Here is a 144,179-nt window from a genome sequence, read left to right on the forward strand (position 1 = left end):
TCCTGTGCAGCAGAGCCAGCCACGGTGCCATGAGCTTGGCTGCTGCTGCCCTCCCCTGATGAGTCATCCCCCTCAACAGTACCCAAAGCGGTGTTTCTGTTTTGCAGGGGTTGACCGCAGGGGATCCCTGCACTTCCTTCCTTCCACTGCTCTTCCTGTTGGTCACCCATTTACTATCTAGCTGTGTACCCTTTGCCTATGCTAAACATGGTATTCACGTCATTCTCAGCATCGTGCATGCTCCAGAGTGAATCCACCTGCAGCTCCAGTGCCACAATGTGGTCCGTCAGGAGCTGGAGGCGGATACATTTCCTGCACACATAGTCGTCAGGGACACCGGAAGCATCCCTGACTTCCCACATATTACAGGAGGAGCATAATACGTGTCCGAGCTGCCCTGCCATGTCTTAACCCTTAGATAAACTTAAATTGGCAACAACAATGCTAAATGTTACTTACTGATATAGAAAAGAAAAAGAAAACCAACTTACCAATCACCAGCCAATCACTTACCCCCTTGGCTGTGACGTCACCTTTCGATTTCTTTCTACTTCTTTTTGCCTCCCTGCTGCAGCTGCACCAACTGGCCTCTCCGACGCGTTGGGCCTTTTGTAGGCCTCCGACATCCCCGGACTCCCTGCTGCTCACACTCCCGCCTCTCCGACGCGTTGGGCCTTTTGTAGGCCTCCGACATCCCCGGACTCCCTGCTGCTCACACTCCCGCCTCTCCGACGCGTTGGACCTTTTGTAGGCCTCCGACAATCCCGGACTCCCTGCTGCTCACACTCCTGCCTCTCCGACCCGTTGGGCCTTTTGTAGGCCTCCGACATCCCCGGACTCCCTGCTGCTCACACTCCCGCCTCTCCGATGCGTTGGGCCTTTTGTAGGCCTCCGACATCCCCAGACTCCCTGCTGCTCACACTCCCGCCTCTCTGACGCGTTGGGCCTTTTGTAGGCCTCCGACATCCCCGGACTCCCTGCTGCTCACACTCCCGCCTCTCCGACGCGTTGGGCCTTTTGTAGGCCTCCGACATCCCCGGACTCCCTGCTGCTCACACTCCCGCCTCTCCGAACCGTTGGGCCTTTTGTAGGCCTCCGACATCCCCGGACTCCCTGCTGCTCACACTCCCGCCTCTCCGACGCGTTGGGCCTTTTGTAGGCCTCCGACATCCCCGGACTCCCTGCTGCTTGCACTCCCGCCTTACCTGGTGGTCCCGGAGGAGCCTGGGACTCCGGTGGGGAGGCCTTCTCTTCCCACTTTTCGAAGCACGCTCCCATCCTCCAGGTTCGAACGCAGAAGGTGCAGTCACGTTGACTGACTGCACAACCAGTCAGGTTCAGCATTCCACAGCATTCTCATTGATAGCAATGAGTTCTCATTGCTATTAATGAGAAGAAAAACCAAACACATTAAACACCATAATAAAAAATAAAAAACATACCTCACCTAATTAAAGTTAATAAATGTCTTAGAAAAAAAATTCCGATTTTTAAAAAAAGATTTTAAAATGATGGTTTAAAATAAACTTTCCGTAGTGGGCAGTTTTTTAACAATAAAATGTGTTTTTTAAATTTTATTTAATTATGGTTTTGTATGTTTTAAAACTCTTACGCCTGTAAAAGTAGACTATGTGCCTGCTTTTATCAGGCGCAAGAGTTTTCAGGACACTTTCTGGGGAAGATATGGGTGAATACCACAATCTTGCCCATGCGAATGTCCTCACTCCCGAGATATGGAGGATATGTCAAGCTGGAGCTTGTTTCATGAGCAGTTTGGCAGGGGGATCCCTGGTGAGTGAGTGGGGTCTTGTGTGGTAGCTGAGCAGGACTCGGGACAGGCGGGTCTGCAAGGAGCCTTCCGACACGCGTTTCAAGCTTTGTTTGATGGTTTGGACTGCCTGTTCTGCCTGGCTGTTAGATGCGGGCTTGAACGGGGCAGATGTGATGTGATTGACCCCATTGCGGGTCATGAATTCCTTGAATTCAGCGCTGGTGAAGCACGGCCCATTGTCGCTGACAAGGACATCAGGCAGGCAGGTGGCGAACATGGCTTGTAGGTTTTCGATGGTGGCAGTGGACGTGCTTACAGACATTATTACACACTCAATCTTTTGAATAAGCATCCACAACAACCAATAACATTTTGCCTAGAAATGGGCCAGTGAAGTCAACGTGAATCCTCGATTACGGTTTGGAGAGCGATGACCACAAACTTGGCAGTGGCTCCCTGGGTGAATTGCTCAGTTGAGAGTGTTGTGTATGGAGAAAAAGTCAGACTGAACATTGTGAGCTCGAAGTAAAGTGTGACCATAGTCTTTTATTGCAGGTCTCCAGAGTGCTTTTCCAACCTGTGAAGCCTCCTTAAATACCTGTGCTCCCAAGGGATTATGGGATCCCTTGGGACTCCAGGGAATGAGCACTCTGGTGGCTGTACAGAGTAAATACAAGTATACATATATAACAACACCCCCCCCCCCCAAAAGTCAATAGTGTAACTATTTACCATGTGAGTCGATCTGGAGCCCTTCTTGCCCTAGTTGATCGTATCGGTGTGAAAGCTGGTGTTGTTGAATCATTTGTTGGGCCCTCACTGGACTGCTATGCAGCTGGCCTTGCTGGGCTGCCTGGTGTGTTGGGCCCTGCTGGGCTGCTGTGGATGATGGGTTCTGCTTCGTTGTCAACCGTGGTGTCGGTTGCCACTGGTGTGTATGTTGAATTCAAAAAAAGTAGTGTCCAATTCAAAAAAGGATAATCCGTGAATCTGAGTTTGATTTGGTCCAAGTGTTTCCGGTGAATGAGTCCATTCAAAAGTTTGACCCGAAACACCCTGCTCCCCTCTTTGGCCACGACAGTGCTGGGAAGCCACTTGGGACCTTGTCCATAATTTAATACAAATACAGAATCATTGATTTCAATCTCGTGTGACACATTTGCGTTATCATGGTATGCACTTTGTTGAAGCCACCTGCTCTCTACTTGTTCGTGTATATCAGGGTGAACTAACGAGAGCCTTGTCTTAAGTGCTCTTTATATGAGCAGTTCAACAGGTGGGATCCCAGTGAGTGAGTGGGGTCTCGTGTGGTAGCTAAGCAGGACTCGGGATAGGTGAATCTGCAGTGAGCCTTCAGTTACCCTCTTCAAGCCTTGCTTGATGGTTTGTACTGCTCTCTCTGCCTGACCATTGGACACTGGTTTAAGTGGGGCAGATGTGACATGTTTGATCCCGTTATGAGTCATGAATTCTTTGAACTCAGCACTGGTAAAACATGGCCCATTGTCACTCACCAGGACATCGGGTGGGCCGTGTGTGGCAAACATGGCCTGCAGGCTTTCAGCAGTGGCAGAGGACATGCTAGCTGACATTATCTCACAATCAATCCACTTGGAGTATGTGTCTACAACCACAAGGAACATTTTACCCAAGAACGGGCCTGCATAGTCAACGTGTACCCTAAACCATGGTTTGGAGGGCCAAGACCATAAACTTAGCGGCGCCTCCCTGGGTACATTGCTTAACTGCGAGCAAGTATTATATCTGTGAACGCAGGACTCTAAGTCCGCATCGATACCGGGCCACCACACGTGAGATCTGGCTATCGTTTTCATCATTACGATGCCTGGCTGGGTACTGTGGGGGACATTGATGAAGGTGTGTCTGCCCTTCTTGTGGACTACTACTCGATTGCCCCACAGAAGGCAATCTGCATGTATAGGCATTTCATATTTGCGCCGCTGGAACGGCTTTATCTCTTCCTGCATTTCCACTGGGATACTGGACCAGCTCCTGTGAAGCACACAGCTTTTGACTAGAGATAATAAGGGGACATGGCTTGTCCAGGTTTTGATCTGCCAGGCAGTGACAGATGATTGCTCACTCTCAAATGCTTCCATAGCTATGGCGAGATCTGCGGGCTGCGCCATTTCCACCCCCGTGGTGGGCAATGGCAGCCTACTGAGAGCATTGGTGCAGTTTTCTATGCCTGGCCTGTGGCGGATGGTGTAGTTGTATGTGGACAACGTGAGCACCCATCTCTGGATGCGGGCCGATGCGTTGGTATTTAACCCTTTACTCTCGGAGAACAGGGATATAAGTGGCTTATGGTCAGTTTCCAATTCGAATTTTAGCCCAAACAGGTATTGATGCATTTTCTTTACCCCATAGACACACGCTAACGCTTCTTTCTCAATCATGCTGTATGCTCTCGCAGGCTTAGACAGACTCCTGGATGCATAAACAACCGGTTGCAGTTTCCCGAAATCATTAGCTTGTTGCAATACACACCCGAAGCCATATGATGACGCATCACATGCTAGTACCAAATGCTTACATGGATCATACAACACAAGCAATTTGTTTGAGCATAACAATTTTCTCGCTTTTACAAAGGCATTTTCTTGGCTTTAGCCCCAAACCCATTCGTCCCCTTTTCGTAGTAAGACATGCAGTAGTTCTAACAGTGTGCTGAGACCCGGTAAGAAGTTATCAAAATAGTTCAGGAGTCCCAGAAACGACCGCAGCTCCGTCACGTTCTGTGGCCTCGGTGCATTCTCGATTGTCTCCGTCTTCGCATTGGTGGGCCTGATGCCGTCCGCCGCAATTCTCCTTCCCAGGAACTCCACCAGGCACCAGGAAAACGCACTTTGAGCGTTTTAACCTGAGCCCCATGCGGTTGAGTCGACTGGGAACCTCCTCCAGGTTCTGCAGATGCTCGACTGTGTTCCGACCTGTGACCAAGATGTCGTCCTGGAAGACCACGGTGTGCAGGACCAACTTCAGTAAGCTTTCCATGTTTCTCTGGAATATTGCCACCGCTGATCGGATTCCAAACGGGCATCTGTTATAAACAAAAAGATGTTTGTGCTTGTTGATGCAGGTGAGGGCCTTCGATGATTCCTCCAGTTCCTGTGTCATGTAGGCTGAAGTCAGATCCAGCTTTGTGAACGTCTTTCCTCCTGCCAGCGTTGCAAAGAGGTTGTCGGCCTTTGGTAGTGGGTATTGGTCCTGCAGGGAGAAACGATTTATAGTTACTTTGTAATCGCCACAGATTCTGACGGTGCCATCTCCCTTGAGGACTGGGATGATAGGACTGGCCCACTCCTTGAACTCGATCGTGGAAATGCTGCCCTCTCTTTGCAGCTGGTCTAGATCGATTTCTACCCTTTCTCTCATCATGTACGGTATTGCTCTCGCCATGTGATGGATGGGTCATGCCCCTGGAATTAGGTGGATCTGCACTTTTGCTCCTTGGAATTTCCCGATGCCTGGTTCGAACAGTGAAGGAAATTTTTTTAAGACCTGGGCACACGAAGTGTTGTCACCGGGCAATAGCGCTCAGACGTCGTCCCAGTTCCAGGGTATCTTTCCCAGCCAGCTCCTGCCGAGCAGCGTGGGACCATCGCCCGGTAGCACCCAGAGTGGTAGCTTGTGCACCGCTCCATCGTAGGAGACCTTTACGGTAGCACTGCCGATTACAGGAAACAGTTCTTTCATGTAAGTTCTTAGTTTTGTGCGAACTGGAGTTAAGACTTGAGGCTTTGTTGCACCACAATTTTTCAAAAGTCTTTTTGCCCATGATGGACTGGTTTGCGCCCGTGTCCAGCTCCATTGACACCGGGAGTCCATTTAGTTCGACATTCAGCATTATTGGGGTCAATTCATGGTGAATGTGTGCATCCCATGTACCTCTGCCTCCTCGGTCTGAGGCTCTGGTTCATCGTGATCCTCCGTGGATCTGTCCTCCTCTGCAACATGGTGGTTTACAGGTTTAACAGAATTTGTAGCTCGCCTGCACACTGGTTGGAGGTGTCCCATTGTTCCACAGCCCTCGCAAACGTACTCTTTGAATCGGCATGAATAGAAACGATGATCACCCCCGCAGCACCAACAAGGTGTTAATGGACTTGCATTCATCACTCTTGATGTCTCAATCTGCAGACGTGTAGCTGCAGGTATGTGTGACCTGTCCTGTACGTTACGATTCAAAAACAACATCACTTTGTTCACAGTACTTGTAGCAGCACTTGTGTGCTGAGAGATTTGCTTCGTATTATCACTGGTGGCAATGAACGCCTGGGCTATCGCTATGGACTTACTCAAGGTTGGGGTCTCTACAGTCAAAAGTTTGCGAAGTATGGTTTCGTGGCCAATGCCAAGTATGAAAAAGTCTCTGAGCATGTGCTCCAAATGTCCATCAAATTCGCAATGTCCTGCAAGGCGTCTTAGCTTGGCGACATAATTCGCCACTTCCTGGCCTTCAGACCTTTTGTAGAACCGGTACCTTGCCATCAGAACGCTTTCCTTCGGTTTCAAATGCTCTCGGACCAGTGTGCACAAATCGTCGTACGATTTCTCCGTGGGTTTCGCTGGAGTGAGCAGATTCTTCATGAGGCCATACGTTGGTGCCCCACAGACGGTGAGGATGATCGCCCTTCGTTTGGCATTGCTCTCTTCCCCATCTAGCTCGTTGGCCACGAAGTATTGGTCGAATTGCTCCACAAAAGTTTCCCAATCATCTCCCTCCAAGAATTTCTCCAGGATGCCCACTGTTCTCTGCATCATTGGGTTCGCTATCTGTATCTCGTCGTCAGTTGTTGTGTATGGAGAAAGAGTCAGACTGAACACTGTGAGCTCAAAGTAAAGTGTGACCTTAGTCTTTTATTGCATGTCTCCTGAGTGCTTCTCCAACCTGTCAAGCCCCCTTAAACAACTGTGCTCCCAAGGGATTATGGGATCCCTTGGGACTCCAGGGGATGAGTCTTCTGGTGGCTGTACAGAGTAAATACAAGCATACATATATAACAGAGAGCAAGTGTTGCATTGGCACACGCAAGATTCCAAATCTGAGTCAATGCCGGGCCATTACACATGGGATCTGGCTATAGCTTTCATCATTACTATGCCTGGGTGGGTACTGTGTAGGTCGCGTATAAACGTTTCCCTACCTTCCTTAGGCAAAACTACGCGATTACCCCACAAAAGACAGTCCGCCTGTATGGACATTTCGTCTTTGCGCCGCTGGAACGGCTTGATCTTTTTATGCATCTCCGCTGGGACGCTGGACCAGCTCCCATGAAGAACACAGTTTTTTACAAGGTACAGTAAACGACCCTGGCTGGTCCAGGTTCTGATCTGGTGGGCCGTAACGGGTGACTTTTTGTTTTCAAATGCATCCATCACCAAGAGCAAGTCTGCAGGCTGTGCCATTTCCACCCCAATGGTGGGCAATGGTAGCCGACTGAGAGCATCAGCATAGTTCTCTGTGCCTGGCCTGTGGCGAATTACATAGTTATATGCAGACAGTGTGAGTGCCCATCTTTGGATGCAGTCAGAGGCATTAGTATTAATACCTTTGCTCTCTGAGAATAGCGATATGAGCGGCTTTTGGTCAGTTTCTAACTCGAACTTAAGCCCAAATAGATACTGGTGCATTTTTTTCACCCCGTAAACACATGCCAGAGCTTCTTTTTCAATCCTGCTGTCGGCCCTTTTGGCCTTGGACAAACTCCTGGATGCATAATCGACCGGTTGCAATGTTCCCGATTCGTTTGCTTGTTGGAACACACACCCGACCCCGTATGAAGATGCATCGCAAGCTAGCACTAAACATTTACATGGGTCATACAGAACAAGCAGTTTGTTGGAACATAACAGATTTCTGGCTTTCTCAAAAGCAGTCTCTTGTGATTCCCCCCATACCCAGTCATCTCACTTGCGTAGCATCACATGTCGAGGTTCTAGCAAGGTGCTTAACCGTGGTAGGAAATTAACAAATTAATTGAGGAGTCCCAGGAACGACCACAACTCCATCACGTTCTGTGGTCTCGGCGCATTCTTGATGGCCTCCATCTTGGCGTCGGTGCCATCTGCCGCAAATCTTCTCCCTAAGAACTCCACCTCTGATGCCAGGAAAACACGCTTCGACGTTTTAACCTGAGTCCCACACGATCTAACCGACTTAGAACCTTTTCCAGGTTCTGCAAGTGTTCGATGGTGTCTCGACCTGTGACCAGTATGTCGTCCTGGAAAACCACGGTGCGTGGAACCTGTGATGTATGTAGCACTCAAATCACTGACTCCACACAGTCTGGTGTTGTAGTAACTGCTGTGACCTTGGTCCTTTATTGTGTAACTCCAGAGTGCCCTTCAGATGTGATGGTCAGCCTTTTATACTCTGTCTCGCAGGTACTTTCGGGTCTCCCACCACAGTGCCCCTTGTGGCGCACCATTGTAACTATACATTTAATGTACATGGACAAACATAACATCTCATTCCCCCCCCAGTTCCAAAAGCAAATTGCCGGTAACCTCGGCCTGGTTCGTCCTGGTTGATTTGTGAGTGTGAGTCCATGACCATCCACTTCCCTCTTCCCCCCCCCCCCATGTAGAGATTATGCTTGCGATCCGGTGCAAGCATGTGGTACTTGCAGTCCTTACATGGGTGATAAAGTACACAAAGATAATCTCCAGTAGAAAGCAGGTACACATGGACAGTACATTAGTATGCATTGAAGAGTTATATCAAAAGGTTGCAGGTACACTGAACAGTTATTAAATCTCAACTCCACCAGGTGAGGTATGGTGGCAGCATACTGCCCCTTTTTGCCCGAGGTAATGGGCTGCACTGAGGCAGGGTATGGCAACTGGTGCATTGCCTCTGTTCTCAGAAAATAGTTGTCTTTTGCGGCTTGTCTGCAGCCGCTGAACAATTGCATAAATCACATGAAATCAGAAATCGCATTAATCTATTCGTCATGTTAGTCACAGATCCATTAACCCTTTTAACTGCATTGTGATATTAACTCTTTTCACCAAACATCTCAATCATTTTAACCACAGTAATCATTTTAGCATCAAAATATTAACTCTTGTCATAAATCACATCATCATACAAATCACAGTAATCATCTTACAAAAGTCTCTTTGTGGGGACAACCAACGGTGTAAGGCCCCTTTAAGACTCCCGGGTACATTTCCCTGTTAAGACACCATTTTGATTTTTCCACGAGGGTTTCTACTGGGCGCCGCCATTTTAGGTGCTCTGCTGGTGCCTGCCTGCCTCTCTCTGCAGAACTCTGCTGCCACGAGGCTCGCCTCCATCTTGAACTCGCTGTGCTGCTGCCTGCTCTCCCTCTCTCTCTCTCCGCAGACAGCTGGTGACCAAAGCGGCCTGGAAGAGTGCTCCGGCCACGGGCGGAGTGAAGAAGCAGCGGCTCTGAAGGAGATCCGCCGCTACCAGAAATCCACCGAGCTGCTGCCTGCTCTCCCTCTCTCTTCTCCAGCTCGATCGGCGCTGCTGGTTCCAGCGCCTCTTTCTCACTCTTAGACTTTGCAGGGGAGAGTCAATGGCCGCCGCTGTTCTGCCCAACCCCACAGACGCTTCCTTTGCTGCCATCCGATTCGAAGGTGGAGGCCTGCTCTGCCTGTGGACACGGGGGACAGCGGTCTGTGGAGGAATGAAGTCTTCCCAGCTCCCACGGACCTTCCCCATCCATCTCCTGCCGAGTAGTGTCAGCCCATGGCCTGCAATGATCCACAAAGGTAAACCGTGCGTCTCGCCACCGTGAGATACCTGCACATCCGCTCTGCCAAGAACAGGTATCAGTTCCCTGGTGTAGGTGCGCCGCTTCGCCGTGACCGGGACCAGCTTGGGTCGTGCAGCTGGGTTGATCCACAGTTTGTCAAAAGTTTCCTGACTCATCAGCGACTGACCCGACCCTGTGTCCACTTCCATACTCACTGGAACTCCGTTAATCTTGACTTCCATAATCACTGGGGCCGAATCGACAGTACACATATACAGTCCAAACGCATCATCTTCTTCCACCTGGGGCTGGGATGCCCGTCGAGCCAAACCGCAATGCTCCTCGCTGGACAGCAGATCTTCTACCGTCTCCTCAGCCACACGGTGAGCCGTGTTTCTTTTGCACATACGCTGAAGGTGGCCTTTAACGTGGCAGGTATTGCACGTATACTCCGCGAACCTGCACCGGTGAGCCCCATGGCTTCCTCTGCAGCGCCAGCATGGTGCTACTCGATTAGCCCCCCTCAGTGGACTCTGAGTTCCAGGACCCTGAGGTCCGTGCTCTCTGCCCTGGGCGGAGCCACGTTCTGCAGTTTTGTCCGTGACGGGCGCTATCCTGTGAATAGTACCTGCCGGGTTCGAGACCGTGTGGATCATCTGCCTGGTGCTGCAAGTCGAGGTCGGCTGATGTTGATGGCCTGCTGCAGGCTGACTGTAGGTTCAGTGGATAGCAGCTTGTGAAGGAGGCCCTCATGGCCAATCCCCATAACAAAGACGTCTCGCAACGCCTCGTCAAGGTGTGTGCCAAAATCGCACGGCGCCGCAAGTCTCCTGATGTCCACAGCATATTTTGTGACATCCTGGCCCTCAGGTCTGCAGTGGTGGTAGAATTTGTGCCTGGCCGTGAGGATGCTCTCCTTCGGTTTCAGTTGGTTACGAATGAGTTCAATCTGCTCCTCATATGACTTGTCCTTGGCTCTCGCGGGTGCCAGCAAATCCCTGACGAGACGGTAAACCTCCTCGCCACAACTGGACAGCAATATCGCCTTACGCTTCTCTATCAGTGCGTTCGTGTCCCCTGTCAGGTCGTTTGCTATAAAATAGTACTCGAGCCTTTCCGTAAAGCATCCCAGTCATTACCCTCTGTGAAATCCTTTAGCGTGCCCAAAGTAGCCATGGTTGCGTGAAGAGCTCGTCCGTGTCCTTGTCGCCAATTTGTGATGTATGTAGCACTCAAATCACTGACTCCACACAGTCTGGTGTTGTAGTAACTGCTGTGACCTTGGTCCTTTATTGTGTAACTGCAGAGTGCCCTTCAGGTGTGGTGGGCAGCCTTTTATACTCTGTCTCGCAGGTACTTTCGGGTCTCCCACCACAGTGCCCCTTGTAAATATACATTTAATGTACATGGATAATACATAACAGAACCGACTTTAGCAGACTCTCCATGTTCCTTTGAAAAATAGCCGCGGCCGATCGAATCCCAAACGGGCATCTATTGTAAATGAACAGACCTTTGTGCGTGTTGATGCAGGTGAGGCCTTTCGAAGATTCCGCCAGCTCCTGCATCATGTAGGTCGAGGTCAGGTTCAACTTGGTGAACATCTTCCCTCCTGCCAGCATCGCAAATAGGTCATTTGCCTTGGGTAGCGGGTACTGGTCCTGCAGCGAAAAACGGTTAATTTATAGTCCCCACAAATTCTGACCATGCCATCACCTTTGAGAACCGGAACAATCAGACTGGTCCACTAGTTGAACTCAACCGGCACGATGATGCCCTCTCGATTTCCACTTTCTCTCGCATCACGTATGACACCGCATGTGCCTTGTGGTCGATGGGTCATGTACCGGGAACCAAGTGGATCTGCACCTTCGCCCCAGAGAAATTTCCGATGCCTGCTCAAAACCTGGGCAAATGAGGCATCGTTGACGGATGAAAGCGCTCGGATGTCGTCCCTGTTCCAACGGATTTTTCCCAGCCAGCTTCTGCCGAACAGTGTGGGGCCATCTCCTGGTACAATCCATAGTGATAGTTCATGCACCGCTCCATCATAGGAGACTTTTACTGCTGCACTGCCAATTACAGGGATCAGCTCTTTAGTGTAAGTTCTCAGCTTGGTATGAATAGGGCTCAGTTTGGGCCTTTGTGCCTTCTTGCACCACAACCTCTCGAAGGCCTTTTTGCTCATGATAGACTGACTCGCACCCGTGTCCAATTCCATGGATACTGGAATTCCGTTCAGTTCAGCTTTTAACATGATCGGTGGACATTTCGTGGTGCAGGTGTGTACTCCGTACACTTCTGCCTCCTCAGTTCGAATCTCTAGTTCAGTTTGATCCATCATGGATTGGTCTTCCTCTGCAACATAGTGGTTTGCAGCTCGTCTGCACATTCGCTGGAGGTGCTCCATTGTTCCACAGCCTTTGCACTCAGTGTTTGAAGCGGCATTGATGGGCTTGATGATCACCTCCGCAGCGCCAACAACGTGTTAACTGCCTCACATTCACACTTGATGGCAGACTCTGGGTCATCTGAGGTCATGCAGCTGCAGGCATGTATGTTCTGCCATATGCATTCCTGCCTGAATATGACATTACTTTGTGTACAGTACTTGCTGATGCATCTTTATGCTGCGAAATTTGTTTGGTGTTATCGCTGGGCTATCGTTATGGCTTTACTCAGGTTTGATGTTTCAACAGTCAATAGTTTGCGAAGGATAACCTCATGGCCAATGCCAAGCACAAAAAAAGTCTCTTAGCATTTGCTCCAGGAATCCATCGAACTCGCAATGTCCTGCAAGGTGCCTTAGTTCGGCGACATAGCTCGCCATTTTGTGGCCTTCAGACCGTAGACATGTATAAAATCGATACCTTGCCATCAAAACGCTCTCCTTCAGATTTAGGTGCTCCCAGACCAGCGGCACAGTTCTTCATAGGATTTGGTTGTTGGTTTCACCGGAGCAAGAAGATTCTTCATGAGGCCATAGGTTGTTGCCCTGCAGACGGTAAGGAGGATCATCCTTCATCTGGCAGGGTTCTCATTCCCTTCCAGCTCATTGGCCACAAAGTATTGGTCGAGTCACTCCACAAAGGCTTCCCAATCGTCACCTTCTGAGAATTTCTCCAGGATACCAACAGTTCTCTGCATTTTCACATGATGGTTTGTTATCTATTACTCGTCACCAGTTGTTATGTTTCAAATAAAGCAATGTGACTGAGTACTTTAGACTTGAGTAAGTGTGACCTTAGTCTCTTTATTCTATTCCAGAGTACTAGTACAGCATGGGAGGCCTGCTTATATGCAGTGCTCCTAAGGGATGCCGCAATAGATGCGGCCTCTGGTGGCAGTAGAATGCTGCCACCAAAGGATACATAACACCCTCTATGGCAAGTATATCCTGTATTAGGTAGGAGACCAAAACTGCACACAATACTCCAGGTCTCAGCAAGGTCCTGTATAACTGTAGTAAGACATCCTTACTCCTGTACTCAAATCCTCTTGCAATGAAGGCCAACATACCATTTCCCTTCCTAACTGCTTACTGCACCTGCATGTTTGCTTTCAATGACTGGTGTACCAGGACACCCAGGTCCCTCTGTACATCGACACTTCCCAAGCCATCACCATTTAAATAATACTTTGTACTTATGTGTTTCCTGCCAAAGTGGATAACTTCACATTTATCCACGTTATACTGCATCTGCCATGTGTTTTCCCACTCACTCAACCTATCTAAATCACCTTGCAGCGTCTTTGTATTCTCCTCACAACTCACAATCCCACCTAGTTTGTGTCGTCAGCAAACTTGGAAATATTACATTTGGTTCCCTCATCCAAATCATTTATATACATATATATATATTGTGAATAGCTGGGACCCAAGCACTGATCCCTGTGGTACCCCACTAGTCACTGCCCACCACCTCGAAAAAGACCCGTTTATTCCTACTCTCTGTTTCCTGTCAGTTAACCAATTTTCAATCCATGCCAATACATTACCCCCAATCCTCTATGCTTTAATTTTGCACACTAACCTCTTATGTGGGGCTTTATCAAAGGAGATTACAAAGGTATGAAGGCAGAGTTTGCAATAGTGGACTTGGAAAATAGATTGAGGTGTAAGACGGTTGATAAGCAGTGGCAGACATTTAAGGAGATATTTCATAACTCGCAACAAAAATATATTCCAGTGAGAAGGAAAGACTTTAAGAGAAGACAGAACCATCCGTGTCTAACTGAGGAAAGAAATGGTGGTATCAAATTGAAAACAAGGGCATATAAAGTGGCTAACATTAGTGGGAGGCCAGAGGATTGGGAAATTAAAAAAAAAACACCAAAGGACGACTAAATAAATAATAGAGGGAAGATAGATTAGGAAAGTAAACTAGCAAAAAATATAAAAACAGATAGGAAGAGTTTCTACAGGTATAAAAAAAAAAGAGAGTAGCTAAAGTAAACATTGGTCCCTTAGAAGATGAGACTGGGGAATTAATAATGGAAAATAGAGAAATGGCAGAGACTTTGAACAAATATTTTGTATCGGTCTTCACGGTAGAAGACACTAAAAGCATGCCAATAATGGATAACCAAGGGGCTATAGGGAGGGAGGAACTTAAAACAATCACTGTCACTGAAGAAAAAGTACTCGGTAAAATAATACGACTAAAGGTGGACAAGTGCTCTGGACCTGATGGCTTGCATCCTAGGGTGTTAAAAAAAATGGCTGCAGAGATAGTGGATGCATTGGTTCTAATCTACCAAAATTCCCTGGATTCTGGAGAAGTCCCAGTGAATTGGAAAACCGCAAATGTAACGCCCCTATTTAAAAAAGGAGGCAGACAGAAAGCAGGAAACTTCTAGACCAGTTAGCCTAATATCTATCGTTGGGAAAATGCTGGAGTCCATTATTAAGGAAGCAATAGCGGGACATTTGGAAAAGCATGATTCAATCAAACAGAGTCAGCATGGTTTTATGAAAGGGAAATCATGTTTGATAAATTTGCTGGAGTTCTTTGAGGATGTAACGAACAGGGTGGATAAGGGGGAACTAGTGGATGTGATGTATTTGGATTTCCAAAAGGCATTCGATAAGGTGCCACATAAAAGGTTACTGCACAAGATAAAAATTCATGGGGTTGGGGGTAATATATTAGCATGGATAGAGGATTGACTAACTAACAGAAAACAAAGAGTCGGGATAAATGGGTCATTTTCTGGTTGGCAAACGGTAACTAGTGGGGTGCCACAGGGATCGGTGCTGTGGCCTAATTTAATGATTTGGATGAAGGGACCGAGTGTAATGTAGCCAAGTTTGCTGATGATACAAAGATGCATGGGAAAGCAAGTTTTGAGGAGGACACAAAAAATCTGCAAAGGGATATAGACAGGCCAAGTGAGTGTGGGCAAAAATTTGGCAGACAAATTATAATATGGGAAAGTGTGAGGTTATCCACTTTGGCAGAAAAAATTAAAAAGCAAATTATTATTTGAATGGAGAGAAATTACAAAATGCTGCAGTACAGAGAGACCTGGGGGTCCTTGTGCATGAAACACAAAAAGTTAGTAAACAGGTACAGCAAGTAATCAGGAAGGCAAATGAAATGTTGGCCTTTATTGCAAGGGGGATAGAGTATAAAAGCAGAGAAATCCTGCTACAACTGTACAGGTTACTGATGAGGCCACACCTGGAGTACTGAGTACAATTTTGGTCGCCATATTTAAGGAAGGAAACACTTGCATTGGAGGCTGTTCAGAGAAGGTTCACTAGGTTGATTCCGGAGATGAGGGGGTTGACTTATGAAGATAGATTGAGTAGGTTGGGCCTGTACTCATTGGAATTTAGAAGAATGAGAGCTGATCTTATTGAAACATATAACATACTGAAGGGGCTCGACAAGATAGATGCAGAGAAGGTGTTTCCCCTCATGGGGGAATCTAGAACTAGGGGGCATAGTTTCAGAATAAGGGGTCGCCCAATTAAAACTGAGATGAGGAGGAATTTCTTCTCTCAGAGGGTTGTAAATCTATGGAATTCTCTGCCCCAGAGAGTTGTGGAGGCTGGGTCATTGAATATATTTAAGGTGGAGATAGACAGATTTTTGAGCGATTGGGGAGTGAAAGGTTATGGGGAGTGGGCAGGGAAGTGGAGTTGAGGCCAATACAAGATCAACCATGATCTTATTGAATGGCGGAGCAGGCTTGAGGGGCCAAATGGCCTACTCCTGCTCCTATTTCTTATGTTCTTATGTTCTTATCCCTCTTTCTCTCTCTATTTACATTATCAGTTCCCCATCTCACTAGCCACCTCTCACACTCACCCTTGTCCTTTTCCAAACATACCAACTAACAGCACACAAGGGTAGGCCCTTGGGTCCTTTATCCAATGTTCATGTATGGTTAATGTTGATGTGTTGTCAAACATTGAAATTTTTATTTTCAGGACTTTGTGATCTTGGACAGATTTGTGAGCACATTTGGAAGTTGCTTAGTGAGTTGTAGTGAATGGTGAGACATCAGGGTACCCCCCACAATGGGGGTGAGCATGAAAGGAATGGGTTGGACATTTCAGGGATGCTTTATGGAGCTGATGTGTGGTGGCAACCTGGTGCATCATGTGGTAGTCAGGGTGTACAGCATGAAGTGAAGTAAATGTGGCCATGGTGAGGCCATCACTGGCCACCCAGGCAGCATTGTGGTTGAGTGCTGATGTCCCGTGTACTGTGCAGCATCAGATGATTGTGGAGAAGGTTGTTGTTGGTGGTGATGCTGGTGTGTTTAGTGATGTTGGTGTTGGGGCTGATCATGGTGGAATTCTGAGGACCAAGGTGAGATTTTTTCAAGGGTACCGATGCTGTTGAAATAAATGGCAGGTGAGGTTGAGATGGCAGAAGTGCCCTGTCAATGGTGAAAGAGGTTGCTCCAAGGAGGTGACAGTGAATAGAGAGTTCACTACAAACACTTCCAAAGTGCATACAGCTGGCAAATCTTTTCCAAAACCTGAAGGCTTCAGCTTCTGACATTGGAAAGTGAACAGCTGTGCGATGGTAGCTTTTATACCACTTCTGCAGCTATAGAATAATAATAGAGAGTCACTGAGAACCCGACTCCACTTACCTGGCGTGAAACCTGAGGGACGGCAATGCCGTCAAAAGGTTGATAAAATTGTAAGTGCCTGTTTTTAAGCCTCTTAATTAGCATTTAAGTACTTTTTAATGATAATTACCTGTCCCGCTGCTTGCTGTTAGGTCAGCTATCCAAATGTCAACCTGACAGTTGAGAAACTCACACGGAGGTGGGTTCAGAGTGGGATCCCAACTCACTGTCAATTGAAGCCATTTTGACAGTGGGTCCACCTCTAAACCCGCATTTGCAGGGCTGGGAAAATTCCGGCCTAAGTGTCCTGACCAATTCTAATGACAAGCTTAACTACTTGGATCACTTTCAGAGATGGTGCTCAACTTGGACACTATGGCCGGAAACTTACCAGTCCTACGAGTGCGAGTATGGAGGGGGCCCGCTATAAAAATGGCTGTGATTGACAATGGGCGGAAGTCCGCTTTAAAGCCACCTCCTTGTGAATTTCAAAAGTGCCAGCTCTGGCTACAGATTGCAGACTGGCAATAAGCGACATGTCAGGCAATTGTACTAGTTACCAAACTAGTTTAAAGCTATTTAAGCAGCACTGTACCAGGTCCAAAGGATTTTTCCAAGTTTTTTACAAGGTTCACATTCCTTGGGTATCACGTCAGATAATTGTGTCGAGTTCTCAACAATTCTGGATTGGTTTGACTAGTTAACAGCTGCAGAAGTGGTATAAAACCATTTCATTGCTGTTCAATTTCCAATCTTAGAAGCTGGAGCCTTCAGGATTTGGAATACACTTTTCAGCTTTATGGAGGTTTGCAGTGTTTGCAGTGAACTCTCTATATAGTTTCACCTCCTTGGAGCAACCTCTCTCCACTGACAGATCGCTTCTGTCATCTCAACTTCAGCTGTCACCTTTTCCATCAGCATTGATGCCCTTGAAAAAAATCTCACCTTGGTCCTCAGAATCCCACCACAATCAGCCCCAACACCAGCAGCATCAGGCACACCAACATCACCAACAGCACCAACCTTCTCCACAATCACCTGATGCGGCATAGGACACAGGGCATCAGCACCCAACTATATTGCTGCCTGGGATGCCAGGGATGGCCTCACCATGACCACATTTACTTTACTTGACGCTGTACACCCCGGCTGTCACATGATGTGCCAGGTTGGCACCAACACCATAAAGCATCCCTACAATGCCCAAGCCATTCCTTTCACACTCATCACCATTGTTGGGGGGGGGGGGGGGCGAGGGGGCGAGGGGGGGTTGGACAGAGGGTACCGTTATGTCTCACCATTCACTGCAACTCATTAAGCCACTTCCAAAGGTGCACACAAATCTATCCAAAAACCCAAAATGTTGAAAATATAGATTTCAATGTTTAGCAGAAACCTTACATCAGCATTGGCGATAACACCCAAGTGCCTACCCTTGTGTGTTGATGATTGGACAAAGATGAAGGTGAGTGTGAGGGGTGGCTGGTGAGATGGGGATGTGATAATGTAGATAGAGAGAGAGGGATGCGTGGTGGAAGCTAAGTTGGTGTGAGTAAGGATGTAGAGGAGTAGGGTAGGGAAGGCAGAGTGATGGGGATGTGATGAGCTTGAATGTGGCTTTGCGGTGACGTTTCGTGATCCACTGAGATCATTGAAAGGTTTGTGGTACTGCAGCCAGGTCCTCCTGGCGACATCCCTGCATGTACCCTCCTGCACAAAGTGCAACTAAGCTGCGTTGGTGTCCTGGGGAGGTCTCTTCCGCCCAATGGAAGGGAAGAGAATCTCCCTGCATGCTGTGACTCCCTCCATAAGCATCTGGAGCGAGTGATGGGAGAACCTGGGTGCAGCTGTGTGCAGTGCTTGTCGGTGTATGCAGCACCTCAATGCTGTAGAACACTGACAGCACACCTGTCAAAATGTATGTGGCCATGGTCCCTTTAAGGAAGCCATCTCATGACGCGTCAACAGATTACATCATCAGGTTTGCTTCCTTCCACCATGGAGATCATACACCACGGACCCGCTGAGGTTGATAAAATCCAGCTCTATAATTGAGACATATTAATTAGCTTTATAAAAGTCTCACCAATTCCTCCCTTTTCCCAATGTGCAAATCAACAGCAAAGAACCTTACAATGAAACTAAGGCCTCTTGTCCTACTATCAGAGCAAGGACCACGGAATATAAATTGCCTTTTGTTTTCTATGTAGTGGCAGATTCTAACCTGTCTTGCAGCAATGGCCAGCAATTGTTAATTGTACCTAAGGTCTAACTCCAGCTCCCATCTATATCTTATAAGAATTAAGCTTACAGGTAGCAAAGTGATCCAATATATTAGGTGGGTGGAGATAGATAGATAGACAGACAGACAGACAGACAAATAGATAGATATAGTTACTGCATTTCCTTCATTGTTGAATTTAATTACCTTTTTCCTTCCAGTCCTATAGTAAGGAGGAGCACAGATGTAACAAAAACTTATTTGACAAAATCTGAGCAACTTCTCAGAGTGGATGACCATGACTTTACAATGAGACCTGGATTTGGAGGTAGGAACCAACAGCTATCTTTGCTTAAGCTTGTACCTTGTAATATTGGAAGGCCATTGCATGGAGCTGAAATTTCCAGACATATTTTATAGCACAGCTGTATTTTTGGTTTTAAACATTTAGTTTGAATAGTTAATAGTCAGATGAGCAGATTAACATTTGACAGGGTGTAAAAATTGAAAACAAATTAAGCCTATGCACTCTCACAGACAGGCCTGACTGATGTTTTCAAACAACCACTTAATTCTAAGAAGGCATTGTCACCACTTTTGTTGTGACCGTCACTACGCTCTTGCCACACTCTTGTGGAAATTTCAAGGTTGGCTTTCTTTTCTCTAAAGTAGGGAAGTCAAAAATTAAAATGAATTTTAAAGAGGCCAGGGCCCAGTTAGTTTCCACAGATATATAACCCAATATTTAATACAGTAATGTTTCAGTTTCTAGGTTGCTCCATTGAAGAACATGCAGCATAAGAGCTATTTTTCGCTTAATTAGTGGCATGATGCAGTGAGCCAGGATGGTGGAGTTCCAATTGCAATGCCACAAGGTTGGGCACAGGTTCACTCTCTCTCAGTAGAGCTTTCATGATATGCAGGGAAAAGAGGCAAAATCAGAGGGAGTCTCTTTTCTTGTGCACCTCTTAGCAACCAGCTCAGAATGGCATTGGCAGAGGCTTTGGAGTTGCTACCCTTCATTCTTAGCTACCGCAGGCGTATGGCCTGAGAAGGCCCAGGGGTGGAGGTCCGAGCTAGGCAAAAAAAAGCAAAAATCGAATGCATTTCATAAGAAAATATATATTTTCTTCATTCTTACTTGATTGAATAACATTAGTAGAAAGGAAAATGTTCTTATTTGTTCTTATAAATATTCTACTCATCCCTATGAAGAATTTGAGAATTTACTTTTAAATGTTCACGGTTTTGTCAATAGATGAAGAAGCTGTAAGCATATTTTTCTCTCTGTGTAAAGTTAGAGTTCCACAGGGGCTCTCCCAATTATCCATTGTAACTTCTGTTAAAGGTCTGTGGCGGATCTACCGCCAAAATTTTGGTAGACAAATTTACCACAGAGAATAGTGAGAATTCTCGCAGATATTCAACCCCAAATTCGTTTACTAAACTGATATTATAAAACTCCTCCATTTAGTTAAAAAAATCTCTTTGACTTTACACACAGAACAAATTATGTCTTGATTTTTAATCCCCAAAGTCACTATTTGAGTTTATGGTACAGGTCTAAACTCGGAGAACCTGCAGAATTTAAGTTCCCAAATATTTGTATGTTTTTCAATCATTTTTGGATTTGATTTGTTTTTAAATTAGGGCTTTTTATTTTTCCCTTCCTGATTGCTTAAGACCTCGGAGCGCATCATTCACATGTCATCTCCTGGTCTGCGAGTCGTACATGTCCTGTGAAGTAACAAGATAAGGGCAGTAACTAAACTAAAGGGGAGGGGGTAAAAGGCAGGACTTGTGTATGTTAAGTTAAAGAAAGAAGACGCATTTTTAGGACATCTCAAAGCACTGTACAACCAATGAAGAAACGAATGTAGTCATTGCTGTAATGTGGGGAAATGGGGCAGCCAATTTGGACCTAGCAAGGTCCCACAATAGCAATGAGATAAACGACCAAATAATCTTTTTTAGTGGCATTGGTTGAAGGATAACTATTGGCCAAGCTACTAGGAGATCTGCCTTGCTCTTCTTCAAATAATAATAATAATAATAATAATGCCCACCTAAGAGGGCAGACAGGCCTTCATTTAAAATATCCTCTGACTGTGTAGCACCTCCTCAGTAGTGCACCAAAATGCCAGTCTAGATTATGTGCTCAGGACTCTTGGGCTTGAACCCACAACCTTCTGAGGCAAGAGTATGACCACATCACCAAAGCTGGCACCATAATTACTAATGAAAATCTCAACATTATTTTACAGTAAACATTCCTATTTTCCCATTTTATGAATCACTAATATCATTAAGATTACGTCTCGTCGCTACATATTCCAGTTAATAATTATAGTATTAATCCGTCAAACTTCTTAGGGATTTAATCTCGCACCTGTCAGGGAGAAAAACCCCTTCATGCTTGGCTTTTATTTTTATAAAATAATCAGTTGACCCTTCCAAAGAGAAGGATTAAAGGAAATGCAGTTTAGGCCACTGGATTAGATTCTGCAGTAATTTATTTCACTTCCCTGAATGACAGATGGTCTTCCAGATAATTCATATTTTAAATAAAAAAGTGCATTTACTTAAAATGAAACAACATTTCAGAAACGTAACTATTCCAATGCTGTCTGGTACACTAATGTCTGGCACATAAAAACAAACAGAATTTATTTTAATTTTAAGAAGAGCATTAATCTATTGTGAATGGTCATGTTCTCTGTGACGGAGTTTTTAAATTCCTTTTAAAACCAATGATTTTCTTTGTATTCACGCAATACAGATAAAGATGGCCTATATTAGTGCCCACCCAATCTTTCGCTGTCATTTCTGAGCAGGCACATTTAAGGAGGCAGTAATAATATGGTGCTGTCATAATCCAGTTTTCCATCATTGCCAATTCATTTACGTTCAGCCCGTATAAAACAGGTGGCCAGATTTATAGGAAAAGTGGGAGTAGATTTATAGGCCGAACAGGTACTTTCCAATGATTCCTAGAAGGCTGGGAGCTGAAATTGCCATGTTTGTGCCTCCCGTTAGCGTCTCCGAACTGTTTTCGCTCGAGGAGGGGTGGGGGTTGGGGAGGCTACCGGCTCCCAAGAAAATTTGCGGGAGTTAGCGTAGGCACTGACACGGTTGTTCTGCGCCTTGCAAGGCTGCTGTGAGCGGTATCAGCGCAAGCCTCGCAGGTCGCAAACTGGGCCGACATCCGCTCGCGAGGCGGAAGTTAAAGGGGAGGTCGGGAGCGTCGTGCGCCGCCATTTATTTTCCGGCTGACTCACCAGTCGGCCCCTTCTGTGTTTCTTTGGCGTGCTCCGGGCCGCCATTGTGCAGCCTGGCACTCCGTTTGGGTGCCGGGCTACGGCCTCGGCACCACGCCACTCTGATGGCCCAGTGGAGGCCATCAAAGGCCTGGCAGAGCGCAACGGCCCTCCCCTTTAACGGAAGGGGAGGGGCATTGAAACACGTCAGCGTTACGTGGAGAAGCCGCATAGCACTGACGAACGTGCCCGAGTAGTGCCCCCGAACCCGCCCCAAACAAGAAGTGGAGTGCGTGACATTGCGCTCCACTTCCTGTGAGGGGCAGTAACCGCAATTTCCTGCCCCGAGTCGGTTACCGCCCCCAAATGGGGCGCTGGGAAATTTTGCCCCCATATTTCTAAGCAGATTTTGCATTTTTCATTCTTTTCTGCATCTGACACCTTTCCTATCTACCTTTGTGCCTTTTGCAATGAAGCTGCCATTCCCCCCCACCCCCGCATTTTAAAGAGCTTTGCCATAAAAAATTTCGCAATGTTTTTGTATTTTGGAGGAATGCCATGCTAATCAGGCAAGCAGCCATCTGCCAGTACTCCAATGCCAAAATATACAGCTGTTGTCCCAGCTATCCTGGCCAAAAGAAAGAATTAGAATCATAGGGTTAGAATCTCCACTTTTTTTGCATGCTTAACGCCCACTTAACGCCCATTTTACCGCTGAAATGACGTATAACGCCCATATATCACCCATTCTGGCACAAAATGGAAACTGACGGGCTTTTTTAGGAGACTTATTGCCGAGCGTTATTTTCCCAATGGGCTTAATGCTGAGAAAAAATATCACCGCCCGGCCACTTTTTTGGGGCAGAATCAGCAGAATGGGCGAATTCAACGCCCATAATATCGGCCATCGATACTTTCCGAACGGAATTAACGCCGAGATTCAATATTAACATCCGGCGACTGTTTTTTGTCATAAAGAGCATATTTACCCAAACTAGCAGCCATAGAAATCGCCCATCTTCAATTTCACCACCTCGCACACATATCACCCACAATATCGCTCGCTCAAAAAAATGCCCATAAAAAGTGGAACTAACCGGAACGAATGCCAGCGGTGTGGCTGGCATTTGTTAAATCCCACTCTTACATGAGGAGCTGATATCGGAAAGATTTGACTGAAAGAGCGCCGATGCGAGTGACAACGCTGACACACTGCTGTGTGTGTGAAGCTCAGACATCAATGGTGCCCATCACCTTGGTGCCAGTTAAAGTTTAAGTTGATTGATGTTAAATTGTATTTAACCCTTTCATGGTAAGGAATCACCAGTGTGTAATGGTCCAGCTATCTGAGACAATGCGCAACAAGGTTATTTGCAGCCATAATCTGTACCATGCATTGTACCATGTAATTACATGTAGCAGCCAACAGATGGGGAAAGCCTGGGAGGCACACATTACTGCACCTCGTGTTGCCTCCCTACATAAAGCAGGCTTCCCCTGCAGGTTTCACTTTTGGAGTTTACATTAAAGCTAAAGATCACAAGGTGATCAGCTCCAGCAATGGGCCATGTGTGATTTATTACAGTGATATGTATATGTATCAACTGGCGACGAAGGCGGTATACTAACACGCAGCTCTGGCCACCGTTGACTACATCGAGCGATATTGTGTTGGGGAAGACTGGAATGACTTCATTGACCGGCTGGATCAATGCTTTGTTGCGAGAGACTTAGAGGGAGACGCAAATGCCAGAAAACGCAGGGCCGCCCTCCTCATGGTCTGCGGATCACGGACATACGCACTGATCAAGGACGTACTGGCCCCGACGAAACCCACTGAGAAAAGTTACGTAGAACTGTGCGAGCTAGTTCGAAATCACCCAAAGCCGAAACGCAGTGCGCTCATGGCGAGGTACCATTTCTAAACCCACCGGCGTGGGGTAGGCCAAGATGTGGCGCCGTTCATCGCTGAGCTAAGGCATCTTGCTGGGCCATGCAAATTCAGGACAATTCTTTGAAGAAATGTTAAGAGACTTCTTTGTTTTGGGAATCGGGCACGAAGAGATTTTCTGCAAATTGCTAGCGGAGGAAGGCTTGGACCTCGCCAAAGCCACCCTGATTGCTCAGGCATACATGGCCAGAGAGGGAGAAACAAAGCTAGCTACTCACAACTTCGGAATCACCCAGGGCCAATAAGCTGCATTCGTCGGCAGACAGGAGAAGTGCCCCCAGCTGGGCTAATGCGACCTCTGCTCGACCGGAGATGACTCACTCACCACAACAATGGTCTAATGCGAAGAGATCAGTGTCTGTGAATGCAAGTCCATCAGCAAACTGTTGGTGCTGTGGAGGGGTTCATCGTGCAAACCAGTGCAGGTTCAAACAATATGTCTGCAAGAATTGCTCAATGATGGGGCACCTCCAACGAATGTGTAAACGTGCTACAGCTCGATACGTAGCGGAGGATGGGATCAAGCGTAGATCCTGAGGATCGCGCAGAGATGACCGAGGAGGAAGAGGTACATGGGGTGTACGTGCATGAAGTGCACACCTTTACCAACAAGTGTCCCCCGATTATGATGGACATTAAACTAAACGGCATACCGGTACCGATGGAATTTGACACGGGTGCGAGCCAATTGATCATGAGCCAGAAGGCCTTCGAGAAGTTATGGGCAAACAAGGCACACAGGCCCAAGCTGAGTACAATCGACGTGAAGCTGCGTACCTACACTAAAGAGATTATCCCGGTCCTCGGAAGTGCAATGGTTCAGGTGCTGTATGATGGTTCTGTGCATAAATTGCCACTATGGATTGTTCCTGGTAACGGGCCCATGCTGCTTGGCAGAAGCTGGCTATGGAATTTTAACTGGAAATGGGGCGATGTAAAAGCATTATTGTCGGTGGAGAAAGCCACGTGTGCGCAGGTCTTAGACAAGTTTCCGTCACTGTTCCAGTCTAGCATTGGCAGCTTCACAGGGACCAAGGTGACAATTCACCTCAGCCCAGACGCGAGATCCATTCACCACAAGGCCAGAGCAGTCCCTTACATGATGCGGGAGAAAGTAGAATCGAGATAGATTGGCTTCAGCGCGAAGGCATTATATCGCCAGTGGAATTTAATGACTGGGCCAGTCCCATTGTCCCCGTTCTTAAAATTAATGGGACAATTAGAATCTGTGGGGATTATAAAATAATCATAAACCGAGTATCGTTACATAACCAGTACCCGCTACTCAAGGCGGAGGATTTGTTCGCAGCCCTGTCGGGCGGAAAGCTGTTTTCGAAATTGGACCTCACCTCGGCGTACATGACCCAGGAGCTGGCGGAATCAGCCAAGAAGCTGACGTGCATAAACACACAAAAGGGGCTGTTCGTATACAACCGGTGCCCCTTCGGGATGCGCTCAGCGGCTGTGATCTTCCAACGAACATGGAGAGCCTGCTGAAATCTGTCCCGGGAATGGTCGTCTTCCAAGACAACATCTTGATCACTGGACATGACATCGATGAACACCTCCATAACCTGGAAGAGGTGCTACGCCGATTAATCGAGTAGGTCTAAGGTTGAAACGAACCAAATGCGTCTTCTAGGCACCAGAGGTGGAATTCCTGGGAAGGAGAATCACAGCAGATGGCATCAGACCCTCAGACTCCAAGACGGAGGTGATCCAGAAGGCCCCGAGACCACGCAACACGACGGAGCTGCGCTCGTTCCTAGGACTACTGAACTACTTTGGTAACTTTCTGCCTGGGCTGAGCACTCTGTTTGAACCATTACTTGTATTGCTCCATAAGGGTGATGACTGGGTCTGGGGTAAAAATCAAGAAACTGCCTTCGAGAAGGCCAGAAACTTATTGTGCTCAAACAAACTACTTGCTGTATGATCCCTGTAGGCATCTTGTTTTAGCATGCAATGCATCATCCTACAGGATCGGGTGTATGCTCTGTCATGTATGTAACCTCTATGTAACACCACTGCAATACTGTATATACTTAAGCAATGCACACCTTGACCACAGGGAGTGAACTTGGTCCTTACCTGGTCATCCAGGTATATAAAGGGAGGTCCCACGCAGGGTCATCACTTCTTGGTCCTGTGAATAAAGGTTCAGGTCATAGAGTGACCTTGTCCATAGAATGTGCCTCGTGTGGGTTTTGTGCCATTGAGTAAGGACTTTACATTGGCGTTGAGAAACGGGAATCAACGACCCATGAGAATGGCCACTGGTAGCACAGAGGAACGGTACTGTGATGGTGAGGACTGGGACGATTTCATTGAGAGGCTCCAGCAGAGCTTTGTCATGAAAGAATGGCTGGGAGATGCAGCGGCCAACAAGCGAAGGGCCCATCTGCTGACCAGCTGCGGACCTAAGACTTACGCGCTCATGAAGGACCTACTAGCACCCGAAAAGTCGGCGGACAAAACCTTTGAAGAGTTCAGCAAACTAATCGGTGAGCACCTCAAACTGGCGAGCAGCATACACATGGCCCGACACAGATTCTATATCCACCGACGTCGTGAAGGACGGAGCATACCGGATTTCGTTGCGGTCCTCCGGCGGTTGGCCAGCCTCTGTAAGTTCACAGACACCTGCAGGGGGGAAATGTTAAGGGATTTCTTTATTGAGGGCATCGGTCATGCGGGGATTTTCCAAAAGTTAATCGAGACCAAGGACTTGACTTTGGAAGCGGCGGCGTTGATGGCTCAGATTTTCATGGCGGGGGAGGAGATAACCAAAATAATATACACGTGCAATTCTGCCTCCAATGCGGCGGGGGATCAGGGAGTCAATATCATAAACGCAACTCAGAGCCCCGCAGGCAGGCAAGGGCAATTCAACACGCCACAGGCAGCAATAGACCCCAGAGTAGGTTTTCAACAGAGACAATGGCAGGCTGAACGGACATTTACGCCATCACAGTGGACAATGCAGTCCGGGATGGGGCCATTGACACCCGCTGACAGGGTACTTAAGGGCAGTCAAAGAAAAATTCAGCGAGGAATGCCGGGTCATAGCTCCTTTGTTCACAACAATGAGAATCTCAGCTCATGCTGGAGGTGTGGGGGCAAACACTCTGCCAGGACTTGCAGGTTTCAACAATTTGTCTGCAGAAATTGTAACCTCAATGCCATTTAGCCAGAATGTGTAGGAAGCCGGTAACCAGGCTAATTTACGAGGCGGATGGACCAGAAGAGGGGTCTGTGATGCAGGATGACTCTTGGGGTAAATCAATGGATGCTGAAGTTCAGCGGGTTCATGTGGCAAACATTCACAGCTCATATACCAAAACGCCACCAATGATGATGAAGGTTTTATTAAACGGCATCCCAATATGCATGGAGCTGGACACGGGGGCCAGCCAGTCACTCATGAGCATTCAACAATTCGAAAAGCTATGGCCACTCAAAGCCAGTAGACCCAAACTAGAACGCATTGAGACACAACTACGGACGTATACCAAAGAAATCATTCCAGTACTAAGCAGTGAAATGTTGGCGGTCACACACAATGGATCAGTGAACTGGCTGCCACTCTGGATTGTCCCGGGCAATGGTCCCGCACTGTTGGGAAGGAGCTGGTTAGCTGAGATGAACTGGAAATGGGGGGATGTGCACGCAATGTCATCAGTGGAGCGAAGTTCGTGCTCACAAGTCCTACAACAATTTAAGTCACTATTCCAACCTGGCGTCGGGACATTCAAAGGTACAAAAGTAGTGATACGCATCACCCCGGACGCCAGACCAGTGCACCACAAAGCCAGAGCGGTGCCGTATGTGATGCGGGAGAAAATTGAGAGCGAATTGGACCATTTGCTGAGACAGGGCATAATCTCGCCCACTGAATTCAGCGACTGGGCAAGCCCCAGCGTTCCTGTCCTAAAAGCGGATGGTTCTGTCAGGATCTGTGGCGACTATAAGGCCACTATCAATCGGGTGTCCCTACAAGATCAATATCCGCTCCCGAGAGCGGCAGATCTTTTCACCACGCTGGCAGGCGGCAAGCTGTTTACCAAGTTGGATCTCACTTCAGCCCAAGAACTGGCCGATGAATCTAAACTACTGACCACCATCACCACGCACAAGGGACTGTTCGTTTACAACAGGTGCCTGTTTGGCATTCGATCAGCGGCCGCGATTTTTCAAAGAAACATGGAAAGCCTGCTCAAATCCATTCCTGGAACAATCGTATTCCAGGACGACATCCTCATCATGGGTCGTGACACCGGGGAACATCTCCACAACCTGGAAGAGGTGCTACGCCGACTGGACCGGGTAGGCCTGCGACTCAAGAAGTCTAAATGTGTGTTTTTGGCTCCTGAGGTTGAGTTCCTGGGCAGGAGGGTTGCTGCAGATAGGATTCAGCCCACCGATTCCAAAACAGAGGCGATTCGACGAGCACCCAGGCCCGGCAACACATCGGAGTTGCGTTCATTTCTGGGACTCTTGAACTATTTCGGGAACTTTCTGCTGAACTTAAGCACGTTGTTGGAGCCGCTTCACGTGCTCCTGTGTAAGGGTTGTGATTGGTTTTGGGGGGACTGTCAAGAACGGGCTTTCAATCGGGCAAGGAACCTACTTTGTTCAAATAAATTATTGACCCTGTACGACCCCTGTAAGAAATTGGTTCTGACATGTGATGCATCGTCCTATGGATTTGGATGCGTGTTGCAGCAGAGTAATGCTAAGGGCCAACTACAACCAGTGGCTTATGCTTCCAGGTCGCTCTCTCAAGCAGAACGGTGATATGGGATGGTTGAGAAGGAGGCACCCGCGTGTGTCTATGGTGTAAAAAAAATGCATCCGTACCTTTTTGGCAGGAGGTTCGAATTAGAAACGGACCACAAGCCGTTAACATCCCTGTTGTCAGACAGCAAGGCTGTCAATGCCAACGCGTCATCCCGCATACAGCGATGGGCTCTCACGCTGGCTGCTTATGACTACTCCATCCGGCACTGGCCTGGCACAGAAAATTGCACTGACGCGCTCAGCAGGCTTCCACTGGCCACCACCGAGGGGGCAGCGGAGCAAAGCGCTGAGATGGTCATGGCCGTTGATGCCTTTGACAGCGCAGGCTCCCCCATCACAGCCTGCCAGATCAAAATCTGGACAAACAGAGATCCCCTCCTATCCCTGATTAAGAAATGTGTCCTGCACCTATTTTCTATGTTTCTATGTTTCTATGTTTCAGCAAGTGAACGTGTCGGGTAAGCTCCAACCTGTCGTGTATGCGTCCCGCAGCCTTTCCAAGGCCGAAAGGGGGTACAGCATAGTCAAAAAGGAGGCCCTAGCTTGTGTGTATGCGGTAAAAAAGATGCACCAGTCCCCAGTTGGCCGGCGGTTCGAACTAGAAACCGGTCACAAGCCGCTCACGTCATTATTCTCTGAGAGCAAAGGCATTAATACTAACGCCTCAGCTCGCATTCAGAGGTGGGCATTACCGCTGTCCGCTTACGACTACACGATCCGCCACAGACCAGGCACCGATAACTGCATTGATGTGCTCAGCCGGCTCCCGCTCGCCACCATCGAGTGTGAAACGGAGCAGCCCGCGGAACTGGTCATGGCCATGGAAGCTTTTGAGGGCGGAGGGTCACTGATAAGAATCTGGACCAGCCAAGACTCACTGCTGTCCCAGGTGAAAAACTGTATATTAACTGGAAACTGGGCAACCACGTATGGAGAGATGCATGGCGATTTTAAGCCGTTTCACCACCGCAAGGACGAGTTATCCGTCCAGGCCGACTGCATTTTGTGGGGAAATCGCGTAGTACTGCCCAAGAAGGGCAGAGATTTATTTGTCAAGGATCTCCATAGTGCACGCACCCCGGCATTGTAACGATGAAAGCCATTGCGAGATCGCACGTGCGGTGGCCCGGCATCGACACAGATTTAGAGTTGTGCGTACGCCGGTGCAACACGTGCGCGCAACTCAGCAACACACCCAGGGAAGCTCCCGAGCCTGTGGTCTTGGCCCTCCAAACCCTGGTCCCGCATCCACGTAGACTACGCGGGTCCCTTTCTAGGAAAAATGTTCTTGGTTGTAATTGATGCTTATTCTAAATGGATCGAATGTGTTATAATATCGTCCAGCACATCCACCGCCACAATAGAGAGCCTTCGGACAATGATCGCCACCCATGGCCTGCCCGACGTCCTTGTTAGTGACAATGGACCATGCTTTATGATTCCGAATTTCGTGAATTTATGGGCTGTAATTACATAAAGCATGTCAGGTCGGCCCCGTTCAAACCAGCCTCCAATGGCCAAGCTGAACGGGCAGCACAGATCATAAAGCAGGGCATGCAGCGAGTGACAGAAGGCTCCTTGCAGACCCATCTGTCTCGCGTGCTGCTTGCATATCGGACGAGGCCCCACTCACTCACAGGGGTTCCACCCGCCGAACTCCTCATGAAGAGGACCCTCAAAACAAGGTTATCACTCTCGTGCACCCGGTTTTCAGTGAGATTGTCAAAAACCAGCATCTTAAGCAATGTACATATCATGACCGCAACTCTGTCACACGTTGTATCAACGTTGATGACCCTGTTTTCGTGCTGACCTTTGGTACGGGCCCCAGTAGCTCGCAGGCACTGTCGTAGCTAAAGAGGGGAATAGGGTATTCGTGGTAAGATTCACTAATGGCCAAACCTGCAAGAAGCACATCGATCAAACCAAATTGAGGTTCACCGATGATCCAGAACCGCTGGATAACTACAGTGACATCGACTTCCAACAACAGCAACAGAACCTGCGGTTCACCAAGAGACAGAACCCATCGCACCGGACAGTCCGACCAGAGCCGCAACACCGCAAGGCAGCGACACTCCGGTCAGGCCGCCCACACCCTGCTTCCAACTCAGACGCTCAACCAGAGAACGCAGACCCCCGGTCAGGCCCGACCTGTAAACCACATCTAAGACTTGGGGGGAAGTGTTGTGATGTATTTGCAGCCATATCTTTACCATGTATTGTACCATGTAATTACATGTAGCAGCCAACAGATGGGGAAAGCCCAGGAGGCACACATTACTGCACCTCGTGCTGCCTCCCTACATAAAGCAGGCTCCCCCTCCAGGTTTAACTTTTGGAGTTTACAAGGTGATCAGCTCCAGCAATGGGCCACGTGTGATTTATTACAGTGATATATATACTTATCAGTTATGTTCAATAACAAAAGGTTAATACCAACATTGGTCTGAAATCATAAGTATCACAGCCAATAATACCCAATTCTCACCCACATCCCACTTTTTCCACCATTGACATCAATCACATGTTCAACATGTCCAGCAACACAGAATACAAAGGCAAAGCAGGAGCATGGTCCCCAGCCCCCATACATTGCAACAAATTGCATACACCCAGATGGAGATATAACACAGCCATCATCTGTGGACATGCACCTCACTTTCCTTTCCCCCCTCCTCTTCTTCTCCCCACATCTACCCCTTCCCCTCCTCGCTCCACGGCACCTGGCCGAACAGCTCCTCAGGCGGTGCCTCATTGGGGGGATGAAGGCAGCTGCGTTGGTTGGACGGGTACGGGAGCGGGGAGTGCCGAGGGGGCAACATTCTCTGATGCAGAAGCAGGATCTTGGTCCTTGCTCTCATCTGTCATTCGCAGTGGTGGTGCGGAACCTAGAGGTGGAGTGCCGCACTCTGGGACCACTAGGAGGGCTGTGGCAGCAGTGTTCCTGGCTATCGCATCCAGGGCCTCCGCCATCCATGGAACGTACTCAGTCATGGTGGCCAGCTGTTGGGATATGTCCCCCAAAGCTTCGATGAGCTGGTCACCAATGTCTACAGTCCTCCTGGACAACTGTACGATCTCTCCGCTGTTATGTCACGCTCGTGAAACAGACCTGCCGCATCCACGAGGCCTCCGCGGGGTCAGCGCCGTCCTGGGGACAAATGGGGTACCCTGTGGAGAGGTGCTTGTGGCCTGTACCTCCAGAGTGGAGGTGGGAATGACCGGAGGACCAATCGATGGCCTTGGGGTGGAATGGGTTCTGGAGCGTGGCGATGCAGGTTCTTCGAAGTTCTCTTATCCATGGAGAACAGACCAAGCAGATTGACAGGCGACAATCGGAGCTCCTCAGCACCAGATGTAGTAGGATCGTCCACCGACTCCTGCCCCACGACCCCACCTTCTGCCCTCTGTGGTCTTGCCGAGGGCCGCGCTGCTGGCTGAGCTGCAAGATATAAATGAGGTTGTTAGAGGAGAAGGGGGTGCTAGGGTGACAAGGTGAGTCCAGCGCTACATACAGCATATGCACGACAAAAGCACCACTGCTCTCAAAATCATCGCAGACATCACATTTCATGACCATCAACACATTGTGCATTGCAATGATTTTTATTAGGCCAGCATTATTTCCATGACAGTTTTAGAAATCATCTAACATATATGATTGGTTGGATATGAGTTGGTGTGGCATCTATTGACTTTACATCACGCAATGGTGTAAGTTTTACTCACGTGGCATCACTTCAGGGTCTGCCGATGCATCCATGGCTGTCTGGGGGTGCTTCCCCACGAGTGCTCGCACTCACTCCTCCTTCTCAGTGATATTGCTGGGGACTGGTGGCCCCCCACCCGTTTGCCTCTGCATGGATCTCATTGCCGATAGCTTCTTCTGTAAGAGGTGACAGGATGACATGGCATGAGATCATTGCATGATATCACTGCTAGGTACTGTCACAGAGACTGATACAACACATAACCGACAGATGTAATCATGATTATGATGATAATTATCATTCTTTACCTAAAGACGTCCACCATGACTGCAGGCTTTGAGTAAAACATTCCCGGTAAAAGCGCAAGACCTCACATCTGCTGATAGTCACTCATGACTGTTACAAATCAAATTATATAAATACAAAAGTACATCAATGTAATACTTACTCTGGTGGATCCCACAAGGTTGTTCCATCGTTTGAGGCATTGGTCGACCTCACGCACCTCGTTGGTTGCCGACGAGACCACCTCTGCTATCTCGATCCATATCCTCTGATAGGCCTTTGGGATGGGCTTCCCACGCCTTCCCTGTGTCAAATCACCCCACCATAACTCGACCTCCTGCAGGAGGGAGTCATTTGCCTTGTCCGAGAACCTCCTGGCTCTTTTGCGGCCTCCAATGTGCTCCTCTCCCACCTCACTGCTCTCTCCAGCGTCAGTCTCCACAGCATGCTGTGATGCCTCCTCCTCTCCCTCCATTATAGGGCAAATTTGGTCAAATAGATGGCTGATAACTGCTAATTTTTGTTTGCCTACTTGCTGTGAAACCCAAAATCTCCCTCCTTCCTCCCAAAGCAGCCACACCACACCCAGCCACGCCTTCAATCCCGCTGAGCTCCCTCTCTCTCTGTCTCCTCTTCTGCGCATGTCATGGTGACCCTTGACCTCCAAAATCACAGGAATCGAGCTTTGCCATGCTGTTGCTAAGGACGGCCACACTTTACGGCAGAAGGTCAAAAAAATGTAATGCTACTGCCCATTTGATATCGCTCGCAGTAACACCCATTTTCAAAAACGTAAACTAGGTGTTTTGAGAATGGGCGCGAAGCCGGCGATCTGAAAACCCTTTTTTACAGCCCACGCCAGAAATAACACCCATTTTTGGGCGATAAGCTCAAAAGTGGAGGTTCCAGCCCATAGAATGGTTACAGCACAGAAGGAGGCCATTCAGGCCGTCGAGCCCATGCCGGTTGTCTGCAAGAGCACTTCAGCTAGTCCCTGCAATTCTTTTTCTTTCAGCTATTTATCCAATTTCCTTTTGAAAGCCATGACTGAATCTGCCTTCTCCACCATTTCAGGCAGTGCATTCCAGATCCTAACCACTCGCTGTAAAAAAAGTTTTTCCTCATGTCATCTTTGGTTCTTCTGCCAGTCACCTTAAATCTGTATCCTCTGGTTCTCGACCCTTCCGCCAATGGGAACCGTTTCTCTCTATCTACTCTGTCTAGACCCCTCGTGATTTTGAACACCTCTATCAGATCTCCTCTCAACCTTCTCTGCTCTGAGGAGAACAATCCCAGCTTCTCCAGTCTATCTACATTTCTGGAACCATTCTTGTGAATCTTTTTTGCATCCTCTCTAAGGTTTTCACATCCTTCCTAACGTGCAGTGCCAGAATGGGACACAATAATCCAGTTGCGGCCGAATTACTGTTTTATAAAGGTTCATCATAACCTGCATTTATATAGCACTTTTCACGACCACTGGATGTCCCAAAGCCAATTAAATATTCTTTGAAGTGTAGTCACTGTTGTAATGCAGGAAACGTGGCAGCCATTTTGCGTACAGCAAGCTCCCACAAACAGCAATGTTATAATGACCAGATAATCTGTTTTAATGTGGTTAATTGAGGGATAAACATTGGCCAGGACCAGGGAAAACTTCCCTGCTCTTCTTTGAAATGGTACCATAGGATCTTTAACATCCATCTGAGAGAGCAGACGGGGCTTTGGTTTAATGCCTCATCCGGATGACAGCATTTTTGACAGTGCAACACTCCCTCAGCACTGAACTGGAGTGTCAGCCTAGATTTTCGTGCTTAAGTCTTTGGAGTGAGACTTGAACCCACAACCTTCTGACTCAGAGGCCAGGGTGCTACCTGCTGAGTCAAAGCTGACACTCTCTTCTTCCTCATATACATACTGCCCCTAGGCTTCCACATGTCTGCTGACGACACCCAGCTTTACCTCTCCACCTCCTTTCAATCCATCCACTGCCTTTATTTTGTCAGACTGCATGTCCAACATCCAGTCGTGGATAAGCTGTCATTTCCAGTTAAACATTGGGAAGACTGAAGCAATCAGCTTTGGCTCCACCCATAAACTCTGTATTCTGGCCATCCATTGTCTAACCCTCTCCAGCCACTGTCTCAGACCAAACCAATGTTTGCAACCTCAGTGTTCAATTTGACGCCATATAATTACCATCACATCAGAGTTCCACCTCTGTAGCATCGTCCGCCTAAGCCTCTACCTCAGCTTCGCTGTGGCTGAAACCCTCCTCCATACCTTTGTTACCTCTGGACAGGACTGACTGGCCTCCCATCCTCCACTCTCCCTAAACTTCAGCTCCTCCAGAACCCTGCTGGCTGTATCCTATCCGACATCAAGTCCTGCTCATTCATCATCACTGTACTTGCTGACCAACATTAGCTCCAGTCCACCCAGGCTTCCAATTTAAAATTCTCATCCTCATGTTTAAATCGCTTCATAGCCTTGCCCCTCCCAAGTCCCTGTAGCCTCAAGCTTTTGGAATTCCCTGCATAAGCCCTTCCACCTCTCCATCTCCTTCTCCTTTATGATCAGAAGGGAAATACAGAGGTGAGCAGGTAAGAAGGTCAACTGGGTAGGAAGATCAAGAAGTTTGGAAGGGAAGAGAACATAAGAACATAAGAAATTGGAGCAGGAGTAGGTCATACGGCCCCTCGAGCCTGCTCCGCCATTTATTACGATCATGGCTGATCCGATCATGGATTCAGGTCCACTTCCCTGCCCACTCCCCATAACCCCTTATTCCGTTATCGGTTAAGAAACTGTCTATCTCTGACTTAAATTTATTCAATGTCCCAGTTTCCACAGCTCTCTGAGGCAGCGAATTTCACAGATTTACAACCCTCTGAGAGAAGAAATTTCTCCTCATCTCAGTTTTAAATGCGCGACCCCGACCTCTAATCTCCCTTATCAGTGGAAACATTCTCTCTGCATCCACCTTGTCAAGCCCCCTCATAATCTTATACGTTTCAATATTGTTATGTATGGAGAAAGAGTCAGACTGAACACTGAGCTCAAAGTAAAGTGTGACCTTAGTTTTTTATTACAGGTCTCCAGAGTGCCTCTCCAACCTGTGAGGCCTCCTTAAATACCTGCTCCCAAGGGATTATGGGATCCCTTGGGACTCCAGGGGATGAGCCCTCTGGTGGTTGTACAGAGTAAATACAAGTTCACATATCTAACAGCACTCCCCCCGCCCCCCCCAAAGTCAATAGTGTAACTATTTACAATGTGAGTCGATCTGGGGCCCTTCTTGCCCTGGTTGATCGTCACAGTGTGAAAGCTGGTATTGAAGCATCATTTGTTGGGCCCTCGCTGGGCTGCTGTGCAGCTGGCCTTGCTGGGCTGCCTGGTGTGTTGGGTCCTGCTGGGCTGCTGTGGATGATGGGTTCTGCTTCGTGGTCAACCGTGGTGCCGGTTGCCACTGGTGTGTATGTTGGGGGATCAAAAAAGATAGGGTCCAAGTTGGGTTGCTCAGGATAGTCCGTAAATCTGAGTTTGATTTGGTCCAAGTGTTTCTGGTGAACGAGTCCATTTGAAAGTTTGACCCGAAACACCCTGCTCCCCTCTTTGGCCATGACAGTGCCGCGAAGCCATTTGGGACCTTGTCCATAATTCATTACAAATACAGGATCATTGATTTCAATCTCACGTGACACATTTGCGCTATCATGGTATGTACTTTGTTGAAGCCGCCTGCTCTCTACCTGTTCATGTAGATCAGGGTGAACTAACGAGAGCCTTGTCTTAATTGCCCTTTTCATGAGCAGTTCAGCAGGTGGGATCCCAGTGAGCGAGTGGGGTCTCATGCGGTAGCTAAGCAGAACTCGGGATAGGCGAGTCTGCAACGAGCCGTCAGTTACCCTCTTCAAGCCTTGCTTGATGGTTTGCACTGCTCTCTCTGCCTGACCATTGGACGCTGGTTTAAACGGGGCAGTTGTGACATGTTTGATCCCGTTACGGGTCATGAATTCTTTGAACTCAGCACTGGTAAAACATGGCCCATTGTCGCTCACCAGGACATCGGGTAAGCCGTGAGTGGCAAACATGGCCCGCAGGCTTTCAGTGGTGGCAGCGGACGTGCGAGCTGACATTATCTCACATTCAATCCACTTGGAGCATGCGTCTACAACCACAAGGAACATTTTACCCAAGAACGGGCCTGCATAGTCGACGTGTACCCTAGACCACGGTTTGGAGGGCCAAGACCATAAACTTAGCGGCGCCTCCCTGGGTACATTGCTTAACTGCGAGCATGTATATTACATCTGTGAACGCAGGACTCTGTCCGCATCGATACTGGGCCACCACACGTGGGATCTGGCTATCGCTTTCATCATTACGATGCCAGGGTGTGTACTGCGGAGGTAATTGATGAAGGTGTCTCTGCCCTTCTTGGGGACCACTACTCGATTGTCCCACAGAAAGCAGTCTACTTGTATAGACATTTCATCTTTGCGCCGCTGGAATGGCTTAATCTCTTCCTGCATTTCCACTGGGACACTGGGCCTGCTGCTGTGAAGCACACAGCTTTTGACTAGAGATAAGAAGGGGTCCTGGCTTGTCCAGGTTTTGATCTGCCGGGCAGTGATGGGTGATTGCTCACTCTTAAATGCTTCCATAAACATGGCTAGATCTGCGGGCTGCATCACTTCTAACCTGTGGTGGGCAATAGCAGCCTACTGAGAGCATCGGTGCAGTTTTCTGTGCCTGGCCTGTGGCAGATGGCGTAGTTTTATGCAGACAACATGAGTGCCCATCTCTGGATGCGGGCCGGTGCGTTGGTATTTATCCCTTCACTCTTGGAAAACAGGGATATAAGTGGCTTATGATCAGTTTCCAATTCAAATTTTACCCCAAACAGGTATTGACACATTTTCTTTACCTCATAAACACACGCTATCGCTTCTTTCTCAATCATGCTGTAGGCTCTCTTAGCCTTAGACAGACTCCTGGATGCATAAGCAACCGATTGCAGTTTCCCGAAATCATTAGCTTGTTGCAATACACACCCGACGCCGTATGATGACGCATCACATGCTGGTACCAAACGCTTACATGGATCATACAACACAAGCAACTTGTTAGAGCGTAACAATTTTCTCACTTTTACAAAGGCATTTTTTTGGCTTTTGCCCCAAACCCATTCATCCCCTTTTCGTAGTAAGTCATGTAGTGGTTCTAACAGTGTGCTAAGACCCAGTAAGAAGTTACCAAAGTAGTTCAGGAGACCCAGAAACGACCGCAGCTCCGTCACGTTCTGTGGCCTCGGTGCGTTCTCGATTGCCTCCATCTTCGCGTTAGTGGGCTTGATACCGTCCACCGCAATCCTCCTTCCCAAGAACTCCACTTCAAGCACCAGGAAAACACACTTCGAGCATTTTAACCTGAGCCCATGCAGTTGAGTCGACTAAGAACCTCCTCCAGGTTCTGCAGATGCTCGACTGTGTTCCAACCTGTGACCAAGATGTCGTCCTGGAAGACCACGGTGTGTGGGACCGTCTCGTCCTTCGATGATTCCTCCAGTTCCTGCGTCATGTAGACTGAAGTCAGATCCAGCTTCATGAACGTCTTTCCTCCTGCCAGCATTGCAAAGAGGTCGTCGGCCTTTGGTAGTGGGTATTGGTCCTGCAGGGAGAAACGATTGATAGTTAACTTGTAATCGCCACAGATTCTGACGGTGCCGTTTCCCTTAAAGACTGGGACGATAGGACTGGCCCACTCGTTGAACTCGATCAGGGAAATTATGCCCTCTGCAGCCGCTCTAGCTCGATCTCTAACCTTTCTCTCATCATGTACGGTACTGTTCTCGCCTTCTGATGGACGGGTCGCGCCCCCGGAATTAGGTGGATTTGCTCCTTGGAATTTCCCGATGCCTGGTTCGAACAGCAAAGGAAATTTGTTTAAGACCTGGGCACACGAAGTGTCGTCAGCGGACGATAGCGCTTGGACGTCGTCCCAGTTCCAGCGTATCTTTCCCAGCCAGCTCCTGCCGAGCAGCGTGGGACCATCGCCTGGTACCACCCAGATGGTAGCTTGTGCACTGCTCCATCGTAGGAGACCTTTACGGTAGCACTGCCGATTACAGGAATCAGTTCTTTTGTGTAAGTTCTTAATTTCGTGCGAACTGGAGTTAAGACTGGCCTTGAGGCCTTGTTGCACCACAATCTTTCGAAAGTCTTTTTGCCCATGATGGACTGGTTTGCGCCCGTGTCCAGCTCCATTGACACCGGGAGTCCATTTAGTTCGACATTCAGCATTATTGGGGTCAATTCATGGTGAATGTGTGCATCCCATGTACCTCTGCCTCCTCGGTCTGAGGCTCTGGTTCGTCGTGATCCTCTGTGGATCTGTCCTCCTCTGCAACATGGTGGTTTGCAGGTTTAACAGAATTTGCAGCTCGCCTGCACACTCGTTGGAGGTGTCCCATTGTTCCACAGCCCTCGCAAACGTACTCTTTGAATCGGCATGAATGGAAATGATGATCACCCCCGCAGCGCCAACAAGGTGTTAATGGCCTTGCATTCATCACCCTTGATGGTGGACTCTGAGACATTTGCAAACGTGCAGCTGCAGGTATGTGTGACCTGCCCTGTACATTACGATTTGAAAACAACATCACTTTGTTCACAGTACTTGTAGCAGCACTTGTGTGCTGGGAGATTTGCTTTGTATTGTCACTGGTGGCAATGAACGCCTGGGCTATTGCTATGGCCTTACTCAAGGTTGGGGTCTTTACAGTCAAAAGTTTGTGAAGTATGGTTTCGTGGCCAATGCCAAGTACGAAAAAGTCTCTGAGCATGTGCTCCAAATGTCATTCAAATTCGCAATGTCCTGTAAGGCGTCTTAGCACGGTGACAGAACTCGCCACTTCCTGGCCTTCAGACCTTTTGTAGGTGTAGAACCGGTACCTCGCCATCAGAACGCTTTCCTTTGGGTTCAAATGCTCTCGGATCAGTGTGCATAAATCGTCGTATGATTTCTCCGTGGGTTTCGCTGGAGTGAGCAGATTCTTCATGAGGCCATAAGTTGGTGCCCCACAGGCGGTGAGGATGATCGCCCTTCATTTGGCAGCGTTCTCTTCCCCACCTAGCTGGTTGGCCACAAAGTATTGGTCGAGTCACTCCACAAAAGTTTCCCAATCATCTCCCTCCGAGAATTTCTCCAGGATGCCCACTGTTCTCTGCATCTTTGGGTTCGCTATCTGTATCTCGTCGCCAGTTGTTATGTATGGAGAAAGAGTCAGACTGAACACTGTGAGCTCAAAGTAAAGTGTAATCTTAGTCTTTTTATTGCAGGTCTCCAGAGTGCCTCTCCAACCTGTGATTATGGAATCCCTTGGGACTACAGGGGATGAGCCCTCTGGTGGCTGCACAGAGTAAATACAAGCTCACGTATATAATAGATATTACCTCTCATTCTTCTGAATTCCAATGAGTAGAGGCCCAACCTACTCAACCTTTCCTCATAAGTCAACCCCCTCATCTCCAGAATCAACCTAGTGAACCTTCTCTGATCTACCTCCAAAGCAAGTATATCCTTTCTTAAATATGGAAACCAAAACTGCAAGCGGTATTCCAGATGTGGGCTCACCAATACCCTGTATAACTGTAGCAAGACTTCCCTGCTTTTATACTCCATCCCCTTTGCAATAAAGGCCAAGATTGCATTGGCCTTCCTGATCACTTGCTGTATCTGCATACTATCCTTTTGTGTTTCATGCACCAGGACCCCCAGATCCCGCTGTACTGCGGCACTTTGCAATTTTTCTCCATTTAAATAATAACTTGCTCCTCCATTTTTTTCTGCCAAAGTGCACGACCTTACACTTAGCAACATTATACTCCATCTGCCAAACTTTTGCCCACTCACTTAGTTTGTCTATGGGCTAGATTTTTCACTTTTTTTGCATGCTTAATGCCCACTTAACGCCCACTTTACCGCTGAAATGATGTAAAACGCCCATATATCGCCCATTTAGCCACAAAATAGAAACTGACAGGCATTTTTCGGTAGCTTATCGGCGAGCGTTACTTTCCCCATGTGCGTAATGCCGGGAAAAAATAATACCACCCACTTTTTTGGGGCGGAATCATCGAAATGGGCGAAATCAATGCCCATAATATTGCCCAGCGTTACTTTCCGTACGGAATTAACGCCGAGATTCAATAATACCGCCCGCCCACTATTTTTTGTCGTAACGAGCTTATTTACCGAAACTAGTGGCCATGAGATCGCCCAGCGTCACTTTCATCACCTCACACACATATTGCCCACAATATCGCTCGCCCAAAAAAACGCCCGGAAAAAGTGGAACTAACCGGAACTAATCAAAGCGTTATGGACGGCATATTCTACATCACATGTCGCATCCTTTAAAAGGCTGCTGTGCTTTAGCCTCGGGGGAGTTCAGATGTACTCTGGAGGTCGTTGAAGTTGATGTGAACATCTGTACAAACAGCTTGACCATACAGTGACCAATTGGTATTTAACATGAATCTTCGTCGGAACATTCATTGTTTGTGACCAATCGGTGGAAAACAGAGAGCTATTGCAATGGGGCCTGTCCTTTCTCATCCTCTCTTGATGAGCAATTACATGCTGCAGACTCGAGATGGCCGAAGGTATGCTCCACTGCATTATGTGCCCAATGTAAGACGTGCCAGTCTGATGAGGAGGACCAGACGTTACACCCCCCCGCAAGTACAGGGAGAAGCAGTCTTACCTCAACTTGCCCGACACCACCTGCCTTCGGAGACTGCGCTTCCACAAAGAGGTTATCACTGAGGTATGCCAGCTCATAAGGGGAGATCTGCAGCCTGCCAGCACCATCAGTGCTGTACTGTCCGTCGAGGTCAAAGTCACCATGGCACTGTCGTTCTATGCGTCGGGTTCTTTTCAGGCCTCAACTGGCGTCACTTGCGGTCAGTCTCAGCTTGCTGTACATTGCTGCATTAGACAGGTCACTGAAGCCCTGTACACACGCAGGAGGGACTTGATCAGCTTCCCTATGACCAGGGAGGCACAGAGTGAGAGGGCTCTAGGATTCTCCAGAATTTCAAACTTCCCCAATTTCAGGGAGCAATAGACTGTATCCTCATCGCGATGCGGGCACCTTTTCAGGATGCTGAAGTTTTCAGGAACCGCAAGGGATTCCACTCCCTGAATGTCCAACTCGTTGTTGACCACCAGCAAATTATAGTGGCCGTGAATGCTAAATTTCCGGGCAGCATCCATGATGCTCACATCCTGTGTGAAAGCACTGCATCTGACTTGTTTAACAATCAGCCACAAGGTCAATGCTGGATGCTTGGTGACAAAGGATATGGCCTTGCCACCTGGCTGATGACCCCCCTGCGTGACACCCACACCGAAGCCAAGAGGTGATACGATAACCACAAAGCAACTCGCAATATTGTGGAGAAAACCATTGGAGTGCTGAAGCAGCGCTTTAGATGCCTGGACCACTCAGGAGGCGAGCTCCAATACCACCCTGAGCAGGTAACTAAATTCGTGGTGGTATGCTCCATGCTGCACAACTTGGCTATCAGGGGGGGACAAGAATTGCCTGATGAGTCTGACAGTCCACCTCACCAGAGAGAGGAAGAGGAGGACGAGGAGGCGGGTGTTGACATTGGCCCAGACAATCAGGCTGATGCTGAAGCCATGCCCCCGCCCCCCTGTAGACCGCATGAAAGGGCCCGTGGTGGCATGATAGCTGCATGAGCCTTACATCAGGAACTCATCAATGAGCGCTTTGCCTGAAAGAACGTTGATGTTATTTACAAGCCTGACACGCTGCTGGGTGTGCAGGTCATACATCAATGGTGGGCATCACCTTGGTGACAGTTAAAGTTTAAATTGATTGAAGTTATACCCTTTGATGTAAAGGAATCACCAGCATGTAATGGTGCAGCTATCTGAGCCAATGCGCAACAAGGTTCTGTTAAATAAAAAACATTTAAACCGAACATTTGTCTGAAATCATCAGTATTTCTGTAAAAAACCAACCCTTCCCCACCTTCCCGGCTCTACCCCTTCCCCTTCCCCTCCTGACTCCAAGCTGCCTGGCTGAGGAGCTCCTCTGGTGATGCTTCATTTGGGGGGGTGTGGGGGATGACGGCCGAAGTGCTGCTTGGATGGATACGCGAGAGGATGGTCCCAAGGTGGGAACGTGCTCCGAGCCAGAAGCAAGATGTTGCTGCTGACTCTCATGTGTGGTTGGTGATGGGGGTGCGGCACCTTGGGGTGCAGTGCCGCGCTCCGGGACCACTGGGAGCCCTCTGCCACCAGTGTTCCTGGCTACCAGCTCCAGGGCCTCCGCCATCCCTTCCATGTTATATCTTATTTGTTGGACAAAAACTCGGTGCAACTATGTTCTTGGTGCTTAGTAGGCTTTTTCCTGCTGGTAAATCTCCCTCATGCCTCTCACAACAGCCAAACAAGCACACAGCACAGCCACACACACTTTCAATCCCTCTCAGCTCCCTCTCTCTCTGTCTGCGCATGTCATGATGACCCTTGACCTCCTGACTCGCAGGAATCGAGCGTTGCCATGCCATTGCTAAGGACGGCGACACTTTACAGCAGAACGTCAGCGAGATTTAATGCTACCGCCGATTTCGTATCGCTCGCGGTAACGCCCAATTTCAAAAATGGAGACTAGGTGCTTTGAGAATGGGCGAGAAGCCGGTGATGTGAAAACCCATTTTTAACGCCCATGCTGGAAATAATGCCCATTTTTGGGCGATAAGCACAAAAGTGTAAAATCTAGCCCTATGTCCTTTTGCAGGTTTTTTCTGTCCTCCTCACCCATTGTTTTTCCTCCCATCTTTGTATTGTCAGCAAACTTGGCTATATTACACTTGGTCCCTTCATCCAAGACGTTAATATAGATTGTAAATAGCTGGAGTCCCAGCACTGATCCCTGTGGCACCCCACTATTTACTGATTGCCAACCCAAGAAAGAACCATTTATCCCGACTCTCTGTTTTCTGTTAGTTAGCCAATCCATGCTAGTATATTACCCCCAACCCTGTGAACTTTTACCTTGTGAAGTAATCTTTTACGTGGCACCTTGTCAAATGCCTTCTGGAAGTCCAAATACACCACATCCACTGGTTCCCCTTTATCCACTCTGTTCGTTAAATCCTCAAAGAATCCAGCAACTTTGTCAAACATGACTTCTCCTTCATAAATCCATGCTGACTCTGCCTGACTGCATTATGCTTTACCAAATGTCCTGCTACTGCTTCTTTAATAATGTACTCCAACATTTTCCCAACCACAGATGTTAGGCTAACTGGTCTATAGTTTCATGCTTTTTGTCTGCCTCCTTTTTTAAATAGGGGCATTACATTTGCAGTTTTCCAATCTGCTGGGACCTCCCCAGAATCCAGGGAATTTTGGTAAATTCCAACCAATACATCCACTATCCCTTCCACTACTTCTCTTAAGACCCTAGGATGCAAGCCATCAGGTCCAGAGGATTTATCTGCCTTTAGTCCCATTATCTTACTGAATACCACCTCCTTAGTGATTGTGATTGTGTTAAATTCCTCCCTCGCTATAGCCCCTTGACTATCTACTGTTGGGATAGTTTTAGTGTCTCCTACCATAAAGACTGATACAAAATATTTGTTCAGAGTTTCTGCCATCTCCGTGTTCCCCATCACTAATTCCGCAATCTCTAAGGGACCAGTATTTACTTTAGCCACTCTTTTCCTTTTTATATACCTGTAGAAACTCTTGCTATCTGTTTTTATATTTTGTGCTAGTTTACTTTCATAGTCTATCTTCCCTTTCTTAATAATTTTTTTAGTCATTCTTTGCTGGCTTTTAAAGCTTCCCAATCTTCTGTCCTCCCACTAGTTTTGGCCACTTTGTATGCCCTTGTTTTTAATTGGATACCGTCCTTTATTTCTTTATTTAGCCACGGATGGCTCTCTTTTCTTTTACACCCTTTCCTCCTCACTGGAATGTATTTTTCTTGAGAATTATGAAATATCTCCATAAATGTGCTCCACTGTTCATCAACCGTCACACACTTGAATCTATTTTCCCAGTCCACTTTAGCCAACTCTGCCCTCATATCTTTGTAGTCTCCTTTATTTAAGCTTAGTATGCTGGTTTGAGATCCAACTTTCTTGTCCTCCATCTGAATTTGAAATTCAACCATGCTATGGTCACTCATTTCAAGGGGATCCTTTACTAGGAGATTGTTTATTAATCCTGTCTCATTACACAGGACCAGATCTAAGATAGCCTGCCCCCTAGTTGGTTCCATTACATACTGCTCAAGGAACCCATCCCTAATGCACTCTATGAATTCTTCCTCAAAGCTACCCTGACCAATTTGATTTGTCCAATCAATATGGAGGTTAAATCAGCCATGATTATTGCTGTTCCTGTAAAGTCCTGACCCTGCAGTACAGACTTAAACGAGGCACATGCTGGAGTCAAGGTCACTCTGGACCTGTACCTTTATTTCACAGCTCTTGAGTGCCACACTTGCCTGAGACCTGCCTTTATATGCCTGTGTGGAACAGGTATGCAGTGTCTCCTGCAAGCGCACCCCTGGTGGTAAAGTATGCTTGTGGTTACAGGTCATATCTAGTTACAGTCATGTATTGCATGGTAAGATACAGTTATATACAGTAGTGTGAGATACATGACATCACCCTCCCCCAAGGTCTTATTGTCTTTATAGATTCAGTCTCTCAGGTGGTCTACGCTCTCGCATGGAGCGTCTTGGTTGTGGTTCAGTTGTTAGAAGATGAGAAGGGGGATTTAATAATGGGAAATGTGGAAATGGCTGAGATCTTAAACAATTATTTTGCTTCGGTCTTCACAGTGGAAGACACAAACACCATGCCAGAAATTGCTGGTCACGGGAATGTGGGAAGGGAGAACCTTGAGACAATCACTATCACTAGGGGGGTATTGCTGGACAGGCTAATGGGACTCAAGGTAGACAAGTCCCCTGGTCATGATGAAATGCATCCCAGGGTATTAAAAGAGATGGCGAAAGTTATAGCAGATGCATTCGTTATAATCTACCAAAATTCTCTGGACTCTGGGGAGGTACCAGCGGATTGGAAAGCAGCTAATGTAACGCCTCTGTTTAAAAAAGGGGGCAGACAAAAGGCAGGTAACTATAGGCCGGTTAGTTTAACATCTGTAGTGGGGAAAATTCTTGAAACCATCATTCAGGAAGAAATAGCGGGACATCTAGATAGGAATAGTGCAATCAAGCAGACGCAGCATGGATTCATGAAGGGGAAATCATGTTTAACTAATTTACTGGAATTCTTTGAGGATATAACGAGCATGATGGATAGAGGTGTACCGATGGATGTGGTGTATTTAGATTTTCAAAAGGCATTCAATAAGGTGCCACACAAAAGGTTACTGCAGAAGATAAAGGTACGCAGAGTCAGTGGAAATGTATTAGCATGGATAGAGAGTTGGCTGGCTAACAGAAAGCAGAGAGTTGGGATAAATGGGTCCTTTTTGGGTTGGAAATCGGTGGTTAGTGGTGTGCCACAGGGATCGGTGCTGGGACCACAATTGTTTACAATATACATAGATGACCTGGAAGAGGGGACAGAGTGTAGTGTAACAAAATTTGCAGATAACACAAAGATTAGTGGGAAAGCGGGTTGTGTAGAGGACACAAAGAGGCTGCAAAGAGATTTAGATAGGTTAAGCGAATGGGCTAAGATTTGGCAGATGGAATACAATGTCGGAAAGTGTGAGGTCATCCACCTTGGGAAAAAAAACAGTAAAAGGGAATATTATTTGAATGGGGAGAAATTACAACATGCTGTGTTGCAGAGGGACCTGGGGGTCCTTGTGCATGAATCCCAAAATGTTCGTTTGCAGGTGCAGCAGGTAATCAGGAAGGCGAATGGAATGTTGGCCTTCATTGCGAGAGGGATGCAGTACAAAAGCAGGGAGGTCCTTCTGCAACTGTATAGGGTATTGGTGAGGCCGCAGCTGGAGTACTGCGTGCAGTTTTGGTCACCTTACTTAAGGAAGGATATACTAGCTTTGGAGGGGGTACAGAGACGATTCACTAGGCTGATTCCGGAGATGAAGGGGTTACCTTATGATGATAGATTGAGTAGACTGAGTCTTTACTCGTTGGAGTTCAGAAGGATGAGGGGTGATCTTATAGAAACATTTAAAATAATGAAAGGAATAGACAAGATACAGGCAGAAAGGTTGTTTCCACTGGTCGGGGAGACTGGAACTAGGGGGCACAGCCTCAAAATACAGGGGAGCCAATTTAAAACCGAGTTGAGAAGGAATTTCTTCTCCCAGAGGATTGTGAATCTGTGGAATTCTCTGCCCAAGGAAGCAGTTGAGGCTAGCTCATTGAATGTATTCAAATCACAGATAGATAGATTTTTAACCAAGAAGGGAATTAAGGGTTATGGGGAGCGGGCGGGTAAGTGGAGCTGAGTCCACGGCCAGATCAGCCATGATCTTGTTGAATGGCGGAGCAGGCTCGAGGGGCTAGATGGCCTACTCCTGTTCCTATTCTTATGTTTGCCTTGGTGCCTGTTTTTCTTTCGGTGTGATTGCTGGTATCTCGCCTGGGCTGTCTGTTTCGTTCAGTACGATTGCTGCTATCTCGCCTGGGCTGTCTGTTGAGACTGCCCTTTCCTCAGGTTGTTCCCTCTGTCTGTCCACCAGGTGTGGTGTGAGTTTCACATTGTAGTCTGCCTCTGGTTCTGCAGTGTTGTTGGTGAATCTACTTTTTACTTGGTCTACATGCCTCCGGCATGTTTGGCCATTGTCCATTTGTACAACCAGCAGCCTGTTTCCTTCCTTGCCTGTTACTGTCCATTTGGGACCCCTGCCATAGTTTAGTACAAACATTTTGTCCCCTATCTCATTCCACCTCCTCCTCGATTTTTCGGTCATGGTACTCAGTTAGCTTCCGGCGCTTTGCCTCAACAATTTCATGCATATCTGGGAGGATTAACGATTTGCACTGCTCGCTCCGCCTGGCCATTGGAGGCCGGCTTGAACGGTGCCGTCTTAACGTGCTTTATGCCGTAGTCAACTATAAAATCTTGAAATTCTGCGCTGGTGAAGCACGGACCATTATCACTGACCAATATGTCAGGAATTCCGTGCGTTGCAAACATGGTTCTAAGGCTCTCCATAGTGGTGGAGATGGTGCTCGAGTTTAAAATGGTGCACTCGATCCACTTTGAAAATGCATCGACGACTACGAGGAACATTTTGCCCATGAATGGGCCCGTATAGTCTACATGCACCCGCGACCACAGTTTGGTGGGCCAGGGCCAGGGGCTTAGAGGAGCCTCCCTGGGGAGTTAATTCTAATGCTCTTCCACAGTAAAATAGCCTGCCAACACTCGCTCTCCAGGCTTACCCTCGGGTGAAGTGCTGGGCAGTGGAACTCATACCTCAACATGAGCATCGCCATCCGAAGAGGAGGAAAAAGGGAAGAAATATATTTTTCTTTAAATATATGGTGCATCGACGGACGCAGAGCTCCAAGTCCACGTCAATGCCAGGCCACCAGACATGGGATCTGGCTATGGCCTTCATAAGGACGATCCCCGGGTGCTCGTGGTGGAGCTCCCGGACAAATGCCTCTCTGCCTCGCAAGGGCATAACTACTCGGCTGCCCCACATCAGGCAGTCTGCCTGTAGTGATAGTTCATGCATGCGCCTATGGAAAGGTTTGATCTCCTCGGGGCAGACATCACGAGCCTCTGCCCAGTCATCAGTTAAAACACATCTTTTGACTAAGGATAACGTGGGATCGTTGGTCGTCCAGGCTCTGATTTGGCGAGCTGTCATGGGCGAACCTGTGGACTCAAAGGCATTGATTGCCATGACCATCTCACAGTCCTGTTCGTCGGACCCTTCTGTGGTTGCCAGGGGTGGCCTGCTAAGCACGTCGGCACAGTTGTCTGTGCATGGTCTGTGTCTTATTGTGTAGTCGTAAGCCGCCAGCATGAGTGCCCACCGCTGAATGCGCACCGAGGCGTTGGCGTTTATTGCCTTGCACTTGGATAGTAGGGACGTGAGGGGTTTGTGGTCAGTTTCTAACGCGAACTTGGCTCCGAAAAGGTATTGGTGCATCTTTTTGACACCATACACGCACGCGAGCGCCTCCTTCTCAACCATACCGTACCCGCGCTCCACCCGCGAAAGTGACCTGGAGGAGGCATAAGCAATGGGTTGTAATTTACCCACATCATTGACATGCTGTAAAACGCACCCAACCCCGTACGCTGACGCATCACATATAAGAACTAGCTTTTTACCTGCAAAAAAAAAGGCTAAAACACTGTTGGAACATAGAAGGTTGCATGCCTTATTGAAGGCATGTTCCTGGGCGTCCCCCCAAAAGCAATCGCACCCCTTTCTGAGTAGCACATGGAGAGGCTCCAGCAGCGTGCTTAAGTTCTGCATAAAGTTCCCAAAGTAATTGAGTAGCCCGAGAAAGGTGCACAATTCTGAGAAATTCCGGGGCCTGGGTGCCAGGCGAATTGCTTCTGTTTTGGATTCTGTTGGGCGGATTCCATCAGCGGCAATCCTTCTGCCCAAAAATTCGACCTCGGGCGCGAGAAACAGACACTTGGATTTCTTAACTCTTAGGCCTACCCGATCCAACCGCTTTAGTACTTCCTCCAAATTGCGGAGATGGGAGTCGGTGTCCCTGCCCGTGATGAGGATGTCATCTTGAAACACAACCGTCCCCGGGATGGATTTGAGCAGACTCTCCATGTTGCGCTGGAATATAGCAGCTGCCGACCTGATGCCGAATGGGCATCGATTGTACATGAAAAGGCCTCGATGTGTGTTGACGGTGGTGAGTAGCTTAGACTCTTCGGTCAGTTCTTGCGTCATATACGCAGATGTGACATCTAGTTTCGAGAAAAGTTTTCCTCCAGCCAATGTGGCAAATAAGTCCTCCGCTCTGGGCAGCGGGTATTGGTCCTGTAGGGAGACTCTGTTTATGGTCGATTTGTAATCCCCACAGATTTGCACGGATCCATCAGGCTTCATGACGGGGAGGATGGGACTTGCCCAATCGCTAAATTCCACGGGTGAGATAATGCCTTCCCGCAGAAGCCGGTCAAGTTCGTGTTCAATCTTTTCCCTCATCACATAAGGCACAGCTCTAGCCTTGTGATGAACTGGTCTGGCATCCTGTGTGATGTAGATTTTAACTTTAGCCCCTTTGAAGGTGCCCACACCTGGCTAAAAGAGATGTTCAAAACGACTTAGAACTGTTGAGCAAGAGGTCCGTTCCTCTGACGATGTGGCGTGAACATAATCCCATTTCCAATTTATTTTTGCCAGCCAGCTTCTCCCCAACAGTGCTGGGAGATCTCCGGGGACAATCCACAGGGGAAGTCGGTTCACCGTCCCTTTGTGTGTGACTGAGAGCATGGCGCTGCCAAGGACTGGGACGATTTCTTTGGTATAGGTCCTTAGTTTGGTGTCGATCCTTGTGAGTTTTGGTCTGTTGCTTTTGTGCGGTCACAGCTGTTCAACTTGTTGGACGCTCATGAGAGATTGACTAGCTCCCGTGTCCAGTTCCATGTTGACGGGTATCCCGTTGAGTAGGATCCTCATCATTATTGGAGGCGTCTTGTTGTAAGAACATTGATCGTGTTGACCCGCTGTACCTCAGTGTCCCGGGCACTGTCCCCACCGTCTTCTGGTCCGCTTTCCGACCCTTCCGATTCGTATACCAGCCGAGCTGCTGTTTTCTGCACATGCGAGCTAGATGCCCTGTGTCGTCGCAGTTTCTGCAAACAGCATGCTGAAATCGACACCCCTTTGATGAGTGCCTTCCCCCACATCTCCAGCACAGACCGTTTCCATTGTTTCCGAAGGATGAGCTGCGTCTGGCTGATCTCTCTTGAGCTTCTCTCAGTCTGTAGTTGATTGCTCGCATTGTGGGTTCATGAGGTGTGAACGGCCATTCATGTGGCCCTTGATGGCTTCTGGCGCCACTGCCTGCTGTTGAAGGCCTGCTCTCCTGCCTTTGTCTGTGTATGGGGGTAGCGGCTTGTTTCACGCTGTGAACCCCTTGTTCCAATGTTACGTCAGTTGTCGTACCCGCAGTATAGATCAACCTTGTTTCTTCTTCTCCTGCCAAGAATGTCTGTGCGACCAATGCTGCTGCCTCTAGGGTCAAGTTCTTGGTCTCTATAAGCTTTTGGAATATGCCTGCGTGGCCTATTCCTTCAATAAAAAAGTCTCTCAGTACTTCTCTCCTTCGTTCATCGGAGACATAAACTAGCCAGTCTCCGACGTAGCGCCACAAAGTCGGGTATGCTCTGGCCCACACAGCGTCTGTAGTTGTAGAACCTGTGTCTGGCCATGTGTAGGCTGCTCGCTGGCTTCAGGTGGTCTCTCACCAGTGTGCTCAACTCCTCAAACGACTTGCTTGCTGGTTTCTCAGGTGCCAGCAGGTCCTTCATTAAGGCGTATGTTTTTGAGCCACAGCTGGTCAAGAGATGGGTTCTTCTCTTGTCTGCCTTATCATCGCCCAACCAGTCTTTGGTTACAAAGCTTTGCTGGAGCCTTTCTATAAAGTCCTCCCAATTGTCTCCAGCATTGTATTTCTCATCTGAGCCATTGGTAGCCATTCTGTGGATTCTGTGATCCCATCCTCGTCGCCACTGTAAAGTCCTGACCCTGCAGTACAGACTTACACGAGGCACATGCTGGAGTCAAGATCACTCTGGACCTGCACCTTTATTTCACAGCTCTCCAATGCCACACTTGCCTGCGACCTGCCTTTATATACCTGTGTGGAACAGGTATGCAGTGTCTCTTGCAAGTGCACCCCTGGTGGTAAAGTATGCTTGTGGTTACAGGTCATATCGAGTTACAGTCATGTATTGCATGGTAAGATACAGTTATATACAGTAGTGTGAGATACATGACAGTTCCCTTTTTACAAGCCCCTACTATTTCCTGGTTTATACTCCGACCAGCAGAGTTGCTACTGTTAGGGAGCGTATAGACTCCGCCCACCAATGACTTTTTCTCCTTATTATTCCTTATCTTCACCCAAACTATTTCAACATCCTGATCATTTGAGCCAATATAATTTCTCACTATTGCAGTGATTCCATCCTTTATCAACAGAGCTACCCCATCTCCTTTTCCTTTCTGTCTGTCCTTCTGAATTGTCAAGTACCCTTGAATGTTTAGTTGCCAGTCTTGGTCACTTTGCAACCACATCTCTATTATGGCTATCAGATCATGACCATTTGTAACTATTTGTGCCAACAGCTCATCTAATTACGAATGCTGCATGCATTCAGATAAAGAGCTTTTAAACATGTTTTTTTTGCCATTTTCTCTTGTTATGGCCCCAGTTTCTGATACACTCTTATGTTTGTAGATTCTGTCCCTTCCTGTCAAGCTCTGGTTTTTGTTTCCCCCAGTGCTACCCTGCTCTATTGCCTTCACCTTGTTCTTTGAGCTTTTCGGTTTCTGCTCACCTGAACCCTCCCCCCCACTAATTAGTTAAAAGCTCTCTCTGCAACCCTAGTTATTCGATTCACCAGGACCCTCGCCCCAGCACGTTCCAAGTGGAGTCCGTCCCAACAGAACAGCTCCCTCTTAGCCCAGTACTGGTGCTAGTGCCCCAGGAACCAAAACCTATTTCTCCCACACCAGTCTTTGAGCCACGAGTTTAGCTCTCTGATCTTATTTAACCTATGTAAATTTGGTCATGGCTCAGGTAGTAATCCAGAGTGTTATGTATGTAAACATTGTAATTTGCCATCAGAGGGCGCAACTGTTGGAGGCCCAAGGGTCACCTGCACACCTCGTGCAAGGGAGTATACAAAGTTGACTGCCATGCTGCTTAGGCACTCTGGAGTTGTATTAAAGAGACTGAGGTCACATCAATTTTAGCTCACAGTACTCAGTCTTGTGGAGTTCTTTCATACTTAACAATTGGCGACGAGTAACAGATTATGAACTTTCACGCGATCATGGCTGCCGTTGGTATTTTAGAATGATTTGTAGAGGGTGATGATTGGGAAGTCTTCGTTGAGCGTCTCGGCCAGTACTTCATGGCCAACGAGCTGGATGGGGACGATAAAGCGATCAAGCGCAGGGCGATTCTCCTCACTGTGTGTGGCTCCACAATATACGGCCTCATCAAGAATCTGCTAGCACCAGAGAATCCAGTGGAGAAGACATTTCAGAGTTGTGTGCACTGGTTCGGAACCACCTCAAGCCGAGGGCCAGGACCACCTCAAGCCGAGTTATGTAGCCGACCTGAGATGCCTTGCGGGAACTTGCGAATTTGCTGGATTTTTGGGGGAAATGCTGCAGGACTTTTTTGTGCTTGGCATCGGCCACGGGGTCATTCTTCACAAGCTGCTGTCCGACAAATCCCTAGACCTGAGCAAGGCCATCACGATAGCCCAGGCATTTATATCCACGAGCGATAATACCAGACAGATATCTTCCCAGAATCGAAGATCACCGGCAAGTACTGTCATTAAAATAACGTCGCTAGCAGGCAGAACTGCATATGGCAGGGCCTACACGTCTGCAGCTGCAAGACCTAGGATGACTCAGAGTCCGCCATTGGGCGTGAATGCAAATCCATTAGCACCATGTTGGCACTGCGGGGGTAATCATCGAGCCCATCAATGTCGATTCAAGCGCTAAGTGTGCAAAGGCTGTGAAACAATGGGGCACCTCCAGCGAATGTGCAAGAGTGCTACGACTCACCACGTGGCAGAGTCAGCAGAGGATGATCGATCCGGCGCAGATCACGCAGAACAAACAAGAGAGGCAACTCAACCCGAAGAAGAAGTGTATGGGGTACACACCTTCACCACCAAGAGCCCACCTATTATGCTGAAATTCAAATTGGCTGGTATTCCGGTACCAATGGAGTTGGACACAAGGGCGAGTCAGTCAATTATGAGCCAGAAGGCTTTGGCGAAATTGTAGGGCAACAAGGCACAAAGGCCCAAACTGAGCCCGATTCAGACAAAGCTGCGCACCTACACTAATGAGCTCATACCAGTCATTGGCAGTGCGGCAGTTAAGGTATCGTACGATGGAGCTTTGCATGATTTATCACTGTGGATTGTATCAGGCGATGGCCCGATGCTCTTCGGCAGAAGCTGGCTGGGAAAGATTCGATGGAACTGGGACAACATCAAAGCACTATCTTCAGTGGATGATGCCTCGTGCACCCAAGTGCTGAGCAAGTTTCCGTTGATATTTGAACCAGGCATCAGCAACTTTACAGGCGCCAAGGTGCAGATCCATCTAGTCCCTGATGCAAGGCCCGTTCATCACAAGGCTCAAGCGGTTCCATATATGATGAGGGAGAAAGTCAAGATCGAACTGGACAGACTTCAACGAGAGGGAATCATATCGCCAGTCGAGTTCAACGAATGGGCCAGTCCGATTGTTCCGGTGTTGAAAAGCGATGGCAGGGTCAGAATCTGTGGAGACTACAAGCTAACGATCAACCAAGTCTCGTTACAAGACCAGTACCCACTACCCAAGGCAGATGACCTGTTCGCAACGTTAGCGGCGGGGGGGGAAGTCATTCACCAAGTTGGACCTAACCTCCGCCTACATGACACAGGAGCTGGCTGATTCTTCAAAAAGATTGACGTGCATCAACACGCACAAAGGACTGTTTATATACCACAGGTACCCTTTTGGGATTTGCTCGGCTGCATGTCATTTTACAGAGGAACATGAAGAGTCTGCTGAAATCGGTTCCGTGCATCGTTGTGTTTCAAAACGACATCCTGATCACCGGTCGTGGCACCACCGAACACCTGCACAACCTGGAAGAGGTTCTAAGTCGACTAGACAGAGTGGGACTCGGGCTGAAACATTCCAAGTGTGTTTTCCTGGCGCCAAAGGTCGAATTTTTGGGGAGAAAGATTGTGGCAGACGGCATCAGGCCCACGGACTCCAAGACGGAGGCCATCAAGGATGCACCCAGACAACAGAAAGTGACGGAACTGCGTTCGTTCCTGGGACTCCTCAACTATTTTGATAACTTTCTACCCGGGTTAAGCATTTTACTGGAACCGTTGCACATGTTGCTATGTCAGGGTGACGACTGGGTTTGGGGTAAATCTCAAGAGACAGCCTTTGAGAAGGCCAGAAACCTACTTTGTTCTAATAAGTTACTTGTACTGTATGACCCGTGTAAACGATTAGTGCTAGCTTGTGATCTTCGTACAGGGTCGGCTGTGTGTTACAGCAAACCAATGTATCGGGCAAACTTCAACCGGTTGCATACGCGTCTAGAAGTCTGTCTAAGGCTGAAAGAGCTGACAGTATGGTCAAGAAAGAGGCGTTAGCATGTGTATATGGGGTTAAGAAAATGCACCAATATCTATTTGGACTTCGGTTTGAGCTTGAAACTTACCACAAATCGCTCATTTCGCTGTTTTCAGAAAGCAAAGGTATAACCATCAATGCTTCGTCTCGCATCCAAAGATGGGCATTAACATTGTCCGCCTATGACTATGTTATCCACCACAGACCAGGCACGGAGAACTGTGCTGATGCCCTCAGTCGGCTACCATTGTCCACTGCCGGGGTGGAAATGGCGCAGCCCACAGACTTGCTTCTGGTCATGGATGCTTTTGAGAGCGAGGGGTTGCCCGTCACTGCTCGCCATATCAGGACCTGGATCAGCCAGGATCCTGTGATATCACTTGTCAAAAGTTGCGTCCTCAATGGGAGCTGGTCGGCCATTTCCAGGGAAATGCAAGATGACATTAAGCCATTTCACCGACGCAAAGATGAAATGTCCATCCAGGCGGATTGTCTCTTATGGGGTAATCACGTGGTTTTGCCAACAAACGTAGGGAAATGTTTATAAGCGACCTACACAATACCCACCCAGACATCGTCATGGTGAAGGCTATAGCCAGGTCGCATGTTTGGTGGCCCGGCATTGACTCGTATTTAGAGTCATGCGTACACCAGTGCAACACGTGGTCACAATTGAGCAATGCACCAAGGGAGGCTCCATTGAATCTGTGGTCATGGCCCTCCAAACCATGGTCCAGGATCCACGTAGATTTTACTGGCCCCTTTCTCGGAAAGATGTTTTTAGTTGTAATGGACGCTTACTCTAAATGGATTGTGTCATGTATTCAACTATCATTGTAACCCATGTATAAGCTGACCTAAGTTGTACACCTTGAGAACATTGACCACAAGGGGTGAACTTGTGGGAGACACTCATAACCTGGTCTTTCAGGTATAAAAGGGGAAGTTCCACTCACCTTCATCACTTGAGGTCTTGGTAATAAAGGTAACTGGTCACAGAGTGACCTTCTCTCAAGTATGGGCCTCGTGTGCATTTATACTGTATAGTAAGGACATATCATTGGCAACGAGAAACTGGGATTTAAACCACGCGAGCATGGCCATTAGCAGCACAGAAGAGAGGTATTGAGTTGGTGATGATTGGGATGACTTTATTGAGAGACTACAGCAAAGTTTTCTCACTAAGGAATGGTTGGGACAGGATTCGGCCGACAAACGCTCATCTCCTGACGGTTTGTGGATCCAGAACGTAGTTCCTGATGAAGGACCTTCTAGCGCCAGAGAAGCCGGCGGACAAGACGTTCGAAGAGCTCAGTAAGTTGATCGGGGAACACCTTAAACCGGCAAGCCGCATGCACATGGTGAGACACCGGTTTTACATGCACCGGTGGCGAGAAGGGCAAAGCGTTCCAGACTTCATGGCAGATCTGCGGCGACTGGCGAGCCTATGTAAGTTCCCAGATGCATACAGAGCAGAGATGCTGCGAGACTTTTTTATTGAAGGCATCGCTGGGGTTTTCAGGAAACTGATTGAGACCAAAGACTTGACCTTGGAAGCGGCGGCTCTGATAGCCCAGACATTTATCTCAGGGGAGGAAGAGACCAGAATGATGTATGATAAAAATCTTGGCTCAAATGCGGCAAACGACCAGGGAGTCAACATTGTTAACACGGCACACAGTTCTCTAGGCAGACAAGGGCAATTGGACATGCCCCAGCATGTAGTCGAACCCAAAGGGGAAATTCAACAGAGACAATGGCTAGCTGAACAGCGATTCATGCCATCACAAGGGACAATGCGGCCAGTAATGGGGCCATCAACACCTGTTAATGGTGCGCTTAAGGACAGTTACAGAGGCAGTCAGAGATGATCGACTGGTAATGGACCTTTTGTTTCCAACAACGGGGCCTCCAGCTCATGCTGGAGGTGTGGAGGCAAACACCCAGCCAGAGCTTGCAGGTATCAGCAATATACCTGCAGAAACTGCAACGTCAGCGGTCACTTGGCTGTCCTGAATGGGGACTCGGCAGCCACGTACGGGGCATGCCTTGAGGAATTTAAACCGCTTCATAGGCGCAAGGATGAACTCTCAATTCAGGTCGATTGCCTACTGTGGGGAAACCGAGTAGTCATGCCCCAGATGGGTAGAGAGGTGTTTATCAGAGAACTTTCCAATGAGCATCCAGGCATTGTCATGATGAAGGCAATTGCCAGGCCACACGTTTGGTGGTCAGGGATAGATGCAGACCTGGAACTTTGTGTTCGCAAGTGCAACACGTGTGCTCAGCTGGGCAACGCACCCAGGGAAACCACCTTTAGCCCCTGGTCCTGGCCCGCCAAGCCATGGTCACGCATCCATGTGGACTACGCAGGTCCTTTCATGGGAAAAATGTTTTTGGTTACAGTAGACGCCATTCCAAATGGATTGAGTGTGCCATTTTAAATTGAAGCACATCCTCTGCCACTGTAGAAAGTCTATGGGCAATGTTTGCCGCCCATGGTCTACCGGATGTCTTGGTCAGCGACAATGGCCCGTGCTTCACAAGCACTGAATTCCAGGACTTCATGGCAGGCAGTGGAATCAACCATGTCAGAACGGCACCGTTGAAGCCGGCCTCAAACAGCCAGGTGGAACGAGCAGTGGTGATAATCAAACAGGGGATGCTCAGAATCCAAGAGGGTTCCCTACACGCCGCTTATCATGCTTCATGTTTGCCAATAGATCCCGACCACACTCGCTCACAGGGGTTCCACCCGTAGAGCTGCTATTGAAAAGGACGCTCAAAACCAGGTTATCCCTTATACACCCTACTATGAAAGAAATTGTTGACAGCAGGCGTCAGTCACAATGTGACTACCATGACAGGAATGCGAGGGCGCAATGTATTGATGTCAATGACCCTGTTTTTGCCCTTAATTACGCTGCAGGGCCCAAATGGCTTGCAGGCACTGTGATTGCCAAAGAGGGGAATAGGATTCTGGTAGTTAAACTTACCAATGGACAAATCTGCCACAAACACGTGGATCAAACAAAAAGGAGATTCAGCAACCCCATAGAAGAAGCAGAGGAAGAACACGACGTAGAGTTTACTCCATCACAGGTGACCAAACACCGGAACCAAGTGGAGGAGAGTCACTGTGGGCAGTCCGGACATGCTTGAGGCACCGCAAACAGCAGACACTCAGGCCAGCACCCAACAACCGGAGTCCCAATTCAGGCGCTCTGCAAGGGAGTGTAAACCACCAGAGAGACTTAACCTGTGATCCCAATAAGACTTTTCGGGGGAGGTGATGTCATGTATTTAACTATCATTGTAACCCATGTATAAGCTGACCTGAGTTGTACACCTTGAGAACATTGACCACAAGAGGTGAACTTGTGGGAGACACTCCTAACCTGGACTTTCAGGTATAAAAGGGGAAGCTCCACCCACCTTCATTACTTGAGGTCTTGGTAGTAAAGGTAACTAGTCACAGAGTGACTTTCTCTCAAGTATGGGCCTCGTGTGCATTTATACTGTATAGTAAGGATATATCAGATTGAATGTGTAATCATGTCATCAAGCACATCCGCTGCCACCATTGAAAGCCTCCGGGCCATGTTCGCCACCCATGGCTTGCCCGACGTCCTTGTCAGTGACAATGGACCGTTTTTCACCAGCTCGGAATTCATGACCTGCAATGGCATCAGACATGTCAGGTCTGCCCTGTTTAAGCCCGCATCCAACGGTCAAGCGGAACGAGCAGTCCAAACTATCAAGCAGAGCTTGAAACGCATGATGGACGTCTCCTTGCAGACCTGCTTATCTCAGGTTCTGCTCAGCTACCGGACATGACCCCACTCGCTCACTGGGATTCCCCCTGCAGAATTGTTAATGAAGAGAGCACTCAAAACCAAGCTCTCCCTAGTCCACCCGGATCTAAATGCTCATGTGGCAACCCAGCGTCACCGGCAAAACATGTACCACGATCGCGCGGCTGTATCACATGACGTTGATGTTAACGACCCTGTGTTGTCCTTAATTACGGTCATGGTCCTAAATGGGTTGCGGGCACTGTCTTGGCCAAGGAGGGGAATAGAGTGTTTATAGTCAAACTATTGAATGGACAAACGTGCAGAAAGCATTTGGATCAGACCAAACTGCGGTTCACCAACAACCAGGCACAACCTGAAGAGGACATCACCATCATCGATCCACCAACACACACCCAATCAGCAATCAACCTCGCTGTCAATCAAGAGGATGAACCCACCATTCCCAACAGTCCTGTCAGACCAGCCGTGCCGCAGTGCAGCAATGGTCTGACCAACTCACCCATGCCAGAATTTGAACTCAGATAATCAACCAGGGAGCGTAGGGCCCCGAATCGTCTCAACTTGTAAATAATTTGAATCAAAGACTTTGCGGGGGAGTGATGTTACGTATGTAAACATTGTAACTGTGTAAGACTTGCTACCAGAGGGCGCAACTGTTGGTGGCCCAAGGGTCACCTGCACACCTCGTGCAAGGGAGTATAAAAGGTTGTCTGCCAGGCTGCTTAGGCACTCTGGAGTTGTATTAAAGAGACTAAGGTCACATCAGTTTTAGCTCACAGTACTCAGTCTTGTGGAGTTCTTCCATACTTAACACGGAGATTATTACCTTTGTGGTTCTACTTTTTAATTTGGCCCCTAACTGCTCATAATCCTTTAGCAGAACCTTCTTGTCTGTCCTATCTATGTCATTGGTACCCACGTGGACCACGACAATTGGAACTACCCCCTCCCACTCCAAGTTCCTCTCCAGCCCTGAGGCGATGTCTTTAACTCTGGCACCGGGCAGGCAACACAGCCTTTGGGACTCACACTCACAGCTGCAGAGAACTGTATCTATCCCCCTAATGATTGTCCCCTACTACTACAATGTTTCTTTTTATTCCCCCCGCTTGAATGGCCTCCTGTACCACAGTACTGTGGTCAGTTTGCTCATCCTCCCTACAGTCCCTGCTCTCATCCACACAGGGAGTAAGAGCCTCAAACCTGTTGGACAAGAGCAATGGCCGAGGCTCCTCCATCACTACCTCCTGAGTCCCCATACCTGCCTCACTTGTAGTCACACCCTCCTGTCCTTGACCGCTAGCCAAATCTGAGTTAGTTAACCTAAGGGGTGTGACTACCCCCTGGAACAGAGTGTCCAGATAATTCTCCCCATCCCTGATGTGTCACAGTGTCTGCAGCTCGGACTCCAGCTTATCAATGCGGAGCCAAAGTTCCTCGAGCTGCAGACACTTACCGCAGACATGGCCACCGTGGACCTCAATGGGGTCCACCAGCTCCCACATTTTGCAGCATTGACACATCACCTGTCCTGCCATCTTAATGTATTTAATTAATTAATTAAGTTGTATTTTTAGTCCTACCAATGCCACAGAATTCTAACCCTTAGTAAACGTTTAAAATTCTCACGGATTTAGACAGGTTAGATGCAGGAAGAATGTTCCCAATGTTGGGGAAGTCCAGAACCAGGGGTCACAGTCTAAGGATATGGAATAAGCCATTTAGGACCGAGATGAGGAGAAACTTCTTCACCCAGAGAGTGGTGAACCTGTGGAATTCTCTACCACAGAAAGTTGTTGAGGCCAATTCACTAAATATATTCAAAAAGGAGTTAGATATAGTCCTTACTACTAGGGGGATCAAGGGGTATGGCGAGAAAGCAGGAATGGGGTACTGAAGTTGCATGTTCAGCCATGAACTCATTGAATGGCAGTGCAGGCTCGAAGGGCCGTATGGCCTACTCCTGCACCTATTTTTTATGTTTCTATGTTTCTAAAACACACACCACTGCTATTTAGTAAACAGTTGATTAAATAATTAAGCAAGAAAAGCAAGAAAGGAGAGAGAACTCACCAACCAATCACTTCCCTGCTTTTCTGTGACGTCTAATGTAGTCGCCCAGTTCCACTTTGTCGGAGTCAACAACCTGCTTGCGCTGCTCCCTGGAGTATCTAGCTGCTGCTGCTGCCTTTAAGCCCCCTGTGCAGGGGAGGTACTTACCTGAGGTCGCGGTGATCTGGGGCCTCGCTGTCGCTGCTACTGCTGCCAGGATGGCAGAATTGGGGTTTCTGCTCATATGGAGGTAGCAATGAGTGCCTCGATGACCCTTCGAAGAATGTCGAGAGAGGCAAGAGAATAGCAGTGGGCTTATTCAAGAGGGCTTCAAGCCTGGAACAGTAGCAGGATAGTACTGATGGGTTCGGGTAGGGAATACAGGAGGCCAAATACTCGAGAGTGGAGAAAATAAAGGTGGCATGACGGAGGGGGACAGGACGGGGAGGATGCAGGAGAGAAGTGCCCACTAGGGGCCAAGAGAGAAAAAAATGGGTTCAAAGTAATTGGTTTAGGTTTGGAGCGGCAGCCAAAATGCACAGGCAAATGGACACAGATAGAATTGGGTAACGTGGGCATGGCAGAGATTAGAAGAGAAATATCTTGGTCATAAACAGAGGACTTTCCCCCTTAGTCCAGATTCCTTGTATCGGATAGATCAAAAATTGTTACACTTGGTATCTTAATGTTACAATAAATGTTTAATATCTGATTAACCAACTGTCTGCCCACAGGTGCAATACTTCATTGGATCAACAACCTCACAATAGAAACATAGAAACATAGAAAATAGGTGCAGGAGTAGGCCATTCGGCCCTTTGAGCCTGCACCACCATTCAATAAGATCATGGCTGATCATTCACCTCAGTACCCCTTTCCTGCTTTCTCTACATACCCCTTGATCCCCTTAGCCGTAAGGGCCATATCTAACTCTCTCTTGAATATATCTAACAAACTGGCATCAACAACTCTCTGCGGTAGAGAATTCCACAGGTTAACAACTCTCTTATCCTTAGATTGTGTCACCTGATTCTGGACTTCCCCAACATCGGGAACATTCTTCCTACATCTAACCTGTTCAGTCGCGTCAGAATTTTATATGTTTCTATGAGATCCCCTCTTATCCTTCTAAACTCCAGTGAATAAACGCCCAATCGATCCAGTCTCTCCTCATATGTCAGTCCAGCCATCCCGGGAATCAGTCTGGTGAACCTTCGCTGCACTCCCTCAATAGCAAGAACGTCCTTCCTCAGATTAGGAGACCAAAACTGTACACAATATTCCAGGTGAGGCCTCACCAAGGCCCTGTACAACTGCAGTAAGACCTCCCTGCTCCTATACTCAAATCCCCTAGCTACGAAGGCCAACATACCATTTGCCTTCTTCAGCGCCTGCTGTAGCTGCATGCCAACTTTCAATGACTGTTCTTGAACTGCTGCAGTCTGTGGCGAAGGTACTCCCACAGTACTGTTAGGGAGGGAGTTCCAGGATTTTGACCCAGTGACGATGAAGGAACGGTGATATATTTCCAAGTCAGGATGGTGTGTGACTTGGAGGGGGACTTGGAAGTGGTGGTGTTCCCATGCACCTGTTGCCCTTGTCCTTCTAGGTGGTAGAAGTTCGACTGTGGCAACTACAGAGAAATCTCCCTGATATCAGCCACTGGGAAAAATCGTCGCTCGAGTCCTCCTCAACCGTCTTCTTCCCGTGGCCGAGGAGCTCCCCTATGGGGCACAATGGACATGATTTTTGCGGAGGCATCGTTGGTGATATTTCTGTTGAGGTGTCTGCCGTGCATGGTCCATGTCTCTGAGCCATACAGGAGGGCAGGTGTTACTACAGCCCCGTAGACCATGAGCCTGGTGGTAGTTTTGAGGGCCTGGTCTTCAAACACTCTTCCTCAGGCGACCAAAGGTTGCACTGGTGCACTGGAGGCGTTGTTGGATCTTGTCGTCAATGCCTGCTCTTGTTGATAGTAGGCTCCCGAGATGTGGTAAGTGGTCCATGATATCCAGGGCCGCGCCATGGATCTTGATGACTGTGGGGGGGGGGGGGCAGTGCTGTGCAGTGAGGACAGGCTGGTGGAGGACCTTTGTCTTATGGATGTTTAACGTAAGGCCCATACTTTCGTACACCTCAGTAAATACGTCGACTATGTCCTGGAGTTCAGCCTCTGTATGTGCTCAAACGCAGGCATCTTCCATGTACTGTAGCTCGACGACAGAGGTTCGGGTGGTCATGGACCTGGCCTGGAGATGGCACAGAATGAACAGGTTCCCACTGGTTCTGTAGTTTTGTTCCACTCCAGCGGGGTGCTTGTTGACTGTGAGGTGGAGCATAGCGGCGAGAAAGATTGAGAAGGGGGTTGGGGCAATGACGCAGCCCTGTTTGACCCCAGTCTGGACGTGGGTTGGGTCTGTGATGGAGCCATTGGTAAGGATCACGGCCTGCATGTCATCGTGGAGCAGACGGAAGATGGTGACGAACTTTTGGGGGCATCCGAAATGGAGGAAGATGCTCCATAGACCCTCGCGGTTGACAGTGTCAAAGGCCATTGTAAGGTCGAAGAAGGCCATATATAAGGGCTAGTGCTGTTCCCTGCATTTTTCCTGTAGCTGTCGTGCTGCAAAAATCATGTCTGTTGTGCCACGTAGGGGAGCTCCTCGGCCACAGGAAGAAGACGGTTGAGGAGGACTCTAGCGACGATTTTCCCAGTGGCTGATATCAGGGAGATTTCTCTGTAGTTGCCGCAGTCGGACTTCTACCACCTAGAAGGACAAGGGCAACAGGTGCATGGGAACACCACCACTTCCAAGTCCCCCTCCAAGTCACACACCATCCTGACTTGGAAATATATCACCGTTCCTTCATCGTCGCTGGTCAAAATCCTGGAACTCCCTCCCTAATAGTACTGGGGGAGTACCTTCACCACAGACTGCAGCAGTTCAAGAAGGCGGCTCACCACCATCTTCTCAAGGGCAATTAGGGATGGGCAATAAATGCTGGCCTTGCCAATGACGCCCACATCCCAGGAACAAATTTTTTAAAATTCCACCGTAAGAAATTTGAATTGATCCAGAATTCTATCACCTGCAAGCTCTCCGCTACCAGCTCCTTCTCATTATTACCCTTGTTCTCACTGACTTCCCCAAAGCATTGATTTCAAAATCCTCGTCCTCATTTAACAATTCCGTGATGCGCTCACCTCTGCAACCTCCTCCAGCCCTACATTCCAGCACACATCCTCCCTTCTTCTGAGTCTGGACTACTTTGTATCCACCATTCTTCTGTTACACCATCAGTGGCAGAGCCATCAACCATCTCAAATCTGCTCTCTGAAATTCTTCCCCAAAGCCTTAGCTCATCTCTCTCCAACGTCCACCTGTCTCTTTGACTTCAGCCTTGGTAACCTCTAATCAAATTTTTCCCAAGCCCTGACTGATGTGCAATGTTTTCCTTTTGTGAAGTGTCTTGGGCTTTATCCATGTTAAAGGAGGTATAGATAAATGTATGTTATTGCTTTTAAATGTAATTTTTTGCTTATGTTCTTGTATTGGTTGTAATTTTTATCACCTTGGGAATCCTTGAGCGGTGGAGGAAAGATTTGCTGGCAATGTTACATTTGAAATAAATGAAAGCCTTGTTTTCTTCAAAGCAAATGATTCTGTATTAGTCCACAATCCAAAGTGTGTACTGTAAGTCTGATTGTAGGATGTGCTGCAAAAATCCTCTTTTGATCTGGGAAAGAAATTCAGTTTTGATTTCAAAAACCTGTCGAGTTGTAACATTCACCAAGAGATGTAACAATCTATCTTTTTTTCCTCCCGCAGGTCCGTCAATACCCGTTGGTGTTGATGTGCAGGTAGAAAGTTTGGACAGTATATCTGAAGTGGACATGGTAATTCATTACATTTGCATAATATATCAGCACTCGCTGACTATATATTCACATTGTGTTGAAATGGTTTAATTCTAATGGATCAATGTGGTGACCCAGTTCTCAATTTGCTGTCTTGAGGAGCAGAACATAGTGCTTGAGGTTGATATAACTGAATCTGTTTTTATTTTGTGACATTTTCTCACAGGACTTTACAATGACATTGTACCTAAGGCATTACTGGAAAGATGAACGCCTTTCATTCCCAAGCACTAACAACTTGAGCATGACCTTTGATGGGAGGCTGGTCAAAAAGATCTGGGTCCCTGATATGTTCTTTGTTCATTCAAAAAGATCCTTCATACATGATACAACCACAGACAATATCATGCTGCGTGTCTATCCTGATGGGAAGGTATTGTACAGTTTGAGGTAAGCAGACAATATAGTCGCAACCTGCATGAAGGGAAGAAATAGTTATTCATATTGTCCATGTTTATTTTTAACAACAAAGGACATTTTTCTTCTCTTTTTACAAAAATCGGATCCTGTTCCCATTACAACAGGGTTCCAGACATTAAAATGACATCAGTTTGTAAAGTCTTTAAAAGAAAAATAAATACTTGCATTTATATAGCACCTTTCACGACCACTGGACATCCTAAAGCACTTTACAGCCAATGAAGTGTAGTCACTGTTGTAATGTAGGAAATGCAGCAGCCAATTTGTGCACAGCAAGCTCCCACAAACAGCAATGTGATAATGACCAGATAATCTGTTTTTTAATGATGTTGATTGAGGGATAAATATTGGCTAGTACACCAAGAATAACTCCCCTGTTCTTCTTTGAAATAATGCCATAGGATCTTTTACGTCCAGCTGAGAGAGCAGATGGGCCTCAGTTGAACGTCTCATCTGAAAGACAGCACCTCCGACAGAGCAGCACTCCCTCAGTACTGCACTGGAGTGCCAGTCTAGATTTTTGTGCCCAAGCCCCTAGAGTGGGACTTGTACCCACAACCTTCTGACTCATAGGCAAGAATGCTATCAATTGAGAATAATAAAGAATCGGTGAGTTACCAATTCATGTTCTCCCTGTACTTGTTCCTCGCACTCATCAATGAAAATGTCTCCACTGAAATCAGGCCACACATTCATTGGACAATGCTCAATTCTTTAATTCTATATATGCTGCACACAATAGCAAAAAAACAGCTTTTGGTACATGGACACAAGCTGTGCACAATTCTTTTAACTTTGCATTCAATTTTGCAACAGGAAAATTGGGCTCTCCACATAGCCTCTCTCCGTTACTGTAACTTTGGCCAAAGTTCATCGGAAATCCTGTTTATGCGCGGAAATAGTGGGGTAATTTTAACCTAACGCACCACATGGGAAACCCATGGGAATGGGTGGAATGCAGGTTGTCACCATCATCATCATCATAGGCAGTCCCTCGGAGTCGAGGATGACTTGTTTCCACTCTAAAAGTGAGTTCTCAGGTGACTGAGGAGTCCAATGTGGGACTTATGTGGCTGTACAATATTACAAAAGCAAAATACTGCGGATGCTGGAATCTGAAATAAAATCAGAGAATACTGGAAATCTCAACGGGTCAGGCAGCTTCTGTGGAGAGAAAAACAGAGTTAACGTTTTGAGTCAACGACCCTTCGTCAGAACTGCCGAATGTTTGAAAAGAACACATTCTTAAGCACTGAAAGGGGGAGGGGAAGAAAGAACAAAAGGGAAGGTCTGTGATAGGGTGGAAGGCAGGAGAGATTAGAGAGACACAAGGGTTGATGGGCCAAATTGAAATGGTAATCATAGAGGTTAGAATATTATTCTTCATTGACTTCAACAGTTGTTGCTATCTACTGGGAAAAGAGATCAAAAGTGCTGCCCACGCTGACTGATGCATCAGTTACCTGTTTGATAAATGTGGACAGTATATTGACTGATATTGCAGTTGATCCTTATGTTATCCTGGAAAAATATAGACACAGAAAAATTGAGAATAGATTACTTGATCACTATGGTGTAGGTTTGCTGTCGGTGTCAATAGCTGACACAGTGCTGCGACTGACTGTTTGCTGACCCATGGGGGTTGATTTTATCTTCGGCAAATTGTAACTGCTGGGTCTTGTTTGAATCCTGCTGTCCAGCTGCTCAGTTGTTTCTGGCAGAAAGCAGCCCAACAGCATTGGAAGCCCGCCCCCCCCCCCACCCCCGGCAGAATGGTTGTCAGGGAGGTGTTGTTTACAGGATCCCGCATCTCAGGAATGGCATTAAATCGCAGCTCGGCGAGAACGAGTGTGAAATGGAGCCGCTCCATTTTAACTGCTCTCCTGTTCTCGTCAATCGGGATGAGTTATAATCATCCCTATTGTCTGCAATGCCAAATCCTCTCAGTCATTGCCTGGTCAGTGTGCAGCAAAATAATCTCCCTGCTACAGCTTCTTTCATCCACTTCAACCATGAAATATTGCATTTGGGGTGCTTTGAAATTCACCCCCATCATTATTTTCCACTTGCCTTTGTTGCCCCTTGATTTTCCATGCAAGTATTGTCAGAGCTTCTTTTTGTTATCCCTTTTTTCTTCAGTTATTCCTGTTCTGCTGAAGTGATGAGGAAGTTTATATTTGATCTAAATATGTGCAGCTCCTCTCTACAGTCAAATATTGGCTTTGAGGCTGTTGAAAGCTACGAGGGACATTCATGTAATATAGGCTTACGAACATACGAAAAATGACAGACAGGTAAAGGTCCATCAATCCTGTCCCACACAATTGCGACACCTTGTGTATCACAAAATATACACTCCACCCTACCCAAAACCATGTGATCCCCTGGGAGAGGCTAAAAACAGATTAAAAACCCAGGCCAATTTGGGGAAAACAATCTGGGAAATTCCTCTCTGACCCATCTAGGCGATCGAAACTAGTCTTGCAACTGTGCAGTAACAGTAAAAATTACCTGATACGACGGTGTGGTCTGACTGTATTAAGTATCTGCTTGCTCAGCATTACTGTATTTGTGCTTCAGCTCAAAGCATTAGTTACAGTATTTCATATGTTGCTTGCAGGGTTACAGTAACAGCAATGTGTTACATGGATTTCAGTCGCTTTCCTCTCGACACCCAGAGCTGCTCGCTGGAAATTGAGAGCTGTAAGTCAGACATTGTGTCACATCAAAAGCTGATCATTTAATATAAACGTCTTCATGGCTCGAATCACCTCACCAGGAAATTCATCGCAAATTCATAAGTAACTTAACATTCTCTCATTATAAAATATAATAGTTCCAAATGTTTTGAACACTATTTATTATTGAATTAACAAAAAGATTAGAATTAGGTGGTTGAAGGTCATAAGGGGTTGCATTTCTGTGTGGGTTCTGCCAATCGTCCGCTGTAACTTTGGCGGAAGATGCACTCAAACATAAGAGAAATGGGGATGGGTGAGGCTCCTGCCAGACTCTGGGGGAGCCTCATTAATACATGCAAATCAAGGATCTATGATGTACATGGGACCATGATGGCATTTGAATCAGGTCCTGCGCAAGTCATCCACAGTGGCCTCCCCACTAGCTGTCGTTAAACCAGCAAGGCCACTGAAGGTAAGTGAAACAACTTTCCTTGCTAGGGCTAGGAGGAGCAGGAATGTTCCTCCCGGTCCCACAAGAAACGTCTGGGCCTCCGCTGCCCCGGGTACCCCTTTCCAGCCAAAGAGACCCTGAGAACACCATCTCGAGGATTCACCTTCACACCGGCAGCTTTCACTTGGTGCCAGCGGATGGGCCCTGTGTCGCCCAATCTTCATCGCCAGTCGGCTGCTGCCTCACGCCCAAAATGGGCGAGCAGGTGACTGGCGGCAGTCAACTGAGGCCCAGTAGTTAAAATCTGCTAGGCCTTTGACTCAAACGCTAGGCCGAAAGTGCAATCTGCTCCCACCAACCTGCGTAGTGGGAGTCTCTTTAGGAATCAGTCACCTGCATGCCAGTTCTCTTCGAGGTCAATGGCATATGTATGTGCTTTTTCTTTCAATAGAGCACTAACAAATGTTAAAGTTTCATCTAATAATTCCTAAATTATGTTTTAAAAAGTTAGTCCTTATTCAAGTTCTACTTTCTAATACGTACTTGCCAATAAAGAGAGGATTAGTTAGCAATCTTGCCCCTTGGGAAAGAGTGACCATAATATGGTGGAATTCTACATTAGGATGGAGAATGAAACAGTTAATTCAGAGACCATGGTCCAGAACTTAAAGAAGGATAACTTTGAAGGTATGAGGTGTGAATTGGCTAGGATAGATTGGCGAATGATACTTAAGGGGTTGACTGTGGATGGGCAATGGCAGACATTTAGAGACCGCATTGATGAACTACAACAATTGTACATCCCTGTCTGGCGTAAAAATAAAAAAGGGAAGGTGGCTCAACCGTGGCTATCAAGGGAAATCAGGGATAGTATTAAAGCCAAGGAAGTGGCATACAAATTGGCCAGAAATAGCAGTGAACCCGGGGACTGGGAGAAATTTAGAACTCAGCAGAGGAGGAAAAAGGGTTTGATTAGGGCAGGGAAAATAGAGTACGAGAGAAGCTTGCAGGGAACATTAAGACGGACTGCAAAAGTTTCTATAGATATGTAAAGAGAAAAAGGTTAGTAAAGACAAACATAGGTCCTCTGCAGTCAGAATCAGGGGAAGTCATAACGGGGAACAAAGAAATGGCAGACCAACTGAACAAGTACTTTGGTTCGGTATTCACTAAGGAGGACACAAACAACCTTTGGATATAAAAGGGGTCAGAGGGTCTAGTAAGAAGGAGGAACTGAGGGAAATCCTTATTAGTCGGGAAATTGTGTTGGGGAAATTGATGCGATTGAATGTCGATAAATCCCCAGGGCCTGATGGACTGCATCCCAGAGTACTTAAGGAGGTGGCCTTGGAAATAGCGGATGCATTGACAGTCATTTTCCAACATTCCATTGACTCTGGATCAGTTCATATCGAGTGGAGGGTAGCCAATGTAACCCCACTTTTAAAAAAAGGAGGGAGAGAGAAAACAGGGAATTATAGACCGGTCAGCCTGACATCGGTAGTGGGTAAAATGATGGAATCAATTATTAGGGATGTCATAGCAGCACATTTGGAAAGAGGTGACATGATAGGTCCAAGTCAGCATGGATTTGTGAAAGGGAAATCATGCTTGACAAATCTTCTGGAATTTTTTGAGGATGTTTCCAGTAGAGTGGACAAGGGAGAACCAGTTGATGTGGTGTATTTAGACTTTCAGAAGGCTTTCGACAAGGTCTCACACAAGAGATTAATGTGCAAAGTTAAAGCACATGGGATTGGGGGTAGTGTGCTGACGTGGATTGAGAACTGGTTGGCAGACAGGAAGCAAAGAGTAGGAGTAAATGGGTACTTTTCAGAATGGCAGGCAGTAACTAGTGGGGTACCATAAGGTTCTGTGCTGGGGCCCCAGCTGTTTACATTGTACATTAATGATTTAGACGAGGGGATTAAATGTAGTATCTCCAAATTTGCGGATGACACTAAGTTGGGTGGCAGTGTGAGCTGCGAGGAGGATGCTATGAGGCTGCAGAGTGACTTGGATAGGTTGAAGTATAATGTGGATAAATGTGAGGTTATCCACTTTGGTGGTAAAAACAGAGAGACAGACTATTATCTGAATGGTGACAGATTAGGAAAAGGGGAGGTGCAACGAGACCTGGATGTCATGGTACATCAGTCATTGAAAGTTGGCATGCAGGTACAGCAGGCGGTTAAGAAAGCAAATGGCATGTTGGCCTTCATAGCGAGGGGATTTGAGTACAGGGGCAGGGAGGTGTTATTACAGTTGTACAGGGCCTTGGTGAGGCCACACCTGGAGTATTGTGTACAGTTTTGGTCTCCTAACTTGAGGAAGGACATTCTTGCTATTGAGGGAGTGCAGCGAAGGTTCACCAGACTGATTCCCGGGATGGCAGGACTGACATATTAAGAAAGACTGGATCAACTGGGCTTGTATTCACTGGAGTTCAGAAGAATGAGAGGGGAATCTCATAGAAACATTTAAAATTCTGATGGGTTTAGACAGCTTAGATGCAGGAAGAATGTTCCCAATGTTGGGGAAGTCCAGAACCAGGGGTCACAGTCTAAGGATATGGGGTAAGCCATTTAGGACCGAGATGAGGAGAAACTTCTTCACCCAGAGAGTGGTGAACCTGTGGAATTCTCTGCCACAGAAAGTTGCTGAGGCCAATTCACTAAATATAGTCAAAAAGGAGTTAGATGTAGTCCTTACTACTCGGGGGATTAAGGGGTATGGCGAGAAAGCAGGAATGGGGTACTGAAGTTGCATGTTCAGCCGTGAACTCATTGAATGGCAGTGCAGGCTCGAAAGGCCGAATGGCCTACTCCTGCATCGATTTCCTATGTTTCTGTGTTTCTAATACACTTATTTGTCACGATAGTATGGAAACTTTAACGGTTAGTACTATAGACGGAACCTCTTTACTTCTACATGTCCAAAAGTATAGTTATTTGTATTAGCCATTAATTTACAATCCTCATTCATGCTGCAGTCAGTATCTGCCATTCCATCAGCTAAACTAGGAAGTGCTACACTGTATTGCAAGGCCGGATTCTCATGGGTCTTTGTTAGCTGGTTATCATTGGTCTGCATGATCAGCTTGCTTTGCACTGTATTTGCAAGTTTGTTTTCTGTCTCCGCAGAGATCTTGCGACATGTTATCAAGCCCTGGTTATACGTCTCAGATGTGGAATTATATCAGAATCCACAAAAATTACTTAATTGTCCTTCATCTTATTGGTCCAAGCTACTAAACCCATGTTGTATTTGATCCATGTGGTCTCCAGATGCTTACACTGACGATGACCTCATGCTGTACTGGAAGAATGGCAATGAGTCATTAACGACAGATGAAAAGATTTCTCTATCTCAGTTCATGATACAAGAATTTCACACAACCACAAAGTTGGCCTTTTACAGTAGCACAGGTCGGACATTTATTTTAAGTTTTTTTTAAGTGAGATTTGTTTTTCCAATTCACATTTTTATTTGTATATTGTGTTACTGAACTTAAATTAATTCTTATCTTGTTCAGGGTGGGGGGCATGGGGGGAGTGGGGGGCGGGGTGGGGGGAGAGGAGGGTGGTGGTAGGGGAAGGATGAATGTTGAAGCAAAACCTTGCCACAAAGATAAGCCGACTGACTATACTGAACATAACAACCTACAAAAGTAAGCAATTTTCAAACCTTCATTGGGAGATCAGAATTTTTAAACGGCTTTAGGCCCCACCACTACCAGGAACAAGTCTTTCCACGTTAATGTGACTGCATCATGTAGGCACATTTGGGTGTGAATTTGAAAACCCAAAAACGGGTGGGTTGGGGTCAGGTCAGATGTTAAAATTTTTAAAATCTGAAACTCGCCCAGTTCCGGAGGCAGGTCAAAGGGCGGGTAGCTAGACTTCTCCCAGGAAGCAGTTTGGCAATTTAAATATTTTTTAATGAGGTTGACAACTTCTGATTTAACCTCATTTGCTGGCAGGGTTTCTCAGGCCATCTTGCCGTCCAGAGGAAGTGAGCGTCTCCAGTGGAGGGCTCTTTATGCGGGAGTTCTCCCTATATCTATTGGGGACTTGGCCTGGAGGGTGTTGCACGGGGCAGTCCCATGCAATAAGTTTTAATGTCGATTCACAGATTCCCAGGCCGCCTGCAAGTTCTGCGCTCTGGAGGAGTCCGTGTTCCATGTGTATGTGCAGTGTGTGAGGTTGCAGCCCCTCTTGCATTATTTGAAGGGGCTGCTCCTCGATTTTTGGCTGCAATTCAGTCCCACACTCCTGATCTTTGGGCACCTGGTGTGGAGGGGAGTGGGCAGGACGGAGGGCCTCCTCGTAGGACTGCTCCTGGGCTTGGCCAAGGTGGCCATTAACAGATCCAGGCAGAGGACGGTCAGGGGGGTCGTTCAGCCCGACTGCCTGTTTTCTGCGGCTACATTCGCGCCAGAGTGCCCCTGGAGATGGAGCATGCAGTGTCCACCGGTACGCTCACAGCCTTCCATGAGAGATGGGCACCAGAGGAACTGGAATGCATCAACACTCTTGGCAACCAAATTTTTATTTTGTCTAATTTACCTGTAAAGTTTTATTCGGAAATCTTTGGGTTCTAGTGTCCTTACCAAAAGGGGGCACTTGGCTTTAGGGTCTATTAAAAATAGTTGTAGAGCTGTTGAAATCCCCTCCGTGCCTTTCAGTTTTGTGCGGAGGGGATTCCTGTACTGGCTGCTCTTGCACACCCTCCACTTTGCCATCCTAATCTGCCCTCTGGACACGCCATGGCGTGTTATCTATGCGGGAGTCCTCCCTTTATCTATTGGGGACTTGGCCTGGAGGGTGTTGCACGGGGCAGTCCTGTGCAATAAGTTTTTAAAATCGATTCAAGGACTCCCAGGCCGCCTGCAATTTCTGCGGTTAGGAGGAATCCATGTTCCATGTTTATGGTGAGTGTGAGGTTGCAGCCCCATTCCATTATTTGGAGTGGCTGCTCCTCGATTTTTGGCTGCACTTCAATCCCACGCTCCTGATCTTTAGGCACCCGGTGCAGAGGAGAGTGGGCAGGTGGCAGCACAAGAAACACCAGCCTCCACTTTCCACAAAATGTGTCATTGCTCCGATTTCTGGTCTACATAACCTCTATTGCGCTGTGAGTGCACTCCTGACAGAGGAATTTCTAGGCCACAAGCCATTGAGCCCATTATGCCTGGGTTAGTTCTTCAACTGAAGCAATTTACTTTACTCCCATTTCCCAGCCCTTTCAATTTATCCTTTTGTCGTCTTCCTTTTCAAATGCTTATTCAACTTTAGTCTGCGATGGACACGCTCTCCAGTGAATCTAAAACCAAGGCATGAAATCTATATTTGTGGTTGAGTACACTTGGTCAGGGATCACCCATGTTGCCCTGTTCTGTACTCTCTATCCACAAAGTCATTCTTGAGATGGAGGCCACCAAAATTGTAATTTTGAACAAACTTTATTGTTTAAAAAAAAAAGCACTTGTATTTGCTTTGTCAATCATTGTCATCTAAACAGGCTATTTTGCTCAGGTCAAGCTAAAAATGATCTGTTTGTTAAATGTGCTCTTCACTGCACTGTTGTGTTAATAGAACATAATGATGACCATTTATATCCCATGTCAACCCACAGGTTGGTACAATCGTCTATTCATTAATTTTACACTGCATCGCCACATTTTCTTCTTTTTGCTACAAACCTACTTCCCAGCGACTTTGATGGTCATGCTGTCCTGGGTGTCATTCTGGATTGATCGCCGAGCTGTACCAGCCAGAGTTCCGCTAGGTGAGAAACCCAAAACCAAAGCAGCTACACCAATAAGATGGGTAAATGGTTGTGTCCTGGTCAGATTCAGGCCAGACTGGCTAAGATCTTGTGTAAGTATAACTAGGAGTGTAGGGAGAAACCTGGGCCACAAAATGAGCGGCCGAACCGCTACTGTCTGCTTTACTCCACTGCCGAGGTTGAAAGTTCCGCCCATGGCCTGCTACCTGAAAACAGTATTTTCAGGTCAGATTATTTCCATATTCATCCACAGCTCCAAGTATGGCTTTGGCCTTGTGCAGAAAGCGAATAAGGCACTGAAAAATCATGGCATAGGTGAACTTTATAGGCTGTTAACAGGTTGAAATAACTTTTGAACGTTTGTCAAGAAAGTAAGAATCTCCTCCTCCCTCCCCTCCAATCCAGGCACTTGCCTTTAAGTAAGTGGGGGGTGGTGGTGGAAACTTCTAGACTGGCTGAAGGGGAGAGTGGAAAAGAAATGGCAGGCAAAATGAAATGAAAAGCAACCCAATGCTTGCAGTAAACCTGAGGCATAAAAGGTAAGGGTCAAAGTGAGTGTTGCAGCCACTGGCAGTCACGTGCCTATGTTGTAGTTTGGCTATAGGTATTCTTGCAGAAAATGTCAAAGTCCTCCAACTGACTTCCTGCTGACGCAGAGCCTGTGCAAGCAGTTGTCCTCATTCAATGGCAAATAGGTGTACCGAGGCCTGCTGGTAAGGTTGGTGCCATAACATTAGATGTGGCATAGATTGTTAGAAATAGCCATGTTAAGGCTATCTCTAGTCACATTAATAATCAGGATCGACTGTAAACCAATCTGGTGGGTATATTACGTTTAATCAGAGTTTAAGGTGGAATATAACCTATTAGTTATACAGCAGAAAACATACGACCGTGACAAGTAGTTCATTCAATTCCCGATCGGACAAATGGTTGCCGCATGTGAACAGTTCTCTGGCTTGCAGCTTCTTTTTCTTTGCCTAGAGTTTCCTTCGGTAAAACATGGGATCATTCAAAAAGCGTCCGTAGAATCATAGAAATTTACAGCACAGAAGGAGGCCATTTCGGCCGATTGTGTCCGTGCCAGCCGACAAAGCTATCCAGCCTAACCCCACTTTCTAGCCTTGGTCCGTAGCCCTGTAGGTTACAGCACTTTAAGTGCACATCCAAGTACTTTTTAAATGTGGTGAGGGTTTCTGTCTCTATCACCCTTTCAGACAGTGAGTTCTAGACCCCCAACCTCCTTTGGGTCAAGACATTTCCCCTCAAATACCCTCTAAACAGCCTAACAATTATTTAATATCTATGACCCCTGGCTGTTGACCCCTCTGCTAAGGGAAATAGGTCCTTCCTATCCACTCTATCTAGGCTCCCATAACTTTTTACATCTCAATAAGATTTCCACTCAGCCTCCTCTGTTCCAAAGAAAACAAATCCAGCCTATCCAATCTGTCCTCATAGCTAAAATTCTCCAGTCCAGGCAACATCCCTGTAAATCTCCTCTGCACCCTCTCCAGTGCAATCACATCTTTCTGGTAATCTGGTGACCAGAACTGCACCCAGTACTCTAGTTGTGGCCTAAATAGTGTTTTATACAGTTCAAGAATAATCTCCTTGCTCTTGTATTCTATGCCTCGGCTAACCAAGGCAAGTATTCCGTATAACTTCTTAACCCCCTTATCTACCTGGCCTGCTACCTTCAGGGATCTGTGGACATGCACTCCAAGGTCCCTTTGTTCTGCTACACTTCTCAGTGTCCTACCATTTAATGTGTATGCTCTTGCCTCATTAGCCCTTCCCAATGCATTACCTCACACTTCTCTGGATTGAATTCCATTTGCCACTGTTCTGCCCACCTGACTAGTTCATTGATATCTTCCTGCAGTCTATAGCTTTCTTCTTCATTATCAACCACACTGCTGATTTTAGTATCATCTGCAAACTTCCCCGTACATTCATGTCTAAATCATTGATATATACCACAAAAAGCAAGGGACCCAGCACCGAGCCCTGCAGAACCCCACTGGATACAACATTCCAGTCACAAAAACACCCATCAACCATTACCCTTTGCTGCCTGTCTCTGACCCAATTTTGGACCCAACTTGCCACTTTGCCCTGGATCCCATGGGCTTTTACTTTCATGATCAGTCTGCCATGTGGGACCTTATCAAAAGCCTTGCTAAAATCCATATACATTACATTTATCACACTACCCCCATCAACCCTCCTTGTTATTTCCTCAAAAAAATTCAATCAAGTTAGTCAGACACGACATTCCCTTAACAAATCCAGACCAGTCCAATTTCTGTTTCACTCTCCCCTCATACCATTTGTGAGAACAGCCTTGAAGAGAGTTATTTTTTTTTAGGGGTGGCCCTAAAATGGGATATTGACAAGACCTTTTATCTATAGAAGTTCCCCTAAAAACTTGCTATCCAATACCATATCAAGTTTTTTGTTTCGATACTGAATCAAGAACCTGCCCTAAAGATGCCTTATGATTTTGGCCATATTTTGTTTATACCTTCGCAGGGTTCATTCTTTGAAATTCGTAACTTACCTCTTTCATCCATATCCTGCCTTTGATGCCATGAGGCCAAAGCCAGAAACCTGTTCGCTTCAAAATGTTACCTGCTTTATGACATAGCAAATATTTACATTAATTCTCACAACTTCCATCCATTCTAAGTCTTTCTATAACAAATTGTCTTAAAGATACATAAACAAAGTTGAAGTCTTAACTTGGAAACAACAGATAATTGTTGTCATAGTACAGAATGTTGTAACATCTCAGCAGGGTACCCAATCATTAGCAATTCTAAGCATCTAATAGTAGTCTGAGGAGATATTTCATCTCCAGTTCAAAACAAAATTTAACCACAGCATTCTTCATTCTTCGTGTCAGTTTTATACATTTTGAACCCCTAATTTCTAACAAGGTGCCTGCTGATTTCACTTGGACGCCTTATTTCATTATGTGACACTTGAGTCATGAAGCACTGTATTTAGGGTTCATCCAAACCAACTCCTTTCATAAAGTATGCCTTTACTTGTTACATGGCATAGGACACTGCTGGTTGCACTTAGAAGATTGTGCCTCCTGAGCGCCTGTGAAAAAACTCCTGGAGGTGAAGAAACTCCTTTACATGTGCCTTCTTTTAGACATGTTTCTCATCTCCTGAAATCCTGAAAATGATTCCCTTACAATCCATTTTCTGTTGCCTTAGTGGGCAATAATATTTGGGGGGGATATTTAAAACCAAACATATGGTTATGAGTAAATAAAAATGATACCCCACAAATTCATTAAGAAATATTGAAAATATCACCAGTTAATCTGGGGCCTTAATGATGATGATGATTAATGGCAATGATATGAAGGAATACATTTTCATTTTCAGTGCTCCTGGGGCAGAGTTTTCCATACCAAGAATGCATGTTGGAAATTTGTTGCGTATGATCCATGATGTTCTGTCCATTAGAGCCCAAGATGAAAATTTACTCTGAAATGTGCGCAAACATTCTAGCATACAAAATGCAGCTAGACAGATATGGTTTGCAGATAAAAGAAAAAGAAAGCTTGCACTTATATAGCACCTTTCACAACCCAAAGGGCTATACAACCAATGAAGTACTTTTGAGGTGCAGTCATAGTTGTAATATAGGAAATGTGGCAGCCAATTTGCACACAGCAAGGTCCCACAAACAGCAATGAGATAATGACCAGATAATCTGTATTAGTTGCTGGCTGAGGAATAAATATTGGCCAGGACACCAAAGAAAACTCCCCTGCTCTTCTTCAAAATAGTGGCATGTGAGCTTTTACGTGCACCTGAGAAGGCAGACTGGGCCTCGGTTTAACATCTCATCTGAAAGACAGCATTTCTGACAGTGCAGCACTCCCTCATCACTGCATTTGAGTGTCAGCCTAGATTTTGTGCTCAAGTCCCTGGAGCGAAACGTGAACCTACAACCTTCTGATTCAGAGGCAAGAGTGCTACCAACTGGGCCATAGTTGACAGTCAATTATAATTGGATGTAAAGCATATCCAAGATTTACTTTTCAAATCTTCTCCCTTATCAGGGAGATTTCATTGGATCGACTGGGCACAGCAAATATTGGAAAATCAGACAGATTAGAGCACATGTCCAATTTTCTCATTCGCTGTGCACAGATCAAGGACAATCTCCTCCATCATTGTAGATTTGTACAACTTGGCCACCCTTTTGAATGTTTAGTGACATGCTTTTAGGACAATGTAAAAATGCTATTGTCATAATATGCTTGATGAGGTACAGGTTTTCAGAGATTACCACTGTAACAATGTTAGTGTTTAATCACTTAATTATCAACCTTTCCCTCCATCATTACCTTGACTATCTATTTCCCCACCGTATGGTCATTGTTCCATGATCTTTCCTTCTTTGTTCCTGTTAAGATCCTCTTTATATCTCAAAATCAAGGATCATTACACCATCTCCTAGTTTAATTCATTCTTTCCCAGGATCTGAGAACTGTGCAAAAGCAAAATACTATGGATGCTGGAATTCTGAAATAAAAACAGTAAATGCTGGAAATACTCAGCAGGTCAGGCAGCATCTGTGGATAAAGAAACAGAGATAACGTTTCAGGTTGATGACCTTTCATCAGAAAAGTCATCGACCTGAGAACTGTACCACCCTCCTTGCCACCCTCAGTTTTCCATTCCTTCTGTAACCCATAGAAAATAGGAGCAGTAGTAGGCCATTTGGCCCTTCGAGCCTGCTCCGCCATTCAATATGATCATGGCTGATCCTCTATCTCAACACCATATTCCCGCTTTTTCCTCATACCTCTTGGTACCTTTTGTGTCTAGAAATCTATCTATCTCCTTATGAATATAGAGTTTAAAAATCCAAGTTTTCTATCACTTTATCAATACTTCTTAAGTTATCTTTTTTTCTAATCTTTTCAGTCTTGTTAATGTCCGTATTATTGATCTTGGTCCTCCAGTTCGGTTCCTAAGTTTAAAAAAACCTGGCAAATAACAGGTTACGTTTACATCAGTATAATTAGTTTTTGTCTAAATTCCTTGATATAAATGGTGTCATTTGTAAAACATGTCCTCTCCCTGTAATTCCAGGTATAACGACAGTTCTAACTATGTCCACCATCATCACGGGTGTGAATGCTTCCATGCCACGGGTGTCGTATATTAAAGCTGTGGACATTTACCTGTGGGTTAGTTTTGTGTTTGTCTTTCTCTCAGTGCTGGAGTATGCAGCTGTGAATTACCTGACTACAGTACAAGAGAGGAAAGAAAGAAAACTCCGGGAAAAGGTGAGAACATTAATACTATGTCCTTTGAATACTACCTTTGATTTGTTGTGTACAATCAACATATTAATCACCTGAAGCCCATCCCTAGTATCGCTAATCATTTGCACTAACATTTCTTTAAGGGCTTACTTTAAAGGAGGCTAAAAAGAAAAAAGATTTGCATTTTTATAGAACCTTATCACCTCTTTTGGAAAGGACTTAAAATGCTTCAGACGAATTATTGTCATTTTTGTTATGTAGGTATACGTGCACAGCGGGATCCTATAAAAGGTAATGAAATGAATGGCCAACAGGATCTTTGGCCAATAGAGCCTTGTTTTAACATCTCATTTAAAAGATGGTACCTCTGACAGTGGAATACTCCCTCAGTACCCGCACTGAAGTGTGAACCTAGATTATGTGCTCAAGTCCCTGGAGTGGGGCTTGACTCAACAGCCTTTTCACTCTGAGACAAGAGGGCTACCAAATGAGCTCAGCGTCGAGCTACTTACCCCAGTTTGGATATTATTAAGAAAGGTTGATCAGGTTGGGCCTATACTCATTGTAGTTTAGAAGAATGAGAAGTGATCTTATTGAAACATATAAAATTCTAAGGGGGCTTGACACGGTAAATGGAGAGGATGTTTTCCCTCTTGTGGGAATCTAGAGCTAGGGGGGCATATTTTCAGATTAATGGGTTGCCCATTTAAAACTGAGATGACGAGGAATTTATTTTTTCAGAGAGTTGTGAATTTTTGGAATTCTCTACCCCAAAGGGCTGTGGAGGCTGGGTCATTGAATATATTTAAGGTGGAGAGAGCAGATTTTTGAACTATAGTGGAATCAAGGGCTATGGTGAGCAGGCAGGAAGGTGGAGTTGAGGGCAAGATCAGATCTTATTGAATGGCGGGGCAGGCTCAAGGAGTCAAATGGTCTCCTCCTGCTCCTATTTCTTATGTTCTTAAGGAGCAAAGTTTAAATACTACCTTGTTATCCAACTTAAAAATAGTTTTGTGTTTTTACTTTTCTTATTGAAAATCCTTACGGAAGTTAATACTTTCCAAGTGTTATCATTCATGAAGATGTATTTTCTTTGCCTCCCAGTTTTAAATTGCATTAAAACATTGCATGAATAGATTCAGAATAAGACCATTTAGATCTATCTGGCTGGTGTCAGAATTCAAAAAACATACCTCAATTGATTTTCTTGCGAAAGCCTTTGTCATCCCACCTCACCTTTCCCATGTATACATCACCTCAGCCCAAGTGGCAGGAATGTCATGCACTTTTCTCTAGATAAGGCAATAGATTGATGACTTGAGCCTAGGATTCTGCTAATGTTTTGAGTTGACTGCAGTTTCCATCCAAGTTCAGGGACTCATTGTATATGGAACTGTGCAGCCGAACTCTGTGCTTCTGGATCTGTAGTGCAGTACAGCAAGCCACTGCACTACTGCATCACCTGTTGTTTTATGGTATAATTGTTTATAAATCTTTGACACTGTTTAAGCCTGATGTATGACTATTTTGTTTCATAGAATTTTACAGCACAGGAGGAGACCATTCGGCCTCTTTGAAAGAGTTATCCAATAGTTCCCACTCCCTTGCGCTTTCTCCATTGTCCTGCAAATTTTCCCCTTCAAGAATTCTTCTATTTTGATCACTAATATAAACCTCTCCTCTTACAGCTACCTTGCACTTGTGGAATTCCTCAGGCAAGACCATTAATGGTAGAGCGTTCTTACAGTGATGGGGAAGTCAGCAACTTGGCTGAATTTGCTGAACCTGATTATATGCCACAAAATGGAGAAAAAGAGGACAGAGGGCTGGAACATCCACCAACTGCCGATGAGACAACTGAAAATAAGGAACAAGCCTTCAGAGAATACGTTTGGATTGACACCCACATTATCGATAAATACGCCAGACTGATGTTTCCAATTGCTTACACACTTTTTAATGTGATATATTGGTCTACTTACTCATAGAAATTGTTGCATGCAGAAGGTTCTAAAGCCTATCTTCCTTCCTTAGAAAGAACTCATTGGGAGGGGGAAATGGTTTCACTGGGGATGCTTTCTAACTTCCAATTATGATGGGATCAAGCCAACAGCAACAATTAGTCACACTCCAGTCTGAAATATGGAAAGCAGAGCTGGCTGATGTGTGAGATGCCGGTTAAGTGGTTTAAAGTCTCCTATTCAGAGTGAGCTGCTCAACTATGTGATACATTGGTTGGTAGATGGTTCGGTCTACATCATTTTAGATTTATTTCAGGTAAATTAATTTATTCTGCTTTTTCCATAGGCACTTAGGAATTTTCAATATGTTAAGTTTTTTAATAACTTTTTTCTGATATAGATAGGACATCTTGCATTTGTTCTTTTCATTTTTGAACTTTAAGTTCAATTACACATTTTTTATTAAAAACATTTTTTTTAAATGAATTAATTCTTTGGAGGAGCTAGTGAAATAGATCCTCCACAGCACAAAATAGTTATTGTTGGTGAACCATATATTTTGCTCAACCATCTGCCACTAGGTATTCAACACAGCTAATGGAGTAAACCCTGGAAGACAAGGTTTCTATAATTAGGATTAACTGTGACTACTTATGTACCATGCATCCATGGAATGCATCATCATCCTAGGCAGTCCCTTGGAATCGAGGAAAACTTGCTTCCACTCTTAAAATGAGTCCTTAGGTGGCTGAACAGTCCAATACGAGAACCAGAGTCCCTGTCACAGGTGGGACAGATAGTCGTTGAGGGAAGGGGTGGGTGGAACTGGTTTGCCGCATGCTCCTTCCGCTGCCTACGCATGATTTCTGCATGCTCTCGGCAAAGAGACTCGAGGATGCACTTCCTCCACTTAGGGCAGACTTTGGCCAGGGACTCCCAGGTGTCAGTGGGGATGTTGCACTTTATCAGGGAGGATTTGAGGGTGTCCTTGTAACTTTTTCTCTGTCCACCTTTGGCTCGTTTGCGGTGAAGGAGTTCCGAGTAGAGCGCTTGCTTTGGGAGTCACGTGCTAATCAGACTAGAGGGAGCAGGATAGTTAGAATAAATATGTGGCTTGAGCAGTGGTGCAAGAGGGAGGGATTCAAATTCCTGGGACATTGGAACCAGTTCTGGGGGAAGTGGGACCTGTACAAAAGGGACGGTCTGCACTTGGGCAGGACTGGAACTGATGTCCTGGGAGTAACATTTGCTAATCCAGTTTGGGAGTGTTTAAACTAATATGGCAGGGGGATGGGAACCTATGCAGCTAGACAGGGCGAAGTAATATGGAGTCAGAAACAGATGGTAGAAAGGTAAAAAGCAATAGTGGAAGGCCGAGTAAACAAAGGCAAGAAACAAAAAGGGCCACACTACATCATAATTCTAAAAGGACAAAGGGTGTTAAAAAAACAAGACTGAAGGCTTTGTGTCTTAATGCAAGGAGTATCCATAATAAGGTGGATGAATTAACTGTGCAAATAGATGTTAACAGATATGATGTGATTGGGATTACAGAGACGTGGCTCCAGGATGATCAGGAATGGGCACTCAACATCCAAGGGTATTCAACATTCAGGAAGGATAGAATAAAAGGAAAAGGAGGTGAGATAGCATTGCTGATTAAAGAGGAGATTAATGCAATAGTTAGGAAGGACATTAGCTTGGATGATGTGGAATCTATATGGGTAGAGCTGCAGAACACCAAAGGGCAAAAAACGTTAGTGGAAGTTGTGTACAGACCTCCAAACAGTAGTAGTGATGTTGGGGAGGGCATCAAACAGGAAATTAGGGGTGCATGCAATAAAGGTGCAGCAGTTATCATGGTTGACTTTAATATGCATATAGATTGGGCTAATCAAACTGGAAACAATACGGTGGAGGAGGATTTCCTGGAGTGCATAAGGGATGATTTTCTAGACCACTATGTTGAGGAACCAACTAGGGGGAAGGCTATCTTAGACTGGGTGTTGTGTAATGAGAGAGGATTAATTAGCAATCTCGTTGTGCGAGGCCCCTTGGGGAAGAGTGACCATAATATGGTGGAATTCTACATTAGGATGGAGAATGAAACAGTTAATTCAGAGACCATGGTCCAGAACTTAAAGAAGGGTAACTTTGAAGGTATGAGGCGTGAATTGGCTAGGATAGATTGGCGAATGATACTTAAGGGTTGACAGTGGATGGGCAATGGCAGACATTTAGAGACTGCACGGATAAACTACAACAATTCTACATCCCTGTCTGGCGTAAAAATAAAATAGGGAAGGTGGCTCAACCATGGCTATCAAGGGAAATCAGGGATAGTATTAAAGCCAAGGAAGTGGCATACAAATTGGCCAGAAATAGCAGTGAACCCAGGGACTGGGAGAAATTTAGAACTCAGCAGAGGAGGACAAAGGGTTTGATTAGGGCAGGGAAAATAGAGTACGAGAGGAAGCTTGCAGGGAACATTAAAACGGACTGAAAAAGCTTCTATAGATATGTAAAGAGAAAAAGGTTAGTAAAGACAAACGTAGGTTCCCTGCAGTTAGAATCAGGGGAAGTCATAACGGGGATCAAAGAAATGGCAGACCAATTGAACAAGTACTTTGGTTCGGTATTCACTAAGGAGGACACAAACAATCTTCTGGATATAAAAGGGGTCAGAGGGTCTAGTAAGGAGGAGGAACTGAGGGAAATCCTTATTAGTCGGGAAATTGTGTTGGGGAAATTGATGGGATTGAAGGCCGATAAATCCCCAGGGCCTAATGGTCTGCATCCCAGAGTACTTAAGTAGGTAGCTTTGGAAATAGCAGATGCATTGACAGTCATTTTCCAACATTCCATAGGCTCTGGATCAGTTCCTATGGAGTGGAGGGTAGCCAATGTAACCCCACTTTTTAAAAAAGGAGGAAGAGAGAAAACAGTGAATTATAGATCTGTCAACCTGACATCGGTAGTGGGTAAAATGATGGAATCAATTATTAAGGATGTCATAGCAGCGCATTTGGAAAGAGGTGACATGATAGGTCCAAGTCAGCATGGATTTGTGAAAGGGAAATCATGCTTGACAAATCTTCTGGAATTTTTGGGGGATGTTTCCAGTAGAGTGGACAAGGGAGAACCAGTTGATGTGGTGTATTTGGACTTTCAGAAGGCTTTCGACAAGGTCCCACACAAGAGATTAATGTGCAAAGTTAAAGCACATGTGATTGGGGGTAGTGTGCTGATGTGGATTGAGAACTGGTTGGCAGACAGGAAGCAAAGAGTAGGAGTAAATGGGTACTTTTCAGAATGGCAGGCAGTGACTAGTGGGGTACCGCAAGGTTCTGTGCTGGGGCCCCAGCTGTTTACATTGTACATTAATGATTTAAACGAGGGGATTAAATGTAGTATCTCCAAATTTGCGGATGACACTAAGTTGGGTGGCAGTGTGAGCTGCGAGGAGGATGCTATGAGGCTGCAGAGTGACTTGGATAGGTTAGGTGAGTGGGAAAATGCATGGCAGATGAAGTATAATGTGGATAAATTGTGGTTATCCACTTTGGTGGTAAAAACAGAGAGACAGACTTTAATCTGAATGGTGACAGATTAGGAAAAGGGGAGGTGCAACGAGACCTGGGTGTCATGGTACATCAGTCATTGAAGGTTGGCATGCAGGTACAGCAGGCGGTTAAGAAAGCAAATGGCATGTTAGCCTTCATAGCGAGGGGATTTGAGTACAGGGGCAGGGAGGTGTTGCTACAGTTGTACAGGGCCTTGGTGAGGCCACACCTGGAGTATTGTGTACAGTTTTGGTCTCCTAACTTGAGGAAGGACATTCTTGCTATTGAGAGAGTGCAGCGAAAGTTCACCAGACTGATTCCTGGGATGGCAGGACTGATATATCAGGAAAGACTGGATCAACTGGGCATGTATTCACTGGAGTTCAGAAGAATGAGAGGGGATCGCATTGAAACGTTTAAAATTCTGACGGGTTTAGACAGCTTAGATGCAGGAAGAATGTTCCCAATGTTGGGGAAGTCCAGAACCAGGGGTCACAGTCTAAGGATAAGGGGTAAGCCATTTAGGACCGAGATGAGGAGAAACTTCTTCACCCAGAGAGTGGTGAACCTGTGGAATTCTCCACCACAGAAATTTGTTGAGGCCAATTCACTAAATATATTCAAAAAGGAGTTAGATATAGTCCTTATTACTCGGGGGATCAAGGGGTATGGCGAAAAAGCAGGAATGGGGTACTGAAGTTGCATGTTCAGCCATGAACTCATTGAATGGCGGTGCAGGCTCGAAGGGCCGAATGGCCTTCTCCTGCACCTATTTTCTATGTTTCTATGTTTCTATGTCCGTCATGTGGACAATGTGGCCTGCCCAGCAGAGCTGATCAGGTGTGCTCAGTGCTTCAATGCTGGGGATGTTGGCCTGGTTGAGGACGCTAATGTTGGTGCATCTGTCCTCCCAGGGGATTTATAGGATATTGCGGAGACATGGTTGGTGGTATTTCTCCAGCGACTTGAGGTGTCTACTGTACATGGTCCATGCCTCTGAGCCATACAGGAGGGCGGGTATTGCTACAGCCCTGTAGTCCATGAGCTTGGTGACAGTTTTGAGGGTCAGGTCTTCAAACACTCTTTTCCTCAGAGAGCCAAAGGCTGCACTGGCACACTGGAGGCAGTGTTGAATCTCGTCTGCTCTTGCTGATAAAAGGCTCCCGAGGTATGAGAAATGGTCCATGTTGTCCAGGGCCGCGCCATGGATCTTGATGACTGGGGGGGCAGTGCTGTGCGGCAAGGAAAGGCTGTTTAGCGTAAGGCCCATACTTTCGTATGCCTCAGTAAATACATCGACTATATCCTGGAGTTCAGCCTCTGTATGTGCACAGATGCAGGCGTCGTCCGCATACTGTAGCTCGACGACAGAGGTTGGAGTGGTCTTGGACCTGGCCTGGAGATGGCGAAGGTTAAACAGCTTCCCACTGGTTCTGTAGTTTAGTTCCACTCCAGCGGGGAGCTTCTAGACTGTGAGGTGGAGCATGGCAGTGAGGAGGATTGAGAAGAGGGTTGGGGCGATGACGCAGTCCTGTTTGACCCTGGTCCGGACATGGATTGGGTCCATAATGGATCTGTTGGCAAGGATCACAGCCTGCATGTCATCGTGGAGCAGGCGGAGGATGTTGATGAACCTTTGGGGGCATACATAAACGGAGGAGGATGCTCCATAGACCCTCGCGGTTGACAGTGTCAAAGGCCTTTGTAAGGTCGAAGAAGGCCATGTATAAGGGCTAGTGCTGCTCCCTGCATTTTTCTTGCAGCTGTCGCGCTGCAAAAATCATGTCCGTCATGCCCTGTAGAGAACGAAATCTGCACTGTGACTCCGGGAGGAGCTCCTCGGCCACAGGGAGAAGACGGTTGAGGAGGGCTTGAGTGATGACTTTCCCAGTGGCTGATAGTAGGGAGATTCCTCTGTCGTTGCCGCAGTCGGACTTGTCCCCTTTTTTAAAGATGGTCAAGATCACTGGATCTCTGAGATCTCCCGGCATGCTCTCCTCCCTCCAAATGAGAGAGATGAGGTCATGTATTCACGACAACAGTGCCTCTCCGCCACACTTCAGTGCCTCAGCAGGGATTCCATCCGCTCCCGTAGCCTTGTTGTTCATAAGCTATCTTATGGCTTTTTCTACCTCGTGCAGTGTTGGGGTTTTACTGAGGTGGTGGCGGGTAGCTGCGTGTTACGTTTAGAATAACTCCACAAGACTGTACATCTTAAGCTCAAACTGTTGTGACCTTGGTCTCTTTATTGTAACTCCAGAGTGAGGAAGCAACATGGTGGATTGCCTTTTATACCTGCTTGCCCAGGGTGTGCAGGTGACCCTTGGGTCTCCCACATGTGCACCCCCTGGTGGCAAGTCTTATACATTGATAATGTTTACATAGATAACATCGTTCCCCCCCCAAAGTCTTAGATACAAGTTATTTAAAAGTTGAGGCGATCCGGGGCTCTGCGTTCCCAGGTTGATCACCTGAGTTGAAGTCCTGGCATGGGTGAGTCGGTCGGATCATTGCTGCACTGCAGTGTGGCTGGTCTGATCGGACTGTCGGGCCTGGTGGGTTCATCCTCGTGGTTGACCGCGAGGTCGATTGCTGGTTGGGTGTGTGTGGGTGGATCATTGATGGTACTGTCCTTTTCAAACTGTTCTTGGTTCTCAGTGAACCGCAGTTTGGTTTGATCCAAGTGCTTTCTGCACGTCTGTTCATTCAAAAGTTTGACAACAAACATTCTATTGGCTAACACAGTGCCAGCAATCCATTTCGGTCCATGATCATAATTAAGAACAAACACAGGGTCATTAACCTCAATGTCACGTAATACAGCCACATGATCGTGGTACATGTTATGCCGGTGACACCGGGTTTCTACATGATCATTGAGATTCGGGTGGACTAGGGAGAGCCTGGTTCATTAGCAGTTCTGCAGGGGGAATCCCGGTAAGCAAGTAGGGTCGCATGCGGTAGCTGAGCAGAAGCCAAGATAACCGGGTCTGCAGGGAACTGTCCGTCTCGCGTTTCAAGCTCTGCTTGATGGTTTGGACTGACCGTTCCGCTTGACCATTGGATGCAGGCTTAAACGGCGCAGACCTGACATGCTTGATGCCATTGCGGGTCATGAACTCGTTGAATTTTGAACTGGTGAAACATGGTCCATTGTCACTAACAAGGACCTCGGGCAAACCATGGGTGGCGAATATGGGCCGGAGGCTTTCAATGGTGGCAGTGGACGTACATGATGACATTATTATACATTCAATCCATTTAGAGTAAGTGTGCACTGCTACTAGGAATATCTTTCCTCGAAAGGGGCCAGTGAAATCTACGTGGACCCTGGACCACGGTTTGGAGAGCCATGACCACAGACTCAGTGGGGCCTCCCTTGGTGCATTGCTCAACTGTGAGCAAGTGTTACATTGGTGTACGCATGACTCCAATTCTGAGTCAATGTTGGGCCACCAAACGTGCGACCTGGCGATAGCCTTCATCATGACTATGCCTGGGTGGGTACTGTGAAGGTCGCATATAAATGTTACCCTGCCTTTTTTTGGCAAGATTACATGATTCCCCATAGGAGACAGTCCGAATGGATGGACATTTCATCCTTGCGTCGGTGGAATGGCTTAATTTTGTCTTGCATTTCCCTTGGAACCGCCGACCAGCTCCCATGAAGGACGCAGCTTTTTATTAATGATAGCACCGGGTCCTGGCTAGTCCAGGTCCTGATCTGACAAGCCGTGACGGGTGACCCCTCACTCTCAAAAGCATCCATTACAAGAAGCAAGTCTGCGGCTTGCACCATTTCCACCTCGGTGGTGGCCAATGGTAGCCGACTGAGGGCATCCGCACAGTTCTCAGTGCCTGGTCTGTAACGGATTACATAATCACACGCAGATAACATTAGTGCCCATCTTTGGATACAGGATGAAGCTTGGTGTGAATACCTTTGCTTTCTGAGTACAATGAAATGAATGGCTTGTGGTCAGTTTCGAGCTCGAACCGGAGCCCAAATAGGTACTGGTGCATTTTCTTAACCCCGTATACGCATGCTAATGCTTCTTTTTCAACCATACTGTGGGCTCTTTCAGCCTTAGATAAGCTCCTGGACGCATATGCAACCGGTTGCAGTTTGCCTGACCCATTGGCTTGCTGTAACACACAACCGACCCCGTACGAAGATGCTTCACAAGCTAGTACTAAACATTTACACGGATCACACAATACAACTAATTTGTTCGAACATAGCAGGTTTCTGGCCTTGTAAAAGGCTGACGCTTGAGATTTACCCCAAACCCAGTCATCACCCTTGCGTAGCAATAAATGCAATGGTTCCAGCAAAGTGCTCAACCCTGGTAGAAAGTTACCAAAATAGTTGAGGAGTCCCAGGAACGAATGCAGCTCCATCATATTCTGTGGTCTGGGTGCAGTCTTGATGGCCTCCGTCTTGAAGTCCGTGGGTCTGATGCTGTCAGCCACAATCTTTCTCCCCAGAAATTCGACCTCTGGTGCCAGGAAAACACACTTGGAGCATTTTAGCCTGAGTCCCACTCTGTCCAGTCGCTTGAGAACCTCTTCCAGGTTGTGCAAGTGTTCAGTGGTGTTGCGGCCAGTGATCAAGATGTTGTCTTGAAACACCACGGTGCGCGGAACCGATTTCAGCAGACTCTCCATGTTCCTCTGGAAGATGGCCACAGCCGAGCAAATCCCAAAGGGGCATCTGTGGTATATGAACAGTCCTTTGTGCATGTTGATGCACGTCAATCTTTTCGAAGGTTCAGCCAGCTCCTGTTTCAGGTTAGATCCAGCTTGGTGAATAACTTCCCCCCTGCTAGTGTTGCAAACAAGTCATCCGCTTTGGATAGTGGGTACTGATCCTGTAACGAAACGCAGGCCCTTGTAGGCCCCGCAGATTCTGACCGTTCCGTCGCTTTTCAATACCGGAATAATTGGACTGGCCCAATAATTGAACTTGACTGGCGATATGATCCCCTCTCATTAAAGTCTGTCCAGCTCGATCTCGACTTTGTCTCGCATCATGCATGGAACCGCTCGGGCCTTGTGATGAACGGGTCGTGCATCAGGGACTAGATGGATCTGCACTTTGGCGCCTGTGAAGTTGCCGATGCTTGGCTCGAACAACGACGGGAATTTGTTAGCACTTGGGTGCATGAGGCGTCATCCTCCGAAGACAGTGCTTTGATGTCGTCCCAGTTCCATCGGATCTTTCCTAGCCAGCTTCTGCCGAACAGCGTTGGGCCATCGCCTGGTACAATCCGTAGGGATAAATCGTGCACAGCTCCATCGTACGATACCTTCACTGCCGCACTGCCAATGACTGGTATGGGCTCTTTGGTGTAAGTGCACAGCTTGGTGTGGATCGGACTTAGTTTTGGCCTTTGTGACTTGTTGCCCCACAGTTTCTCAAAAGCCTTCTTGCTCATAATTGACTGACTCGCCCCCGTGTCCAATTCCATGGAAACTGGAATGCCGTTTAATTTGACTTTTAACATGATCGGAGGGCTTTTGGTGCTAAAGGTGTGTACCCCATACACTTCCTCTTCAGCCTCGGGTTGAGTTGTCTCTCTTACTTGTTCAGCGTGATCCGCGCCGAATCGGTTATCTTCTGCCGACTCTGCCACGTGGTGAGTTGCATCACGTCTGCACATTCGCTGGAGGTGCCCCATTGTTCCACAGCTCTTGCACACATAGTGCTTGAATCGACATTGATGGGCTCGATGATTATCCCCGCAGCGCCAACATGGTGCTAATGGATTCGCATTCACGCCCCATGGCGTGCTCAAGAGGCATCCTAGGTCTGGCCTCTGCGGGCGTGTAGGCCCTGCCATGTACAGTTCTGCCTGCTGAAGGTGTTATTTTATGCACAGTAATTGCCGGTGAGTTCCGATGCTGCAATGATATCTGTTTAGTGTTATCGTTTGTGGACATAAATGATATGTCCTTACTATACAGTATAAATGCACACGAGGCCCATACTTGAGAGAAGGTCACTCTGTGACCAATTACCTTTATTACCAAGACCTCAATGATGAAGATGGGTGGAGCTTCCCCTTTTATACCTGAAAGTCCAGGTTAGGAGTGTCTCCCACATGTTCACCCCTTGTGGTCAATGTTCTCAAGGTGTACAACTTAGGTTAGCTTATACATGGGTTACAATGATAGTTGAATACATGATGGGATTGAAGGCCGATAAATCCCCAGGGCCTGATGGACTGCATCCCAGAGTACTTAAGGAGGTGGCCTTGGAAATAGTGGATGCGTTGACAGTCATTTTCCAACATTCCATTGACTTTGGATCAGTTCCTATGGAGTGGAGGGTAGCCAATGTAACCCCACTTTTTAAAAAAGGAGGGAAAGAGAAAACAGGGAATTATAGACCGGTCAGCCTGACATCGGTAGTGGGTAAAATGATGGAATCAATTATTAAGGATGTCATAGCAGTGCATTTGGAAAGAGGTGACATGATAGGTCCAAGTCAGCATGGATTTGTGAAAGGGAAATCATGCTTGACAAATCTTCTGGAATTTTTTGAGGATGTTTCCAGTAGAGTGGATAAGGGAGAACCAGTTGATGTGGTATATTTGGACTTTCAGAAGGCGTTCGACAAGGTCCCACACAAGAGATTGATGTGCAAAGTTAGAGCACATGGGATTGGGGGTAGTGTACTGACATGGATTGAGAACTGGTTGTCAGACAGGAAGCAAAGAGTAGGAGTAAATGGGTACTTTTCAGAATGGCAGGCAGTGACTAGTGGGGTACCGCAAGGTTCTGTGCTGGGGCCCCAGCTGTTTACACTGTACATTAATGATTTAGATGAGGGGATTAAATGTAGTATCTCCAAATTTGCGGATGACACTAAGTTGGGTGGCAGTGTGAGCTGCGAGGAGGATGCTGTGAGGCTGCAGAGCGACTTGGATAGGTTAGGTGAGTGGGAAAATGCATGGCAGATGAAGTATAATGTGGATAAATGTGAGGTTATCCACTTTGGTGGTAAAAACAGAGAGACAGACTATTATCTGAATGGTGACAGATTAGGAAAAGGGGAGGTGCAAAGAGACCTGGGTGTCATGGTACATCAGTCATTGAAGGTTGGCATGCAGGTGCAGCAGGCGGTTAAGAAAGCAAATGGCATGTTGGCCTTCATAGCAAGGGGAATTCTCTACCACAGAAAGTTGTTGAGGCCAATTCACTAAATATATTCAAAAAGGAGTTAGATGAGGTCCTTACTACTAGGGGGATCAAGGGGTATGGCGAGAAAGCAGGAATGGGGTACTGAAGTTGAATGTTCAGCCATGAACTCATTGAATGGCGGTGCAGGCTAGAAGGGCCGAATGGCCTACTCCTGCACCTATTTTCTATGTTTCTATGTTTCTATCATCTCCCCCGCAAAGTCTTATTGGGATCACAGGTTAAGTCTCTCTGGTGGTTTACGCTCCCTTGTAGAGCGCCTGAGTTGGGGCTCCGGTTGTTGTGCGCTGGCCTGAGTGTCTGCTATTTGCGGTGCCTCAGGCCTGTCCGGACTGCCCACAGTGACTCTCCTCCATTTAGTTCCGATGTTCGGTCACCTGTGGTGGAGTAAACGCTACATCGTGTTCTTCCTCTGCTTCTTCTATGGGGTTGCTGAACCTCCTTTTAGTTTGATCCATGTGTTTGCGGCAGATTTGTCCATTGGTAAGTTTAACTACCAAAACCCTATTCCCCTCTTTGGCAATCACAGTGCCTGCAAGCCATTTGGGCCCTGCAGCGTAATTAAGGACAAAAAAAGGGTCATTGACATCAATACATTGCGCCCTCGCATTCCTGTCATGGTAGTCACATTGTGACTGACGCCTGCTCTCAACAATTTCTTTCATAGTGTAAGGTTCTGCAAAATCAACCACGGAGACATGTGGCAGGGAGAATGGGAAGATACCATGTTTAAAATGACCAACTGCAGCCAACAGCCTGTAAACCGCGGAGGATGATGGGACTCTGGCCACCCTGTACAGTAACAGACAGTGTTGCAGGGGCACGGAACCAGACGGGGGAGCTACCATAAGGGGTACATTCGGTTCTTCCAGGAAAATGGACACAAGGCAACTTTATATTTTTAAAAAGGACATTTCTCCAGCTTTTCGTGTAAAACCCTCACAGGAGAGGCAACATGTCCAGGCAAAATCTCCCCAGTAATACACAAGGCAACACAAAGGGTATCAGTTTGAATAATTAAACAAAGGCCCACAGGTCTGATGCAATCAGTTTGGCCAGCCCAGACAGAGTGGCACCTCTGTCGAGATAGTGAACAATCATCTTCATTCCAGACAGATCGATACTCATCGAACTGCCATTCACACCCCATGAACGGACTATAAGAAAAGCTGCAAAATCACACAAGGGAGAAGGAGGTTTTGGAAGATGGGGGAGGTGTTGCAAATGGGGGAGGTTTTGGAAGTTGGAGGGTTTGGAGCTTGGAGCTTGGAGCTTGCAGCTTGCAACTTGTATCTAGAGAGTGCTCTCTCTTCCTCTCACTCTCGCTCCACCAGATGAAGAAGCAGCAGTTCCGCAGACGAAGCCACTGAGACTGAAAACCAGCAGGAAGTGGCAGTGACTTCCCACAGCTGAGCTGAGCAAGGAAACTAACTGGAGGTTGGAGGTTGGAGTCAGCTTTTTGCATTGAGTTGTAGAGTTGAGTTAAGAAGGAGCCAACCGAGAGGCAAATAGAAGAAACCGACGCAACATCAAGGAGGAAAACCGAACTGACCAACAACGTAAAACCCACCCCAGAGGGACCCCGAGCTGGAATAAGTGCCCCCCCCAGAACCCCGGAGTTGATAGGATTGTGAGTATAGCCTAAACCCCCTCACAGACTCAATTTAGGATAGGAATTGGTAAGAAGGGTGGAAGTGGGAGGTGGGGTTGTGTGTCTGGGTGGAATGTTTCAACCTCTTATCTTCCCCCTCCCTGTTGCGAGAATTTTTCGTGTTGTTGAGTGAGATTGTGCCATTACTGCTATTTACGACCTCTTCCTATGCCCACTATCTTTGTGTTTACTATTCTAAATAAACAACATTAGCCATTTTGCACTCTTACCCACTGTGTCTGGTGCCTCGTTACTCACCCATCCTCATAAATCGCACGTATAGAACCTCAGGAGAGTGTGGATTCGAACCCACACCCCAAGCTCCCCTTACACATAGTAGGGTGTATAAGGGATAACCTGGTTTTGAGCATCCTTTTCATTAGCAGCTCTGTGGGTGGAACCCCTGTGAGCGAGTGTGGTCAGGATCTATTGGCCAACAGGAGGCGTGATAAGCGGCTTTGTAGGGAACCCCCTTGGATTCTGAGCATCCCTTGTTTGATTCTCTGCACTGCTCGTTCTGCCTGGCCGTTTGAGGCCGGCTTGAACGGTGTCATTCTGATATGGTTGATTCCATTGCCTGCCATGAAGTCCTGGAATTCAGTGCTTGTGAAGCACGGGCCATTGCCGTTGACCAAGACATCCAATAGACCATGGGCGGTGAACATTGCCCATAGACTTTCTACCGTGGCAGAGGATGTGCTTCAATTTAAAATGGCACACTCAATCCATTTGGAGTAGGCGTCTACTACAACCAAAAACATTTTTCCCATGAAAGGACCTGCGTAGTCCACATGGATGCGTGACCATGGCTTGGTGGGCCAGGACCAGGGGCTAAGGGGGGCTTCCCTGGGTGCATTGCCCAGCTGGGCACACGTGTTGCACCTGCGAACACAAAGTTCCAGGTCTGCATCTATCCCTGGCCACCAAATGAGTGACCTGGCAATTGCCTTCATCATGACAATGCCTGGGTGCTCATTGTGAAGTTCTCTGATAAACACCTCTCTGCCCATCTGGGGCATGACTACTCGGTTTCCCCACAGTAGGCAATCGGCCAGAATCGAGAGTTCATCCTTGCCCCTATGAAATGGTTTAAATTCCTCAGGTCATGCCCTGTACGTGGCTGCCCAGCCCCCTTCAGGACACATTTCTTAACTAAAGACAGTAGCGGGTCTTTATTTGTCCAGACTTTAATCTGACGGGCTGTCACAGGTGAGCCTTCGCTTTCGAAAGTTTTAACAGCCATGACCATCTCAGCATCATGCTCAGTTGCCCCCTCAGTGGTGGCTAGTGGGAGCCTGCTGAGTGCATTGGCGCAGTTTTCAGTGCCCGGTCTGTGCCGAATTGTGTAGTCATAGGCGGCTAATATGAGTGCCCACCGCTGTATGCGGGCCGATGCATTCACATTTATGGCCTTGTTGTCGGCCAAAAGGGACGTTAGGAGTTTGTGATCTGTCTCCAGCTCAAATTTCCTGCCAAACAGGTACTGGTGCATTTTTTTTACAACATATACACATTCCTTTTCTACCATCCCGTAGCCCCTTTCTGCCTGGGACAGACTTCTGGAGGCATAAGCTCCCGGCTGTAACTGACCATTGACATTCACATGCTGCAACACACACCTGACCCCATAGGACGATGCATAGCACGTTAAAACAAGTTTCTTACATGGGTCAAACAACGTTAACAATTTGTTGGAGCATAACAAGTTGCGTGCTCTATCAAAAGCCCTTTCCTGGCTGTCCCCCCAGACACAATCGCGACCTTTGCGTAGGAGCACATGTAGCAGCTCTAACAGTGTGCTCAATTTGGGAAGAAAGTTACCAAAATAGTTCAGGAGCCCCAGGAACGAACGCAGCTCCATCGTGTTACGGGGTCTGGCTGCTCTCTGGATCGCTTCCGTTTTGGACGCAGCAGGTCTGATCCCGTCTGCTGCTACCTCCTCCCCAGGAATTCTACCTCTGGAGCTAAGAAGACGTACTTCGCCTTTTTCTGTCGCAGACCTACCCGGTCCAGTCTGCGTAGCACCTCCTCCAGGTTGTGGAGGTGTTCTTCAGTATCGTGACCCGTGATGAGGATGTCGTCTTGAAAAACTGCCGTCCCTGGAATCGACTTGAAGAGGCTTTCCATATTTCGCTGAAAGATCGCGGCGGCCGAACGAATCCCAAACGGTCATCTGTTATACTCAAACAACCCCTTGTGTGTCATGATGGTGGTCAGCTTCTTCGACTCACTCGCCAGCTCCTGGGTCATGTAAGCTGAGGGCAGGTCCAATTTTGAAAAGAATTTGCCACCGGATAGCATCGCAAAGAGGTCCTCCGCTCTCGGTAGCGGGTAGTGGTCTTGGAGTGACACCCGATTGATGGTGGCCTTGTAATCGCCACATATCCTGACCGACCCATCCGCCTTGAGCACCGGCACGATCGGGCTCGACCAGTCACTGAATTCGACTGGCGAGATGATGCCTTCCCTCAGCAGGCGGTCCAATTCGCATTCTATCTTTTCCCGCATCATGTACGGCACCGCTCTGGCCTTGTGGTGTACTGGCCTGACGTCCGGGTTTATGTGAATCACTATCTTGGTCCCCATGAAAGTGCTGATGCCGGGTTGAAATAATGAGTCAAATTTGTCCAGGACCTGTGAGCATGATTCTCGTACCACAGAAGAAATTGCTTTGACATCGCCCCATTTCCAGTTCATGACAGCAAGCCAACTCCTCCCCAGTAGAGCGGGACCGTCCACCGGGACAATCCAGTTCTCCGAGTCTTTGTGGGTCACGACTACCGTGGCGCTGCCTAGCACCGGAATGATCTCCTTTGTATATGTCCGTAGCTGTGCGCCAATCGGCAATAATTTTGGCCTCCTGGCCTTGGACCCCCACAACCTTTCGAACTGTTTGATACTCATCAGGTACTGGTTGGCCACCGTGTCTAGCTCCATTAATACTGGGATCTATTGAGGAGCACTTTCATCATTATCGGTGGCGTCCTGGTATATGAACTGTGTATGTGCTCCACATGAACTCGCTGAACTTCAGCTTCCAGCGATTTCCCCCACTGTTCATTTGGCCTCGTAGGGCTTACATCAGGCCCGTCCTTCTCGTACAGCAACCGGGCTGCAGGCTTCCTGCACATACGCGCCAAGTGACCGCTGACGTTGCAGTTTCTGCAGGTATATTGCTGATACCTGCCAGCTCTGGCTGGGTGTTTGCCTCCACACCTCCAGCATGAGCTGGAGGCCCCATTGTTGGAAACAAAAGGTCCATTACCAGTCGATCGTCTCTGACTATCTCTGTAACTGTCCTTAAGCGCACCATTAACAGGTATTGATGTCCCCATTACTGGCCACATTGTCCATTGCGATGGCATGAATCGCCGTTCAGCTAGCCATTGTTTCTGTTGAATTCCCCCTTTGGGTTCGACTACATGCTGGGGCATGTCCGATTGCCCTTGTCTGCCTAGAGAACTGTATGCGCGTTAACAATGTTGACTCCCTGGTCGTTTGCCGCATTTGAGCCAAGATTTTTGTCATACATCATTCTGGTCTCTTCCTCCCCTGAGATAATCGTCTGGGCTAACAGAGCCGCCGCTTCCAAGGTCAAGTCTTTGGTCTCAATCAGTTTCCGGAAAATCCCAGCGTGCCCGATGCCCTCAATAAAAAAGTCTCACAGCATCTCCGCTCTGCATGCATCTGGGAACTTACATAGGCTCGCCAGTCGCCGGAGATCTTCCATGAAGTCTGGAACGCTTTGCCCTTCTCGCCGCCGAAGCATGTAAAACCGGTGTCTCGCCATGTGCATGCTGCTCGCCGGTTTAAGGTGTTCCCCGATCAACTTACTGCGCTCTTCAAACGTCTTGTCCGCCGGCTTCTCTGGCGCTAGAGGTCCTTCATCAGGGAGTACGTTTGGATCCACAAACCGTCAGGAGATGAGCCCTGCGTTTGTCGGCCGAATCCTGTCCCAACCATTCCTTAGTGAGAAAATTTTGCTGTAGTCTCTCAATAAAGTCGTCCCAATCATCACCAACACAGTACTTCTCTTCTGTGCTGCTAATGGCCATGCTCGCGTGGTTTAAATCCCAGTTTCTCATCGCCAATGATATGTCCTTACTATACAGTATAGATGCACACGAGGCCCATACTTGAGAGGTCACTCTGTGACCAGTTACCTTTATTACCAAGACCTCAAGTGATGAAAGTGGGTGGAGCTTCCCCTTTTATACCTGAAAGTCCAGGTTAGGAGTGTCTACCACAAATTCACCCCCTTGTGGTCAATATTCTCAAGGTGTACAACTTAGGTCAGCTTATACATGGGTTACAATGATAGTTGAATACATGACAATAAAAGCCTGGTCTATCGTGATGGCCTTGCTCAGCTCTAGGGATTCGGCAGACAGCAGCTTGCGAAGAATGACCTCGTGGCCGAACATCCAGCTAATACGCGCAGTCCCGCAAGGCGTCTTAGGTCGGCGACATAGCTCGCCACGTCCTGGCCCTCAGAGCTGTGGTGCGTATAAAAGCGATATCTAGCCATTAAGATGCTCTCCTTCGTCTTGAGGTGTTCCCGAACCAGCGTGCACAGCTCTTCATATGTCTTCTCCATTGGTTTCGTCGGTGCTAGCAGATTTTTGATGAGGCCATATATCGTGGACCCGCAAACGGTGAGGAGAATCGTCCTGCGCTTGACCTCGGTTTCTTCCTTTTCCAGCTCGTTGGCCATGCAGTACTGGTCAAGAAGCTCAACGAAGGCTTCCCAATCATCACCTTCAACAAATCTCTCAAGAATACCAACGGCAGCCATAAGTGCATGAAAGTTGGTGATCTGTTACTCGTTGCCAATTGTTATGTTTAGAATATCTCCACAAGACTATACATCTTAAGCTCAAACTGTTGTGACCTTGGTCTCTTTATTGTAACTCCAGAGTGAGGAAGCAGCATGGTGGACTGCCTTTTATACCTGCTTGCCCAGGGTGTGCAGGTGACCCTTGGGTCTCCGACAGGTGCACCCCCTGGTGGCAAGTCTTATACATTGGTAATGTTTACATACATAACACTGCGGGATGGAGTCGTGAACACTCGAGTCAAAGGCAGAGTCTCGATTGAGGAGATCTTCGAAGTGCTCCTTCCAGCGGGCCCTGACAGCCTCGGTGTCCTTGATGAGTGTTTCCCCGTTCTTGGCCAGAAGTGAGATGGGGCCTTGGGAGTTTGGACTGTAGGTAGCCTTGACTGCGATGAAGAATCCTCGCACATCATGACTGTCGGCCAGCTGCTGTATCTCCTGTGCTTTATCCATCCACCACCTGTTCTTTAGGTCCTGGGTTTTTTTGTTGGACATCAGCCTTGACCCGTCTGTAATGCTGCTTTGCTGCTCCCGAGTTGGTTTGTTGTTTAAGGCTCAGAAATGCCTGCGCTTGCAATCTATTAGCTCTTGGATCTCCTGATCTTTCTCATCAAACCAGTCCTGGTGTTTCCTGGTTGAGTGACCGAGTGTCTCTTTGCAGGCACTGGTTATAGAGGCTGGTGAGCAGACCAAGCGCTGTGGGCACTCTGCATCTCAGGGCCATCAAGGCACGCCAGGTTAGCTGTGAAGCGCTGACTGTATAGGGCTCTCTTAGCTCGGTCTTGAAGTGCGCCGGCATTGACTTTTTTGCAGCACTGCTTCTGCTGCCTCCTCCGCTTTGGGTCTATGTTGGTGTCAATGATGGATTGGATTAGGTGGTGGTCTGTCCAGCATTAGGTCATTATTAACAGCACAGCAATCTAAAATATACACCTTTCAGATTAACATTGCCAAAAGATGATAGGTTAATTTCTGTTATTTAAGTATTGAAATAAACACCAGTATTAAATAAATTGCTATATGTTTTAGTGAAGTCTTGGGTGACCATCTGATTCTTCCTAATCTAATAAAGCTTCAAGTGCCAATTTTATGAGGCTCTACGACTGGTCATCGCGAGTGACAAGGAGAGATCATAAAATCATGAGTCCAAATTGCAACTTACTGTATTTTATAGCAAAGAAATTTGGATACTTTCCACAGACTGAATTACCAGTAAGTTTAAGTCAAATTTGTCATGTATCTCACATTACTGTATATAACTGTATCTTACCATCCTATACATGACTGTAACTGGATATGACCTGTAACAATAAGCATACCTTACCACCAGGGGTGCACTTCAGGAGACACTCCATACCTGTCCCACTGAGGTATATAAAGGGAGGTCTCAGGCAAGTGCAGCACTGGGAGAGCTGGAATTAAAGGTGCAGGTCCTGAGTGACCTTGACTTCAGCATGTGTCTCGTGTAAGTCAGTGCATTAGAGTCAGGACTTAGCAGTGGCGACGAGTTACGGGATCACAGAATGGCTACCAACAGCTCAGATAAGAAATACAATGCTGGAAACAATTGGGATGACTTTATAGAAAGGCTCCAGCAAAGCTTTGTGACCAAAGACTGGCTGGGCGACGATAAGGCAGACAAGAGAAGAGCCCATCTCTTGACCAGCTGTGGCTCGAAAACATACGCTTTAATGAAAGACCTGCTGGCAAGTCGTTTGAGGAGTTGAGCACACTGGTGAGAGACCACCTGAAGCTAGCGAGCAGCCTACACATGGCCAGACACAGGTTCTACAACTACAGACGCTTTGTGGGCCAAAGCATACCCGACTTCATGGCGGAACTTCGGAGGCTGGCTAGTTCATGTGAGTTCCCTGATGAACTAAGGAGAGAAGTACTGAGAGACTTTTTTATTGAAGGAATAGGCCACGCAGGCATATTCCAAAAGCTTATAGAGACTAAGAACTTGACTCTAGAGGCAGTAGCACTGGTCGCACAGACGTTCTTGGCAGGCAAAGAAGAAACGAGGCTGATCTATACTTCGGGTACGACAACCAACGAGGCATCGGAACAAGGGGTTCACATTGTGAAACAAACCGCTATCCCCACACACAGACAAAGGCAGGAGAGCAGGCCTCCAACTTCAACAGCAGACAGTGGCACCAGAAGCCATCAAAATCAAGGGCCACATGAACGGCCGATCAAACCTTGGGGGAGGATGATGTCATGTATCTCACATTACCGAATATAACTGTATCTTACCATGCTATACATGACTGTAACTGGATATGACCTGTAACAATAAGCATACCTTACCACCAGGGGTGCACTTGCAGGAGACACTCCATACCTGTCCCACTGAGGTATATAAAGGGAGGTCTCAGGCAAGTGCAGCACTGGAGAGCTGTGAATTAAAGGTGCAGGTCCTGAGTGACCTTGACTTCAGCATGTGTCTCGTGTAAGTCAGTGCATTAGAGTCAGGACTTAACAAAATTCTAATTTGAAAATTATGTAAATGGGTTCTGGCCAGCTGCAATCCCATCACTGAGCTCACCCATATAATGTGGGGGCACGAACAATCCTTGTTCTGGGCTGCTGAAGTTGGATACTTAAAGATAGGTTACTGCAGCAAACCATGATTAGAAACATCCATTTTTGTTACGCAGCACTAATATTTGGTTGCATTTGCTTCCTGTTTTTTCTTTGCAGTATTTTCCTGCAGTATTGTTACTTGCTGCTGCAATTCAACTTGTAGCAATGTGGTGAGGTTAAAAATTCCTTTGGGAGTTCTATGTATTTAGATGAGGAAGAATATTTCACGCGGTGCCAACAAACACAGGACAAATACACCTGAGGAATTAAATAAATAGTCTGTTATCCCCGGATCCTCATTTAATCGCTTAGATCATCCAAACATGGAATGTCATAGGATATCTGACTTCACTGCTTCTCCCATATAGCAGTGTCTTTTTTTGGAGGCTTACCTGCAGACAATTGGTACCACATCAACAACTTTTCCCACAGGTATCGAATAAACATTTATGCCACTGGACCTTTCCAAGCCACCAGCATATGCAAAGTCTGTCACCTGACTATGTACAGATGCATTAGGAAAGCGACAGATCCTGGTGCCAGGATTCCCAAGAGCACAGAGCATAGTAGATAGCACCCTGGTTGTTTGATCTCTTCCAACACTGTCTTCCTCAGGTAACCGAAGGCTGCGCTGGCGCACTGGAGGCGGTGTTGGACCTTGTTGTCGATGTCTGCCCTTGCTGATAGTAGGCTCCCGTGGTATTGAAAATGGTCCACGTTGTCCAAGGCCACGCCATGGATTTTGATGACTGGAGGGGCAGTGTTGTGTGGCGGGGTCAGGTTGGTGGAGGACCTTTGTGTTACAGATATTTAGTATAAGGCCCATGCTTTCGTACGCCTTGGTGAAGGTGTTGATGGTCGCCTGAGGAAGAGAGTGTTCGAAGATCAGCCCTTCAAATCTGGCACCAAGCTTATGGTCTACAGGGCTGTAGTGATACCCGCCCTCCTATATGGCTCAGAGACATGGACCATATACAGTAGGCACCTCAAAGCGCTGGAGAAATACCACCAACACTGCCTCCGCAAGATCCTGCAAATCCACTGGGAGGATAGGTGCACTGTCAGTGTTCTCGATCAGGCCAACATCCCCAGCATCGAAGCACTGACCACACTAGACCAGCTCCGTTGGGCGGGCCACATCATCCACATGCCCGACACGAGACTCCCAAAGCAAGCACTCTATTCGGAACTCCTTCATGGCAAGTGAGCCCCAGGTGGGCAGAGGAAATGTTTCAAGGACACCCTCAAAGCTTCCTTGATAAAATGCAACATCCCCACTGGCACCTGAGAATCCCTGGCCTAAGGCCGCTCTAAGTGAAGGAAGTGCATCCTTGAGTCTCGTCACCGAGAGCATGCAGAAAACAAGCGCAGGCAGTGGAAGGAGCGTGCGGCAAACCAGACTCCCCGCCCACCCTTTCCTTCAATGACTGTCTGTCCCACCTGTGATAGAGACTGTAATTCCTGTATTGGACTGTTCAGTCACCTGAGAACTCACTTTTAGAGTGGAAGCAAGTCTTCCTTGATTTTGAGGGACTGCCTATGATGATGATGATGATGATGTTTGATCTCTCAAGGAAGGGTGCGCTGAAATGGGGAAGCCCTCCCTGCACCCACCTCGTGCAACAGCATATCCATTTTCCCAACTGGGGGATCAGTGTTGCACCACGCAATCACCTCCCATTCCATTTTGTGCCTTTACATTGTGTTTCATTTCACTTCATTTTTGCCTTGCAGATGATCCCTACCTCTACAGCAGGGGTGGGCAATTATTTGTGCTGGAGGGCCACTTAACAAGTTTTGGTGAGCTGTTGTGGGCCGCCCACTAATGTTCCCCCTAAGGCGTGTGGCTGCCTGGTCGCGCGACAATTGCGTGGTCCCCCGCAGGCCTCTCCACAGCTCCTGCCGCTGGAAGAGATACTGCGCATGTGCAGCTGCATAGTGGCCGGCCACGCAGCAAATTTAAAGAGACAGTGCGCAAAAAAAATTAGAGGGAACATTGCATAAACATAAACATTGCATAAACATAAATTTGGATAGTAGTCAGATGCTATCTTACATACACAACATGTCTTGGATAATGCTTAGAAATGAATTAAAGATAAAAGTTGAAAATGTGGTGGTACCTTCTGGTCTCTGTAAATCAGTGCTGTGAAATAGAACTGTACCCTCTTTATAGCCTGTGTCAGCATCAATTCCCTCAGTCATCCCTATGCCCCTCTGCAACGATTACGAATGCCATCCCAATTGGTGACAGATGAAAACTTCGCTGCCGTCGTAGTCTGGATATCGGGGGAGGAAAGATGCAGCACCGGTCACTTTCTTCGGTAAAAGAGTTGTGAAGATGAGCAGACATGACTCCACTCTAAATTGGATAGAGTATGTTTGAATATGCAGTGCATTCTGGATTTGGATGTCTGCCATTGCGGCCCGGAATGGATCATTTTAAGATTGGGCCAGGGAGAATCGCTTTTGCAAATTATTAATTTGAATGAAGTATTACTATGGTTTTTCCTTGGCTGCAGTTCGGGTCTGTCCCTGAACCATGAGAAGTGAAAGTGGATAGATGAATGTGCAGCTCGAGCTCTGGCTTATGTTCTATATCTGTCCCATCCTGTGGGCCGGATAGAATGACCTGGCGGACCAGAGATGGCCCGTGGGCCGTATTTTGTCTACCACTGCTCTACAGCCTTGAAAAAGATTGGCAGATATTAAAAAATGATTTAAAAGCTTTATATAGGCTGAAACAATATATGCTGTCATATATAGTTACATACCTCATGCTAATTATTCTAAAAAACCACCCCCACAAATTTAGGCATAATCCTCTCAGAGCACTGTGAGCCAGCCAGCAAATCAATCCCAACACAGATTTGGTGGTCTCAGAATCAGTGCTGTAAGCCTGGATTTTCTACTGGACTTATGCTGACTCACCAGCAAAACTCCAGTGGAATGTGGCAGAAACTTCAAGAATTGTTCACATTCAGCATTTCCAGTATTTTCTGCCAGAAGTAATGTTGGTTGTATAATATGACCACCCAAATATGGATGGATATATTATAAATTACATGCAGATTACAGGAATACATCATCCAGGCTTTTCTCCATCATTTGTGCGCTAGAAACACAAGGGATGCCTGTTTTATTCAAACATTCAACATTGCTAAGTGTAGGGGATGTTTCATAGATATGCCAGAACATTTTTGCAATAACAGCAAGACTGAAACCCTCCTGTTCAGTCCCTGCCAGAAACTCCATGTTAACCCTGATCCTATCACCCTTCCTGGATTCCCATTTAATTCAACCTGATACACAATCATCCTGCTCAATTCAACTGAACTTCAAATCCTACATCTAGTCCATCACCAAGGCTACTCACATTCCCATCTGAAATTATGTCTATCTTTTCCTATCTCATTACCATTGATGCTAAAATCTTCGTTCATACTGTTCATACTGTTGTTAATGGAGGCATGTGAAAAAGGAACGGCAGTAATCATGGGGGATTTTAACCTACATATCGATTGGTCAAATCAAATCGCACGGGGTAGCCTGGAGGAGGAATTCATAGATAGCATACGGGATTGTTTCTTAGAACAGTATGTTACAGAACCTACAAGGGAGCAAGCTATTTTAGATCTGGTCCTGTGTAATGAGACAGGAATAATAAACGATCTCCTAGTAAAAGATCCTCTCGGAATGAGTGATCACAGTATGGTTGAATTTGTAATACAGATTGAGGGTGAGGAAGTAGTGTCTCATACGAGCATACTATGCTTAAACAAAGGGGACTACAGTGGGATGAGGGCAGAGTTGGCTAAAGTAGACTGGAAACACAGACTAAACAGTGGCACAATTGAGGAACAGTGGAGGACTTTTAAGGAGCTCTTTCATAGTGCTCAACAAAAATATATTCCAGTGAAAAAGAAGGGCGGTAAGAGAAGGGATAACCAGCTGTGGATAACCAAGGAAATAAAGGAGAGTATCAAATTAAAAACCAATGCGTATAAGGTGGCCAAGGTTAGTGGGAAATTAGAAGATTGGGAAAATTTTAAACAACAGCAAAGAATGGCTAAGAAAGCAATAAAGAAAGGAAAGATAGATTACGAGGGTAAACTTGCGCAAAACATAAAAACAGATAGTAAAAGCTTTTACAGATATATAAAACGGAAAAGAGTGACTAAAGTAAATGTTGGTCCCTTAGAAGATGAGAAGGGGGATTTAATAATGGGAAATGTGGAAATGGCTGAGACTTTAAACAATTATTTTGCTTCGGTCTTCACAGTGGAAGACACAAAAACCATGCCAAAAATTGCTGGTCACAGGAATGTGGGAAGGAAGGACCTTGAGACAATCACTATCACTAGGGGGGTAGTGCTGGACAGGCTAATGGGACTCAAGGTAGACAAGTCCCCTGGTCCTGATGAAATGCATCCCAGGGTATTAAAAGAGATGGCGGAAGTTATAGCAGATGCATTCGTTATAATCTACCAAAATTCTCTGGACTCTGGGGAGGTACCAGCGGATTGGAAAGCAGCTAATGTAACGCCTCTGTTTAAAAAAGGGGGCAGACAAAAGGCAGGTAACTATAGGCCGGTTAGTTTAACATCTGTAGTGGGGAAAATGCTTGAAGCTATCATTAAGGAAGAAATAGCAGGACATCTAGATAGGAATAGTGCAATCAAGCAGACACAACATGGATTCATGAAGGGGAAATCATGTTTAACTAATTTACTGGAATTCTTTGAGGATATAACGAGCATGATGGATAGAGGTGTACCGATGGATGTGGTGTATTTAGATTTCCAAAAGGCATTCGATAAGGTGCCACACAAAAGGTTACTGCAGAAGATAACGGTCCGCGGAGTCAGAGGAAATGTATTAGCATGGATAGAGAATTGGCTGGCTAACAGAAAGCAGAGAGTCAAGATAAATGGGTCCTTTTCGGGTTGGAAATCAGTGGTTAGTGGTGTGCCACAGGGATCGGTGCTGGGACCACAACTGTTTACAAATATACATAGATGACCTAGAAGAGGGGACAGAGTGTAGTGTAACAAAATTTGCAGATGATACAAAGATTAGTGGGAAAGCGGGTTGTGTAGAGGACACAGAGAGGCTGCAAAGAGATTTAGGTAGGTTAAGCGAATGGCCTAAGGTTTGGCAGATGGAATACAATGTCGGAAAGTGTGAGGTCATCCACCTTGGAAAAAAAAACAGTAAAAGGGTATATTATTTGAATGGGGAGAAATTACAACATGCTGTGGTGCAGAGGGACCTGGGGGTCCTTGTGCATGAATCCCAAAAAGTTAGTTTGCAGGTGCAGCAGGTAATCAGGAAGGCGAATGGAATGTTGACCTTCATTGCGAGAGGGATGGAGTACAAAAGCAGGGAGGTCCTGCTGCAACTGTATAGGGTATTGGTAAGGCCGCACTTGGAGTACTGCATGCAATTTTGGTCACCTTACTTAAGGAAGGATATACTAGCTTTGGAGGGGGTACAGAGACGATTCACGAGGCTGATTCCGGAGATGAGGGTTTACCTTATGATGATAGATTGAATTGACTGGGTCTTTACTCTTTGGAGTTCAGAAGGATGAGGGGTGATCTTATAGAAACATTTAAAATACTGAAAGGGATAGACAAGATAGAGGCAGAGAGGTTGTTTCCACTGGTCGGGGAGACTAGAACTAGGGGGCACAGCCTCAAAATACGGGGGAGCCAATTTAAAACCGAGTTGAGAAGGAATTTCTTCTCCCAGAGGGTTGTGAATCTGTGGAATTCTCTGCCCAAGGAAGCAGTTGAGGCTAGCTCATTGAATGTATTCAAGTCACGGACAGATAGATTTTTAACCAATAAGGGAATTAAGGGTAAGTGGAGCTGAGTCCACGGCCAGATCAGCCATGATCTTGTTGAATGGCGGAGCAGGCTTGAGGGGCTAGATGGCCTACTCCTGTTCCTAATTCTTATGTTCTTATGTTACCTCTCGACTAACCTTTCCCAATGCCCTCCTTGCTGGACTTTCAGAGCTTCACCCTACATAAAGCAGAAGTCTTTACGAACTTGGCTGCAAACATCCCATCCTGCATGCGCCTATCAGATCTATCCTTACTGATCTCAATTTCCTCTGATTCCTTCATTTATGTTGATAATTATCACACTATTACATGCCAACAGCACAATGCTGCCCTCTGTTGGTTTCTATTGAGCTTGTAATTAGAGTTTCTTGCAACATTTAACATAATGCGAAAAAAACAACTGACATACCTTATCGAATAAAAATCCAATTGCCAGTTTCCTTTTTTAATCTGTAGGTCACAACAACCATGAAATATCTAGTACCCGCCCAGAATTGATGTACATTTATCCTTTATCCTGCAATGTGTGCATCTCAGTCGAGAAGGTAGAATAATGTATAAATAGTACAGGGAACACACTAGTGGTGGATGCAGAAAATTGTGCTCATGGTATCTTTAACGTGAAATTTAAAGTGTTAGAAAACAATTAAAAGTGAATGTCAGAATTTTAAAAAAAATTGTTATTGGTATATGGGCAATGCTGGTAATGCCACATTTATTACCCATACCTAGTTGCCCTGGAAAGGAACCGCTGCAGACCTTATAGTGATGGTGCTCCCACAATGCTGTTAGGTAGAGAATTCCAGGATTCTGAACCAGCAATTATGAATAAACGGCAATAAATGTTCAAGCCAGGATGGAGTGTGACTTTGAGATGACAGCATTCCCACAGCACTGCTCTTCATTCTTTTATGGTGGTAGAGGTCACAGGAAAGAGTGGTGCAATTTAAGTAACCTTGGCGAGTTACTGTAGTGCAACCCGTAGATCGTATATGCTGCAGCAATCGTGCACCTGTGGTAGAGGGGCAACACCACAATTATACCACCTTGCTCAAATAACTCCAGATGTGCAAGATACCATGCAGGATCAGGCAAACATTACAACATTACACATGGAATTAACAGTTACAAGGCCATCTACTAGCCTTGAGACGGTACTGGACCGCTTCCATTCCAAAGACAAGACACCAATGCCCATCAGACAGCCGACACACTCGCCTGCCACTGGGGAACTTCTTAGAAAGAGCATATGGTTAGCTAGTAGAAGAAACACACCATATATTTTCACAAAAGGGAGCTCTGGGATAAGAAACACTGACCGCATATACAATGTATATTTTTAGAGAAAATACAAATTTAGGCTGTTAAATCTGTCAGTTCATTTGAGATTATTGCAGTATCAGATAGTTGTCCAGGAGTAGTGGCATCGATCATACTTGATGAAGGCTGAGGGTAATGGTGAGATACTTTATTGTCCACTTACTGGGCACATGTGGAGACTACTGTGCGTTGGTTGGCATAGGCAGTTAAGTAACGGTGTCATTCAGTGAAAGCTTGACTGAAGACTCTTCCTATCTCAAATGAGGCTTAGTACTCATTTGCTCAGTTTTATTTGATACTATTGGTTGCAGACCTCCATCTTCAGATGGTAAACTTGTTCAACAGACCACAGACTAAAATGATCTTGGGAGAACTTCACAGATTTAGCAGGTATTGCAGGATAGTCCTGTCAAGACATCCAATCCTTTGCTTCAACATCTTGATAGTCTGCTCCCTATGATCTAATTGCAGCATGTGTCTCATTATATTGCTCTTTGGCTCTTGTCTGTGACTGGCTTAAGAAGATGAACCATATTTGAAGTGGATAATGTTGCTTACTCAGTGGTGGCAGCAACTTGGGGAAACCTGCTCCATAGTAAAATGCAGGCTTTCTCATTCACTTGCTGGTGTCCATGAGGAAATTGATGAAGGAGTTCTTCTTGACTAAGAAGGTATCTGCTACTTTGAAATATCAGTGCACTGAAGGTTGTGAGATTTAGGAGATCCTGAGTTGTTGCATGAAAGCGGTGGTATAAACTTGCCACATTGATGGCCACTTGCAGAGCTGTCCCTGTCCTGGAACTGGTTTGAAGTTCTGACTCCAGGATGCTGCATATTTTGTCACTGCCTTCCTTCAGAGTCATAGAGCCTTCTTAGGTCAATCTCTTCTGATGTGTCAAGGTAGGTAATCTGTACACAAAGATGGGTGGATGAAGGTAGCTACTGCTTGACTGTTTAAGATGTAAACACAACTCCTCATGCCTGATCAGATCTTCCTCTTCCAGAACCAGCAACTATGGTGGTGTATTCAATAGGTGATCCATGATCAAAACTGTAATACCAAATTACGTTGTAGTTGTTAGCCATCCATAGATAGCAGATAGGGTCCTAACTGAAAAATTCTATTTATACAGATGTCATCATTTTCTTGTAAATTTTGTAATGTTTTTAGTCTTTAAGTTCCAAAGCTTATTTCTGGTACTAATATCAGTGCCACATTTCTCACCTCAGTGAGAAGTTGAAATAGTAACCTAAAAACATTTCAAAACAATGTTGGAGTGATTTCTTGGATTCCTTTTATAAAAGATATTGGTAATTGTTTGCTGACTGGCTGGTTTTGATTTGTAGTGTTTGAATTTGGCGATTTTCATTCATGTGCCCATTGGTATGTTTCCTATTTGTTCAGTTATGATTGGTTGCTTGAATATGACATGAAATGAACATGAAAATTGAGCCAATCAGTTGCAATAAATTTGCAAGTACAGGTATGACATCACGGTATGTTTGATTAAAATCCATGCTAGCCTCAAAGCTTATTAGTCCAGAACCAGGGGACATAGTCTTAGGATAAGGGGTAGGCCATTTAGGACTGAGATGAGAAGAAACTTCTTCACTCAGAGAGTTGTCAACCTGTGGAATTCCCTAAAGCAGAGAGTTCTTGATGCCAGTTCATTGGATATATTCTATAGGGAGTTAGAGGAAGGGAGGGAATTACGGCTAAGGGGTATGGAGAGAAAGCAGGAAAGGGGTACTGAGGGAATGATCAGCCATGGTCTTATTGAATGGCGATGCAGGCTTGAAGGGCTGAATGGCCTACTCCTGCACCTATTTTCTATGTTTCTATGTTTCTATGTTTCTATACACATAGAGATTCATTTTTTCCAATAGTAGGCAAAAATAATTCTGCCTGTATATGTTAAATTGCAGGTGTACAATACAAATATCTTGGACACATTATTTCTGGAATTTATGTTGAAGTATAGCTAGGTTGAGACTGAGTACAGTTGATTACTGATTTCTATAAAGGAGGATTTTATTTTTCTTCTTACTGTGACCTTGAATCTACAAACCCATTTTGTACCAAATGAACTTTTTCAGATTGCAGTAAGCTGGGTTGTAAAATTATACCACACAATAGCTTTCCCAAATAAAATAAAAAAGCATCGAAGACGTTTAACATTGGGCTGCAGAAATTTTAAATTGTATTTCAATATATTAAGCAGAGAAAGAGTGAACATGTAGCTACATTACAGAACTTGGCTTGCTTTTGCAGGTGACGATGTTAAGCAATGTAACTGTAAAATCTACATAAACTACCAACCTATACTGGCAGTTTTACATAGGTCATAGAACAGTGATATTTTGTTGTGATTGGTTTACAATCCATCATCAATAGTGCAGAGTAAATCTTTTAAAATATTCGATCACTATTATTCGATGACATGCATTTTAATCTCCACTGCAAGAGACTTGTATTGTTCAAACTCCATCTCTTTCTTCCTGTAGCTTAACCTTTTTAAAATCTTCCCTCATCTGGGTTTAACACAACAACCAGCACAGTCATTGCCAAAGCCTTTGCTGTTCACAATGTATAATACTGTGCTTCTTTAAATCCTGCAAAAATAGTATATCACTGAAGTGAGCATAACTAATGCAAGACAATCTTATTAAATAGTAAATTAAATTAGTTTCTACGTGGACTACTATATAGACACAGAAAAGTTTATTTTCATGAAACATTGTTTAAAATTGTATATCCAGGAACCACATTTCAATAATAATGGTTAGTTAATTCAGCCAACACCTCAAGCCTCACCCTACTACAATCATGTAATAACATTGCTGTCTATTTGAAAGTTTACAACATTTGGCTGTACTTTCACTCCCCTTTCCAGTTTATTCTGTAGTTAAATAGTAAATATGCAAAATTGGCTTTAGAACCCCATCTTGTGCCTAGGAGTCCAATAATAAAGTTCTAACCTTGTGTCCATGTGACCTGAGGGATGCATTATTAATTGTTACAGCTGAATATAAAATTTTGAAGAGCCTGCCACTTTGAAGTAAAATTGGAGACAATTATTTTAAAGTTAGTGGTTACTTTGCCAGGATGCAGTGGAGTTGATGGCAAATGACTGAAGGCTGGAAATCCCTTCGTGAGAGGAGTCAGGCTTCTTGGCAGTGACATTAAAATATCGTCACACCTCTATCCATTTGGTGTGGATGACATTTTGCTTCAATACAATCTGATGATATACACCCTTAAAAAAATGATGTGCCTTTGTTGTGGTCTTCCTCCTTTTCCAATGGAAAGCCAACTTCCACTTATCATCCACACTATGGGTGAGGGAAAATCACTTGGGGATTCTTCCCTTTTTGAAGCTCCATTCTTTAGATGACCTTCCTGCAGATTCATTAGCTATTGCTTCGGGGAAGCAACATAAGTGACAGCACAGAAACACTGAACAATAAGTTAAAGAAAATCTCACCAGGAATTATTTCTGCATGAATAGATTGAACTTCAAACAATGAAAAAACCATGCAGCATGGGGGGAGGGGTTGGTGTGGCAGGGGGGGGGGGGGGTGCGGGGGACTTATAGGATCTTTCTGAATGGAGGTTTGAAGATGGGTCAAATAGCATTTCATATTAATAAGTGTTGTGGAATATTTCAAAATACTCAACACCGGTCTGAAAACGAGGATACGATCAGTCTTTATTTGCACCCATGGGAGACAACTTGCTCTCTGTCGAGCCAAGCTTCTCAAATTGATACAGCGTGTACCTGATTTTTATACATTCAAATGACCCAATGTGCAATGTCCCCGCCTCACCTCTGGAACATTCCATATTACATCGTTAGTTTAATTCTGTTACTAACAAGGGTTCACCTTAGTTTAGATAACAGTTAGACAGTAGACAGTTGAGGTCAGCTCATTTAGCTTAATCATATTTCGCTTTATCTTGTTTAGCCTTGATAATTTTTCACCACACAGGCTATTGTCCAAGATGGTCAGCACATTTAGCCTAATCGCATTTCGCTTTATCTTATTTAGCCTTGTCCATTGTTTTGTCACATAAGCTTTGTTCAAGATATCACTGGTTTCTTGCCACACAAGCTATGCCTCTGTCTCCCTGGTGCTCTCCTTTCAGTTCCCCCTTTTGGCCCAAGGTAGCCACTGAGTTTAAGTCCTGACAGTCTGGAGAAGTTTGCACCAATCTGTATATGTTCTTGTACACGGCTCTCTGCGTTTGAGCGGTTGTGGCTTTTGACAACCTTCTGATTCTTTATCACCTGTATTTGTAACAACAGCTTGTTATCAGGTATATAGTGATTATTACCTGGAGAGAGACCAGGGTGTGGAATACTATTCTTATCCAGGGATGTATCTGGATGTTCATGCCCCAGTTCTGTGCTACAAGGGAGTGCCCAAAGTTTCAATGTTCTTCCCAGTTCTCATGATTTCTTCTTGTATCTGGTGGTATTGCTTCACCATTTTCTCCAGCCTATTTGCTAACTGGGTTAAGTGTTCAGGGAGTTTGGGAATTTTGGGTCCATTAGGAATTAGATATCCCTACAAGTTCCCTTTTATCCCCTCCATGGCATTGAAGATCATCAGTCATCTTTTGTATATTACTATCAGTTGCTGATGTCCAGTAGTGGTTGGTGTTTGTGAGTAGAAACAGAAACTCGGCATGTTGATCGGGCACATGAGGGGTCTGTAGGCATACTGTTTTTCACTCATAGCCATACGGTATTTCCCCTTACCCTGGTAGGCAATGTGGGTTGGCTCATATTGGGCCTGTATCACTTCCACAGTACAATTTCTGGTAGTATTAAATCTGCATAGTACCTGGATTCCAGTCCCAACTGGGTGTGGGCACATTACTGTGTTTCCATACTCCTTGCATTCTGTCAGTGATATTCCCACCAGGGTCTCTCCCATACCAGATGCTGGCTCCTTCATTGTGGCATGGTTAAAGGTTGAGTAATATCTGATGTATGCCTTTCCCTGATTTACCCCTATATTGTCCACTTGGTACAATGGGTAATGTTGTGGAGTATTAAAAATATAACACTTGTCACAAGGTCCGTATATCGAGAAAAGAATTGTTTATTAAAACCTGATTAATCAAGGGAGATCTGGTTGCATCAGTACCGATACTGGATACCCTCCTTACCGGTCTCATGGAACAGCCTGTGCTGTTACATTTTATACATTCAAAATACAGTCAAAATAATGAAACTACGCAGGGAAGTGTTCCCTTGGTTATTTGCCAACAGTCCCTGCCCACCTACTACTAATACATTGGTTAATACAGTTACAGTAATTTCATTGGTTAATACAGTTAAATAATTTCATTGGTACATTCAATCTCTAATGATTTCATTGGTACATTCAGTTACAGCCACTTTGGCTGTGCGGTCCCTACAGGTTATGTGTTACATTCTGTGAACTTCGTTCCCAGGTTTTAACGCTTAGACTGCTGTCCTTGACAAGTGCATCTGGCTATTCTCATTTCAAAGAGGCTTTGTTTTCTGCTATCTCGTGTGACTCAAAAATGGCTGCCTCAGCTTGTTATTTCTGTGAGCTGTCTACATTTGTCTTGTCTGTGCTCTCAGGAGTGTTATCTCCTCAGAGAATTCTCTGACCTTAGTCCTAGACTCTTGTGAGAACTATTGTTCTTTGTTTCAGCCTAATTTCTGGAATGTGGGACTCAGCTATTCCTCCATGAACACATTAAGCCTTTCTCTCAGCCTTCTTGCTTAAGATTTTAACTTTGCTAAATTACTTTTCCCTTGATTAATTCTTTTCGCTACTACAATCCCCCATTTGATCAGGTGGATACCCCAAATACCCACCATGAACAACAATTTTCCTTTCCCTATCTTGATTTGTGTGTCTCCCGCCCTGTTTAATTGATCAGGCGATAGGATTGAGACTCTCATGACTCATATCAGGTACTCGTGTCATCTTTGTGTTTGATTACCCCTCTTTGGATCTAGCAAAGGCTTTCTGTGTTCTTTGTTAAGGGCCTTGACCAACGTTTTCACTTTGCGTCTCTTGTATCTGCCTGCACATTCTCCCAGGAGTATCAGCACCACTATCAGATGCACTACGACTAACACATGGGATATAACTCTGATCCAAGGGTGTATGTTTAGATTCAGTCCAAATTGTAAAGTCAAGAATACCACGGCGGGTCAGTCAGTTCTTTATCAGTGTCCTTTTGTAGTTTGTCAACTTGTTCCTTTAAGACAATGTATTTCCTTTGTTGGTCAAACACACTCCTTTCCAGCGCTGTCTGCTCTTCCCTCAGCTTAGAGATCAATTGTCCTTGTGGTTCTCCAAAATCTTCATACCCCCCTTTAATCGTATCTCCCATCGTACCGTCGATTGTCTCCTCCTTTAGCTCCGGGTATATTGTATATCCTTCTCGTGTTTAGACTTCATATAGAAGTCAGGGTGATCGATGGGGCATGTTATCACCCCTCCCACAGTCAGGTTAGCGACAGTTGTGCTGATGCACCACTGTCCGTCTCCTTGTGATGCCGCTATGGTTGCATAGTCCAACGCCCATGGTGTGATGCTTAGGACGCATCCCTCTTTTTGGCCGTATCCACAGTCATCTTTTCACTCCAGACCAACTCTCGACATAATACAACCTGGTTATTCTTATAACAATCTGTTATAGATACACCCTTGGTCTTATTCCCATTTTTAATAACATACTGATGCAGCTTGTGATACTTCCCCTATGTTTGTAACCTTGTATAGACTTTGTCCTTCAGTAAGTCTATATTGGGGAATGTTTACTATGAACCCGATTATATTCTGGTGGCCGGTGACGCATCTATTCTCAGGGACCCATGAGTGGCTATTCCTCCGAATCTGACAAGCTTAAATAGGATTTTTATCCAGCGTCCAAGTTTTAAAAACGTTATTGGTTATCCAGTCCGGGACCTCCCTGTTCTGTAACTGTTCCAAATTATGTTCCACTGAGTCCAGCATCCATGCTCTATACCCCGCACACACACCGGCCGCACTTGCATTAGCGGTTCGGTCGTTCAGCAGGTTAATGGTCTCTACATGGTCTCTTAAAGTGTGGGCTACTTGCAGTATTTCTCTTTCGGTCCCATCCCCTAATTGGGTCTGTAGCTGGTTGTTATCATCTCCTCTTTCTGACAGCCCCTTTAAGATACGGGTTAAAGTATTGACTTGTTCATTTATGGCCGAAAGGTCTACCGTGTTAACTGTCGCGAACCCGGCCGCATAGCCCATGCTTACCATTGCTAATATGCCCCTTTTTCTCCTTGTCTTTCGGGTCACCACAAGATTCATGGTGTTAGACTCTGGCCCCTCCAAGGTTCGTAATGTCAGATTCTTATACAGTGCAACTGTTCTAGGCTTACAGAAACTGGGGATAGTTATATCCGTCGCACCCCGAAGTGGATTCTGTCGTTTTTCGTATTATTACTAGCCCTCCTAGAGCCCCCCTGGTCATATCTGGGCATTCCAGCGGTTCTGATGGGGGGGCAGTAGTAACAAGGGCCGTGGTAGTTGGTGGGGCAGTGGTGGTGGGTTTACCTCGGAGAGCAACCTCCCAGCACCACTCACCACTGGTCTCATTTGTGCATTTGAATGGCGGGCACAACTTTTGCCTGTCCTGTCCTGGCTGAGGTACTCCTGAGAATTCAATGGCCTGTGGCGCGCATCTTATCTGCATCCCTTCCTTCTGGACGCATAGCTTTTGTATCCCGTCCCACCCCCAATCTACCTGACATACCGCGGTCTCATTTACCCAAATGGTTAACTCCGTACAGCCCCATGTCCATGGGTTTTTCAAGCCCTTTGTCTACTTTTTTTTAGGCTCAGTATTCCAACGTTGCACTTTAAGTTTATTGTTGTTTCAACCGCCACCGTCAGCTTTCTGGTCTCACACCCAACGTCACCTGAATCCAGGTAATACACGCCTTGCTGTTCCTCAGTCGGTTGTCCCCGTGTTAGTGAGGATTAAGGCGCCTGTCAGAATCTTTGCAACGAGCCATATTCTTTTTCTGTTGAGAGATTACAGCCTGGCGTCCCAGGGGTTAAATTCTTACCATTTCTATTTCAACCAGATTGTTTGCACCGTTTCTCCAATTGTTTGCACTGTTTCTCCAGGCATATGCCCTTTTCCAGATCCATTTTATTATAGCCAGTACCCCTAATATTACAATTATACATTCTAAACCTCTAAAAAGTCTATCTGTCAATTCGTCCTTCCCCTCCTTATACTCTAAAGCATATCTTAAGGAGTGTTTTACTGGGATTACCCCAGGTTCCGCCATCTGCCGTACCCTTATATTCTTTCGGTTAAGACCAGTGTTTCCATCGGCCCCTGCCTTTCAATTTCACGCAAGCGCACGTATCTTCACTAATTAATACCTCATATGGTCTGCTCCACCTAGGTGCGAACCCTAGTTTCTCTGCCACTTCTTTAACCATTACCTTCGCCCCCACCTCGGGGATTATAGCCGAGGCGGTTGTCTCACCACCTTCATCCTCCTCCTTTTGCCTTTCTTGGACCTCCTGTCGCATACCTTTCAACTGCTCACTCAATTCCCTCACATAATTTCTGATTCTGTCTCTAAGTTGGCTCCTCCTGTCACTACTCCTTCTGGTAACCTCATTGCGTGTCCGGTCATTAATACACATGGGGTTAATCCCGTGGTTCTGTTTGGTGTGGCACGCAGCCTCACTAATATTGTTGGTATGAGTTCAGTCCATGCCTGCCCTGTTTCCTGTATTGCCTTGCTCAAGGCAGTTTTAAGAGTCTGATTCATTCTCTCTACCATCCCTGAACTTTGGGGGCTGATATGGGATGTGAAACTTCTGCTTAATACTGAATATTCTACAAGTTTCACTATAATTACCAAACAGTACTTTCGTCCTTGAGAATTTGGCAGTGGCCCCATGAAATCTATCTGTATACAGGACGGGGTCAGAACCTTTCCGTCCTTCCTCTGTACTGAATCCATACCTAGTATTCCTCCCTTTCTTTTCCATTCTTTCTTATCCCTATCCTTTGCATCTGTATGTAACTTTACTATGTTTATCCAATTGTCGTTTTATCTGGCCGTCATGTTTGATGGCCTAGTCTCCTGAGGTGACAAATCCTTGTCTTCCCCAAATGGTATTTACAGATTGTTTCCAAACTTTTAACTTTTTTTTTAAAGAGATCAGAGGTAACATTTTATTTTAAATGTATCTCAGTATTTTGTTGTGCCTTTTCTTAACCCGTGGTACTTGAAACCTTCACAACAAAATTAACTCTTCACTGTTCCCTTCCTAATTTCTGCTCCTCTTCCGTAGTATATGTATTTATTTTTGGATTCAAAATATTAAATATGGTAATACTGTTTTTTAAAAGATATTGGAATTCTCATTTATGCTTATAGTTTCTAAGTGATTCACAGATCACAGAATGTAAAGTACTTGTTTTATAATTATGCGCCTAACTTCTGTTTTCGAAGCTAAACATTAAAAACTCCAATCCAAGTAGGAATAGCATAAGTAGTACATCTTTTGCTCTGTAACTTCAAGATATACTTTGTGATACAGTACCTCATAACTTACATCTTTTTAAGCTTCAGCTTCTGACGCAGTAATTGAGGTAGAGTTACACAGATGTGTACTTTTATTAAAAAGGTTTCCAAACCCAAGATTTTCCAATACAACCAAAATGTTTATCAAGGAGAATCAGCTGAAATATATCAAAATCCCAATTCAAATATTGTACTGCCAATCTTTTATTTAAAACTCTTTTTACTGAGCTCGAAGCTTTCACGTCATTTAACATAAGGTTTCACACGAAGGAAAATGGGGGCGTAGCTTCCTCAGCCCATAGCCTCGAGAGACCCATGCCGGCTTTTGTAAAGGCATTACAATTTTCCTTCTCCGTTCTTTATCTCATTCCTACACTAAATTTATTGTCTTTCAACCCAATGTAATCAATGATTACGTGTTTTCTTTTGACAAGTAAATGAGCGTGTTGGAAATCTTTTTTAAAAAAACAAACGGGACCATGCACTTTTTATCTTTTGTTAAACAAACCTATCCTTTGTGCATATCCTAGCTCCATAACTTATCAAAATAAATCCATACCTGCGGTTCTAACTTAAAATGTAATTCAATTCTAGGTTCACACTTTCTTAAAACTTCCCACCTCCAGAACAACACTGCAAAGGGTTCAAAATTTTCAACTCTCTGTCCGAAAGAGTGGGTGGAGCTAAAACAAATAGTTAGCTGCACCATTTTTTAAACAGGCTTTTAGACAAATGAAAAATTCATTAATTCCCACCTCAAATATTCAGCAGTCAAAAATCACACAAGTACTTTTCATTTAAAGACAGACATTCACACCAGTTTTTCATTCCACAAAGCTTATTAAATCTTTTTGTTTGGCCAGCTCTATCTTAGAATACAGATAAATCGATAAGAGTATCGATGGGATTGCAGGCTCTAGGATTAGGGAAACAGATTAGAGGGACAATCAGTATCTAAGAATACAGTTTAAATCGCTAAAAATTGGGGAGACCATAGACGCCGGGTTTAGGTGAAACCAAGTTGGCAGTCACTATCTGAGAATACAGTGAAACTGATACAGGGGTAGATGTACCATTCATCACTTAACATAGTCACTATCAGTTTTTTTTTAATGGTCGATTGAAAAATATCTACTAAGGGAGCAGTCCACCCCCCAGTCCAGCATATCTTTACACAGTTTTGGTACATCTACCCCCATATCAGTTTTACTGTATTCTCAGATAGTGACTGCCGACTTGGTTTCACCTAAAGGTTACAAAGGTAGATAGTGAATGGGTGACCCATTCGCTCTCTCTCTCTGTCTGTCTGTCTGTGTCTATCTCCGTCTCTCTCTCTTTCTCTCTCTCTCTGTCTGTCTCTATCTCTCTCTCTCTCTCTCCCTCTCCCTCTCTCTCCCCCTCGGTCGGTCTCTCTCTCTCTCTCTGTACCCCAGTCTCTCTCGATACAGAACAGAGAGAAAAATCACGGCGGTTTCGAGTAGGAAGGTAGTGCAGGAGTCCCCTGTGGTCATCTCCCTCCAAAACAGATATACCGCTTTAGATACTGTTGGTGGAGATAGCTCATCAGTGGAAGGCAGCAGCAGCCAAGTTCATGACACCATGGGTGACTCTGCTGCACAGGAGGGCAGGAAAAAGAGTGTGAGAGCTATAGTGGTAGGAGATTCTATTGTAAGGGGAATAGATAGGCATTTCTGCGGCCGCAATTGAGACTCCAGGATAGTATGTTGCCTCCCTGGTGCAAGGGTCAAGGATGTCTCGGAGTAGCTGCAAGGCATTCTGGAGGGGGAGGGTGAACAGCCAGTTGTTAAAAAATGGGATGAGATCCTACAGGCTGAATTTAGGGAGCTAGGAGTTAAATTAAAAAGTAGGACCTCAAAGGTAGTAATCTCAGGATTGCTACCAGTGCCACGTGCTAGTCAGAATAGAAATAGCAGGATAGTTAAGATGAATATGTGGCTTGAGGAATGGAGCAAGAGGGAGGGATTCAAATTCCTGGGACATTGGAACTGATTCTGGGGGAGGTGGGACCAGTACAAACCGGACGGTCTGCACCTGGGCAGGACCGGAACCGATGCCCGAGTTGGAGTATTTGCTTGTGCTGCTGGGGAGGGTTTAAACGAATATGGCGGGGGGTGGGGGGGGAATCTATGCAGGGAAACATAGGGAAATAAATTGGGGGCAGAAGCAAAAGGTAGAAAGGAGATAAGTAAAAGTGGAGGGCAAAAATCAAAAAGGGCCACATTACAACATAATTCGAAAAGGACAAAGAGTGTTAAAAAAACAAGCCTGAATGCTCTGTGTCTCAATGCGAGGGGCATTCGTAACAAGGTGGATGAATTAACTGTGCAGATAGCTGTTAACGGATATGATGTAATTGGGATTACGGGGACATGGCTCCAGGGTGACCAAGGCTGAGAACTCACCATCCAGGGGTATTCAATATTCAGGAAGGATAGACAGAAAGGAAAAGGAGTAGCGTTGCTGGTTAAAGAGGAGAATAACGCAATAGTAAGGAAGGACATTAGCTTGGATGATGTGGAATCTATATGGGTAGAGCTGCGGAACACCAAAGGGCAGAAAACGCAAGTGAGAGTTGTGTACAGACCACCAAACAGTAATGGTGAGGTTGGGGATGGCATCAAACAGGAAATTAAGGATGTGTGCAATAAAGGTACAGTAGTTATCATGGGTGACTTTAATCTACATATAGATTGGGCTAACCAAACAGATAGCAGTACAGTGGAGGAGGATTTCCTGGAGTGTATAAGGGATGATTTTCTGGACCAATATGTCGAGGAACCAACTAGAGAGCTGGCCATCCTAAACTGGGTGTTGTGTAATGAGGACTAATTAGCAATCTTGTTGTCCAAGGCCCCTTGGGGCAGAGTGACCATAATATGGTAGAATTCTTCATTAAGATGGAGAGTGACACAGTTAATTCAGAGACTAGGGTCCTGAACTTAAAGAAAGGTAACTTCGATGGTATGAGACGTGAATTGGCTAGGATAGACTGGCGAATGATACTTAAAGGGTTGACGGTGGATAAGCAATGGCAGACATTTAAAGATCACATGGATGAACTTCAACAATTGTACATCCCTGTCTGCCGTAAAAATAAAACGGGGAAGGTGGCTCAACTGTGGCTAACAAGGGAAATTATGGATAGTGTTAAATCCAAGGAAGAAGCATATAAATTGGCCAGAAAAAGCAGCAAATCTGAGGACTGGAAGAAATTTAGAATTCAGCAGAGGAGGACAAAGGGTTTAATTAAGAGGGGGAAAATAGAGTACGAAATAGAGTGCCAGGAACATAAAAACTGACTGCAAAACTTCTATAGATATGTGAAGAGAAAAAAATTAGTGAAGACAAATGTAGGTTCCTTGAAGTCAGAATCAGGTGAATTTATAATGGGGAACAAAGAAATGGCAGACCAATTGAACAAATACTTTGGTTCTGTCTTCACTAAGGAAGACACAAATAACCTTCCGAAAATACTAGGGGACCGAGGATCTAGCGAGAAGGAGGAACTGAAGGAAATCCTTATTGGTCAGGAAATTGTGTTAGGGAAATTGATGGGATTGAAGGCCGATAAATTCCCAGGGCCTGATAGTCTGCATACCAGGGTACTTAAGGAAGTGGCCCTAGAAATAATAGATGCATTGGTGGTCATTTTCCTACATTCTATAGACTCTGGATCAGTTCCTATGGATTGAAGGGTAGCTAATGTAACCCCACTTTTTAAAAAAGGAGGGAGAGAGAAAACGGGGAATTATAGACCGGTTAGCCTGACATCGATAGTGGGGAAAATGTTGAAGTCAATTATTAAAGATGTAATAGCAGCGCATTTGGAAAGCAGTGACAGGATCGGTCCAAGTCAGCATAGATTTATGAAATTGAAGTCATGCTTGACAAATCTGGAATTTTTTGAGGATGTAACTAGTGGAGTGGACAAGGGAGAACCAGTGGATGTGGTGTATTTGGACTTTCAAAAGGCTTTTGACAAGGTCCCACATAAGAGATTAGTGTGCAAAATTAAAGCAGATGATATTGGGGGTAATGTATTGACATCGATAGAGAACTGGTTGGCAGTCAGGAAGCAAAGAGTAGGAATAAACGAGTCCTTTTCAGAATGGCAGGCAGTGACTAGTGGGGTACTGCAAGGTTCAGTGCTGGGACCCCAGCTATTTACAATATACATTAATAATTTAGACAAAGGAATTGAGTGTAATATCACCAAGTTTGCAGATGACACTAAGCTGGGTGGCAATGTGAGCTGTGAGGAAGATGCTAAGAGGCTGCAGGGTGACTTGGACAGGTTAGGTGAGTGGGCAAATGCATGGCAGATGCAGTATAATGTAGATAAATGTGAGGTTATCCACTTCGGTGGAAAAAACAGGAAGGCAGAATATTATCTGAATGGTGACAGATTAGGAAAAGGGTAGGTGCAACGAGACCTGGGTGTCATGGTACATCAGCCATTGAAAGTTGACATGCAGGTACAGCAGGCGGTGAAGAAGGCAAATAGCATGTTGGCCTTCATAGCGAGAGGATTTGAGTATAGGAGCATGGAGGTCTTACTGCAGTTGTACAGGGCCTTGGTGTGACACACCTTGCATATTGTGTACAGTTTTGGTCTCCTAATCTGAGGAAGGACATTCTTGCTATTGAGAGAGTGCAGTGAAGGTTCACCAGACTGATTCCCGGGATGGCAGGACTGACATATGAAGAAAGACTGGATCGACTGGCTTATATTCACTGGAATTTAGAAGAATGAGAGGGGATCTCATAGAAACATATAAAATTCTGACGGGATTGGACAGGTTAGAGGCAGGAAGAATGTTCTCCATGTTGGGGAAGTCCAGAACCAGGGATTCTTAAAGGGGTATGCCATTTAGGACCGAGATGAGGAGAAACTTCTTCACTCAGAGAATTGTGAACCTATGGAGTTCTTTACTACAGAAAGTTGTTGCCAGTGCATTCGATATATTCAAAAGGGAGTTAGATGTGGCCCTTATGGCTAAAGGGATCAAGGGGTATGGAGAGAAAGCTGGAATGGGGTACTGAAGTTGCATGAGCAGCCATATTGAATGGTGGCGCAGGCTCGAAGTGCCAAATGGCCTACTCCTGCATCTATTTTCTATGTTTCTATGTATCCTCCTATGCCATTCGAGTATCCTCCTACTGCGTTTCCTCTGGTGAAGAGGAACTATTTCTCATGTTCCACACATTTTACCCAAACTGGTGCCCCTTTGCTGCCTGGAATGTTCCATTAATGCATGTTACACCATCCTCCATGTTAAATCATATATCGGAGTGGAATCGTACACGTTCACCCTCGCTGATGGTTAGCCCAAGGCCGATGATGACCCATAATAGCAGCATCATGGTTGCGGTTTACCTGTGACAATATAATATGGTCTTGGTCATCATCAAGAGTTAGTGGCCATTACTACAATATTTCTTAATCTGGGTCCTGTGTTTCCACCGTCCCTTTCCATTCATCTCTATACATGCACACGTATCGCTTGGCAGTATTACTTCGTGGGGTCCAGTGCACCGCGGGGCAAACTCTGGTCGCCCAGGCAATATTTGGACCAGTACAGAATCCCCTACCCTTGGTAGGGGGTTCTATTGGTTCTGCATTTTTGTTTTCCTGATCTTTAATAACCTGTTGTTCCCTTACCTCCTTTCGCAGAGCTGTAACTGTTCGTCTAATACTTTGACATAATTTTTAATTCAATCCCTAATTGGCCCTAATTCTGCGCTTCCTGTGGAGGTTCCTTCAGGTAAGCATATGGCTCATCCGGTCATTAACTCGTACGGGGTCAGTCCAGTTGTCCGGTTGGGTGTAGCTCGTAAGTGCATTAATATACATGGTAATACATCTGACCATGATTTTCCTGTTTCTGTGATAGCTTTAGTGCGAAGTTCCTACAATAATTAAATAATCCCAAGATCTTTCGAACCTCCCTCACTGTGATTGGTCGTGGCATTTGGCTGAAGGACGTTTTGCGGCCTTGTGGCAATGTTTTTGACCTTTGGCTAATCTTGTGGCCTAGATACCTCACCTGCTCTAGTCCCACCTGAGCTTTTTTGGGGTTGCCTTAAAACCTGATTCTTCCAAAACCTGTAAAGTGAGTACTAATTGCTCCCAAATGCCCCGTTTTGTTTTCAGACGCTATTAATATATCGTCAACGTATTGTAACACTGTGCTATTATCTGGGGTTAGGTCCAAATTTTCTAGAGATCGACTCATAACTGGTGAAATATCATGAGACTATGGGACACTCGTCCAGATAATTATCAATTTCCCACCGTAAATGCAAACTTATCCTGTGATTCCTGAGCCAGTGGTATTGACCAAAATCCATTGGCTATATCTAATACCATAAATATCCTATGTTTGGGCTTTAATCCATTAAAGATTGTTGCCGGGCTTGCCACAATTGAGTGCTCTCACAGGATTATCTTATTCAGGGCCGTATAATCTATTGTTAGGCGATAAGAGCGGTCGTGTTTCGGTACCCGCCAGATTGGCGAGTTGATGGTTCATACCATTTCTCGTGACACCCTTTGCCTAACTAATTATTCAACAATACCTGCTACGGGTTGTTTGGCCTCTGATTTTATGGTCTATTGTCTGTGGGCTATGAGTGCGGGTCCTGGTACCTCAATGGGCTCAGTTTTTTCTAAACCACAGTCTTGTTTCGACTGGGCTCAGAATCCTGGTATGTTCGCACAAATAATTCCCCATTGCCCGTCCTGTGACCAATCTCAAGACAATATTTTGGTACTGCCCAGTCATGTGGTATAATTGGCTGGTGCCTTAGGTCCGGGCACTCGTTGCTTCCTTCCTGATTTGTCCGTCCAGACTAGCTGCCTTTTTGCAGGGTCTATCAGGACTCCTAATTTGCTCAAATAATCTACTCCTAATATTGTCCCCTCCGGGTTTTCGCATACCCAAAATTGAATGGGTAATAGTAACCCTTCTATTTCTAATATTTGGCTTTTTACGCTCTAGTCTGGGTTCCTCCTACTTCCTAGATTAATATGGAGTGTTTGGTTATTGCAGATTCAAATTCGTTACTGACACTGATACTCCCGTATCTACGAACATATCACACTGCCGGCCCCCTAACAGCACTGTTTTATACATCCGGGGATCGGTTCTTCCTCCGGGGGCCAATGTTATCTATTTCTTAGTTAATGACTTTATCAACTTCAATAGTTGATCCTTACTCATGGCCTCTACAGGTGATATTTATTTGACCATTGCATAACGGCCTTGTTCATTGCCTCCTCCCCGGTCTCAGCAGTCTTTGGCCTCATGTCCTATCTTATTACAATTTTCTGCACTGTTTCCGCTTATTCTTTCTTATACAATCTTGGCGTCAGTGCCCTGGCTTGTTGCAGTTAAAACATATTTCTGGCCTGACTATAGCTCACACACATTCCCCTTCTATAGCGGCCACCTTTGCCCTCTGCTGGTTGTCTGCTTCAGTGACCCACCGTATTAGTTCAGCATAACCTTGCATGGTAAACCCGGTTTTTAGAATGGCTTGGTGTGCGATACTGAGCCCATCTTTAAACATTTTTAGAAAAGCTGCATTATCTCAGGTGAGACCCGCCACTATCCCGAGTGTGCCTGAAAACTGGTGTATTCCCTCTCACCATAGTCGTGCATGGATTCGCCTTTTTGGGGGGTAACTCCCATTATTAGTCCCCAATTTGTAGGGACTATTCCCATTAGTAGTGTCACGGCATCTTTGAATGCCGTAAAATCAGCCTCGCGTTGTACCGTGGGTGCTACATCCGCACTCCAGGTTCCAACCCGGAACCGTGGGGCATGTGTTCCCACATACTTTCCTGCATTTTTGCCCGTACCAGCCTCTCCACATCTCGGTTATGCAGAGAGTGGCAGATATGCATTTCTCTCATTTTTTGCTAAAATTCGGCGTTACTCTGTCTAGCTTTTATTTCTGGGAGTAATTAGTGTAACTTCAACTTGTTGCTGGGGGAGAACGGTACATATGTAGTCCGGATTAGATCCGGTCCGGCTAGCACTGGCGGGACAGCATCTGGTTGGGCGGGTGCTACTGGGATGATTTCCGTTATAATTGGGGCAAGTGGGAGTGATTTACCACGGCGGGGCGGGGGGTGCATCCCATCCAGGGTCCCGATTATAATCTGCTGTCTTCGTTCCTAAATTTCCCCAGTTTATGGATCCGTCATTGTCGTTACTGTTATCTCTGGTGCTGTCGGCACCGTGGGGTGGTACAGTTATGTTTGCGCAGAGTTTCTGGACATTTGCTTGCTTCCTGGTTGCGGCCGCCTCAGTAACCCTTCTACATACTTCATAATATGCGCGGGTTACTAATACGAGGGCTTTCTCTTCCTTATGTTTCTTTTCGCCTTCCCACCACCGCTTTTATGCAGCGGGAACTGCATTGGGATCCAATTTTTCTCTAATTTTCTTGTTTTTATCGGCTAAATACTTGGTATGGGATTCTTCTGATCCCCATTCCAAGTCCCTATCTCCCATGGTTATTTGCTGTCAGTGGTATCTCTTTTCCAAACTCTTCCCGAGCGAGATGGATACTTGCAACTTATACCGACTTTATACGTTCAATCACAACATTCTTAACATATATATATATTATGATTAGATTCGAACAACCCAATATCACATAAGCCGTTTACCTGGGGTAGCCGTAGACTGCATGTAGTCTTGTTCAGACCTGCAGGGTCAGATCTCTCGGGTGATAGACACAAGATATTGTCCTGTGTACTCACATGGGTGACCCGTTTACATCCGTCTGTGTCCATCAACCGTTGTGAGATCCTGCCGACTACGTCATTTGTTTTTGAATATTTCAAAATACTCAACACAAGTCTGAAAACAAGGGTACAAACAGTGTTTATTCATAAGTGTGAGAGACAATTTGCTCTGTCTTGAGCCAAGCCTTTCAAATTGATACAGCATGTACCTGATTTTTATACATTCAAATGACGCATTGTACAATGTCCCTGCCTCCCCTTTGGAACATTCCATATTATATCATTAGTTTTAATTCTGTTACTAACAGGTGTCCACCTTACTTTAGATAACAGTAGGCAGGTGAGATCAGCTCATTTAGCTTAATCATATTTCGTTTTATCTTGTTTAGCCTTGTCCATTGTTTTGTCACATAAGCTGTTTGTTCAAGATATCTCTGGTTTCTTGCCACACAAGTTATGGTCCCCATCTCCCTGTCTTCCTCATGTGCTCCTTTCAATAATATGCTGTGAACTGAATAAATTATGCAAATGAATGCAGCAGCCGAAGTATTGCAGTGATCTCTAACTCGATGGAAAGGTTTTGTGTATGGTTCATAGAACAGCTTCTCAGAAACTATATAGGCCAGAATTTCTGTACTGATTTTGGTCTTTATAGTTAGCTTGCAGGTGAAGTTTGGGCTGTAAGAGGTAAAGTAGCAGAAAAAAGGGACAATGGAATCCTGAGAAATAATTTGAGACAAAAACTTATGAAATCTAAATATACCTCATTGTACCAAATCATTTGGAGCTGATCGACTATTTATAGCTCATGAACCTTCTTTGTCGAGACCAGGGCCTCTAATGAAGCGGGCCTACATATTAGGAAATTTCACATTCCAAAAAAATGTTCTGAGGAGCATCAGTGTAAAATCCAAAAGGTGCTTTACAGGAGGCTGAGTCAGACACAGAGGTGAGAATGTATTACCCACACCAGAGAACTGCCTACTCCTTTTCCCACATATCCACTAACTAGATTCCAGTGTTTTTAAGGAATTCCTTGATTCCAGTGAATTTTAAGAAATTCTGAGCATCCATCAGCACCAGAGATTATACACAATTGACACCTACTCACGCAGAAGGCCTCTTTTTTGGGTTGTTCTGTGATGAAATGAGATAATTGGGACTGTTTAACACAGAAACAAGGGGCTGGACTTTCCATTTAGATTGCTAGGGCCCAAAAAATGGGCGATGTTCTAGCCTGAGTGATGTTTCAGCTCTCTGGAAGATCACCCATTTTTTTGGATCCCAACTTTTGGCTTTTTTTCTCCGGTGATAGCCCAGCGGTAGCCCAGCAATGTGGGTTGGGCCTTAGCGATGCAAAATGGGCCCCAGCTATGTGGAAGGCAAGGCGGCCATAGCCAGCTGGCTCATGACCCCCCCTGCGTAATCCCCAGATGGAAGCCGAGAAGCGCAACAATGAAAGCCATATAGCTACACGCATTTTCGGCGAAAAGACAATTGGAGTGCTGAAGCAGCGCTTCAGATGCCTGAATCACTCTGGAGGCAGCATGTAATATATTCCTGAGCAGGTCGCTGAGTTTATTGTGGTGTGATACATGTTGCATAACCTAGCTATCAGGAGGGGACAACAATTGCCAGATGGGGCTGTCGGTCCACCTCAGGAGAGAGTGGAGGCGGAAGAGGCAGACGAGGAGGAAGAGGAGAAGGATGAGGAGGAGGAGGATAATGAGGACCTCGGGGAGGACAATCAGCCTGGCGCTGAACCCATGCCCCCATGCACTCCCGCTAAACTGGAAAAGCCCCGTGGGAGTTATGCAGCTGCAAAACTCTTGTGTCAGCAGCTCATAAATGAACGCTTTGCATGAACTTACATTGGCGACAGTTACAGTTACAGTTACAGTTACGGAATGACAACAGTTACGTTACATCCTTGCCTGGCCTGGCCATTGTTTTCCAACACTTGTATTCATGTTTTACCTTACCTTACGTTATTAGAAGACACTGCACAACAATTGTAAAATTCAATAATTGTTTTAAGTAATTTAACACAGTAAACAGTAACTAGCTTTTTTTGAACTGTAACACCCCCTACCCCACCCCTCAACAATCACCCAACAATAAATTAAAAAACAACAACAACAATAAGAACACATCAATAATAACAACAATAAAACACCACCTCCTACCTGCGGCTATGCTTCCCTCCAGATCCTGTAACCCCCTATGTCTTAGCCCCCCGTTTGAATCCCCAGGTAGCGGGATGAGGATGACTTGCAGCAGGCGAGATCAAGGCTTCCTGCTGTGGGGGGGGGGGGGGGGGGGGGGAGTGATGGTAGCAGGATCCTCTCTGGAGGTGGTGGAGGAGAAGACATTTCTGAGGAAATGACTTCTGAGCCAAAAGGAAGTTCTTCCTCCTGACTCGCATCTGTGCTGGCGGTTGGTGGGACAGCACCTTGGAGTGCAGTGCCGTCTCTCACCAGTCTCGCATGCCGCAAGGCATCGATGATGGTGGTCTGCTCATGTATTTCCCTGATCATCTGCTGCATATCTTCCGATATGCGAGCGGAGATCCGGGCAATGTACCCCGTGAGCGCACCAAACGCTTGGAGGAGCTCGCGACTTATCGCGACGCTCTCCATGTATAGTCTGTACATGCCCTCGATGCGTGTGCCGACCTCGCGGACTCAACCTCCGTGGGGTCGGTGTGGGCACTGTACGCCTTGGAGTCACCTGCTGCAAGCCACTGGGTCCCGCTACTTCTTCTGTCGAAGACGACGACGAAATGGCCGCAGGTACAACATCTTCAGGGATGCAAAGGGCATCCTCCTCCATTTCCATAACTTCCTCCTCTGGCTCGGTGGTGTCCCCCTCCTCAGCACTTGTGGTGATGACAACTTCCAAGTTGGCAGGTGCAGGGGCAGCTGCAGGTGTGGCCTCCGTTTGCACCTCTGGAGCTGGGCGACCTGCAAAACACAATGGAGCTTATTGAGTTTATTAGAACAGAAGGGTACACATGATTCTTACGCTACGCTGGCATACGTAGGAGGAGCAGCACTACTTCAGTAAATGTGACCGAGAGACGTTACATATTAATGCAACTAATAAGATCGCAAGCGCAAAGCATTTCTGAGCCTCAAGCAACAGCCCAACTCGGGAGCTGCAAAACAACATTACAGACGGCTCAAGGCTCAGGTCCAACAAAAAACTCAGGACCTAAAGAACAGGTGGTGGATGGAGAAAGCACAGGAGATACAACAACTGGTCGACAGCCACGATATGCGAGGATTCTTCGCTGCAGTCAAGGCCACCTACGGTCCAAACTCCCAAGGCCCCAACCCACTGCTGGCCAAGAACGGGGAAACACTCATCAAGGACACCGCTGTCAGGGCCCGATGGAAGGAGCACTTTGAAGATCTCCTTAATCGAGACTCTGCCTTTGACTCCAATGCTCTCGATTCCATCCCGCAGCATGCGACCCGCCATCAACTCAGTGAAACTCCAACGTTGCACGAGGTAGGCAAAGCCATAAAACAGCTTAAGAATAACAAGGCTACAGATGCAGATGGAATCCCTGCTGAAGCACTAAAATATGGCGGAGAGGCGCTGTTGGAGCGAATACATGACCTCATCTCTCTCATCTGGAGGGAGGAGAGCATGCCGGGAGATCTAAGAGATGCAGTGATTGTGACCATCTTTAAAAAGGGGGACAAGTCCGACTGCGGCAACTACAGGGGAATCTTCCTGCTTTCAGCCACTGGGAAAGTTGTTGCTCGAGTTCTCCTCAATCGTCTTCTCCTTGTGGCCGAGGAGCTCCTCCCGGAATCACAGTGCGGATTTTGTCCCCTACGGGGCACAACAGACATGATCTTTGCAGTGCGCCAATTGCAGGAAAAATGCAGGGAGTAGCGCCAGCCCTTATACATGGTCTTTTTCAATCTTACAAAGGCCTTTGACACTGTCAACCGTGAGGGTCCATGGAGCGTCGTCCTCCGTTTCGGATGCGCCCAAAAGTTTGTCAACATCCTTTACTTGCTTCACGATGACATGCAGGCCGTGATCCTTACCAACGGATCCATTACAGACCCAATGCACGTCCGGACCAGGGTCAAACAGGGCTGCGCTATCGCTCCAACACCCTTCTCAATCTTCCTCGCCGCCATGCTCCACCTCACAGTTAACAAGCTCCCCGCTGGAGTGGAACTAAACTACAGAACCAGTGGGAAGCTGTTTAACCTACGCTGCCTCCAGGCCAGGTCCAAGATCACCCCAACCTGTCGTTGAGTTGCAGTATGCGGCTGACGCCTGCGTCTGTGCACATTCAGAGGCTGAACTTCAGGATTGGGTCAATGTATTCACTGAGGCATTTGAAAGCATGGGCCTTACACTTAACATCCGTAAGACAAAGGTCCTCCACCAGCCTGTCACCGCCGCACAGCACTGCCCTCCAATCATCAAGATTCACGGCGCGGCCCTGGACAACGTGGACCATTTCCCATATCTCGGGAGCCTCTTATCAACAAAGGCAGACATTGATGCAGAGATTCAGCATTGTCTCCAATGTGCCAGCACAGCCTTCGGCCATCTGAGGAAAAGAGTGTTTGAAGACCAGGCCCTCAAATCTACCACCAAACTCATGGTCTACAAGGCTGTAGTAATACCCGCCCTCCTGTATGGATCTGAGGCATGGACGATGTATAGAGGGCACATCAAGTCGCTGGAGATATATCACCAACGATATCTCCGCAAGATCCTGCAAATCTCCTGGGAGGACAGGCGCACCAACATCAGTGTCCTTGACCAGGCCAACATCCCCAGTATTGAAGCACTGACCACACTCGATCAGCTTCGCTGGGCAGGCCACATAGTACGCATGCCAGATACGAGACTCCCGAAGCAAATGCTTTATGCGGAGCTCCTTCATGGTAAACGAGCCAAAGGAGGACAGCGGAAACGTTATAAGGACATCCTCAAAGCATCTCTGGTAAAGTGCGACATCACCACTGACACCTGGGAGACCCTGGCCACAGACCACCCGAGGTGGAGAAAGTCCATCCGGGAGAGCGTTGAGCTCTTCGAGTCTCAACGCAAAGAGTATGAAGAGGCCAAGCGCAGGCAGCGGAAGGAGCGCGCGGCAAACCAGCCCCACCGACCCCTTCCTTCGACGAATGTCTGTCCCACCTGTAACAGGGTCTGTGGCTCTCGTATCGGACTGTTCAGCCACCAAAGAACTCACTTCGGGAGTGGAAGCAAGTCTTCCTCGAATCCGAGGGACTGCCTATGATGATCCCCCAGCATCCAACCGTGACCTTGTGGCTGACTGTTAAACAGGTCAGAGACAGTGCTCTCATGCAAGCTGTGCATATCATGGACGCTGCCTGGAAAATGAGCATTTACTGCCATGATTATTTGGTTGTGGTCAACAACGAGCTGCACATTCAGGAAGTGGAATCCCTTTCGATTACGAAACACCTCCACATCCTGGATCGGTGCTCTCAGGGCGATGTGCATACAGTCTATTGCTCCCTGCACCTTGGGGAAGTTTGCTATTCTTGATAAACCCAAAGCCCTCCCAGTCTGTGCCTCCCTCCTCATAGGGAAGCTTATAAAGTCCACCCTGCGTGCGTAAAGGGCTTGAGCCACCTATCGAATGGAACAATGTGTGGCGTGCTGAGAGATACCACAAATGTCGCCAGCTAAAGCTTGAAAGTAGCCCAATGCGTAAAGTGCTGCAGTAACCTTTACCTCAACAGACAGTGCAGTCCTGATGGTGCTGGTAGGCTGCAGATCTCCCTTAATTAGCTGGCATATCTCAGCGATAATCTCCTTTCGGAAGCGGAACCTCCTAAGGCACATGTTATCGGACAAGTTCAGGTATGATTGCTTTTCCCTGTAAGTTCATCGGGTGTAAGTTCTCCTCCTCCGCACCAGTCTGCCATCTCTTTGATTGGGCTCTTCATTAAACCCATCTTCAGTCTCCAGCATGTGATTATTGACCAATAATGGTAGAGAAGTTACAGACCCCATCACTAGTGCTATAAATGACCTTTGTCCTCAATAGAAATGTGAGCAGATGAGTCAGTAAGGCCCTTAAAATAACTCACAAATTAATTATCCTGATGAGCCCTTTCTTCAAGCAGCCTCTCACTTCCTCCAACGTTCAAAATAGCATCCATAGTGCTGAGTCCTGTGAACTCAATAATCGGCGTAAACGCATGCCAGAGCTTCTTTTTCAATCATGCTGTAGGCCCTTTTGGCCTTGGACAAACTCCTGGACGCATAAGCGACCGGTTGCAATGATCCCGATTCGTTTGCTTGTTGTAACACACAGCCGACCCCGTACGAAGACGCATTACAAGCTAGCACTAAACGTTTACATGGGTCATGTGATGTATGTAGCACACAAATCACTGACTCCACACGGTCTGGTGTTAATCTAACTGCTGTGACCTTAGTCCTTTATTGAACAGCCCCAGAGTGCTCCACAGGTGTGGTGGGCAGCCTTTTATACTGCCTCGTGCAGGTACTATCAGGTCTCCCACTACAGCGCCCTCTGTGGCGCACCATTGTTCTTATCATACATTTAATGTATTAGAGCAATACACAACATCACTGCCCCCCCCCCCGCCCCCCCAGTTCAAAAAGCCGTTGCTGGAATCCCCTAAATCGAAAAACTCATTAGCCCATTGGTAATGTTGGTCGCGGATCCACATCCCTGAATTTAAACACAGTGACCATTTAGCATTGAAATATTAACTCTTGTCGTAATTCGCAATTCATGTCCATTATTTTAAACACAGTGACCACCCAGCATTAAAATATTATTTCTTGTCATAAATCATAAATCCATCATCCTACATTCACATGGCACACTTAGGCTCGCTCTAGCCTTATGAAAGTCCAAAAGTCTTTATGTGGGGACCGCAGTGATGTGAGGCCCTTTTAAAATGCCCGGGAGCATTTCCCTTTTAAGACGCCATCTTGTGGCTTCCACGAGGCTTCTGTTGGGCGCCGCCATCTTAGGTGTTCAGCTGGCCTAGAAAGAAGAAGAAGAAACACGGAAGGAGGGAAAGGGAAACACAGAAGGTGGGGAGAGGGAATTTTGCAGTGTTTGGGGGAAAGGTTTCAGGCATTTGTCCACAATCCTCTTCCTCTGGCGCTGATGCTGGACTTACTCATTGCTGGCGCTCTCAAACTCGGCGCGGCGTTTCGTTACAGCTCCTGCCGTGTCCGCCTCTCCTGCTGCCTCCGTGGCCGCCACCATCGCGGCCGCTGCCCACTTGTTCTGCTGCGTGGGTCCCCTGGCTAACGATGTACCGCAGCGCCCTGCCTGTCCACACCCCAGCAATGGGCCCCCACCTGTAGCCTTGTGTGGAGGCTGAGGCTGCAGGATTGCTTGGGGCCAGGAGTTCTGGGCTGCTGCTGCAGCCCCAGCTCGGTTACCGCTGCCCTTTGGAAACCCGGGGAGCAGCAGTCTGTGGGGGAGTGAAGAAGTCTTCCCAGCTCCCACGGACTGTGCGTAAATCGTGCGCGCACACCTCCATGAGATACCTGTACATCCGCTCTGCCGAGAACAGGTATCAGTTCCTTGGTGTAAGTACGCAGCTTTTCCGTGACTGGGACCAGCTTGGGTCATGCAGCCGGGTTACCCCACAGTTTATCAAAAGTTCTGACTCATCAACGACGGACCCGATCCCGTATCCATTCAATTTGACTTTTAACATGATCAGTGGACATTTCGTGGCGAAGGTGTGTACCCAATACACTTCTGCCTCCTCGGTTTGAGTCTCTAGTTCAGTTTGATCCACCATGGATCGGTCTTCCTCTGCAACGTGGTGGTTTGCAGGGTTCGCAGCTCGTCTGCACATTCACTGGAGGTGTCCCATTGTTCCACAGCCTTTGCACGCATAGTGTTTGAAGCGGCATTGATAGGCTCGATGATCAACTCCGCAGCGCCAACAAGGTGTCAATTGCCTCGCATTAACGCTTGATGGCGGACTCTGGGTCATCTGAGGTCGTGCAGCTGCAGGTATGTACGTTCTGCCATCGGCATTCCTGCCTGAAAACGACGTTACTTTGTGTACAGTACTTGCCGAAACCTCTTTATGTTGCGAAATTTATTTGATGTTATCGCTGGTGGACATAAATGCCTAGGTATCGTTATGGGTTTGCTCAGGTTAGGTGTTTCAACAGTCAATAGTTTGCGAAGGATAATCTCATGGCCAATGCCAAGCACAAAAAAGTCTCTTAGCATTTGCTCCAGGAATCCATCGAATTTGCAATGTCCTGCAAGGCGCCTTAGTTCAGCAACGTAGCTTGCCACTTCCTGGCCTTCAGACCGTTGACATGTATAAAATCGATACCTTGCCATCAGAACACTCTCCTTCAGATTTAGGTGCTCCCGGACCAGCGTACATAGTTCTTCATACGATTTGGCTGTTGATTTCACCGGAGCAAGAAGATTCTTCATGAGGCCATAGCTTGTTGCCCCGCAGACGGTGAGGAGGATCGCCCTTCATTTGGCAGCGTTCGCGCTCCCTTCCAGCTCGTTGGCCACAAAGTATTTGTCGAGTCTCCCAATCATCCCCTTCTGAGAATTTCTCCAGGATGCTAACAGTTCTCTGCATTTTCGCATGGTGGTTCGTTATCTCGTCACCAGTTGTTATATCTCGAATAAAGCAAAGTGAGTACTGTAGACATCAGTAAGTGTGACCTTTATTCTAACTCCAGAGTGTTGGTACAGCATGGGAGGCCTGCTTATATGCAGTACTCCCAAGAGATGCTGGGATCCCTTGGGACTCTAACAGATACGCCCTCTGGTGGTAGTAGAATACTGGTTACATAGGGTTGCATACATAACAGGGGAGTCAGGAGGTGACTGTCGCCACAGAATACCCAGCCTTTGATCTGCTCTTGTAGCCACAGTATTTATGTGGCTGGTCCAGTTAAGTTTCTGGTCAATGGTGACCCCCAGGATGTTGATGGTGGAGGTTTCAGCGATAGTAATGACATTGACTATCAAGGGGAGGTGGTTAGACTCTCGCTTGTTGGAGATAGTCGTTGCCTGGCACTTGTGTGGCGTGAATTAACACTGAAGAAGTCTTCAATCAATACAGAGGGTTGAGAACCAGCTGGCACCATGGTAGCCCTATGTACTGGTACATAAAGGACGAAAAGCTCACTCAAGCTACGTACCTAAGGAAAAGCTAAAAACAGTCTCCAAAGTGGATGAATAAGGAAATTAAAATGGTAGTGAGAAAAATAATATGTACAAAGCCTACAGGGGGAAAGGATTATATAAATGTTAACATAGGTTAAAAGATGTTACAAGTGTTAAATACATCATAACTAAGACCGCCTATTTCCACCTCCGCAACATCACCCAACTCCACCCCTGTCTCAGCTCATCCGCTGCGCAGACCCTCATCTATGTCTTTGTTACCTCTAGACTTGACTATTCCAATGCATTCCTGGCTGGCCTCCCATGTTCTACCCTACGTAAACATGAGGTCATCCATAAATCTGCTGCCCGTGTCCTAGCTCGCACCAAATCCTGTTCACCCATCCCCCCTGTGCTCACTGACTTACATTGGCTCCCAGTTAAGCAATGCCTCAATTTTAACATGCTCATCCTTGTTTTCAAATCCCTCCATGGCCTCGCCTCTCTCTCTCTGTAATCTCCTCCAGCCCCACAACCCTCCGAGATGTCTGTACTCCTTTAATTCTGGCCTCTTGAGCATCCCTGATTTTAATCGTTCAATCTTCAGCTTAAGTTCTGGAATTTCCTCCCTAAACCTCTCTTCCTCCTTTAAGACGCTCCTTGAAACCTAGCTCTTTGACCAAGCTTTTGGTTATCTCCTTAGGTGGCTCAGTGTCAAATTTTTTTTTATAACACACCCATGAAGCACCTTGAGACGTTTTATTACGTTAAAGGTGCTATATAAATACATGTAGTTATTGTTGTTCAGGTAAAGTTGCTACACACAATATAAAAACATTTTTCCAACATCATCACAGTAAGTGAAGGTAATGAGGAAAGTGGGATTTTAAGAAACAGGAATTGGTGAAATGAGAGAGAGAAAATAATGAAAATACTGAATATTTTCTAGAAGTTAGAGATTAATACTAACTTACTATCCAACTCTTGTAGCACACTGAATATCTAAGAGGATTTCAAAATATATGTGGGAAAGATACTCGATAGCCTTCAGTTTTCAATATAACAAATCTCCCGGGAGTAAAGATGCTGTGGGATTAGAAGTAAGCAAACAAACAGTACCTATATTTGAAAAGGAGGATAAATCGGATTAGTGCTACGACAGGCCCATTAATTGATCAATATCAAGTAGGGGGTATGGTGGAGGAGCATCTCTGTAGCAGCAAGAGTTTAATAAGAAAAAAAAACATGGATTTAGAAAGGGGATGATTCTGGGCAACAAACTTAAATCTTAAGGACATTACAGATGAGACATTAAACCATGATCCTGCATGCTCTCTCAGGTGGGGGCAAAAGATCCCACGGCACTATTTTGCAGAAGAGCAGAGCACTTATCCCTTGTGTCCTGGCCGATATTTATCCCTCAATCAATATAACAGAAACAGATTATCTGGTCATCATCACAATGCTGTTTGTGGGAGCTTGCTGTGTACAATTGGCTGCCACGTTTCCTACATTACAATAGTGACTACACTTCAAAAGTACTTCATTGGCTGTAAAGCGCTTTGGGACATCCCGAGGTTGTAAAAGGTGCTATATAAATGCAAGTTGTTCTTTTCTTTCTATTACAAATAATGATATAGATTTACAATTTCAGAAAATTGACAAAAGTCGCAGTGGAGACTTCTAAATTAAACCAAAAGCCATGAGAATTCACTGGAGCATTTTTTTAATCATTTGTTCTCTGGATGTGGGCAATTCTTACAAGCCTGCTTTTATTGACCATTTCCTAGATACCCCAAGAAAGTGATGGTGGGCTTTCTCCTTGAACTACTGCAGTCCTTGTAAAGATTGTAGTCCCACAATAGAACTGGATAAGAATGAACATGAGATCAGACTAGGAGGATGATGCTGAATTGTATGTTGTAGGGTTCATTGCTTGGACCCTTGTTTCTAATATTCATTAAGGGACCTGGATATCACAACCTATTGCAAGCGCTGACAAATTTACAGGTGATGACAAGATGGAGAGAGCAGTGGAGACATGCGACGCAGTTAATTATTTGCAGAATGATTTCGATCAATTACACAAAAAGAAATGGGAAAGTTAATAATCGACAAGTGTGAAATATTATACTTTGGGAGAAAACAAATGAGAGAACACAGTCTAAAATCAATGGAACAAAAATAGCACAGGGTGAATTAGAAAGTTATCTGGAAGTAGTTGCACACACCTCATAATGTGGAGAAGCAATTACTTCAGTCCCACACCAACGTGACTAGGCCTCTGAAGTGACATAGCAAGCCATTCAGATGCATCACCACTTTCTTCAGGCAACTAGGGGTGGGTAATAAATGCTGGCCCTGCAAGCATTTATTACCCAAGCATAATCCCAAGAATTAGTAATGACTAGGATTCCCTATAAAATAAGCTCTGACCTCAATTGCTCTGGAGTGAGTCATTCCAAGTTATTCTCACTTACCCCTCTACTATCCAATTATTTGCAAGACTGGAAGTAGGATGTAAAACTGCATGCCTTTTCAGTTGGGGGTCAGGAGGTTTTTTTGACATGCTCGATGAGGAGAACTATTACAGGCTGGAGCTCCCTTATCTGGAACTCCCTTATCCGGCACCACCCCTTGTCCGGCATGATTCTGGTGGCCGTGAGCGCAAGCGCAGTACGCAGCTGACCTCCACCCCGACTTTGGGGCCCGCTGGCACTCAGCCCGCCAGGGGCCGTGCCGACACTCAGCACACCGATGCTCGGCCTGCCAAGGGCCAGCCGACACTTCGGGCCCGCCCGGGGCATCGACCTCCTCCCCTTTCCCCGACCTGGGGCCGTCTCCCCCTCCGCCCCCCCCACCCCCGGCCACCTTGGGCTGACCTCCCTTTATCCGGCAAAATCCCTTATTCGGCACAGGCAAGGTCCCGAGGGTGCCAGATAAGGGAGGTTTAACCTGTAGTATTATTCATCTTCCACACTATACTAGCATTAGTATTATTCACCTGGTACCCTGATTCTAATCGCTCAACCATTGGTGGCCGTATCTTCTGTTGCCTAGGCCCTAAGATGTGGAATTCCCTGCCCAAACCTCTCAGCCTCTTCTTCTCCTTCAAGACACTCCTTAAAACCTACCTCTTTAACCAAGCTTTTGGTCACCTGTCCTAATTTCTTATGTAGCTCGGTGTCAATTTTTTTGTCTCATAATACTCTTGTGAAGCGCCTTGGGATGTTTCGCTATGTTAAAGATGCTACAGGCATCGGCTCCCCAAGAATTGTTGGACATTATCTGGACATTGCGTTTTAATATTTCACACTGCAGAAAAGTTGGAAGCCTTTTGTGGGAGGGGCCCAGGTACTTTTCCATGTTGTACCCGATATCCACGTCTGATGGACGGGGGTGGTCTGGGAAAACAATGGCCAAGATAAGGCAACTAATCACAGGTAATGGGCATGGAGGGTCCATTGTTAAGCAATGTGAACTCGTCAGATTTAGATCAGATATGAACTGGTCAGTGATCAAGCTATTACCTGGATGAGATAACCCCGAGAGGCGGGAAACCAGAACAATAGAAAGCCATTAAGTCCCAGACCGGTTGGAAGCGAAGCCCCATACCAGCCATCAGTGGAATACCCAGAAGCCACACAAACAGGAAGCCTCGAAACAAGGACAAACTTTATTGGGCCAAAAAAGGCAAATGAACTGCGGATATAAAAGGGGCCGTGTGGCAACATCTCTCTCTCTTTGCTCTTGCGTGCTTCACCTCTACAAGAACTGAGCACTCCATGTGGGACAGAGAGAAGAAACCAGTACGGAACCAGTACAGACACATTTTCACCAGGAGAAGCAGCGAGTAAGCCAACGAATTGGTAAGCATCACCCCTGCCCACGCATCTTTAAGATTACAGCAACTGTGTGAGGAGGTGTCGTGTGTTCTCCCAACCAAACTTTAGTAAGGGTTTTAATGGGGAGGTTTTAGATGTTGGATATTCGCGATAGGGACAATTTAGACCCTCTGGCGTATTGGATTGTACTACATTGTCACTGTATTTACTTTATTTGCTGTGTTGAGGTAGCTTTAATAAAGCATTGCCAGTTGAGACCGAGGTATTTGTCCTTGGCTCATTCATCTGTTCAGTACAGTAATCACTCCCAGGTCTAGAACTATTGTAACGTGGGAGTGCGTCGAAAACACTTAAGGGAAACCACTTACAGAATCTGGTGACCGCAAGCAGGACCTGGTGTACTGAACAGAGAGTTATGGAAGATATTAAGGCCAAGAGATCAGCAATGGGGGATAAGATTTCCTCATATATCTTTGGGAAAATTAATGTAACACAACAGTGGGTACTAGACCTTTTGCAGGCTGAGAGTCCGGAGGACAAAGCCGCTGAGTGGACGGGGAGTAAGGAGCATAGAAAGGCAAAAGAAAAGGTTATCTGGCTTCTGTGTTTGCAGAAGGAAGTCCAACTGCTTAGGGAGCAGGTTGGTAGGCTTAAGGCAGAGCTCAAGCAGTCCGAGGAGCAGTCAGCCGCAAGGGCCGTGGTAGGAACGAGGCTTTTAGATGAGTTGCGTGAAGAAAAGCAGGAGAGGCACACTCAGGAGGAAACCTCCCATAACACCGGGGAGTACCTGCAGTGTCAGGTAACAGAGGCCAAGCTCAAAGAGCAGGTTGCACGGGAGGAGACCGCTCGTCTAGCGGGTAAAGTAAATGGGCTGGAGGGGCAACTGAAGGATATTAAGACCGCTGAGAGGGTAGCCACCAGTAAGGGTTTTGAGAGTGGGAATCATGGGCCCTGCCAAGAGAAAATCCAAAGCTTGACCCATGCTCTATCCAAGGCCAAAGGAATTGTCTGCCAGAGGCGCCGGGACCATGTACCCCATTCGGCAGCGGAAATACGGGGCGCCTGTAGACGGCCATGGTTGGGGGTGCTGCAAAGTGATTTTGTGGTCCCATTCACAACCCCACAGCTGCAAAATATGATTTCAGGGGTGCCCAAGCTTATGAACGAAGGAGACCCATCGGTCCACTTCATGGAACAGGCGAGAGGGTTTAATGGGTGTAATGAAGCGGAGGTTCGCAAGCTGCTACTGTTTTCCCTGGAGGGGAAGATGTATTAGGCCCTATCTGCCGAAAGCAAGATGGGGCAGGGAACCATAGAGGGCTTAAAGGAGGAAATCCTAAGAGCCATGGGTCATGCCCAGGGTAGTCTATTCTCCAGGGTAGAGAGGATTCTGCAACTAGCTGGGGAAGCACCTCAGGCTTTTGCGGACTGGCTCTGGTCGGTCTATTACAAAGCCTGTAATGGAGTGCTGGACCGGCGCATTTGCAGGGGGAGCCATGAAACCATTGGCTCAGGACCCAAGTGTCAAAGAGTTTTCCCCAGATTAGGGCAAAGTGCGAGAACTGGTTTGACCCCGAGGATCTCCAGAACACGGAGGCCAGTGTGCTCCGTCAAATGAATCTGGCATTCAAGGCCGGCACAGAGGAGGAGGTCAAACCAATTAAAGGGAAGGTTCATGAGATGAAGCCCAGTGGGAGTAGTAAAAAGGAATGGTGTCAGGAAAGACTAAGACGTGGTTCAGGTGTGGGAAGACGGGACACTGGAGAAGAGTCTGCCTGGCCCCGAGGAGGGGGCAAGGGAAAGAAGATCCTCCAGTGCCTAAGACAAAACCTGTTGAGACGAAGGGACCGCGGAACAATTTGATGCTCTGGTGGCCGCCCTTCGGGCAGTTTTTGTGCCAGAGCAGAGAAGGGTAGACGCTGCCGTAATCCCACCACGCTGACTAGCGCGCACCCAGCCTGAATACCTGTGTTCGCTCACGTACGATGAGTGGACTAGACCATGCGTGAGGATGGGGGCGGAGAAGGTAGAGGAGAAGTATTTGGTGGACACCAGGGCTTCGAGCACGGTGATCCATGCGAGTAACCCGACCGATTCACCCTGGTCCAGCAAGGTTCCATTCAGTCTCGTGCAGTTCACCGGGAACGAGCAGGCGGGGGCAATTAATGGTGGGGAGGACTTCTTTTTAGAAGTAGCAGCCAGCAGGGACAGCTTGAACGTGGTGCTGCTCCAGAAGCTGCACAGCAAGCTGTGACCCGTGGTGTACTCCTCAAGAGTCTTCACAGATTTGAATGGGGGTGCTCCAATTGTGAGAGACATCTCCTTGCCACGCATTAGGCCACGAAGCGCTCCCAGCTCTTCACGTGGTCATCCCAGATTATTCTACTGACCCACCATACTCCCACTCAGATATTATTAGATGGGAGGATAAAGGACAGCACGGTGAGCAGTGCTCGCATTGCTCGCTGGACTTTATTGCTCTCACAGATGAATCTGAGAGTGCAAGGCCTGTGTGAGCCCAAGCTGGCAGCTAACATGATCTATGCAGGGGCGGCCCATAAGTGTTCGGTAGAGAGAGTATGGGATGTAGACTTAGGATTTCGGGCCGGGTTACACCCCACGGGCCGCGAAATATATGTCGATGGATCCAGTTCGGTAGTAGCAGGGGAGCGTTTCACCGGGCGTGGGATTTATGACCCGACAGCAGGCATTGCAAGGGACATTAAACTCCTGAGCACCCTGAGCGCTCAGCACGCCGAACTGTCGGCGGTGGTGTACGTCGTTACCCACACCAACGAGTTCCCGACCCCATACACCATCTGCTCGGATTCCATGTCCACATGCAATTCGTGCACCGAATACTTGACCATCTGGTCTCGCCGCGGTTTCACATCCGCAGACGGAAAGCCCTTAGCAACCAAACCACTGTTGCAAAGGATCTTAGAGGCCACGGGAGCCCAGGGAAGCCATTAGATTCATAAAGTAAAGGCCCATTCCAAGACAGAACCCAGAGGGGAAGGCAACCAAAAGGCTGATGAATTAGTTAAGGGGGGAGCCAAAACAGGAAAGCTTTGGGACCCATATGGGTCCAGCCTAGTAGCAGCGATCTGGGACAAAGGGGGAACACAAGGGAGTGTAGGGGTAGCATTGGCCCCAGACTTGAGGAAAATCCAGGCACAGGATCCCGTCCTCAAGGTTGTCCTGGAGCAGCTGTCTAGGGGAGAAAAGGTAGAAGGTCCCTTCGGGGTAGCGGGCATTACTTTAAAGGAGGGAATGCTTTTCAGGGGAGATCTGTGGGTGGTTCCAGAACAGCACCAGAGGGAATTCCTCCAGATAGCCCACGGGGACCCAGGAGCAGGACACCAAGGGCCGGAGACTACCTGGCAGAGGGTAGAACAGACAGGGTAGTGGCCGCAACTAAGGGAGGATGTCCGCAATTTTTGCACAGACTGTCTGGTGTGCGCAGCGAACAACCCCGATCCCCAGAAAAGAAAGGGTCCCGTGGGACACATGAGAAGGGTAGAGGGACCACGGTAGTCGGTACAGGTCGATTACATCGGGTCATTGTCCACCGCAAAGGGGGGTTACAATACTGTTTGGTCCTAGTGGACGTTTTCTCGAAGTGGGTTGAAGTCTTCCCTTTCCGATCAGCCACAGCGTTGGCGACGGCAAGGATCTTGGTGAGGGAAGTGTTCGCTAGGTGGAGACTGCCACAGATCGTGCAGTCCGACCAGGGAAGCCACTTCACAGGGCAAGTCATGCAGGCTACCTTGAAAGAGCTAGGGATAGAAGGGAAATGGCATGTGGCTCACAACCCACAGTCATCGGGGGTTGTGGAGCGACTTAGTCGGACCATCAAAGAAAGGCTGCGGAAGGAAGCAGGACAGTCCCCGAGAAAGTGGGTTGAGGTCCTGCCCTTTGTCCTGATGGGGGTCAGAGCCAGCCTCTCCAGAAGTACAGGGTATTCCCCGCATGAGCTCATCACTGGTAGGGTCATGCGCATGCCCACCCATGTTCTGGCACCGGTTCTCACAGTGGGGCAGGTGAGAGAGGTAAACCGGGGCAAGTTTGTCAAGAATCTGTTCGAGCACTTGAAACAGATTCATTGGCAAGCTGCCAGCAACATGGGGAAGCAGCACTGGGAGCAATCAGTTGCTGCTCGAGCCCCGGAGA

General features: G+C 46.5%; 1 protein-coding gene across 2 annotated transcripts; it reads left to right on the forward strand.

Moving 5' to 3' along the window:
- Positions 1–13,361: 13,361 nt before the first annotated feature.
- LOC139266896 (gamma-aminobutyric acid receptor subunit rho-1-like) lies at positions 13,362–81,657 on the forward strand. 2 transcript variants are annotated; one of them, XM_070884514.1, is made up of 9 exons: positions 13,362–13,370; positions 19,067–19,163; positions 64,937–65,004; positions 65,192–65,415; positions 68,066–68,148; positions 71,865–72,005; positions 74,215–74,367; positions 79,494–79,690; positions 81,358–81,657. In XM_070884514.1, the coding sequence occupies exons 2-9, from the start codon at positions 19,145–19,147 to the stop codon at positions 81,655–81,657; spliced, it is 1,185 nt and encodes a 394-aa protein (XP_070740615.1). In that variant the 5' UTR covers positions 13,362–13,370; positions 19,067–19,144. The 2 variants fall into 2 exon arrangements, with proteins under 2 accessions (XP_070740615.1, XP_070740614.1); XM_070884513.1 differs by lacking the exon at positions 13,362–13,370 and having other exon boundaries at positions 19,061–19,163.
- Positions 81,658–144,179: the final 62,522 nt, after the last annotated feature.

Source organism: Pristiophorus japonicus, chromosome 7 (assembly GCF_044704955.1).
Source record: "Pristiophorus japonicus isolate sPriJap1 chromosome 7, sPriJap1.hap1, whole genome shotgun sequence".
Classification (NCBI taxonomy): domain Eukaryota; kingdom Metazoa; phylum Chordata; class Chondrichthyes; family Pristiophoridae; genus Pristiophorus; species Pristiophorus japonicus.

What these genes read in the sequence shown, in the direction of transcription:
- LOC139266896 (XM_070884514.1), top strand. An exon ending in AAGGTATTGTACAGTTTGAG is followed by an intron (nt 65,416 to 68,065) that starts GTAAGCAGACAA and finishes TGTTGCTTGCAG; the next exon opens with GGTTACAGTAACAGCAATGT. An exon ending in CTCGCTGGAAATTGAGAGCT is followed by an intron (nt 68,149 to 71,864) that starts GTAAGTCAGACA and finishes TGTGGTCTCCAG; the next exon opens with ATGCTTACACTGACGATGAC.